At 42.6% G+C, this 121,896-nt stretch overlaps 1 protein-coding gene across 1 annotated transcript; it reads right to left on the minus strand.

Moving 5' to 3' along the window:
- Nucleotides 1–49,587: 49,587 nt before the first annotated feature.
- NNT (nicotinamide nucleotide transhydrogenase) lies at nucleotides 49,588–120,522 on the minus strand. The gene is made up of 21 exons (XM_090276132.1): nucleotides 120,319–120,522; nucleotides 114,902–115,131; nucleotides 112,271–112,488; nucleotides 109,027–109,114; nucleotides 106,910–106,998; nucleotides 105,488–105,675; nucleotides 94,019–94,152; nucleotides 93,561–93,752; nucleotides 92,878–93,031; nucleotides 89,359–89,520; nucleotides 88,277–88,387; nucleotides 87,112–87,257; nucleotides 85,702–85,897; nucleotides 83,615–83,848; nucleotides 82,389–82,549; nucleotides 79,906–80,085; nucleotides 72,155–72,314; nucleotides 70,013–70,094; nucleotides 53,369–53,487; nucleotides 52,027–52,142; nucleotides 49,588–50,530 (listed from the first exon to the last, which is right to left on the minus strand). Exons 1-21 carry the CDS (start codon nucleotides 120,467–120,469, stop codon nucleotides 50,381–50,383), a joined length of 3,261 nt encoding a protein of 1,086 aa, XP_090132258.1. The 5' UTR covers nucleotides 120,470–120,522; the 3' UTR covers nucleotides 49,588–50,380.
- Between the last annotated feature and the right edge of the window lie 1,374 nt (nucleotides 120,523–121,896).

Consider the following 121,896-nt stretch of genomic DNA (forward strand, 5'->3'; position numbering starts at 1 on the left):
CCCCAGCAGCAAAGAGCGGCATGGCTAGCGCCCCATCTTGCTTGCTAAATACCATTCCTTACATAAAGGAAACAGCCGGTAGGAGAAGTAGCTCACTTTAGGGCTGTCTGAGAAAGTCGAATACAGGGCTCAAAAACGGGGAGAGCATATCAAAAGAACGCTAGAACCCTTTTGAAGGGGCTATAACTAGACAAATTTATAATAATTTAGGACATACACGCCACTGATAAGGGGGACTATTATAACTGCTATTCAAGGAATTGAAATCCAAATAAGACCTGGGTCCTGATATGTTCATTTCTGAGGGAGAACCCAATAATCTATACAGTATTCCCTCACTTATCGCAGGTATTGCATTGTAGACCCCCCCCGCAAAGTAGGAAACTTACATTTATTCTACCCTCTTAAACCGACGTCACTTTAACAACATACATACACAGTACCACAAAATCCCACGATAGAGCGAAAAATCCGCGATAAATAATTAAACATAATATTTTTTTTAAATCCCTTGATACAGTGAAGCCGCGATAAGTGGACTGCGATACAGAGAGGGACGACTGTATTTCCAGAAACTGTGCTTGTATTATGGATAAAAAGATAGCTAGTGATATAACTAAGAATTAAAGAGAGAAGAAGGATTAGGACCAAAATAACACACCATTTTATTCATCACCTAAGAGAAAATGGGTAGTAAAGGACTAAGAATGGAAACTGGCCACTCAGATAAAAGTCGTGAAATACAAAGTGCCATCCAAATGACTTAGAAGAGTATTCTCCAAAAAAATTGAGAGTGGTATTTCAGGAGAAGAGTCAGACATCACCAAACACTTCAGGGTTTTCAAGACTGGAAAATTTCTTGGCTTCCTTTAATATAACCTAAAAACCCCAGATACTATTCCAAGATGGACTCTCAGCTTCCATATTTACTTCATAGATTCACTTTTCAGAGTGGTGAGCAGGAGGGAAGAACCTTCTGCTAGCTCTTGAAGCACAATTTATAGAGCTAAAGCACTGGGCCTTCCTCTTGGGTGGACTTCTCCCAGATGTCTTATGTGGGACTTAACCAATAATGTGTGATTTCCCATCTACTAGTCTATTATAAACCCTTGATCGGGGATAAAAGTGATTAAGAAAGTTTACAAAGTAGAAGATCAAAGTCCATGAAATAGTAAAATCCCTTCAGCAAATGTGGCAAAACCAACAACCATGTAGTTATAGCTTCAAAACAACTAAAGAAATCAAGTGATTGAAACTGGGCCCCAGAATCTTTGAAATATCATATCTGGAGAAGTCGCTCATTTTTTGATGCATACAGTAGCAGCATAATGAAACCCAACAGTGAAATTTTGAACATACGTTCACTTTCCACATGTCAGTATAAGCATCCAGGATATTGTTGAGTCTTCCTATCCACACTTAGGATAGGTCCAAACCCACTAGACATCTTGGACTGCATCAATATCAACCAGTTTAAAGGAAACTTCAGGAGAATAGACTTTTGTCTTTTTCTACACTAGAGTTCCTTTCAAGCAGTGATGCCAATTAGAAGAACAGGTAAAGCAATACATATGTTCGGTTAATGACATTATTTACCAAAATCAGATTAGTCAGCAGGAGAAACAACAGGTATCTAGTACCCAAGACATTCCTAATCAAGTAGGCCTGGTTTCTTATATTCCTGTGAGACCTTTACTTTCTTCTGACTTGATCCAGATTCCTTTCTTGTACTTCCTTTGGGAAGGTTTAATGGAGTCAGCCACCTTAGATGTAACTTGCCCACTTCTTCCAATTACTTCTTTATATTACCATTTTAATATAGGACAAGGTTTTGAGTGCCATTTAGTTAGCTACATACGTGGGCTTTCATTGGTAGCAACACTTAACAAACAATCTTAAAGCCATTTTGGGGGTCCATGTATTATAACCCTCTGGCCAAAACTTTATAAGAGCTAAGTAGTATTTGCATTATATCTTGAGATGCTAATTGGCATTAAGCTATTTCTTGATGTCCTGTACTTTTGTTTTAATTTCTTGGCGAAGGTCTTTTTTCTTAAATTATTCTTATACCTTATGCACTCATTTTTAACACGCTATGAGAACTTCTTTTATATTTGATCTTACTCCCGATCGCATGGGACTCGTCCATATCTTTGAGCTGTTAACATTGAACCCAGGGTATACCACACATTCTGTCCATGTTGGGCCAGTTAGAGAAACCAAAGAAGTTTGAAATCAGAGACAAACTTCCAGAGAGATTCAAAAGTGTAGAAACAGGTCACTCTGACAAAGCATTGCTAAGCAGGGCCCTGAACTAGATGCCCACTACTTCATATACTTCAATTAAACTCAAGTAAACTCTGATCATCTTTGTCTTCAACCAAGACAGCTGTATTATCAGAGATTCTAAAGATAAGAATTCTTTCTTGACTTTCTGGACCAAGAGATCATCATTCAAATAATGTTATACATACCAAAGAAATGTAATCGTCATAAAATTCAGAGCCAAGAGAGAAGAAATTCACATTAGTGAAAAGCAATTGAACCATCTCGGGGGGCGGGGGGGTGGAAGGTGGTAATAAAGAAGATGCCTTTTAAGATGTTTAATATGGCTGCTGACCCATGAAAAATACCACATCCAGAAGAGGCACATACAAGAAAATAAAAGAAGCCTATAAGATTCCAAGGGTCCAGCCAAGAGCAGTAAGATAAAAACAGAAAATAAAATGGCTGTGAAATTTTAACCTTGTAACGGTACAGCTGAAATATCTTGTGCTGGTAAATGAAATGATTCTGGAACAGAAAACCTCAGCCTGCAGGTCATGTATTTGCTCCCACCTATGTGTGAGGCATTGTCAGTGCTCTGGGAAACCATTTCTTTTCATTGGCAAATGGTTGCCTATAGTTCTTTGAGAAGATCAGCCCTACCCATGTGTTACAAGCAGATTTTTCCAAAGACAAAATTGTTCTGAATTCATTTTGGTTAAACACGCTTCTGTCTAGTAGAGGTTCTTTCCAAATAGGACCTCCACCTTACCCTCATAGTCCACAGATTCTTCTCATTTATTCTAGAACTTACTATGTAGCATCCCAAAGCCAACAGTAAACAAAATAAATGTAAGAAGAGTGAAAAACATAGACTATGTTAGTACCTAAGATACTTCCTGGGATGTTAACCATCAAAACAATAATCCCTGGCCTTCTTCCTACAACTTCATTCCACACAGACTTGTTCACCATGATCCGTTATTGTTGAGCCAGTTTTCCAGTTTTCTCCACCAAACCCATGTTATCATATCTCGGCCATTATTTGGTTTTTTTCATCACTCATTATATAACAAATAGCACAAATATCCATTTTACGCTGGTCCCTAAGTGGAAGAAAACAAAACGAGTTTCTGTTGACCATGCCAAGCATTACTGTTGAGTATATCATAGTTTTCTGTGGAGTGAAAGGTGTAGCTGTATCCATAAAATTGTTCCTCCTCTAAAACTCTATACCGATATCACAGAATTTTGGTTATTACTCAAAAACATACATGTTGGCAAAGCTTACAGGTGCCTCAAGAGTCAACCCGTCTTCCATGGCTCCTTGCTTGAGTTCTACCTTTCAAGCAGGGTCATATCTCACCAACAGAGGATCATGCAAGAGAAATCAGGAGTTCAGCTCCAGGGTAATCCAGGAACATCTCTTCTTCCTGGCAAGATTAGGGATAGATACCAGAAGATAAATCTTGGGCTCTGTATAACACACCCATTCTTCTTCCAGCACCCCTAATCTTGATCAGGCTGTAAGTTTTTCATTGATAAATTGCAGCCACCTGTGATATTGTGATTTAGAGTAAGAAAAATATATTTGATTTTCATCATGCTTCTGGCAAAGAGCTCCTAAAACCTTTGGGATTTCCTGAGTGATGAAAGTCATAAAAGTGTCTTGTGTTAAGTTAACGAGGTGACTTTGGGACCACTCCCCCCTTAAGGGGACCCAATCATGGGATTAGATGGTTGGAACTTGCAGTCCCAACTCTATACCACCACGTCCTGGGAGGGGAGTGGGTCTGGAAGCCAAATCAATTATTAATGGCCAATGATTTAATCAATCATGATTATGTAAGAAGACCTCCATAAAAACCCAAAGGGACAGGGTTTCAAGAGCTCCCAGGTTGGCAGGTAAAAAATTGAGCTGAATTTTTGGACCTCCTGCAGGTCTATGAGAGTCACTTGGTGCTGAGTGGAAAGCCCCCTCCAACCCTCACCCCTGCCAAAACACTGCTGGTTGGAAATTAAGGCTCAGGACACTGAAACAAGCTATGCCTTTTATTCCTCTTCTCCCTCAAGTAGAACACAAGAGGAATTTGTAAAACCTAAAGATCCAAACAAAGGATTTAGTTAAGTTCACTCCAAGAAAGAATTTTTTAAATAATGAAAGAGAATCTTGGGTATGAACACACCCAACGGCTCAGGTTAGAGAACACTTTCCCCACTTCTTGGCCCTGCCTTTTTTCTTACACTTGGCTGATGCCCCAAGTGAACACTGTATTCTTGCCTATGTCCAGTTGCCTCCCCTAAGCCTCAGAACTAAACCCCATGTAGCATCTCTGCATACCAACCCACTTGCTCCACTCCACAAGGCTGCTGCTGACACTGGGTTCTGCAACCTCTCCCCATGGATGTGCCTATAACCTCTGCTCAGTTTGAACCTCTGAATGTCCACCCAACTGTCTTCTTAAAATCCCCCCCAAAAAAGCCCAGCTTGGCCTAACCTCTGAGGCTCTAACCTCCAGCGTATCCCTAACACTCTCCTTAGTCCCTCCACCCTCAGCCCTGCCTTCTTCTGGTCCTCCTCCCTTCCGTCCTAACATTATTGACTGCTTACCACTAAGTCCAGATGCTACCTAGAAGATAGAATGTAGCTCTTCAGCCAATCCTTCAACTTAATGAAAAAATGATGAGAGGCTTAGGGAGAGTTCCCATCAATTCCCACATGAAGCAAAAGAGAATCTCAGTTGATCAGCCCAAACAAGAGTCATAGTTAAAGTGATTTGAGGACAGAAGTGACAGGATTCTATTCCTTTTGCCAAACAATTTTCCCAGTTTGTAAAGTGGGGATTTTTTTTAATGACTCCAGGAGGATACTCTAACCACATGTGTGTGCACACATGCCATGTGTGTATACACTTGTTAGCATCAGGTTTCAGTTGTTATTGCGTTATAAGTTGCAACTTCCACAAGGGGAAAAATATTAATCTTTTTTAAGGAATGGTCATGACATAATCATCAATTATTTTGCCCTTATAGATCATTTAAGACGGTTTTTAAATCTTCCTCCAGTTTTCTTCTTTCCAATCTTAACATCAAAGGTGAAATTCCTGAATGGGTAAGACTTGGGTCTTTATATTTAGGTTTAGTCGTACCTCTACAAAACATCACTAAATCATCTCTTCCTCTGAGTTCACCACTGGTCAATTACTGCAAGAATGGTGAAATATGCAGTGTTTTGTGCAAATGGCCCCATATTCCAGAGGAAGACATAGTGCCTGGGCCCCTCATTCCATCTGCCTCTGGTTTGTGTCAAGCTGACACTCTGAGAGTCAGTTCACTCATGCTTAATACGTTGTTTAAATGGACAGTAAAAGCAATATTCGTAGAGCGGTATAAATATCATGCCCCTAAATTAAGACAGTTCTATTTAAATACGTCCCCCTTCCCCAGAACTCATGGAGACTTCGGTGTTTCCACAGCTTGAGAGTTAAACAGACCCACGGAAATGCTCTGAGGGAGATGATACAAAAGCAGACGATGGCAAGAGACATAAGTGCTTTGCAACGTAGCGGTGGGGTGCGGGGCTTGCTAGTAAATATGAGGTCATTCTAAGGCATACAAATCTGTTCTAGAAAGTACTTCTATTTATAAAACCTTTCTCCATCCCCATTGAGGAAATCAGGGCGATGAGAAGAATAGATATTTGGGGTCAGCAGCACCAGACTCCATGTATCATTAAGGCAGCGAAACTAAGAAGTAAACCTCTCCAAGCAGAATGAAACTGTAGAGACTGTTAATTTCCTGCACTAACTTCGCACACAGGTGAATTATTATAACGCATGACCAGAACGTGATATGTATTATGAATTACCAGTCTCGCGGGTGAAGAAGGCTCCTGATTGTGATGTCCTGCTGTCCACCTTGGCTGGCATTTACATGAAATTAACATTGGGAACAGAGAGTGCTCTGAAAGGCGGGGGGGGGGGGGGATTTTCATTTTTATTACAAATATTTGTTAAATCAATCTGTGACTTAGTTCATAAATTAGAAAATAATTTGTTAAGACTCTTCTTTAAATGTTTATCAAAACTAACCCCCAAATCCAGAAAGAAGAATGTATTTCCTCACAGCATGAGAATTTCTGAAGCCAATACCTGTACTTCAGTTTCAAAAAATTACTATAATATTTATTATTATGCATGAAGACAGAGTAGATTTCGGTTGGATAAAAATGTAATAAAAAGTATGGAAACGCAGGGGTAGACACACTGTGTCTCCCTCCACAACTAAGAAGGAATACAATTACCTCAAAGCTGAAGATAACCAGAAAATTCAGAAAATCCAGCTGCATGGAAGTCCATCAAACAAAGATATAAAGAAGAAATACTCATCCAAACAGGTAGCAGGGGTGGAGATGGGATGGAGAGGACACCCTGTGGTGGCAGTGGTGGTCACAGCAACTGTGGCTGACTGGCGAAAACTAGTCACACATTTTTTAAAAGTAGGGAGAAACCCCTGGGGAATGCTCCTAGCACCAGACCAGATAGCACCTGGGAAAATAAAGCCTCATTGCTTCTGACTGTGAAAACCAGTAGGGGTGGGGGCGGAGGCAGAAACTGCTGGTCTCTCAGCAGAGTCCACTTGTGTAAAGGCCCCCATTGTCCTAGAACATCCGCAGACCCACCCACTCGGGAAATGACTACCAGAGCACCAGCTAGAGAGGCATCAGTCCCATACAGGAAGTGGGAGAAGTGCCTGGAAAAGGGCGAGTGCTGAGCAAGTGGCATTGTTCCCTCTCAGACCCCTCCCCCACTAACAGCACCACAACGTAATGAAATGGGTCACCCCATACTGACGAATACCTAAGTCTCCGCCCCTTTCAATGTAACAGGTGCAAGAGCTCTATCTAAGACACAGAGGAAAACACAGGAGCCTGTTAAGTTGAGGAGACAGAGAAGTACGGCCCAAAAGAGGGAATAAATCAAGGTTCCAGTAGGAGAACTAAGCAACAAGGAAATAGCCAACCTAACAGATGAAGAGTTCAAAACATTGGTGATAAAGATACTCACAAATTTGACATACACTTGAGTATGGCAAACACATACGGGAAGAAGTGACGGCTATGCAAGTGAAACAAAGGAAAATCCACAGGAAATCAGTGGTGAAGGGCAAGAAACAGCTTCAAATCAATGATTTGGAACATAAGGAAGAAAAAAAGTCAACCAGTACAGAATGAAAAAACAAGAACTGGGAAAAAAATGAAGAAAGACTTAGGAACCTGTGGGACAACTTTAAACATGCCAACATCCAAATCATTGGGATGCCAGAAGAAAAGGAAGAATAAGAAATTGAAAAGTTATGTGAAAAAGTAATGAAGAAAAACTTCCCAAATTTGATAAAGAAAATAGACATATTACTTCAGAAAGCACAGTGAGTCCCACATAAGCTAAACCCAAAGAGGACCACACCAAGACACATTGTAACTGAAATGCCAAAGGTGAAAGATAGAGAGATTCTTAAAAGCTGCAAGAAAAAAAGAAAAGTTATCTACAAAGGGATTTCTATAAGATTATCAGCTAATTCCTCAAGAGAAACTTTGTAGGCAAGAAGGGACTGGCAAGAATTATTCAAAGTAATGAAAAGCAAGGACCCACAACCAAGATTACTCTATCCAGCAAAGCTATCATTTAGAATGGAAGGGCAGATAAAGTGCTTCCCAGACCAGATAAAGCTAAAGGAGTTCATCATCATCAAGCCCTTATTATATGAAATGTTAAAGGAATTTATTTGAGAAAAAAAGAATCAAAACTATGAACCTTAAAATGACAACAAATTCACAACTATCAATAACAGAACCTAAAAAAAAAAAAAAAAAAAACTAAGCAAACAACCAGAATAGGAACAGAATCATAGGTATGGGGATCATTTAGAGGGTTATCAGCTGGGAGGGGGAAGGGGGAGAAATGGGGAAATGGTTCAGGGACTAAGAAGCATAATTGGTAGGTACAAAATAGACAGGGGGAAGTTAAGAATAGTATAGGAAAGGGTGAAGCCAAAGAATGTATATACAGGACCCATGGACATGAGCTAAAAAGGTGGGCTTTCTGGAGGGAAGGGGGGTACTGGGCAGAGGGGAGCAAAGGGAAAAGAAATTGGAACTACTATTACAGCATAGTCAACAAAATATATTTTTAATGTAATAAAAATCAAAATAAATGTAAATCCTGGTACTTCATTTACTCATTAGTATTACGTATATTACCACCTCTCTTATGATAATTTAAACAAAGATGCTAAAATGAATGCAAATAAACAAGCTTGATTGAAACAAGGCATATTAAAATAATGTTTTATTTTGACAGAAATGTGCAGCATATCATAACAAATAGTTTCAGAAGAACTTCTTGGCATGAAAGATGGCAACAGATAGTCAATAACATAAGTCAACACTGAGTCATAAACCAAAACTTGAGCTGAAAGCTGCAAAGACCCAAAGAATTACTAGTGAATAACATTTAAATCCACTGATATGAGAAGAATTTTAAGTATTTTTCAAACGCTGATCTCTGTAGAATAATGACTTCAGTGAATACTTGGCTTTTATTGAGAACTTTTTTAATGAAAGCCCATCTCCCGGTGGCTCAGCAGGAAAACTTAGTGAAATTCAGTTGTTGTCCAGGAGGGCCTCTTCCTCTGCTTTTTGTCGTTGTGGGCAGTGTAGACACAACATTTTCCTGAAGTATGAGCCAAAGCCCAGATGCCTGCCCGGATTCTATCCTTTCCAATTTACTTTGACATCCTCAGTTCCTCTCATAGGAAATGAACATTATCCCTTGCGCATCTTGCCTCTTCAGTGATGTCCCATCTGAAAGGCCATTGTCAGAAACCAGCCAGCTCTTTCCTGACTCAGACGCATAACTGAAATGCGCTGCTACAGGTGTTTGGCCCATGAACTGGGAAAGAAGCCTCTGCAATTTCCATTGTCATTCTCTAGCCCTACTGTCTGGTTCTTAAATCGCTTTTTCCTTTCCTCTTCTTGAATGTAAGTGAATGTTAACAGTTAACAAAGTGAGACCACATTGCAATTTCTGCCATCTACTGAAATCTGCCAAGCCGATGTATGTTTCTATCATTTTGGGACTCAGTCTACATTCTGCAAAGGGCCTGCTCCCCGTCTGATGTGATGAAATGAGGCATCTTCCACAGAAGGATGAAGAACTTGCCCAACAGGCAGTTCCCTTGTAAGATGCAATAGCTTCTAAGATTCGACCGAGGCCTCAGCCTATCAGCTTCAGGAAAGCCAGAACAATGAAAGAAGTTATATTCTTGCTCCTTACGTACCAGTTACCTATGATACAATTTCTTTTTGAGCTTGCTGGTAATTCTAGAAGCAAAGGAACTATTTGTTCTTCTGTGGAAATTTTGAAAGCCACAGGATAATGGTTTCAAAAAAAGGAATGCAAAATGATGAAATAGCAACAATGCTATTACCCTTTCAAGGAGAAAACTACCAGCATATTTCAACTGGGTGGTCTAATTATTACAAATGAGTATGTATTTTTTATTTGTTTGTTGGTAGTATGACTTATTCCAGAAAGGATTTAAAACAGCTTCAAAAGAAACTTATAATACAGTGAGATAAAATAACTTTAAAATACAGGAAAAAATCAAAGAAAAACTAAGGGGATAGAAATTGAGAGGGGGAAAGGAATTCAGGAGAGGAAATCCATGGATGTCCTACGTATTGCTAAAGGTATGCCACAATTATTACTATTATTAATTGTTAATTAACTGTAAATTACTAAATCCACAAGTAACAAAAACACTGTTCTTGTAGAATGAGGATATAGGATCGAAGACCTCTAAAAGTTTTCTTAAAATGAGGATTATAGAATTCTTTGTGGGGACACATTGGGGTCACTAACAGATGGACGTCCGTGACGTTGGAAGCAAACATGCATATGTATGACAGAGATGCACTTTTAGTCCCCAAGTTCCTAAATATTAAAGCTCACATGAAAGAGTAGCTGTATTGTACATTTATGTTAATCTGTTAGAGGCCATGGCATAACAATTTCCCACACATGGAAGACACATGCACCCCTACATTCATTGCAGTATTATTCACATGGTCAAGACATGGAAGCAACCACAGGGTCCTTCGCTAAAGGATGGATAAAGAAGAGGTGGTGCATACATACAATGGAACACCATTCAGCCATAAGAAAAGATGAAATACCGCCATTTGCAAGAACAGGGATGGACCTTGAGAATATCACGCTAAGTGAAATAAGTCAAACAGAAAAAGTTAAGAACCATATGATTTTACTCATATGGGGGATATAAAACTGAAAGCAACAAAGGAACAAATAAGAAAAATAAACAAACAAAACTCATAAACAGAGACAATAGAACGATGATTAGCAGAAGAGAGAGGGATGGGGGTAGTAAAGAGTAATGTGGTCAAATACATGTTCACAGAAGACAATTGGACTTTGGGTGATGAGCACACAATGCAACACACAGATCGTGTATCATTGAAGTGTACATTTGAAACATATATAATCTTTTTAAAAATATATTTCATTGATTATGTTATTACAGTTGCCCCAACTTCTCCCCTTTGCTCCCTCTTCCCAGGACCCTCATTCCCTCCAGCGGTCCTCATGTTAGTTCATTTCCATGGATCATGCATATAAGTTCTTTGGATTCTGCATTTCCTGTATTTTACTTTTTTAAGTATATTTTATTGATCATGCTGTTACAGTTGTCTCAACTTCTTTCCCTTTCCTTCCCTCCACCCAGTTACCCGCCTACACTCCAGCAACCCCACCCCCATTAGTACTTGTCCATGGGTCATGCCTATAGGTTGTTTGATGTCACCCTTTCCTGTATGGCTTCTAACTTCCCCCTGTCTATTTTGAAACTATCAATTATGCTTCTTAATCCATGCACTATTTTCCCATTTCTCCCCCTTCCCCCTCCCAGCTGATAAACCTCCCAATGATCCCCACACCTATGATTCTGTTCCTCTTCTTGTTGTTTGTTTAGTTTGTGGGGGGGGGGGTGTGTGTTTTAGATTCAGTTGTTGATAGTTGTGAATTTGTTGTCATTTTAAGGTTCATAGTTTTGATTTTTTTTTCTCAAATAATTCCCTTTAACATTTCATGTAATAATGGCTTGGTGATGATGAACTCTTTTAGCTCTACCTTGTCTGAGAAGGACTTCCTCTGCCCTTCCATTCCAAATGATAGCTTTGCTGGATAAAGTAATCTTGGTTGTGGGTCCTTGATTTTCATCACTCTGAATAGTTCTTGCCAGTCCCTTCTTGCCTGCAAAGTTTCTTTTGAGAAATCAGCTGAAAATCTTGTAGGAACCCCTTTGCAAGAAACTCTTCTTTTTTTCTTGCTGCTTTTAAGAATCTCTCTTTATCTTGAAACTGGCATTGTAATTACGATGTGTTTCAGTGTGGTCCTCTTTGGGTCTAGCTTGTGTGGGATTCTCTGTGCCTCCTGGAGTAATATATCTATTTCCTTCATCAACTTTGGCGAGTTTTTCTTCATTACTTTTCACATAAGTTTTCAATTTCTTGCTCTTCCTCTTCCCCTTCTGGCACCCCTATGATTCCAATGTTGGTACATTTAAAGTTGTCCCAGATGTTCCTAAGACTCTTCTCGTTTTTTTCAATTCTTTTTTCTTCATTCTGTTCTGGTTGACTATTTATTTCTTCCTTATATTCCAAATCATTGATTTGAACCCCAGTTTCCTTGCCTTCACCACTAGTTTCCTGTGGATTTTTCTTTGTTTCACTTAGCATAGCCTTCATTTCTTCCCTGTTCTACTTAATCTTGTCTGTCAAGTCTGTGAGCTTCATCATCACCAGTGTTTTGGACTGTACATTTGTTAGGTTGGCTATCTCCTCATCACATAGTTCTCCCACTAGAACTTTGATTTATTCCCTCTTTTGGGCCATACTTCTCTGTCTCCTCAACTTCATAGGCTCCTGTGTTTACCTCTCAGTCCTAGGTAGAGCTGTTGCACCTGTTACATTGTAAGGGGCGGAGCTTTAGGTATTTGTCAGTGCAGGGGAAACCTGTTTCACCATGTTATGGTGCTGTATGTAGAGGGAACAATGCTGCCTGCTCAGCACTCGCCCATTTTCCACTAAACAAACTGTGCTGAGGGATGGGCAGTTTCTTCCTCCACCCCAACCCCCACAGATTTTCACAGTCAGAAGCAATGTGGCTTTATTTTCCCCGGTGCTGGAACCATGAGCTTCCCAGTCTGGTCTGGGGCTGGGACAGTTCCTCAGGTTTCTCTCCTGACTTTTATAATGTGTGACTGCGTTTTCCACCAGCTGGGCCCCCACAACTGCACCACCACCACCGCCACTGCCACCACCACTACCACTGGTGCCACCACACCATGTCCTCTCTGCCCTGGCTCCACCTCTCCTACCTTCTGGATGAGTATTTCTTCTTATTTTTTTTGTTGGACTTCCCTTCAGTTCAATTTTCTGGACTTCTGATTGTTTTTTATAGTTTTGAGGCATATGTACTCCTTCTTAATTGTGAAGAGAGATGCGGCGTGTCTACTTATGCCTCCATCTTAGCCAGAAGTCCCCCCTCCATATTGTTCTTAACTTCCTCCAGTCTATTTTGTACCTACCAATTATGCTTCTTAATCCCTGCACCATTTCCCCATTTCTCCCCCTTCCCCCTCCCAGTTGATAAACCTCCAAATGATCACATCTCTGATTCTGTCCCTATTCTAGTTGTTTGCTTAGTTTGTTGTTTTAGATTCAGTTGTTGAAAGTTGTGAATTTGTGATTTTAGTGTTCATAGCTTTGATCTTCTTCTTTTCTTAAATAAGTCCCTTTGACATTTCATGTAATAATGGCTTGGTGATAATGAATTCCTTTAGCTTTACCTTGTCTGGGAAGCACTTTATCTGCCCTTCCATTCTAAATGATAGCTTTGCTGGATAGAGTAATCCTGGTTGTAGGTCCTTGCTTTTCATCACCTTGACTACTTCTTGCCAGTCCCTTCTTGCCTGCAAAGTTTCCTTTGATAAATCAGCTGACAGTCTATGGGAACTCCTTTTAAATAACTCTGCCTTTCTCTTGCTGTTTTTAAGATTCTCTCTTTATCTTTAATCTTTGGCATTTTAATTATGATATGCCTTGGTGTGGTCTTCTTTGGGTCCAAATTGTTTGGGACTCTCTGTGCTTCCTGGACTTGTATGTCTATTTACTTTGCCAAATTAGGGAAGTTTTCTTTCATGACTTTTCAACATAAGTTTTCAATTTCTTGCTCTTCTTCTTTTCCTGGCAATCCTATGATTCGAGTGTTGGTATGTTTTGAGATGTCCCCGAGGCTCCTTATACTATTCTCATTTTTTTCAATTCTTTTTTCTTCTTACTGTTCTGGTTGAATGCTTATTTCTTCCTTATGTTCAAAATTGTTGTTATAAATCCAGCCTTCCTCTCCTCTACTGTTGGCTCTCTGTAGATTTTTCTTTACTTCACTTAGTGTAACTTTCATTTCTTTCTTTACATTGTTGCCATACTCAATGAGTTCTCTGAGCATCCTGATCACCAGTGTTTCGAACTCTTTATCTGATAGGTTTGTCATCTCCATTTTGTTTAGTTCTTTTTCTGGGGTTTTGTTCTGTTCTTTCATTTGGGCCATATTATTTTTTTCTTTGTCTCCTCACTTTGGCAGCCTCCCTGTGTTTGTTTCTGTGTATTAGGTAGAGCTGCCTTGACTCCCTGTCTTAGTAGCATGGCCTATTGTAGAAAAGGCACCTTAAGTTGTAAGCAAGGAGCCTTAGGTAATCACCTGCAAGGGGAAACCCGCTTCACCACTTTTTGGCTTTTGTTGAAGGAGGGTTCAGAGAGGGGACAATGCCACTACCTGGTTTCCAGATTTTTTTTTGGCACTCACCCTGTTTCCAGTCACTTCACCCACTCCCTGTATGCAACTGGCACCCTTGCAGCTGGTCCCTAATGCTGAATCCCAGAGTGGGTGTGTTTGCATGTGTTCTGAGTCCATGTGGGTCCCTTAAGTGGAGTCTCCTGAAAATCTGGCAGTTTCTTCCACTGCCCTGACCCCACTGGTTTTTACAACTAGAAGTTATAGGGATTTATTTTCCCAGCGCTGGGACCCTAGGCTGTGGGACTGGTCTGGGGCTGGGATTGCTTGCTCCCAAGGCATTTGTCCAGATTTTTATTCACTACATGTGAAGGTGGGACCACCCATCCCGCCCCACTGCCTCTCTGTGCTACACCACATCTCCGTGCCTCTTTACCCATTTCCATGTCTCTGCCCCGTCTGGGTGAATGTAGCTTCTTTAAATCCTTGGTTGTCAAACTTCCATACAGCTTGATTTTCTGACAGTTCTGGATGTTTGCATGTTGTTTGTTTCTGAGGTCTAGTTGTAATTCTTTCTGTGGTTGCAGGAGATAGGTAAAAAGTGTCTACCTATACCTTCATCTTGACCAGAAGACTCAAAACCTATATAATCATTTTAAGCAATGTAACCCCCATAAACTTAATTTTTTTTAATTATGTATTTACAATTTTCATCCTGAAAGCTGATATCCTAGTATTTCAGGACAATTACAGATGAGCAGTGGCACCATCATATAGCATTTATAATCTGGACCCAGCTCTCTGGCTGTTGACTCAGAGCAGCTTCTTGCACACCTGTGGAAGAAAATTCACAACTGGATTAAGCAATGGGGGGAAATTACTCCCTTTTGAGAAGGAGCAATCAACACTCCATGGATTGGGATGATTTATTACTCTGCACTGTGAAGTTGGCATTAAGGAAACTAACTCACCATTCACAGAAGTATCCTATTCAAGAATCTTGTGCATGATGTGTTCTGACAAGACAGCGTGATTTTTCAAAATCGCTAAGGGCTGCCTTTTGTACCCCCACCCCCACCCCCAGTGGCAAAGAGCTGAGGATTTTACTGGCTCCGCCCCATTGCTCCTTTCTCCATTGCCAAATTGGGCATGCACAAAACAGTACATATAAGTTTAGCTGATTTTAAATGCCTACTGTGGTCTTTTATGCTACCTACCCTTCACGGACCCCATGGACCTTCCTATACTGACCAAAACACTGGCAACATTTTAGCTGATGTTAATATTTCCATCTTAAGCCATTGGTGTTTTATACTGGCCTTGCTCTTGGCCTCAGTGGGGTGGGGTGGGGTGTGATCACACTCCAGTAAACATCAACATGCTGAGCAAGTGTCCTTGGAAACACAATGTTTCATTTCAGTGTAGAACTGAGATTTCCAAAACTGCTTCAAGATTGGTTCCAGCCCAAAGGCAGAAGATGTTGCAGAAGATGGCCATATTCTCCTTGCTATGAATGAAACATTCTGGTTATTGGGAGGTGAATCTTTGCTGTGTCAACAACCAAAATAACAAACTACCTATGGGCTCTTTGACCTTATCCAGATTTACTTATCTATCCCTTGTATCTGTGGAAGTAGAAATAACCTGCATCACTCAAGCCAAAGCTAACGAGAACACCGATAATAATAGCCTTAGTTCCTATTTACAGAAGACTCTTTTATATGGCTGGCAGAACACCAGATGTTTACGTTACTCCACATGGTCCTCACAATAGGTTTATGAAATTGATTTTATTGCCCTCATTTTCCAGAGGAGGAAACACAAAGTTAGAGAAATGAAGCAATTTGTCCAAGATCACCCAACGAGCAACTGCTTAGGTTTAACAAGTGTGAGGCTAGTTGAAATGTTCTTTCAACTCCTTGGAGGAAGGCACCATATAAATTATAAAATTTTTGAACCTTCTGAAAAATTTTCCCCACACCAACCATGAAATTACTAGGGAGTATGATTAATGCAGCCCAGAAGACCACATGGTCAGCACAAGCTCTCCGCCTCCAGTCCTCTAGCTGAGCTGCTAGCCTGGCACTGCGTCTGTGGGTCTGTTGTGAGTTGTTATTTGTGAGTCTACGCCAGTGGCTGCCAACCTTTTTGATCGCACGGTACACATAAACTAATTACTAAAATTCTGCGGCGCACCAAATAAGATATTTTTTTGCTGATCTGACGAAAAATAGGTATAATTTTGACTCATTCATACCAGATGCCTATTGTTATGTTGGCTCTTGTCATTTTTTTATTTGACACTCTAAGGGAAAAGAGGTCCGTGGCCCTGACTAAATAGTCAGGTGGTGCGTGTTTTAAAATTTTTTGTGGCACACTGGGTAAAAGCTGCTGGCCTATACCGATTAAATAATGGCCAACAAGCATCAGTAAGCTCCAGGTCTTCCCGGGAAAGTGGGGCCCACCGAGAATGGTCCACAGTCATCTGTTTACTCACAATTTACCCAGATATTCAAACTAGCTCAAGCTCCTTGAAAACACCCTATTTGTTTCAAGGAACCCAGCAAAACTCTATCCAACTGAGGGCTTAGCAAAATGCCTCCAGCTAATCCAAGGCCTGCGGGTTCATTGGGAGCTAGCTGGAGAGGTCAAAGCTTACACACAAGGGAAAACAGAACATGTGCGACCGTGGCTACGTCTTCCCTTCCAAAGCGGCGCTGGACAACTCATGTAAATATACAAATGCGCTGAGCTGTGTTGTGAAAGGAGCCATTTGTTTTACTAACACAAGTTGGTATGGTGCAAGATTTTTCTTGGCAAATAAACAGAACACAATGGAAAAATTTGTAAACAATGGGGTTTTCTGGCAAATTTTTGCAAACTGAATGAACATCCTTTCCAAAAGGTAAAAACCCTTTCCTTTTCCTCAATCCCCCATGAGTTACAACTCACATATAATCACTTTCAAAGTCAAAGCAGATGAAGAAATACAGCTCAGGGATCTGCAGAGCTTGTTAAAAGGACCATTTGGTCCCTAATGAACTAACCTGACAAATGCTCAACTTGGGGAACTCTGTAGGCCCAGCCAGTCTGGCCAGAATGAGAAGTCTCTCGATGATGGTCACATGCTACCGGTCAGGAGGTGAAGAAATCACTCCTCTTCCCAGAACTCCTCGGAAGTGATGGAGGTTCGAATACAGAAATTGCTTTAATTACCAAATGTTACTACGAAGACCAAATGTTCTTGTGTAAACACAGGTTTCATTGGGAAAATGTTGGCTGAAGGTCCAAACTATAGAAAATTCCCCCAAGATAAGGTATATGATATTGGCTTAAGAAATCTCAGCCTATAGGGTTACACCTCTCTCCTGAGCAGATCCCAGACCAGATGGATGAAGTCTGTCTGTCTTCAGCATCCTGGGCGTCTTTCTTTCTACTTAGTCACTCACAATGGTTGAATACACACACACTGTGTTTGGAGTCATTGTCTGACTCATTTCATTAGCATGCTCAAAAAGTACATTTACATGATGCATGTGTTAAAGATGCAAAGGACTACGAATTAAATATTTTCTTAGGTCAGTTTATGTGCAAACATTTTAAGTGAAAACTTCATACACTTCACTATACGTAATTGTACAAAACTACACATAAAAGATGTACATCAGGTTTTGCTATCCACATCCAACTCCCCCTCCCTAAGGAACTGGTAGTAATCCTTAATCACTATAATAAGGGACTAATTCTGCTATAATTCTAGATCCTCTTCTCTGTATTCCACACTAGACTTACTCCACCTGGTTTGTACTGTGATATATCCTTACTTCAGGGTCTCTGCCATCAAAGTTTGTAGATGCTGTTTAAACCTATCAGCCTTTAGCAATCTGTGAACTTGTCTGTATATTTTGAAGTCTTCTGCATGCTCATATATTTATATACAAGCACATATATAATACGTATGTATGTTAATGTGCATATTTGATATATATACTAATATAGGTGTTCGGAATTTTTTTATTTTTAAGAATGGGGTTACACACAAACGTACAGATATATTTTTATTCTCAGTTAAAAGTATATCATGGAAATCCCTCGAAGTATTAATTTAGCTCATTTCCTTTAATGGTTGTTTACAAGTTCATAGTAAATGTTTGCTACAATTTAATTAATCGTCTGTCTGTTGATGGGGATCCGTTCCATTGTCTATCTATAAAGGAGTCCTACCCAGTCAGAAATACAGCACAATGGGATATACGTAAAAACTCAATCTTTAGAGTGAGGGTGTGTAAGGCCAGATACAAAAGGAACAAAAAAGAAGGGTTATTCCTTCACACTTTCTGCTCCTGTGCCCCTCCCCTGGCCCCTCAGCACCACACAGACTGTGCAATAGTCCCCAGCTGGTCTCTCTCTTTCCACTCGTGCCCTTCTAGGTTCCATTCACACAGCAGCCAATGAACTGTGCAGAGGACACATTGTCTTCTTTCATCCCCTTGTTGAGAGCCTCCCACAGGCTCCATTTACACAAAGAACGAAGTCCACAGCCCGGCCAGGCCTATGTGACCCGGCCCTTGGCCATCTCTCCAACCTCGTCATCCAGGTACTCTCCCTGATTCACCCCACTAGCCCAATTTCCTTTCTCGTTCTTTCTTAACTGCACCCAGAATCTTCCAAATACCAACCTTTGTCCCTGGTGCTCTTTATGCCTGAACACTGTGCCTCAGAAGTCCTGGGCTCCCTTCCCCAGTTTATACACTATTCCCTCGCTTATCACAGGTATTACGTTCTAGACCCCGCCCCCCGCGATAGGTGAAAATCCGCCACGTAGGAACCTCACATTTATTTTAGTATTTATATATTTTTTAAGGCTTTATAAACCCTTCCCACACACTTATAAACTGTTCCCAGTGCCTTATTAACCTTATAGCAAAAAATCCACGATAAATAATTAAATATAATATTTTTTAAAATCCCACGATACAGTGAGGCCGCGATAAGTGTGCCATGATACAGAGAGGGACCGCTGTACAAGCCTCCGCTTAAATGTCCTCTCTTCAGAGAGGCCTTCTCAAATTATCATATACAAAATAGCCACTTATCTTGCTATATTTGTTTTTGAATCCCTGATCACTACTTAACATTACAATATATAATTACATAATTATATATTTTCTTCTGTTAAAATGCAAGCTCCATGCCTTGTCCTCCACAGTATCCCCAGGCCTTCGAATAGTACATAGCGTGTAGCGGGTGCTAAATACTTGCTGAATAAATGAATGAACAAAGGAATGAATGCGAAACGTTAAAAAGGGAACGCTGTGATATAGATACAACCCGCGTAGATTTTGAGCGTTTTAGGATGGCTGTAGTTGAGGGCACTTTGCTTGGCTTGGCTGTAGCGTGCACTTCATCTTGTGTTAGTACTTTTTGTTACTAAATCTCCTCCGCAAGCACAGACAGTTAAAACTTTCTACGAAAGCAGACAGTTGAGTAATGGCCCTAAGGATTCATTATGCCATTTGAACTATTGCATACAGTTGCCTGAGTTGCCATTTAATTTCACCCTTTGTGGTCTCCCTGAGCATGAACTACAGTTATTAGTGGACGCCAATGACAGTGCTGGAGAAGAAAATGTCCCTTCATGGGAAGGGTGTTCTGTTTCCCTTTTGGAAGTAATGTGAAAAGGAATAATAGAAAATGGATGCTGAGTTGCATTGTTCTCGTTTTCCTTTGAGTTCAGTATAATTCAAAAGACAGACACTCCCATTATCGCCTATTTACAAATACGGATAGGCACTAACGCTTCTGCGAAGAGAGCTAGTTAACTAGTAAGGGTCAAACATTCTATGAAATGGGAACTAGCAGAATATGAGTAGACAGGGCTGACTCTATTTGTAATGGCACAGCCTATCCGCTGACGCCTCCTGCTTTTGCTGTCGTCTCTGTTCACAAGGCTCTCCGTCCCCGGCAGCAAATTGAGCCATTCGCCTCTGCCACAAGCTTTGTGGGATCCCAATTCTTCTACTGGGAAGACCCAGAAAAATCATCCTGCAGAGGAAAGGGAGCAGCTTCACCAGATGCGGGAAAGCATGGATTCCTGTGGAAACAGCCCACCTGTGAATCCCTCCGCCGCTACCACAGCAAAGGTAGTGGGGCCATGCCCTTCCCAACATGGCTTGTCTCTGCCCCTACTCCTATCTGAAGGCGTCTTTGGTGATCATTTTGATTTCATGTCATCTGAACTAAGATGCTAACAAAGACAGCAGAGTGGAGTACATATAATTATATTTTCTTTTTAATTTATCACAGAATCATATAGCTTACCATTTGTCAGACATTGCTCTAAGAATTTTAAATGACATCTCATTCCATCTTCATGTCAACCCTATTAGGTCAAAGGACATTGATTTGTCCAAGTCACATAGCCATAGACTAGCAGACCCAGGATTTGACCCTAGGGTGTGACCCCAGGGTCCGCACGTCAACTATAACTACACTGCCCCATACGCCACTGGCCTCTGACAGTGTAAAGAGAGCAAAGTCTCATCTACAATTCATTCTGTTTAACCAAAAAAGCTATTTGCAACAACTGTCTATCTAAAAACATTTTTTAAAGTATCTACTTTAGCAAAACCCAGCATGAGGAGGAAACCCCTTATTTGAAGAAAAAAGTGGGTAAAATGTTAAAATTTAATGTCTGGATTTAAGTTACACCACAATTATTTGTCAATGCTAATTTCACTTGCACTGCTAATTTAAAAACCTGTTCAAGAAAGAGGTTCTATTTCACAGGAACACCAGTTTATAAGCTTTATAATCTGTGGTTAATTCCTGTAGGAATGCATTTACCCCCAACTTGTACAAACAAAATTAGGCTAATTCGTGTTGTATATACATTTGAATTATATGTAATTAACAATATGTGAGCTCAGTTTTCCTATTATATATAATATTATTTTATAGCAATTTTTCAGAATGTTCCATACTGTGGAGAAGGTGTTTTTTGCCATGTGATAAGAGGCAGGAAATGAAAAAGAGATTATATGCTTTGAGAGAGGAAAATATTAAGCAGAAACTGTTTATAATATATATAAACTTTAGACTTCCTGCCAAGATGGAGGCGTAGGGTAGACACACTGCATCTCCTTCCACAACTAAGAAGGAACACAACTACCTCAAAACTAGAGACAACTAGAAGCTCCAGAAAAAGGGAGCTGCGTGGAAGTCCAACAAACAAAGATGTAAAGAAGAAATACTCAGCCAGACAGGTAGGAGGGGCAGAGAGGACACAGTGTGAAGGCAGCAATGGTGGCGGCAGTAGTGACAGTGGCTGTGGAAAGCTGGTGGAAAGCACAGTCACACATTTTAAAAGTAGGAAAGGACACCTGAGGAGCACTCCCTGACCCAGACCAGACTGCACAGCAAATGGTTCCAGCGCAGGGAAGATAAAGCCTCATTGCCTCTGACTGTGCAGACCAGTGGGGGTTGGGGCAGAGGAAGAAACTGCCAGTCTCTCGGCAGAGTTTGCTTGTTTAAAGGGCCCCCACGGTCCTAGAACATCCGCAGACCCACCCACTCTGGGAACGACGGCCAGGGCAGCAGCTAGAGGGGTGACAGTCCCATATAGGAAGTCATATGGATGTCATTTCTCCCTACATTTATTTGTAAATTACGAAATCCAAATAAACATAGCTCTCAGAATTTTTTAAAAACTAGACAAGTATGTTAGAAAGTTTGGAAGAAGAGACAGACGAGCAATAACAGTAAGCAATAATCTTAAAATAAGAGCAATGAGAATACGTGGTCTTACAGACAATAAACATATTTTAAACCCCCTATAATTAAAAGTGTACGATATTGCTCATGAATAAACAGACCAGTGAAATAGAAAATCCAGAAATAGACTAACAGACAAATAGAACTTTAATGTGCAGTAAACGCAGCATCACAAAGAGTTTGGGAAAATGAGTAATCTGGAGACAATTACAGAGTCATATGGGCAAAAAAAATCCAGCTCTCACACCAAGTGAGTAAGGGATCTGCATGTAAAAAATAAAATAAAATAAAAGTACTAAATGAGACCATGACCAAATTTCTGAATAATCTGGGAGTGAGGAAGACTTTCCTAACCATGACTCAAAACCCAGGAGCAATAAGGAAAAAGACTGAGAAATTTGAGTATACTTTTTTAAATTTAATAATAATAGTAATAATAATAATATAATTGTCCCCCTTACCCATGAGGGATACATTCCAAGACCCCTAGTATATGCCTGAAACCTCAGATGGTACCAAACCCTATATATACACTATTTTTCCTATACATATATACCTATGATAAAGTTTAATTTATAAATTAGGCACGGTAAGAGAGTGACAATATCTAATAATAAAATAAAACAATTGTAACAATATACTGTAATAAATGCAAATATGCTTTCTCAGCAAACTAGCACATATTTCTTTTTCCTTCTTTACAATTTCAAAGACAGAAGATTTGTTCTTACCACAGATCTTAGCAACCTCAGCATCGTTTTAGATAGCATCCCTTCAGCGTATACAAATCTCTAGCATCAGTACCCTTGCATTTGGGGGCCATTATTAAGTAAAATAAGGGTGACCTGACATAAGCACTGAGAAGCCACAAGAGTTGATCGGGGAGCGTGGGCTGCATGGAGATGCTGAAAAAGGGATGATTCACGGAGCGAGCAGGACTCGCGGGATTTCATCACGCTACTCAGAATGGCCAGAAATTTAAAACTTATGAGTTGTTTATTTTTTTGGAATTTTCCAGCTAAGATTTTCAGCCCGTGGTTGTCCGCAGGTAACTGAAACCTCAGAATGCGACACCGCGGATAAGGGGGACCTACTGTAATTTCTGCAACGCAAAACACTCCATCCGTTTCCAAGAAAAACCGCAGGTGATAAATTGGGAAGATTATTTGAAATTTCTATTACAAAGGGTTAACCTCCTTAATATGAAAGGGTGGTATCCATGGCAATAGGTCAGACTTCGCTGTGGTAACAAACCATCCGAAACATCTCAGCGGCCTCAGGCAGCACCATTCCTGACACAGTCTGTCCACTGCTGGTCAGCAGGGAGGGCTATAATCTTATTGCCTCGGGGTCCACACTGCGGGAGGCTTCATCGCCAGACAGGCTCCTGCAACGGCCAAGGTGGGGGGCGGGGACACAGCCGGCCTTGGGCGGGCTCTTTAGCCCTCTGCTGAGAGTGTGTGCACCTCCTCGGCTTGGGCGGCAGAGCAAGGAGAACCAGTGTTTGTGAACGGGGGTGACAAACCCTACGAAGAGTTCCTGGCAAGGAGGAAGCGGTAAGAAACAAAACTCTACAGGAGAAACGATCAAGGGATCTGTTTACCGCGGGGGTTTTCAGCGGTGGCCCCAGGACATTTTCAGGGAGCTGCGCCTGGGCTGTGGGGGCGTCGCCTGACGATCACAGGGAACCGAGTAGCATCTCGGATCTATCCTGAGAGGCCAGCAGCGCTACCCGCCAGTGGCGAAAACCGAAAATGTGTCCAGATACTGCCAATAATATATATAACATGTAACTCCAGCATTATATCTAGTAAATAAATAATATATTAACATCATTAGGAATCAAGATTCAGTGTAAGAGGTGTACCTGTAAAATTACAGTGATTAAATAAAAGCCCTGTAATCTTACAGTTGAATATAAAATATCAGAATATATGCATATTTACCTTTTCTAGCTAAAAAACAAAGATTTATTAGGTATCTCTGACCACTCCAAGAGCCGGGGAACGATTACAACTCAGTACAAATGAGCACACCCAGCCTTCAGATTCCTAAACGCCGCTTGTTGGGCAAGTCCTGCAAAGATGAGCCTCATCGTTTGTGAGGCCAGAAACCGAGAGAACTTCAGAGGTCGCCGCGGTGGCGCTGTCAGGGCACCGACACCAACAGGAATGAGCTTCTAGATGTCAAAGCTAAGGGGAAAATGAAGGATTCCCAAGATTCATAAACCAGATTCACCACCCCTTCCGATACTACTGCTTTCTCTGGGGACCACATCACAGAGACACTCAGAAACGCACTTCACAGACTGGGTTGTGTGACAATGTGGCCGTCCTCTGACACTGCCAGGCCAGCGGGCCGAATGTGCAAACAATACTGTCAAATCACCCAGGACGGCATTTTAAATCCCTTTTACGAAATATTTGGTGCTATTGGAAGAACACGGTGACACGGAGATCATCTGCAAGAACCCTGTTACACCATTTTAAATGATACAAATTAAACTTCTGAAGAAATAGTCATAGAAAGCACACAGATTTTGGAGTCAGGCAAGCTGCAGTCAAATCCTATTTCCATCACTTGCCCATGTGTGCCGTCCATGGGCAGGCTGTTTAAGTTGTCCAAGATTCACTGTCTTCTTTGTTGGGTGGATAGGAAAATGCTTACTTAACAAAGCTCTTGTAGGATTTTAAAAAGTTGTACACACAATTGTTTAGTAAATCACACAATGAGGACTTAATAAATTATAGATATTATAGTTAAAAGAGTTGGATTGACAAAATGTTCTAGCCATTTGAGATGGAAAGCTCTCAAACTACTTTGCTATGAAATTAGAAAAAAAGGAATTCAAGAAACCATTTTAAAGACTATTTCAGATGTACCACAACACATGAACACTTTATGGATCATTTATCAATACTGAATACATGTCTCCTCTGATGTGGTAGGAACAGATCTCTAACTCTGCATACAAAGGCCAAAATTACATTAGTGCAAGGGTCTGGGGTAGAGAGAACACCGGGTCAGTGGAAGTGTCCCTTTTCTTTCCCACTGTCACTCATGAAATTTCCATTGGTCCATTGGCCACCGCACTTTGATCGCGTCTCAATGATTCCTGCCCGGCCTGGTGTACAGTTTCCATGGCCACGCCCCCCTGGAGTGCTCACCCGTTATCTCATCTCTGAAATGCATTTGACTTTGTCCTTGTATCATATGAATACTTTCTTGTCCATTTTTTAGAGTATAGCTTCTCTAATTTATTAGTAATGTTATTTCTAATGTGTGACAATTTGGGCAGGCTAACTTTTACCTATTGCTTTGCAAACTTAACATTTATGGAACAAATTAATAGTATTAACATGCTTTCAATGAGTTGCTCCTTCTTTGGCATTTGCAAAACGCTGTATAAGCTGGTATTAGTAATAGTAATAAAGCTAGTCCTTGCTGAGCACTCATCACAGGCTAATAACTCTACTGTGTCTAATACACTATGAATAGCATAATCCTAATAACAACCCTATAATTAAGATGCTATTATTATCTCTCTTGCATAGCATGGAAACCAGGCTCAGAAAAGTTTGATTACTTTCTGCATTTCTCATCGATAACACATGGAGGAATTATAATAAGAGCTCAGTAAGTCAGATTCCAGAACCTTTCTTGTTATTCCTATCACATATTTATACTTAGGATTCTGTCTTGTAATTACTGTATAAGCTCTTAATATTAGTTATCAAATAATAAAAACACAACCCTGAGCCAGTAAAGATCCTGTCTCATTCATCTGTGTGCCAGTGCTTTAACCTAGACCCTGGTACATCATAGACAATCAAATCAGTCTTTGAATAATAAATCAATCAATTGATATCACACAAAAATGTAAAATAGTCAGTAAAATTGTTCTGTTTTGTTTGTTTAGTTTTTTTAACCTAATTTGAAAATGTTAGTATTACCCATTTACCAACAGACTAACATATTAAGTTAAAAGCATTATTATCTATTAATTTAACACAAAACCCTGGGAACTTTACATAAGCAGTATTTTACAGCCTAGCAGGTTTTATGTACTTCTAAGTCAACTCGCTTGCCCTCTCACAGATTCCTAATGCTACTACAATCCAACTTTCTGTCTGCTGTGTGCACAGACCAAGAAACTCAATGAGACACAAGAAAAGCAAGCCACCATGCAATGGGTCTCATTTAACACTTATTTCCAGTTACCTGAAAAAGGCTCTTGGGGGCACATGTGAGGAGCTGCCACCCAGACCACCCAGCTGGCTGTAGGCAGATTAAGAGACTTCTGGCCAAGATGGAGGCATAGGCAAATATGCTTCACTTCTGCACAGAACTACACCAAAAATTACAACTAAACTATGAAACAAACATCACCCAGTTTTGTCAGAAAACCGAGTTGTATGGAAGTCCAACAACCAAAGATTTAAAGAAGCCACATTCATCTTACAGACGCCTTTTCTACAATATGCCACACTACTAAGATGAGGAGTGAAAGCAGCCCTATCTAATACACAAAAACAAACATAGGGAGGTTTCCAAATTAGGAGACAAAGAAATATGGCCCAAATGAAAGAACAGAACAAAATTCCAGGAAAAGAACTAAATGAAATAGATAGCAAACCTATCAGATGTAGAGTTCAAAACACTGGTTATCAGGATGCTCAAAGAAATCACTGGGTATGGCAACAACATAAAGAAAGAAATGAAGGTTACATCAAGTGAAATAAAGAGAAATCTATGAGGAACCAAGAGTGGAGAGGAGGAATCTGGGAATCAAATCAATGATTTGGAACCTAAGGAAAAAAACAAACATTCAACCAGAACAGAAAGAAGAAACAAGAATTCAAAAAATGAGGATAGTATAAGGAGCCTCTGAGACATCTCCAAACATACCAATATTTGAATCATAGAGATGTCAGAAGGAGAAGAGGAAGAGAAAGAAATTGAAAACTTATTAGAAAAATATGAAAGAAAACTTCTTTAATTTAGTGAAGGAAGCAGACACACAAGTCTAGGAAGCACATAGAGTTCCAAACAAGTTGGACCCAAAGAGGACCACACCAAGACACATCATAATTAAAATGCCAGAGGTTAAAGATAAAGAAAGGATCTTAAAAGCAGCAAGAAAAAGTCAAAGAGTTACTTAGGAGTTCCCATAAGTCTGTCAACTGATCTCTCAAAAGAAACTTTGTAGGCAAGAAGGGACTAGCAAGAAGTATTCAACGTGTTGAAAAGCAAGAACTTACAACCTAGATTACTCTATCCAGCAAAGCTATTGTTTAGAATGGAAAGGCAGATAAAGTGCTTCCCAGACAGGTTAAAACTAAAGGAGCTCATCATCACCAAGCCATTATTATATGAAACATTAAAGGGAACTATATAAGAAAAAGAACATCAAAGCTATGGATATTAAAATATCGACAAATTCACAACTATCAACAACTAAATCTACAAAAAACAAACTAAGCAAACAACCAGAATAGGAACAGATTTGTAGATATGGAGGTCATTTGGAGGGTTATCAGCTGGGAGGGGGAAGGGAAAGAATAGGGGGAAATGTACAGGGATTAAGAGGTACAAATTGGTGGGTACAAAATTGACAGAGAGATATTAAGAACAGTATGGGAAATGGAGAAGCCAAAGAACTTATATGCTTGACCCATGGACATGAACTAAGGGAGGCAATTGCTGGAGGGAAGGGGAATATGGGTAGAGCAGGGAAAGGGGGGGGAAATTTGAACAACTATAATAGCAAAATCAATAAAACATATTAAGTAAATAAAAGGGATCTTGGTGTTGCTGATAATTCTCACTTCACTATCCCCTTCACTGTGCTACTGGCCTAGAAATCTCCTTCACACGCCCGTGTTCCAGCTGCAAACACCTCCTCTGCCTCCTCCCTATCAGCTCTAGGCTTTACTTTCAATTTCACTGAGAAGACAGAAGCCATCAGAGGTGTAACTTCCATGTTTCCCCATCACTTCTCCTACCCTGCCTTCCTGCAAATTAGAAATGGTGGGCCACCCATGCCCCCATAGGGACCAGCTCGCCCAAGTGCACCCAGTTCTGTCTGCTCTCACATGATCAAGGTCATGGCATCTGCTGCTGCCCCTGCCCTCCCGTGAGGCACTAACTCACTCCCCCACACACACATCAGCAGCATTAGTTTCTTCTTGAAACAATTCCTTGTCTTTTTGATGAGACATCACTCTGTCATGGTTCTTTTTCTACTTCAGGGACTGCTCTTACTCAGTCTCCTTTGCTGATTTCTCCTTATCTTCCAAAACTTTAAATGTTGGAGTCATGAGACCTCTTCTGTTCTCTTATCTATAGTCACTCCTAGGCGATCTCAAGTCAGTGCTTAACAGGGAGTCAGGTGAGTATTAGCCACTGAAGACATACTAGCTCCGAAATGAAACTTTCTGCCTGAGACATCAGAAAACTGTAGGTGGGTTACATTCTCACCGTCTGAGTCTGCATTCTTTAATGACGTGTGTGTGTCCCCTGCATCTGCTGGTTTAGGCCCTGTGGCATGTGCTCTGTCCTTTGGGAAACAATGGTGTGATGGATGGTCCCATGCCTGACAACACTGGCTCGTCTGCTCTGATGTCCTAATCTCCACAGTGGATATAACCAGCAGACTCACTGGAAGGTTCCATGGACCAGACAGGACCCACTTTATGTCTGGACAATGCTGGGATGGATATTAACAACAGTTGTTTCTGACTTTATTTTTACACTCCCAAGTCCTTTTCTAATGAGTGACATTTTCCTTTGAATATGGTAGTCCTTTCATCAAGAAATAGTAAAATCTTTTAAACCAGAAAACAATTTCATTTCTTCCAGGTAACTTTGTAAATCTGTAATCTGATATAGGATGTATTTATTATGCATTTTAAGTCTCAGAATGCAACCTTATTTCTTCCCTTTTCATATTTTTAGAACATTTACTGTCACCTGTGTGCTACCTATAAAGGCATAATACTATTGCACTTGGTTGGAGCAGGAGCGGGCAGGTCTGTGAGCAGTGGCCAGGTCTAGTGCCATAGAAGAGGTGGCATTAGAGCTCAGGTGATAAAGATTAATTTGCCCTCTCTATATGAAGGGAATAAGCAAAGTTAGCCTAGGTGGAAAGGACAACGTGTGCAAGGACATAGAATTATGAAAAAAATAAAAACATTCAGGGATTGAAACTACGTACATACAGTCTGGGAAGAGATGGTTTCATTTTAAACAGTGGATTATCAGAGGACACAGCTACTGTATAAATAACAGAACCCAAAATTCATAAAGAGCAATCAGTATAGCATAGAGGTAGAAGCATCAGAATTTGGTGTCATATTTGTGCTGCTATCTCAGCTTCAAATATTATTCTTTGTATGATGCTGGGCAAATTACTTAATAGTATAAGCCTTACTTCCCTGCCTATAAAGTGGGAAATAATACAGTAAATAATTCTACCTATTTCATAGGGTTATTTGGATGGTTAAATTAGATAATATCCTTGACCAGTGGTTCTCCATTGTGGGTCACTTTGCTTCCCTAGGGACATTTAATAATGTCTGGAGATGTTGATTGTCATGACTTAGGCGGTGGGGATAAGAGGCTGCTACTGGCGTTCAGTAGATAAAGGTCAGGGAGACTGCTTAATAGCCTACAATGCACAGGAGGGCCCCACCACCACCACCAGCACAAAGGTGATTGGGACCCAAATGTTGAAGGTGCTGAAGTAGAGAAACCCTAACTTAGCCTAATGCCTCGCTGATAATATACAGTCAAAAAAAATGTTCTCCTGTTCTCCAGGAAAAGAGGAAGATGCGGAGGATGGATGCTGCTGGGCAAAGGTGATGGGTTCCCTGCAGCTGCTTTCTGTTACAGTGAATGTCAAGCCATCATGACCTTCTGTCACCAAGCACAGCCCCTAGCCCCGGAACCATCTGTCTTCCTGCGTGGAGTACTGGTCATAGGTGCCCAGATGAGAATCACAGACTAGGAGGCCTGGAAGAGCAGTCAGACACCTGACCACAGTGAAGTTTTATAAAACAAGGAGAGTCACCAGACCTCATCGTGACTCTAACACACACCCACATCTCCTGTCCCAGAAACAAGTCCTCGGGACTGAGGAAAATGAATGGCAAGATCCAATGACTATGGTTGGCAGTTCATGTGATCCACTAGCCTTGAAATATTGAATCAGACTTCTGGTCAAGACGGAAACATAGATAAACATGCTTTGCCTCCTCTTGCAACCACAAGGAGAATTACAACTAACCTCAAAACAAAAAACACCCAGCACTGCCAGAAAATCAAACTGTATGGATGTCTGACAACCAAGGATTTAAAGAAGCCATATTCACCCAGACAGGTAGGAGGGGCAGAGTCACAGAGTTGGGGTGGAGAGGACATGGTATGGTGCAGAGAGGCGGGGCATTGGCGGCAGCAGAACTGGAAGTCCCACAATTACGCATGGTAGATAAAAATCAGGAGGGATACCATGAGAGCAAGAGATCCCAGCCGCAGGGCAGGCCTCACAGGCCAGGGTTCCAGCACCAGAAAGATAAAACCTCATAACTTCTGGCTGTAAACACCAGAAGGTTGAGGTTGCAAAAGAAACTGCCAGTTTCTTTGGAGACTGTGCTTAAAGGGCCCGCACAGACTTAGAACATATGCAAACCCACCCCTTCTGGGAAACACCACCAGGGCAGCAGATAAAGGGATGTCAGTCACATATGGGAAGTGGATGAAGTGGCTAGAAATGGGGCAAGTGGCAGGCAAACCCCCAGAAGACAGGCAGTGGCATTGTCCCCTCCTTGACCCCTCCCACCACACAGAGTCACAAAGTGGGGAAGCCAGTTGCCCCACCCTGGCAGATATCTAAGGCTCCGCCCCTTACAACTTAATAGGTATGCTAAGACCGGGAGTCAAAGCAGCTCTCCCCAACACATAGAAACAAACACAGGGAGGCTGCCAAGTTGAGGAAACAAAGAAATATGGCCCAAATAAAATAGAACAAAACCACAGAAAAAGAACTAAACAAAACAGAGATAGCCAACCTATCAGATGTGAGTTCAAAACACTGGTGATCAGGATGCCCAGAGAACTCACTGAGTACAGCAAACGCATAAGGGAAGAAATAAAGGCTGCACTAATTAGAACAAAGAAAATCCACAGGGAACCAACAATGAAGGGAAGGAAGGCTGGATTCAAATAAATGATTTGGAACATAAGGAAGAAATAAATATTCAAACAGAACAAAAATAAGAAAAAAGAATGCATTAAAAAAAAAATGAGGACAGTATAAGAGGACTCTGGGACATCTCCAAAAAATGCTAACATCCAAATCATAGGGATGCCAGAGGGAGAAGAGGAAGAGCAAGAAATTGAAAACTTATTTGAAAAAATTACAAAAATAAAACTTCCCTAATTTGATGAAGGAAATAGACATACAAGTCCAGGAAGCAGAGAGTCCCAAACAAGTTGAACCCAAAGAGGAACACACCAAGACACATCATAACTAAAATTCCAAAGGTTAAAGATAAAGAGAGAATATTAAAAGCAGTAACAAAAAAGCAGAGTTACCTACAAAGGTGTACCCATAAGACTATCAGCTGATTTCTCAAAAGAAAATGTACAGGCTAGAAGGAACTGTCAAGAAGTATTCGAAGTGATGAAAAGCAAGGACTTACAACCAAGACTACTCTATCCAGCAAAGCTATCATTTAGAATAGAAGTGTAGGTAAGGTGCTTCCCAGACAAGGTGAAGCTAAAGGAGTTCATCACCACCACACCATTATTATATGAAATGTTAAAGAGACTTATTTCAGAAAGGAAGACAAAAACTATGAACATTAAAATGACAACAAACAACTATTAACTGAATCTAAACTACAAAAACAAATACAAACTAAGCAAATAACCAGAACAGGAACAGAATCATAGTTATGGGGATCATTTGGAGGGTTGTCAGCTGGGAAGGGAAGGAAAGATTAGGGGAAAAGGTTCAGGGATTAAGAAGCATTTGGCAGGTACAAAACAGGGGTGAGGGGAGTGCTGTTAAGAATAGGATGGGAAATAGAGAATCCAAAACACTTTACATGCATGACTCATGGACATGAACTAAGGGGGAGGATTGCAGGAGGGAAAGGGGGTACTGGGAAGAAGGGGGGCAAAGGGGAAAAAATTGGAACAACTGTAATAACATAATAAAATATACTTTTAAAAAATCCAAGCCAAAAAGAGAGAGAGAGAGAAAGAAATAGTGAATCATCACAACTTGTGTCTAGTGGGCCAGACACGGATTTAAAAAGGACCATGGCAGCCTGTTTACACAGGTCTTGCACACAAAACCTGAGAGGCCAGAACAATTCTGATGCTCCTTCTCTCCAAAGGCCTGAGAACTGCTGGGGACAAGAACAGAGGCCGCCCTGGTGAGTATAGAGTCAGCTGCAGCTAACCACATTTGGCAGAACGGAATACAGAAGCCGGGCTCTGCCAGCAGAGGCTGGAGCCGCAAACCAAAAAGCAATCTGCATGTATACATGATGTGGAAAGAACGGCTTGTCAGATGTCGGTTTTTCTCAGCCACAGCCTCGCATGCAGTGGTATCATCTTCAAATTATGAAGGACAGCTTGAGTCTTTAACTACCCAGGCATGAGAGAAACTAATGAAGGATAATGCCCTATGTTGACAAGTTAATGTCTCAGCAGGAAAGACCAATTAGGAAATGTGTCATTTGGGGTGCTGCCTATACTTCCAGAACCAACTCAAACGATGTCTTTGTTTGAACTGACATCTCCGGGTAGTGGATAAGCGCTGAGGCTCTGGGGCCGGACAGAACTGGGCTTGAACACTAGCTCCACCGTTCACTGACTCTGTCACGTTTCCTCTGCGCTAGAAGGGGGATCATGACCATGGCAATTTTGTGGAGTTGTCGTGAAAATTCAGTGTGACATTTCACGTCGCATTCTTACCCCCACTCCCAGCGCAGAGTAGTTCTTTGTTAAATACCTGCTACCTTGTGGCTATTGGTATCCATCCAAGAAATTACTGACTTTATTTTCCCATATCTCATCTCCTACATTTAAGAGCGAAGGACACAGGTCCCGTCCATCATATTACATGTTGATATCTGTGAATGGGGGCACAGGGGCCCCTGGACGCTAAAGCTAGAACAGTAACCTAGAACTGTGACTCATAACTTTATGATTTTTTCCTACATGTGGACACAGCCTTTTTTTCAGTTTTGATAGGTCTGCTTGAACATTTGTCCTGTGTTCTTCTTCACATCCATATTGCGACCATTTTGGAAAGGAAACTGTGTTTATTTCGAATAATTTCTTGCTCCTACACTTTTCTTTCTTTGCTGTGATATTGAGCGATCCTGTGGCACCTGCAGATTTGTGTTGGCAGTGGAGGCTCTGCCAGGGCAAAGTTTCTATCAGGCAGTGCAATTGTCCAGCTGAGAGTCTATAATGAGAACACCATGCCACCTTTCCTAAAACTCGGAAGAGGCTCAGTCACTGTCCCAGACACTGCACACTGGAACACAAACGCCTCTCCTGAACTTTAAAGGGACAGTTTGCTCCCTGAAGAAATACTTGTTAAAATATAAATCAGGTTCATAGAGAGAGGCAGAGAAGCAATACAATGAGAGGAGGGAGAGAAGCATGAATTTAATTACACTGATATTTCCTGTGATTGTTCTGTGGCTATGAGTGTAGAAATGACAGCAAAGCTCGCTTTGTTTTTGAGGGCTTACGGTTTTAGTTATTTTATCATATATCGTCACCACAGTCTTCGGAGATGGAAATTATGGCACCCACCTTTGGCAAGGTAAGAGGGAGGAAAGTTAGAGAGATGATGTATCAAGATAACACAGCTAGTAAGTGGCAGATCCGGGGTTTCAACTCAAGCTGTCCGAACCCAGAGCTTTTCCTTTGCATTTCCACACTTTAATGCCTCTGAATAAAAGTAAAGTAAAATCGCCCATCGGACACCATTTAAAATCCATACAACTGCCCATTTCACAAAAGAGCGTCAGGAAATGGAATGACGCTCTCATCATAAAACAATGTAAATGGCTTTCCTCCTAACCAGATACTAACGTTGTACTTGAAGGAGAGGGAAGAGAATTTTTAATTAATTAGGTTTGGACAGTCTACAAAACATTCAGAATTTGGTGACTGTAATGTTGGGTGTTTTTTTCTTCCAAGTATTTCACATTTTTACGGGAAGGGAAGATGAAATTTTCTCCAAGTCGTCTAGCAACTCTGAAGGGCTGTATTGGCTTTTTCTGACTTTTTTATTGCCTCGTTCTATTTAATTCATAAATTTCCCTTGTTTCCCCATAAGTAAATAAAGCATAAATTCAGCCTTTTTTCTAATTGGCTCTCAAGCACCATCTAGTGGAGAAACAGAATAATCACAGAACACTTCCCACCAGTGATCACGACTTAATCTTGACTGAATAAAGCCTACATGGGCAGCATTTTACCTTTGTTCTAAAACAGAGACTTGTTCAGTGCAAACGTTGAAGAGAAGGTGAAACACATTATGTGTTCTACGTTCTGTTATTGTTTCGAATGTTCAGACGTTGAGAATTGGCTTGCTTTCTGTTTCCCACTCCCACGGCCTCTCCGCTGCAGGTTCCCAGACAGCTGTTTAAGCCGCGCATTCAGCGTACCAGAACCCCAGGGTGGTTATTCTTATTCGGTTTTCTGTATCAGCCCAAACGCGGCTTCCTTCTTTCTCCTTTTCACTTATCACACTAAACTTTTATTTTTTAATATAGTCACCTACTCCTTTACCAAGGGCAACCCCTGCCCTCAAGAGGCTCACAATCCAGTAGACGTGGACTTGAAGGCACTCAACTATTATAGGTGTTGCAGCCGAGGAGCGTGTACAGTGGACACAGTCAATTCTAATCAGCAGGGTCAGAAACGATTGTCTGCCCGTCTGCGATTCCATCAGACGGGAAGGAGCACCTCTTTTTCTCCAGTAGCAGCTCTGCTTGTCAACCTCCATTTAACAGACTCGTCACATAACTGCAGGCCTCCATCCCATCTGTAAAGTATATTGACTCATGCCCACTGCACGCCGCATGCTTGGGGCCAGCAGGCTACTCTAAAACATTCGTGAACTTCTGTTCCCGCCAGCTGAGCAGAACGCTTCACAAGAGGCCATTGGATTTTGTTCCCAGATACATACACGCCAGTTTAAGTTGCCATTACACAATAGTAATTAGACGGTTTAAGTGAATACTTTATCACTTGATCAAATATAAGTTCAAAAATTAGCCTCAAATTAAATACAGAAGATTGGAGAGAACTCGTAAAAATCTGGAAGGATTCTGCATTTCGTTTGGTTTGAAGATATTTTTAGATTCTTGCTCTAATTTAAAATTTAAAAAAAAAAAGAATCTTGGAAATCTTAGCTGATGCTTATGGGTACATTTTAGGCAAGAAAGACAATGCCCGGCATTGGTAGGACCTCAAACTTTTAAAGGAAGTGAAGAAAGATGACAAAAGGATTCATTTCCAAGAAAAATATTAAAAAGTGGCATAGAGGTAGAAGGAAGATGCCAAAGAAAGCAAAAGTACAAAATGAGCTCAAGACTGTGGAAAAATAGAACAATCAACCGGGCCCTTTAAATTGCATTTAAAGAAAGCTGAGCTCATGAGAGGTACAAGTCTTGGAATTCTGGAAAATGTTGCCACAATGACAAGGGTCAGAGGGAAAGCCGATGTCCTCACATTCTAGTCTCCTTTCTTCTCTGTCAGGAAGAATGAACTTTTTCTGGAAAAGGAGGAAGAGATGACTTCATGAACCTCCTAGAGCCTCTAAAATGTGACCTGCAATTTCCAAGTTTACCTTCAGAGACGCGTTGAGAATGCTAAATCTGCTGTCAGTCCTCTCAGAGGAATCAAGACAAGCAGGAGAAGAGCTAAAAGATCGATTGTGGGCAAACACCTTCCTGACCTTCCAAAAAGGGCAAGAAGTAGGCAATTCCAAATGATGAACTATAAATATGCTAATCATCCTCAACTACATTCTGAACAAATTATTAACATCACAGGCGATAAATATTTGAAAAGGGAACAGTGTTGAGTGTGAATCACAATCAGTTTGTAAGAAACCAGTCCTACCAACACTAATTCACTCATTTTTGTAGGTTTATTAGGTTAGTTTCCTGTGTCTGTGTATTTTTAGAAGACATTTCACAAACATTTAAAAATACCCTCCTGGACCAAAAAGCGAAGAAATTGCTGTTTGTACCTAAATTGCCCTGAATAACAGATCAAAGTTAGCCTTGAAGAATAGGCTGGAGCAGGTGCTGTCTAGTTTCATCCTGAGCCCTACAAAATGAGAACAATTTTCTTCCTCAATGAATTCGATAAGGTGACACAAAATTAATACTCATCAACTCATGGATGGCAGACTCAGGATCCTGATCACAAAGGATAAAAAATGGGCCCAAATGAGTCAAAGTTAAAAAAAAAAAAAAAAAAACCTATAGAGTTTAAATGGGACAGAACTTAATTACCAGCAGTATGTGTGGGAAGAGCATTGAGGATGTTAGTTAAGTCCAATATATGATATCTGTTCAGAAAAAGTCCAGCTATTATTAATATAATGAGAATAGTTTGGGCAACATCAATGTAACCTGGCAGCCCAGGAGAGTGGACTAGAATGCACATGTGTGGACAATGACTTCACTGTACTAGTCAGTGGGGGCAGTATATGCTATTGAGTGATCATGTGTCCTGTGTGACCATTGTATTCAAAATGAGTGACTAGGCCAACGAATCTGCATCAAATTTTGGGTTAAGCTTGACCATTCCTTCATAGAAACTACTCAGATGACTCAGAGGCCGCAGTTATGGGCAGCTGGTGATTGGCAGCCTCATCACAACAATGCATCTGCTCATGCATCACATCTCGTGCAGAGTTTTTTGGTGAAACATCAAATTACGCAGGTGACTCAGGCTCCCCTTACAGCCCAGATTTGGTGCCCTGTGACTTCTGGCTTTTCCCAAAGCTAAAATCACCTTTGAAAGAGAAGAGATTTGAGACCATCGATGAGATTCAGGAAAATACAACAGGTCGGCTATGGCAATTGGGAGACAGACCTGTGTGAGGGCCCAAGGTGCCTACTTTGAAGGGGACTGAGGCGTCACTGTCCTATGTACAATGTTTCTTGTATCTTGTATCTTCTTCAACAAATGTCTCCGTTTTTCATATTACATGGCTGGATACCTCCTAGACAGTGTCAAAGAGGTGACAGGCTCATAGACAGTATTAAATTACAGTAGCAGCGCCTTAGAGGGGGCACATCTTCCATAGTGACTGGTCAGTAGTTTTCAAATGTTGCAAAGATATGTCCAAGAAAATGAGTTCTGAGATTTACACTTGGTGACAAGGAGGTCGTTGTTGACTTCCAAGAGAGTGATTTCAGCTAGATAACTAGGATAGCACCCAACAACAAAGGTTTTCGAGGAATGTAGAGAGTGTGGGCAAAAATAAACTACCCATTTGAGATATTTGATTGGTAAAAGAAAGAAAATAGTTTAAGTAGAGAGGATAAACTAATATTGAATTGATGTTAAGTTCTCTTGTTTTAGAAAGCTTTGATGACTTTATGCAATTAAGAATAAAAAATAACTATAATTAAAATTCAAAAACATTATGTGTAGTGTCCTAACTATTATCTAGCTTCAGCTACGCTCTGCCTCTAATAATCAACAAGTTTTTGTATTTTATTGTCCTTTTACATTTATTACGTAAATAAGCATGTCAGAAAGACTAGCTCTGGGGATTACAGAACTACAGTATAGTTCAGCAGGATTATTGGCCCAGTAAAAGGGAAAGAAGGGTCTAAGTTGTAAGGAACTACAGATGGAAAGACAATTTTCTGCAAAAACTCCATCAGCTCTACTGTAGACATGCAACCTCTTCAGGGAGCATGGGCCAGTAGGGGACAAAGGAGGAGGTCAGAGGAGGATGCTGAACCCAGTAACAACAAAGAGCAGGACCAGACATTGAGGCAGGATGAAGATACGCACTGCCCAAACCACACTGCACTACAGCCTACTAGACAGTCACTGCCTAGGAGGAAGGAGTGGTAATTAACACCAGAGCCATGATGTGGTTTTGTAGTTGAATTATTTGTAGTATATTGTGTGGATCTGTATGCTTAAGTACAATACGGCCTACAGCTATGCCATTAAAAAAGAGAAAAGAAGGAAAGAGAGAGAGAGAGAAAGAAAAGGAAAACTCAAGAGCAGCTTGCCCTTGAAAATGAGTAGTCCATCCTAGAATGAAGCACATGACTCCTCTCCCAGCACCACCCCAAAATGACAGATTCTGTATTTCTAAAAGGTGAAGAAATCTTTCGGAAAAATTGACTCTGCCAAACACATGCACGAAGTTAAGCAAACGTCAAAGGGGTCCACTACGCTGTTCTTTGCTTCTTTGTTTAGCAACCCGAAGAGTTCACAAATCACAAGTAGTTGCCAATTTACCCAGAAGTTGTTTTCTAAAAGTTAGTTGGCAAATCAGTTCTGTGACAGCATAGTATTATGGGTCAGAGTGGAGCCGGGCCGCCCAGGTTCAAATCCAGACCCCACCACCTAATTAACTGGACTCTGGCTTCCACAGCTATAAAATGGGTTACCTACTCAAAGGATTGTTTTGTTGGGATTAATGAGTTATTGCACTGAAAGCCCTCAGAGTCGTGAATAGCGTATAATGAGTAGCCAACAATTTGTGGCCATTATTATAATTAGCACACTTATAGGACCAGGAACACAGGAAGCGTTTACTAGGACAGGAGGATCAGAGGGGACTGCAGTTATGGCAAAGGACAAGAGAGAAACATGTCACCAGGGATCTGGTAAAAGGCCTGCACCTCCCCATATACGTAAGAGGAGACTTTTCTCTCGGCTGCATCTGCCAAAGTGGTTAGCAAAACACATTTAAATTCCAAAGAGCATGTTCAGCATAAATAAATAAATAAATAAATAGACGAAATTAAATTTAAACGTTCAGTAATCAGATGACAATGGGAAATGTTGTACATTATATCTTTTCTTCTTGGAGATTTATAGTGTATGTGATCAGTCCTGCGATTTAAAAAGAGAAAAATACTGTTGGACTTCGTCTCATCCAGCATTTTCCAAACTTTCGGGCTCACAGAGCCCAGTTTCCCATTCCCTGCCACTCACACATTCTGGGAACCGCTTCTCCAGGTCCGTTACTTCCCAGATATTCCAAATGGAAGAACAAACGGCAGTTATCCCTAAGGAAATTAAAGTGGAGGCTTTTGACTCACAGCTCTCAGGGAATTACGAAAATGCTCTTCATAACTTGAATATTGGTTAAATCATGGTGGCTCCTCTTGCTCAACCCATTCAAAGTCGGAACAGCAACGTGAAAATAAAACATAGAACTCCAGCACTTCCTTGGTCTCTGCTCATTTTAGTAAACCCACTCTATATAATTTTTCTGTTTAATTAAATCTGAGAACTGTAAAGAGTATTGATGCATTAGAGTTCTTCCTTAATAAATCCAAAATTGTTTAATTTTTAAAGGGAAGCTTTTAACTATTATTACCGCTTCCTAGTGATGTTTTCCCAATGCATGCTGGTCCTCGTGTTAGCTCCTACTCGTTTTCTGCTGGTAATGTGTTCTATCTGTGAATTAGAATTTAAATGGGTTAGGCATAGCAAGGGAGCCCACATTGCTCTAATAAGTTTTAGTTTCAGCACAGTTCCCTTAACCTTAATTTCCCTATTTGAAACATCTCATAGATCTTTTAGAATGCCATGTGCCTGCTTTCTTGCCCACAATGGTAATAAAACACTCATTTTAGGAGAAAAAATTTTCTAATGTAAGAAGTAAGAAAGAATTTAATTGTTCAGAATCTCAGCCTCGGGCGGTATGTCCCTTGCTAATGCCCCATTGGCCAAAGCAAATCACAGGCCCAGAGTCAAAGAAGAACTGATTCCCATGTGCAAGAACAAGCAAATTGCTTAAAATGGTGTCTTGCTTTGCATGTGTGCCTATACTCTCAGCAAAGCATCGTTAAAAATATTTAGCTTTCTCTTTTGATCACACCTGCAAACATTCCCCGCATACAACCCGACTCCCTGCCACAAAGAAAAGATTTTACAAGGGTCTTAAATTCCCTCATGGCATTAAATTGTGCACTTCAGAAAAAGAAAACATTTATATGGATGAATCACCAAGTAAATTTATCATTCAATTCATTTGTAAAGGACAGTGAAATATGAGTCCCTTGGTTTTGCCATTTGTGAGGAGTAATGGTTGAAATCATTAAATAAGATATTTAATCACCTGTGATTTCAATGACTTATGCCATCCCAATTCCTCCCCATGAATCGTCTATGTTAGAGTTCCTAATGTGTTCAACAAATCAACAAACAACAAGTGCTGGCGAGGATGTGGAGAAACGGGAACCCTAGTGCCCTGTTGGTGGGAATGCAGACTAGGGCAGCCACTAGGGAAAGCAGTGTGGAGTTTCTAAGCAAAATTAGAAATGGAACTGCCTTTTGACCCAGTGATTCCACTTCCAGGAATATAGCCTAAGAATCCTGAAACCCCAATTCAAAAGAACCTCTGCACCCCTGTGTTCATAGCAGCACTGTTTACAATAGCCAAGATCTGGAAACAGCCTAAGTGCCCATCTGTAGGTGAGTGGGTCACAAAACTGTGGTACGTTCACACAATGGAACACTACGCAATGGTAAAAAAAGGAACTCTCACCTTTGGTGACAGCATGGATGGTCCCGGAAACTATTACGCTACGTGAAATAAGCCAGGCAGAGAAAGAGGAATACCGTATGATCTCACTCATCTGTGGAATCTAACAAACAGAAGGAACGAATGAGCAAAACAGAATCAGAGGCACAGAAACATGGAACAAACTGACAGCTGCTGGAGGGGTGGGGGTGGGGACTGGCTGACAGGTGAAGGGATGAGCCAAAGAACATAGATGCATGACCCATGGATTGCCCGAGGCGGCTGTGGGGGCCTGGGTGTAAGTGGGCGAAGGGGGAGAAACTGGAACTGTAATAGCATAAGCAATAAAATAAAGTTAAAAACGAAAAGAATTCATGATGTGTGTTCGGGGAACCGCGCCCGCAGAACCACTACGCGTAAGAGGAAGAAAGCGATTCCCTGGGACTTCAGCGCTACGCGGTGTGGGCGAGGAAGAAGGTCGTGAGCGGCCGTGGGCTCTCCTCTCGGTGACGCGTGGAAGGGGACAGCAGGCGAGCAGGGCTGACAGCCCACCACGGAGTCGGGGGAGAGCGAAGGCGAGCTGGAACCTCTGCCTGTGTCTCACACTCGGCCCCACGGGCCACCTGCCGTAGCTGGTATACACATGTCCTGCCCAGGATGCTGAGAAGCCGAAGACAGAGACCCGGCAGGGGAGGGAGGAGCTGGGGTCCCAGCCGGCGGTCACGGCCAGCAGCAGGCCCGGAGGTTGGTGACAGTGCGCGCAGGCTCTGACCAAGCTTCCTCATGGTCCACGTGGCCCTCCGTGGCCCTTGGGGCTAACCGAAAACCAGGCAAGGAGGGCAGTTCTGGGCAACGTCCTTCCCGCTTAGCTAGGCAACCGTGCTCACCGTTCATCCTAAACGGGGCTGCGTCTCCCCTGCCAGGCGGGACCCGTATCAGCCCAGAAGGAAGAGAAAAGCCCAGGCTTCAGGACAGGGTGGAGAAGCTCGGGCCACTCACTGGCTCGCTGCCGCCCGGTTCCCACGGACTCGGTGTGTACTCGGTAACTTGAGCTTCCTGGAGGGTACAGGACAGAGCTCCTCCTCCCCGGTGCTCCCACAAAAACGGGGTGAGGAGAAGACTGTGAAAATGACCAGAAACGTTATTTTTTCTCTTACTTTTGCTTGAGCAGCACGAGAAAAGGGAGACGAGTCGGCCCCAAAACCGACAAAGGACCACTGAAAGGCATTTTTTTTTTAATGTGACTGTTCTAAGAGTCATGATCCCAAACCTGCTCCTCATACTAACATTAAACATGGTAGTCCCATAGCAAAAGAATTTTATTTAAAACATTAAAAACTATTCATTAAAACTCCGTACTGTGTTACGTATTTGAAAAGAATTTCCACCTTTGAAATTTCTTAATTCGGTGACTTTTCACACGCTTTCTCCTCCCATTGAAATGTCTGTTTCTTCTGCGTCTGACTCACCATCTCCCAGTCAATCTGCCAGAGCCCCCTCTGCAAAAGCTGCCCAGAATTCGCTCCCCTGACCCCGGGCAACAATAATCAGTGTCTTCCAGGAGCTACTGCCATAACTTGCAAATCATGTCATTTTTGCACTTACACCACGTCATAATGTTTCACCCTTATGTGCATCCCACACTACATTACAAGCCTCCTCTCACACGTATCTCACCTGATTGGGCTTCTCGTTGCCCCCCCAATCGTGTATTTCATGGAGAGGAGACCAAACCAAATCAATGGTAGAGGAAACAGAATTCAAAACATTTCAAGTCTGAGCAATTTCTCCCATCACCTTAGGATCTTAAAAAATGCCATGTGTTGTTACCATTAGCTTTCTATGGCTTCTTATCATTTGAATTGCAACTCCTCACTCGACAGGATTTCCAAAAATCTTAGGCTACTGATGTCTGGCTCTCTGCCCCTTCGTCATCCCCTGTGTCATCTGTAATCTAAGAAAATCAGCGTTGTTTGGACTGCACCCACTTCACGAAGGCTCCTTTGGTCTCTCCCGAGGGCTTTTAAACCTCCCCATCTGATGGGAGGTGAACATTCCGGGTGACCAGGGACACCCCCCGCATCCCACAGGCTCATACATGAGGAGCAGCTCCTGTGCGAAGCTCTACCATACTGCCCCACGTTCCCCCTTGCAATCAATTCTAATTTCATGCTCAGGTAATGGCATGAACATATTAAATCATGGCAGTTTTAAACATGTTTTTCTTCTTTGTTTCATTTTGTTCAACTTCCTTTATTTCTGGGGGGAAAAATATATATTATTCCAGAGGAGCAAAATGCTTAGCATAAAATAGGAACCATGACATTTTCTGAAAGGACCAAGCACTAGTAATTTAAAAAATATAATTAATTGGCAGAAGATATGGTTCTTGTTGTTCCATCTGCCACAGAGTAATTATGGGAAGATTGTGATAGTTGTTTGTGCTCCAATTTCTCTAGTGAAAATTACAATTAATAATATACACAGAAATCACTATTTTTTTAAAATTGCATTAGTACAAAAAAATCAAATGGGCTAGAAATGCTAAGTTGTGTGCTTGAAAAGACAATAATTATCAAAAGAGCTGTGTTTTGACCTCCCTATCTTTGTTTCAGATGTGTTCCAACTACGAATGAATGGTTCTTTTCAACTTCTGGCTATAGATTTAATACCAAAGCACTGCTGATCAACTAGTAGAAATTGGATGATAGAGCATTTTATATTCCTCAGAGGGAAAGGGGCAAGGGAAAAAACCCTTCCCCAAAACAATTCAACGTTTCACTAAATTTTTTATAATACAGATATCTAAAGCAATTCAGTCAGTCCAGAAGAATAATTAAAAGGTTCTTCTAAATGCTTTGCTTAGAAGCATTTGGATCAATTCCATTTCAAATTATTTAAATAATAGAGCACCTATGACTTTGTGGAAATACATTAATATTCCATTCCCCTATAAAACCCTGTTAAAAAGTTTCACCCTAAAGATAGATGCAGCAATAGGATAAATTTGCCAAAATATGCATATCACCATACCCTCTACCTTGTGAATTTCTTCCTTCCCACTCCATGTTCTTCAAACATTTTGTAACTTCTTTTCTTCCCTTTAGGCCACAGAAGAACTAGAGGATGTCATGGGCAAACATAATGTAACCAAGACTAGGTGGACAACACACATCTCAGAGGATGTCAGATGGGACAGATGAAGACCAAGGACCCAACCCACTCTACTCACCCGTCAATGTTGTATGATTTACCTCAACCGCTCCCCACACTATGCCTCTGAATAAAGATGTGCCCCCAGGAGCAGAATGAGAAGAAGGAAACATCCTGAATTAAGGTCAACTTTCCAACACCAGGGAAAATGGGAGCTCAAGAGAGGAATTCAGTTCAGTTATAGAAAAAGAAAGTCATATTTTGGCATGTCTGATTTTATGACCTGAAAGATGAAAATCCATAGCAACAATCTTTGGCCTGTCTGCCTGCCACACAGGAAGGTGTCTGATGTCAAAGCAGGTGAGAAGGTTGGGCACGTATGACCCTTGAAAGCAATACCCAGAAAGGGGGGGAGGATCTGCTGCAAAGCCACCTTTATTCTGCTCCCCAGGAGGAGAGGCATCCTCAGGATTTAGGCTTTTGTTCTGAGGCAAAAGCAGCAGCAGCTGCTTAAGGAGAGAAGTGTGGGAGAGCACAGGGCGACCGGTAACCTGCAATGTCTGCCGTGTTGTCTGAAAGCAGCAGGCGCTCGCTTCCTCCTGGAAGAGGGTAACCTTTCTGTCATCTTATAAGTGGTTGGCATCTTCTTGCCAGAACTGTACCTGGGTTAAAAATATACATTTAAATAGTTTGGTTTGATATGGTTCTTCCCTTCATGAATAGCGTTCTTCCCTTAGCTGTTTTTAACAGACATCAACAAAGTGGTTAAGTGGATCTTGCTATCGGCCAGATCTGAGTTTGCCCCAATCTGCTAGTTTCTCTTGATGAGTGGATAGGATGTTGTTTCGCACCAGCACGAATTAACTAGTAGCAACTGTTACTCTGCCCCACCCAATGAGCTGCTACTGTGAACGAGGGGCCGTCTTTCCATCTAGAATGTTTTGAAAGCTAAGGTACACTCTCAGTTCATGAAAACTGCCTACGCACAGTCAATGTGGAACACACTTAGGAATGCATCGCCCTTCCTCTGCTCTGCATGGCAATGTGTTCATTGAAGTGTCTTTGTGCTTATTTTCCCAGAAGGTGATATGTGCTACAGAACCGTAAGCGTGACCAAAAGTGATTTGTTATGTAGGAAACAGTAACACCTCCACAGCGACGCTGTTATCTAACTGCTGGTCTTGGGCTCATGTCCAAAACCCATGCTTTGGTACTGCTTGTACGAACACCATCCTGGGTAAGACGCTTTACAGCAAGAACCAAAGCCAATGTAGGTACTTGGAAATTCTTATGTGTACAGAATCCTCATAAAACTCTGTTATCGTCTTCGAATGTGCTATTGGCCTCATATACACTGATGCTTCTAATCCCTACGAGACACGTTTCCAAGTTACTAGCATTATGGCCAACAGTGAGGAAGCCGTTACCCCCAATCAGACACGAGGGTGGACCTGAAGCATGTCTAAACTTGCATGCCCATTCAGATCCCGACGGGACAAAACCTATCATTTGCAAGAACAAAATTTTCCATGAATCAGTAAAGCCCTGAAACCTTTAAAATGCCTTTTCTACAAGTAATTTCTGGAGCATACTATTCCAGTAAACTCTGAGTAGAACAGTCCCCACTTAGCCAAGACAGCTATGTTCCAAGACCCACTGTGGATGCCTGAAACCACGTGCAGTACCAAGCCCTATATATTGCAGTATATTGGTTTTTCCTGTACGTACAGAACTTTTCACTTAAAAGAAGCGCTTCTCTTTGAAACATTCACATTGCCGGTGTAACTACTCTTGGGCCTTAGGGCTGTAATTAAGGAAAATAAAAGTTACTGGAACACAATGTCCATCTGATAACCATGACAATTATTCAGCATGTACAGCGTGAAGATGCTGGACAGAGGGATGATTCACTCTGGGGGGTGGGGCGGAGGGACAGAGTAGGACCCACGAAAACTCATCGGGCTTCGCAGAAGAGCGCCCAATTTAAAACTGATAAACTTTGTTTCTGGCATTTTCCATTTTGTATTTTCAGACTATGATTGACTGTGGAAACCGGAACTGCAGGAAGGGGAACTACTGTAGTGACATTCAGTTTCCTGCCTCTGGGGAGAAATCACCTCCCTCCTGACCTACTCGAAGGGGGTTGTTTACACACTCTCCCGGTTCTCTGGGAAGCTGAGACGGGACCATGTGGTTCTAACCCAGTGGGGCTGCTGCCCGCGCGTGGGGCGGGACCAGACTCACGAGGCTTTGCGAGTGTAAGCACTGTGCTCCTGAGCAAAGGGCACCCCCTCCTGGGAGAAAGAAGTGGGAAAAAACAAGGCTGGCTGATAGCAACTCACTGGCTTTTGGAAAATCATTTCCAGAAAAGGCCTGGTTTAGATAAAAGGTCACTGGCTGAATTTAGGTGTACACCTTACTGTAGAAGTCTTCAAGTTCTGCTTTTCCTATAGTAAAGCAAAAACACAGCAGGGTGGAAAATGATGGCCTCCTTCAATGTCTCAGTGGTCGCTGTGCGTGGGCTGTTATGTTCTACATCCCAGCCCATCGGCTGTGTTTTTCATCTTCCCAAAGGCAACAGGAAGGAGGCAGAGAAAAGGTTGGTAGATCCTCAAAATCCACCTTTCCAACAGGGCAGCTAGGAGCAACTCCGACCGCCTTCTCTGGGTTGGCTCCCCTCCCTTTTCACTCATCTCCGTGATGGGGGTGAGGACCTAGCCACGTCATTCCATGAGTCACCTGCTCCCTCCAGATCACAGCCCTTCCGCAGCTCTCAAAGCCCAAATCAAGCTCTCCTGCTCTCTGCCATTGTATGGCATCCACGTGTGCTCGCCCCTGGGTTCAGTCCCCCTAGGTGGCTCCACCACTCAGACCCGCTCTCTCCCAGCAGCCCCCCATCTTCACTCTTCACCGTAACCCAAACAATGCCACCCCAGTGCCCAGCTCCTGAGGGCGTGGCTTGCTCTGGGGGGTGAAACATGAGATATCTGGGGGCGAACTGGACTTCACATCCGGGCCGCAATCTTTCTATTAGTATCACGCTTCACAAACAGGCTTTGGAAAGAACTGGAAAGTAAAGGTCAAGGTTGTAGTCTTTGGCCAGAATATGAAGTGCAGGTATTTTATACAGAACAAAGCTTTGATGATCAACATGACAAAGATGTATTATCTCCCTCTAACTTAGGCTTCAAGCTTTTAAAGTTCTCCACAATCATGAACTGGCCTTCCTCTACCTATCCAATATGATTGTGACTCTTCTCCCACAGAACTTATCTGCTATGATCTAACTACTTTTCCTAACGCTATCTTAATCATTATATGCAAGAGTTTCAAATACCTCATTACTGTCTCATCGCCTACATCATTGTTTTACCAGAATCCAAAGGACTGCCATCCAGAATTACACTATCCATCATGTTAAGTGTCTATAATCACGTCAGTAGTGAAGAAAACAGTGCAGTTCCTCAGCCCAATATGTAACTAAGAGATAAGAGTTTAAGAACAGCAATCTTGAGGACTTTGATATTCAAATGTTACCATTTCTGCTGCTTTAGTAAACAAACACTTTAAAAGTTTCACAAAGAAAATATTTTTTTTTCTCCGTTAATTAATTCTTTTTTTCTTTTAAGAATCTGAAGAGCAGCTGGATTATGCAAATTGCTGACACTCCAGAGAAGAGTTTTAGGGGTTTTTTACCATTTTGACCCAGTGACATTTGTTGGCAAAAACTCTCAAAACCTGGCAAGAGCTTTAAATTAGATATTTGAACTATTCTTCCTAGCTGTCCAAGAGCTGTCCAGCCTTCCAGTGCTCAGATGCTTTCATTCGCAGGACTTAGGCCTTCGGGGACGAGAACATTCGCCTCTAAGTCAGATGAGCACAGGGGTTATGAGTTACTAATTATACAGAAAAGTGTATAGGATCAGATAAATGGAACGAAACCCTAAAGCGGACTGATCCGTGCTATATCCCATATTTGTGTTGGATGAGAAAACAGCAAAATCTAAAAGTCAGGATGGTCATGGCCTGAATAGAACCAGAAAGGACAAGGCCCACTTTCTGCATCCTTTACCACATATGGAGCCAACACCCCTGACTCAGTGAAGGCCTGAAAGGGAAGAGACTGTCCTCTCTATTCCAATCCCGAGAAAAGAGCTATAGAATGTTAAAAAAAAAAAAAAAAAATTACAAGCCAGAAAATAGTCCAAAATTAGATAGGTACACAGCAACATATGTATAATGTATAAAAACTTACACATACTTACATATGCTCTTTCCTTGGATGAGTCACTTAAACTTAAGCTCCCAATTTAAAACAAACAAGAAAGAAAAAATAATAATAAAGGACAGTTAATAAGGCCTAAGAGACAAATCAACATTAGCATTTCACTGTCTAACTGTGATTTTTTTTCTTTTGATACCAGGCTATAGAATATAATGGAATAAAAATATATATTTATATTTGAATATCAAAAAGATATAGTCAACAATACAAGAATAAGTCATATCTTATCATTGTATGACTGATCAGAAAAAGAAGAACAACAGGATAGATGAGCCCTGGCCAGATGGCTCAGTTGGTTGGAGCATTGTCCCATACACCAAAAAAGGTTGCATGTTCAATTCTTGATCAGGGCACATACCCAGGTTTGGGGTTCAATCCCCAGTCAGGGTGTGTACAGGAGGCAGCTGATCACCCTCCACATCTCTCTCTCTCTCTCTCTCCAACCCCTACCCTTCCTCTCTCTCTCAAATCAATAAACATATCCTCAGGTGAAGGTTAAAAAATATAAAAATAAGAGATGGAAATTATGTTTGTTGATTTTAGACTTCACCATAATTAATAATCCAAGACCACCACACCCACCTTTGGAGTATTGACTTAAGAAAAGGGATCACAGAGGACTATTGAATATCAAAGAATGAAGTCATCCTAAATTTTAAAAATATTTAACATAAATGATAAAAATAAATTAATAAACCCAACTATAATTTCTTTGGTTTAAATTAAATGCAGGAATTTCCTTTAAAAAAAAATCCAAGTTGCTGCCTTCCAGATAAACCTACAACTACTCTGAGAAAAGTAAAAGGGCAGAGAGATACTGTCTACTTTCTTCCAGTAGAAATTTCATGATATAATTCAGTCTTGAGGTTACTTATAACCTAAGCCCCATTTAAAAATCACAATTATCACTTAAAAATTAAAAAGGAGTCTTTTCTGCTTTAAAACACAGACACACACACACACACACACACACACAATCTTAATTTCACACATAGCAAAACAGAAATTGATTACCAAACCAACAGATATTGTGAGTTGTAAACTCAGTAAACATGAGCATGACAGTGAAATATTTCTCACCAGTTCTTTTTCTGGGATAGAGATGTTATGTGTTAATAATTGTTTCAAGAAACTCAGTGTCAAGTTGATTATATAAAGAGACATATATTTTAAAAATATTCATCACACACATTCAACCTATATAGGTTTTGGCAATGTAGCAAAGTCACAAAAAAAATCTACACTGTTACTGCAAAAAAAAAAAAAAAAAGACATGATCTTTACTGGTGCTTGAACAAAAAGGTAGCTAAAAAAAATAAAAAAAAAAAAAGCACCACCATTTCTTCCAAATGTGATACAGGTTAATTTCATCTATTTTATAGTAGCAAGTCTTCCCCAGATGTTAATAACAAGCAGAGCTATTCAATGTTACCATTTTGTCGCCAGAAACAATTGCTACATCACTGTGCAAACATAATGAACTCATTTTATTAGGCGAATAGTTGGATTCCATTCAAGTGCACTTAGTACAGTACTACACATTATAAATTGATTGAAATTAAAGAGATCTCTGGTTATAAAGGGGGTTTTAAAAAATACAAATAATACTGATTTCGCATTAGGTTCCATTGGTGTTCTAGTGAAACATACAAAGTGAGTGATTTAACTGCCTCCAGCATCCCAGAAAGGTTGCTCGCCCTTTAATGTATTAAAATAGAAGTGAGAAAATACACCCCTGAAATCTACAATTAAAAGTACAGCTTGGAAAATCAAAACCCGTTTGATACGGTTGATTCAGATCACGGTTCAAGGTCAGAGGACCTTTAATGAAAGTTTCAAATTAGTCACATTTGCAGAACCGCCATAGGCTCAGGTGCCCGTAATGCCCACGCTGCATTCGGCTTCTCAGATCCGTGTGGGGTTGTCTTCAAATCCTAGACCTAATTTCTTAAAACATTACTGGCTACTGACAGGAGTTTTTAAAAATCCAAATGGATTACATCAAAAACGAGGCTGATCTTTCTCCTTTTATAAAATACTTTTTATTCATAACACCCAAAAAATATGCACAGAAATACATTTAGAATCTTCGATCCTTTTTTAAAATTGAGGGACTGCTGCTCTTGAAAAGTCTGCCTGTGTCTGCTTTGCCTTCTCCAGGACATTCCTCCTCTGCCAGCTGTTTGCATCGATACTGGTGTTGCCTGTCCCCAGCGCAGAAGAGGCGGCTTTGTTAGACAACAGCGTGGTCTCTGAAATTTACTTCTGGTACGATTCTCGAACTTTCGCCTGCAGGGCGTCGCATGTCTTCTTGGCGTCACCTAGAAGCATGGCTGTGTTGGGTTTGTAGAAGATGGGATTGTCCACGGCAGCGTAGCCAACACCCAAGGACCTCTTCATGACAATGACCTGGGAACCGAAGAAGAAGGCAGGAAGTGCATTTACCAGACCGCTGCCCTGCCCTAACGCTGGACAGGCAGGTGCAGCGACTAATGCTTCAGCACAGGGACTTTTGAAATACATAAAGAGCATTTTTAATGCGTACTGACTTTGTATTAACTTTAATTTTTAAAATGCGCCTGCCCATATTTTTAAACCCGTGAGAGAAAAAGTCATGTTAGCAATACTTTATCACTGAAGGAGATTATAAATGATTCTCTTCCTAGTGCTTTTATCCAGAAAGACTATCTATGGCATTTACTAGGCAGAAAAATATGCCTCTTTCTATGAATGGGCTAAACAGTGCATAAGCTTCTACTACAAATTTTAAAATAAATGAAGTTGAGCAGGAAAAATGGTATTATTCCTATTGTATCACTTTAAAGTGAAATATATCAGAAAGTTCTATCACAAAAAGCCAAAGAGCAATCTAGCTTGTCAAAGGTGAGTCCTAATAACTAATAACATGCTCGCACAGAGCAAAGTGGAAGGGGTCAGTCCATCTCTAATACCGATGTGCGATAGACGTTTGCAATTACACAGATTACGGATGGCGCTGTCCTCTTCAATGTCAAGGCAGTTCTTAAGAAATTAAAAGCCTTCCTATGGCCCTCTAGGACATGTCAGCTATCCAAAAATGAAAGCAGTACAAATAAGTTCATACTTCAAACAGCATTAGCACAATGTACTCTGCAAACTCTCAAATATTAATAATGACCAATAATTTTTCACGTTCACATGAACCAGTGCATGACGTATCTACTCACACACCACAAATACTAAGCTTTAAGTTTACGTACGTACCATAAAGAGAAACAAAATTGAAGGGGAAATGTACATTCTTTAATTATAGTTCTTAAACGCAGCTGTGCCTCAGGAGCGGCACAGAGACGTGCCCACTGCTGGGGCCAAGGAGCACGGACAAGCCTCTGAGCTCCTGGCCACCTAGCCACCCACTCCCGCAGAGGTCACGTGCATGTGCAGAGCTGGCTTCCTCGCGTCACGTTGTTGTTTGGATTTCCACATCACCTTCCTTCGAGACACCCCGTAACGACACAGAAATTCCCTTTCAATAACATGAAGTGGAAACATGTGCTCATCTTCATATACAAAGGCAATGACGCTGACTCACTGTCCCAGAGAGAAGCCATCTGCTTCCTGGGACTCACGCTGGAATCCAGCCAGACTCAGTCCCAAAGCTCTTGTTTCAGCTGGGGTCACAGGTTCCGTCCACCCGTCCACACGATCCCATTGAGTTCTACTCCGGACCGGGGCCCTCGTTCAGACTCTCTGGTGCCCACGGGGCGGACAGAAGCGGCACGGAGAGAACCGGCCCCTAACCGTACTCTAACCCCTGGGCCTCCTAAACCTTCGTCACTTCTCATCGCGTGACAAGGAAAGCTGTGCGCATGTGCATTTTAAGACGGTGTTGATTACTAGGGTGAAGCATAAGTCTGGAACTTTACCTGCTTTGATTTCCAGACCTCAAGAACTGGCATGCCTGCAATAATAGAGTTGGGGTCTTCTTGAGCCGCTGAATTGACAGTGTCATTAGCTCCAATGACAAGGACCAAATCAGTGTCTACATAATAAAAGAAAAAAAGAGAAAATATAGAACTCAAGGGAGTCGCTTTCGCTTCTTTTCAGGCAAATTAGAGTGATCCGACTTTATAACAATAACCACAAAAGCTAATATTTGTAGGACCCACGCGTGTGCCAGGCACTGTAGAGAACTTTATCGGAGAGTTTCAGTTACTTAGCCAACTTCACACAGCTGAAGAGCAATAGGCCCTGCCGTGACCCAAACCTGAGCATCCTGGCTGGTACATGTACCATCGTGTTTCTGCTCCCCCAAGTGTGACTTTATACAGTTCTTTCACTATCCCAAAATGTTCTTGCCAGTTCCATTATTTTATAATATTTGCACCCCGTTTTCACCTGCTAAAATGACCACTTAAATGCAATTTGCTGTCTAAAAGAAAATGGTCTAAGGGTCTGTACTATATTAAAGCTGTGCCCATAACTCCTGGAGCTGAAATTATGCACACACAACTTAGCAACAGGGAAATTTGAAAGGAGGCATAAAATTAAAATGGCCTAAACTCCCTCTTTAAGTACTAAAATATAAACTACCTAGAACTCTGCCAAAATGCCATGTGAATCTAGACATGCATGCGATTTCATTATTTTCTCTAATAAACAGTATTTTTTTAAGCTTACAGCGGATGCTTGCCAGTGGGAACGGGTTTAATTTTAACAAGCATGATCTTGGGCCAAATGCCATTAGCGTTCAATACCCTGTGACGGCCATAAAGTTCAGCACCTTATCTAGTCAAGTCCTAGTAGTTCTAAGAAAACAGAAAACCGCCTTACTGATCATGAATGGATACAACTGGAAACCAGTCAACGCTGCAAAAATCAGACACTGAATTATCAACAGCAATTTTATAAATGAGGAACCTCAGGCTGAGTACCTAGTTCAAGGTCATGAGAGAGAGTCAGGGCCCGGATTTCAAAGCCAGATGGGTTCCGAGTCCCTGCACCACACCCTCCGCTGCTGCATTCGCTCCCAGGATGGGCAGCGCCCTTCCGCTCTCCTCACAGGAGCAAACCAGCCACTCTGCTGACAGATCTGGTGAGCCTCAGTCAGTACCATTTCATTTGCTTTCAACTGCATCCCTCCTGGGAGCAGGTTCCTCGTCCTCGGACAAGAAGGTCTTCCGTGATCTCGCAATCCTTGTCCTGAGATGAGTTTTGCTTTCTTCACACTAAGAATATGTAAATGTCCCCGTCGGCCCCATCACTTACCTGGGAAATCATGGTTGATCTCGTCCATTTCCAACACAATATCATATGGCACCCCGGCCTCAGCCAGCAGCACATTAAGCTGCCCAGGCATCCGGCCTGCGACTGGGTGAATTCCAAACCTAGACATGAAACAAATGAACAGCTGGCCTTACTTGATGGGCCAAAGTGCACAGAGACCCCAATATCACCTCCCGATCTGCACAGTCTGTTCTTGGCACCTCTGCCTCTGCTGGTACTATCTCATCTCTACATGCAGGAATAGAATGAGCTCAGATATGTGGGTAATTTACAGATGTTGAAGTTGGAGACTCAATAGCTCAGTGTACACAAACTAGAACTCCCCTCAGAAAAATAAGTGTAACTTTAGAACCTGATTCTTCCACATATGTTTTAAGTACAAGAACTTCCAACGACATTAATATAGAATATCACCTTACATTTAATAAGCAGTGTTCTTTTGTTATACTTTCTGATATATCTTGAATCTTTAAAAAGTATGTAAGTCAGCAAAGAATTAAACATTTGCCATGGAAAAGTCAACATTATTCCATCAAAAACTGACTCTACATTCAACTTTAACCTCTCTGTTCAGAAGTGGGGGACTAGCCCTGGCTGGTGTGGCTCAGTGGACTGAGCACTGGCCTGCGAACCAAAAGATCACTGGTTCAATTCCCGGTCAGCGCACAGGCCTGGGTTGCAGGCCAGGTCCCCAGCTGGGGGCGTGTGAGAGGCAAATAATTGATGTTTCTCTCACACATCAATATTTCTCTCCCTCCCTTCCCCTCTCTCTAAATAAATAAAATCTTTTTTATAAAGCATTGTCATGTACATAATTAATGGCCTGTCTTTCAGAGGGTGATATGAAGCATTACTCCATGTCACAGAAGAAATATGACAGTAACACATTGGAGTATTTAAAAGACAGAGAAATACACAAGTCGGAGCGCCACACGTCACCGAGGCAAAAGAAACTGAAGCACCAAGCAATTTCTGAGGCAGTTTCTGTCAGCTCAGCCACAACAGGGTCTTTAAAGTCATTAAATCCAGCCTCTTCACCACCGCATAGATCACTGTCTCCTCGGCACTGGGCAAAGTGCCTGCCACATAGGAAGGGCTCAATAGAAAGCAAGCGAGTGACTGAGGGAGTGAATGAATGAATCCACCAGGAAGAAATGCATTTGCGAGTCTCTTGTCTGGGGGCCACCAAGTTTCACCTTAAATACCTTCAGTGACCAGAAACGTACTCCTTCCTACGGTCAGCTGCATAACTGGACACCCTGCCAATGCCCTATAATGCACATGCACACATGCATGAACACACACACCGTACGGTGAGCCAGGGAGAACCCCATGGTGGAAGCATGAATCTCCTCCTGCTTTCACGTGTGAATTCCTTTCGGCTCCCCCAGGATGCCTGCTAAGCAAAACAGCCTCAGTTCTCTCAACTGTTCCATGACTGACAGGATGTCCTGGCTGCGTGCTCCTACCTCCGCCGCAATGCCCAGCTCAGAACTCGGTCCACCAGAGTGAACGCGATATGCTGGGTGTGCTCTAGACCAGCGGTTCTCAACCGCAACCCCATCGGGGGTCGAACGACCCTTTCACAGGGGTCGCCTAAGACTGTTGGAAAACACGTATATAATTACATATTGTTTTGGTGATCAATCACTATGCTTTAGTTATGTTCAATTTGTAACAATGAAAATACATCCTGCCTATCAGATATTTACATGACGATTCATAACAGTAGCAAAATTACAGTTATGAACTAGCAACAAAAATAAGTTTATGGTTGCGGGGTCACCACAACAGGAGGAACTGTATTAAAGGGTCGCGGCGTTAGGAAGGGTGAGAACCGCTGCTCTAGACGCACATGGCCCAGCAGGAAAGTCACATCCCCAGATCTCCGGCCGCTGAATCCCAGTCTGCGTGGGCGTCTGCAGGCGGCTCGCGCTGCCGCCCCTTAGGAAGCGTCTCGCCGCTGAAGAGGCCCTGTTCCTTGCACGGGAACCGCTGCCAGGCCAGGCCTCCCTCCCCACTCCTAACACAGGTCCTGCGAGGAGCAGATGAAAGCGTAGGACCTGACCCCTCAACAGGCAGACCTGAAAGGAGCTCTAAAATGGCCATCGATACCACGCAGATAACTGATAAACGGTTTTCTACATCTTTAAAACCGATCATGAACAGGCTGAATTATTGGAAGGCCTGTGATCAGGAAAAAAGAAAGACATCAAGTGGCAGGTATTCTTTTTTACCAAATTCCCATTTATATAATCTTCCTTCTGGGATCACTGAATGTTCCTCAACAACCAGTTTATGTTTAAAAAAGAAAAACAGACACTCGGGCTAAAAGAAAACAAACGTTATCTCTAGGTGGATGTACAATAGGTCATCATTTTATTTCTCCTCTTTTTAATATTTTTCTATGAGAATGTACAGTTTAAATTAACTACATTTAAAATAAATTAACACTTTATGGTTTTATGTTGTGATATAATTTACAAATGATTTCTCATAGATCATTTCAGGACAGATCCCTAACAATCTCCACCAAGAATTAGAATTTAGGGCAGCTGACTCAGATCTAGTACTTAAATAAACTGGGCTTTAGAGCTGCATTCCTATATTTAAAAAAAGAAGTGAGCAAGAATGTATACAAGTATAAACAATAAAATATTTTTTAAAATAAAGGCAACATTAAAGAGAACAAAAAGAATGTAAATAAGAGGGACTGGCATATATTTTGACCTCATGGCTCACACTGACTTGTTAGGATGGACCACGCAATCTGCACAACTTTTTTAGTCAATAGTTAAGCTGGGATTCAAGCTCAGGTCCTTCTTCCTCAAGAGTCTGAACTTTTAACTACTATACAACATAGTCAGTAGAGTCAAGCCATTTAAGAGATGACTTTGATTAGTTAACAGTTCAGGTTAACCAGCTGGGTGATGTTGGGCGTGTCACTGAACGACTCTCTGGCTCAGTTTTCCCACAGAGTAGCAGAACCAGCTGCTACTATAAGCCTGCATCATGCCGAGGACTATAAAAACTCTGTAGAAGAGGTCAGAGAAATACCTATTTATCTCTGCTCAAATGGGTGAAATAAGGAGTGCCAAGATCCAATTTATTGTGTGCTTCGAGAAAAACTGAGAGCCAAGAAACGTTCAACATCACTTCAAGCTACAAAAAATTAAATATTCGCAGGAAAAGGAAACTGTCTCCTGTTTGCAAAGCACTACCACCATGCAAAACCTTTACTAGAACCTCTCAAATGCTGGGGGAGCAGAATTTGAAAAAATTACTAGAGGGGGGTGGCAGAAATGAACTGGATAAAATAAACTATTAATAATCTAAGATTCACTTGAAAGGAATCCGTCACCTCCTCCCTCAGTGGGCTGCCTGCAGTCTTACTTTGCTGAGAATAACATGGGAGGCAGTCCTCAGTTCACGCCAGTCCGTGCTCACCCAGCCCCGCCACCTCACTGGGGCTTAGGCTCTTCAACCATTCTTTCTCCTATCATTTCTGAGAACGTAACAGTTCAACACCTGAGTAAAAAATGTTTCAATGGTCTCTACAAACCATATTGCCGAAATCCACCTGTTAGCCTCTGTTCCGCACCAGAGTTCTCGATCGCTCCTGAAAACTAGAGAATTGAGGCAAAGTACTGACATTTGGTGTTCACACTCTGCCTGCAGAAACACAAGCTACATTCAGGACCAATGCAGCCGTTCTCACACTGTCTCGGAGAAAACATTTCCAAAATGGTACTCAGACGCTCCAGTTGAGATACCTACTTCACAATGTTAATAGTTTTACAGGGGCAATCCGAGAGAACGTTTGAGGGGGAAAAAACTCCTCCATGCACCGAAGTAATAGGGAGCTATTACTAAACTTCAAATCTGAACATAAATATCATTTTAATATTTTAAGAATAACAGCATTTTAAGCATGAATATAAAAAACAGACTTGGAAAGAAAATGCACTGTATTAAAATAACCGAAACATACTCTTCAGCCTGCTCATTGCCATGACCTTGGGAAAAGACACGAGGAAGGGAAGTTTCAAAGGTGCTTGGCTTTGTGAACAAGCATCTTACCCTTCAGCTCAGGACTCTGAACCTTGTCTTCTATGATGAGGTGGCTGAATAATCCCTTAGGTTCATGGGCAATAACAGCAGCGGTGAGAAAAATACATTATCAGGCTCAGAGAAGGTAAGTTCGCTTATGTGTAATACCGCATTCCCTCACTTATTGCGGGTATTACGTTCCAGACCCCCCGCGAAGTAGGAACCTTACATTTGTTCCACACTCTAAAACCTACGTAACTTTAACAACATACATATACAGGACCACAAAATCCCGCAACAGAGTGAAAAATCCGCAATAAATAATAAGATATAATATTTTAAAAAATCCTGCGATCCAGTGAGGCCACGATAAGTGAACCGCGATATAGAGAGGGACTGCTGTAATTCAAGTTTTAAAAAAGCGGAAAGACTGAATCTGGGTGACCCTTGCTTAAAGTGAGGAGGGCAGAGCATAAAGCAAGATAAATGCACACGAGAGAGTGACTTGGACGTGGGGGTTTAGAGGCATACATAACACTGAAGTGTGTAAAAATAAGTAATGTGAACATCAGAATAAGGATAGCAATAAACTAAACCACTGGGGAAAATGGGAACTTATGCTTTCTCTGAGAGCTATTTCATTGAAACTGATCAATAAGAATGAGTGGTTGTTAGAAACAGTATCCTTTTTGTTCAACAGGCATTTGATTAACTTGACACCTTCCATATTTCTTTCTCCCCAGCTAACAGTTCCTTCTAAATACCTAACAAAATAAATTACCAAGATTAACAAACCAAATTTCAGCCAAGAAGAACTTAAACTCAAGCTTTAATTTCTTATTTTAATGCACTGTTTGATTTATAAGGGCACTAACTCAACATTCTTCTAAATATTATGCGGGAGAACCAAAGGCCGAGCACGTACTCCAACAAAGGCAGCGATCCTATAATTAAATTTGAGGGGCCTGACGTGTCTTTTTTTAATAATGATGGAACAAAATCATTTCAAAAAGAACATCTTAAAAGCAAAAATTGGAGTTTGGAAAGGTCATTTCACTTTAGAGAGGCTGTAACATATTATTAGTCAGCTGATTTTCATTCAAGGTTAACACCGGTTTGTATTTCAACTGTGTCAATTTCAAGTCCACATGCCAGCTGAGTACAAGGTTGTTTTCCCACATTCACACGCAGGTGCCCTTCCCTCCATGACTGACTAGGCCCAGTGACGTAACTAAATAACCAGACTTTAGTTCAGGGAGCTGCTGCTGGAAAACATCAGCGGTTCAAGAAGCACAAAACTCCCAACGATTCAGAGAACAGCGCCCTCCAAGTGGGAAGAAAATCAGCCAGCTAGAAAGAAGGCAAAACCTTATTTTCAAGCAGACCAAACAAAACAGAGGTTTAGCAAACAGTCCTCATTTCTGTAGAACAGAAAAAAATAAAAGGATCTTCAAAGGCAAGAGAAAGAATTGGAATTAAATTTTTTTTTTAATACTTTCTGTTAATTTGAAACAAATGCCCCAGTGAGGGAACATTACAGGCTTCTTTTCTGTGGGTCATGGGGAGAGAGGCTCATTAATCTGAGCTGCTGTACTGAACCCCCATTCCGTACAGAGCGGAGTTTGCGGGAGTATTTCACCCGCACGTGAGAAGGAGGGCTGGTTGGCAACTGATGTACGAAAGACAGTTGCAGGTATGGGAGGAGGAAAGGGATCAAAACCAATGGTCTGGACTCCTAAAGAGAGAGGCTTCCAGAACAACAGAAGACATTGCTCTACCTCAACCTTATAATGGCAATTCCATGAATTACTCATCTGAGCTCTTTGAGATGTTAATAGCAGTCTTGGACACCAAAAACTTTCTTACTCTCCCAACCCTTCTGATCATAAATCAGTACTTTCTGCCTTCCCCAGGTCCTTCCTTTCCAAAACCTGATTGGCAAGACTTACGAAAGACTAAGTCATTGTACATGACACGTGAGGTCTGAATTCGCTTCCTATTACTGCTGAAACAAATTAGCACAAATTTAGTAGCTTAAAACAACACAGATGGATGCTCTTACGGTTCTGGAGGTCAGAAGTCCAAAATCAGTTTCCCTGCACTGAAACCAAGGTGTTAGCAGGGCTGTGTTTCTTCTAGAAATCCGTACCTTGGTTTGGAGCTGCATCACTGTGACCTCTATTTCCATTGTCACATTTCCTTCTATGACTCTGACCCTCCTTCCTCTTTCTTATAAGGACTCTAATGACTGTAGGGACCCACCTGACTGATCCAGGATAATTACCCTATCTCAAAATCCTCACCTTAATCTACAAAGTCCCTTTTGCCATGTAAGGCAACACATACACAGACTTTAAGGATTAGGAGGTGAACATATTTGGGGGCCATTATTCAGCCTACCACAAACTCCCTTTCCAGTCCTAAATTACCATGAACTAGGGCCTCTATTTTAGCTGAATAAGCCAATATAGACTTCGTGATTGACGTCTGAATTTCAATTTTGTACTCCTCTTTGATTCCAATTTTTTTTAATTAATTAATTTATTTTTAATACTGCCTTTGCTTATCTTTAAATTAATTCATCTGGCTATATCATCTTTATGTTTTCACATAAGTGCCTTGGACCAAATTAGGGATCAAAAACCTCTAAATGTATTAGTTATCATTGTAATCTTTGATTATCTGCAGACTTCATAAAGCTGATGTTTCCTTTGAGCTAGTTGCAAAGGGTAAATAATCACAAAGCTAACCCACATGTTATGCTGAAAATCCCAAAGGACAGATCACTTTATATCTGTTTGCATTATAATTTATTATACTAAACTTTAGGATGCTAAGACTGGAGAAAAAACACACGCGAGGCTATTACAAGAGAATGCCAATGTTTTGAGAGAAACAACAGAACACGCTACATTTATAGAAATATGTATGTGCATGTTGATGAGGCAATGGGAGTTTATAACAATTCTGGCCCATGTAACTGGCTAATCTCCAAAGTATGTATTAAAGTTAATTATATCAGACATTGGTTGGCTACGACCGCCAATTTCCAGGAACCACCAGCCAAAGCTCATCAATGTCCCATCATCACATGAAGGATATCCAGAATTCCAAAATGCAAAGCCTACTAGCCTTTCAGTTCTTCCCTTTGAACTACAAAAAAATAATTCTTATTGTGTACAAAACAAAACAGAGTCGGCCGTCCCTGACCACAACAAGATTCCACAGAAGGGAAGGAACCACGAAAGGAGATCACAGAAGATCTTCCGCGCTGCCACATGCTTCCTTGGTGCGCCTCCTCCTTCCCTGTCCCGTGTCATCATGATGAGAGCGCCCTGAGTACAGAACCGTGGCTTATTTACCAGTTCCCATGGTACCTGGCACTCTTGGCCAAGTGTTCAACTAAAGGAGGAGACCTTTTTAAACAACACGGTGTGCCCAATACATGTGCTGACTCGTAAACTTTCTATGTCTCCTTTTAGAGAAAGAATTTAGGGAAGTGGTACAGAGTAGCAACTAAACGCTCTAGAGTCCCACTGCCTGAGTTCAAAACACTTGGCTCCTACAAGCTGCCCAGACCGGTGTGGCTCATTTGGCTGGGCATCGAACCAAAAGATCGCGCGGTTCGATTCCCGGTCAGGGCACACGCCTGGGTTGTGGGTTTAGCCCGTCAGAGCACGTACGAGAAGCAACAGATTATGTTCCATGTGTCCTCCCACTCTTCCTCCCTTCCCCTCTCTCTAAAATCATGACATATGTCCCCGGGTGAGGATAAAAAAAAAAAATGTGGACCATTTACATCTGTGTGCCCCGTATCCTCATGTGTACAGTGGGATTGACAATAAAACCTCTCCAGAGGCCCACCATGAGATTTCAGTGAGACGGTTTACGTCAAGACCTCTTCATACAAAGCACTTTAGATCACCCAGCGTTTGGCCCGCACAAGCCTTCAATAACGTGATCTACAATTATGATACTATGTCAAATACATTTTGGTAATTTAAATGTTCATCTGTATTTTTCACATAAATTCACATTTTAGTGATCATTTACATAAAAAGAAACACATTCTTACATTAAAACAAATGTTGGTTTGATATCAACATTTTCTAAGTTGGTTTTCTAATTTTTACCTTGAAGTCCTAGTAAATGTCAATATAATCCAACCAAAGCCAGAAAATACTTGTACTTACAGCTACATCAACAGACTAGAGAAGTTATATAGTCAATATAGGCTGAGACAAACAACTGTAACCACTGAACTCTTTGAAAACTTGGTCATAACTAACATTCAAATACAGATTTACTTTGATAGAGTCAACTTTCAAAAGGCCTTATTTAACCCTTCCACAGATACCATTAGGCCAAAAGTATTATTTCCTCAACTGACAAATGTCATCAAGTCAGGGTAATCTCCTCAATTATCTTGAAGGGAGAAAATTTTTAACATTTTTTGCTATTTTCCTCTCTCATATATAACATTATATAATAAAAGCTAAGGCTTCAGTCATCAATAAACATAGACCCAGGCACAGGTCAAAAAGAAAGGAAGGAAGGAAGGAAGGAAGGAAGGAAGGAAGGAAGGAAGGAAGGAAGGAAGGAAGGAAGGAAAGAAAGAAGGAAGGCAAGAAGGAAGAAAGGAAGGAAAGAAGGGAGAAAGAGAAAGAAAAAACGAAAGAAAAGTGGAATAATCTACTCAAATGAAACCTGATCTTCAGAGCCTTTCACATTAATCAAGAAAGAATAAAAACAAATAAAAGTGTACACAAGAGCTATCCATGAATATCATATGCACTGGGTAAAATTTGGTAAAGAAGCAATTTTTTTAAAAACCATAATTTTAAGCCTTTTAGATTATATGATATAAATCTCATTCTTAAATATTTTTACTACCTCACATTAGATTTCAGACACCACATGTTCTAAATGGGACACAACGAGGTGAACTTCTATGATCATGGGCCTTGGAGACAATATGTCCTGACCATGGTGCATTGTATCAGTTGTTCTTGGACATGTGGGAATATTCAATAGCATAAAACAGCCACATGGGACCTACCACAACTGTTCGAGTGAACTACATTCCTTCCTGCATTATGGAAATACCCAGATTTAGTTCAGTAATAAACCATGAAGGAGAGCCAAGTACCCCAGTACAGGAACAACTGTGCCCTGTTCTAAAGTATTTAGTGTTTTTTCCATTTTGCAGCCTCTTGCTATTATAAACAGTGAAAAGGATCTCCAGGTTTTTTTACATCTATTTAAATGTTTTGGGAATCACTGTGCAAGATCTATTTTTACACTCAAGATATTCAAAGCATTAAGTTCCTTTCTGTTACTGTGTTTTATATTTTAAAAATCAAACTACAGGACAATGTACATTGATAGGATGCTGGAATTCTGCCTACCCAATATCATCATCTCGTATTTAGCATCAGCTCCTAGGAGTAACGCAAATTAACTAGAAAAAAGACATAACAAAGGAAAAAATAAAAAGAGGGTTCCTTCATTAGAAGTCTACTTATTCTTCCCTTTTGAACCATAAATATTTATAAGTCAATAAACCCTTAAGCGTTAAAATAGACCTTAAAGATTCTCCAACCCAACTGCTTCCTAAGGCAGGAATCCTTTATTTAGAATTGTAGCAAATATGTGTGCACCCTGTCCAGTCACAAAACAGGCTGGAAGTTTCCCTTGGATGCAACATACAGTCCCTGGAATGGGCTACACATTAAGGACCTTTGATTCTATGTTTGCACGTGGCAATGCTTCGTTCTGAGAAGGGTCTGTGGAGGTAATAAAAAGATTTGCTACTACAGTCAATATTTTTCCATTTAATTGTGCATTTCACCTGTGAAAAGTAAGATGGCATCTGAAAAGGCAGGTTTCTTTGGTTTAGTGGGTTCTGATTTGAATTTCTGACTGACAGTTACATGTCACTTATTAAAAGTGCAAGTAAAAGCTATTTTGGGAAGAAAAAAAGTTTAGTAGATGCAGTGTAGAATAAAACCATATAAAACACGAAGCCGGTAAATGTGACATGAACTACTTTTGCTGGTGAAAAGGCTGGGGCCAACTGGGTAGGGCTAGCCTGTCCATCTGAAGAAGAAGATGGTAGCGAAGTAGAAATAAGTCTTCCTCACAAAGCGGACCATGCCCACCAAAACTGATTAACGACTGGGGCTATGGAATCAATTTTCTGGCAAAAATTCTTAGGCAAAAGGACAGACGCTCAGCTTTCTAAAATTGTGAAAGTCCTTCCTACAAGCTGTGGTCCAGACAAACTTACTCATACAACTCCAACTGAAAAATAAAATGTTCATTTCATTTCCTAGGACTGTCCAACAGCCAGAAGGAGAGAACATTATGTACCTTCCTTTCTTTTTCTGAAGGCAAATGAGGGCTAAGCTGCTACTCTGCTCTGAACCCTGATGTTCATCCATGACCTGTCTTCTCCAGGAAGAAAATGATGGATGTTCAAGAGCTTATAAAAATGTCTCAGGGGCATGTTTTTTTTCTCGTGGAGAACAGTAGAACCTGTTCTATGACGGGGGGGTGAGGAAATGTTTGACAAAGGGCAACAGTCACATTTTCCATGTGGACACCTGGCCTGTGGCTTTAGGCCATCTAACGAACGAGACATCATCTGAAGAGCATGCAGTCGGGCCATTTAGTGCAAACACGAAGCATGTCACAACATGACCTGGCCCACTTGGAGGAGATTACTAAAGTTGGGGCCCAATAAGGCTTTTCTATCACTCAACCCACTCCGGCTACCAAACCCAGAAGATAAACAGAAGGACTACTGAAGCAGTTTTTATTTCAGAATAACCAGCAAGACTATGAGGAAGGGTATCAGAGAAAAAGCTAAACTTCTACTTTGCCACTCCTGTCCTAGAATATTACATTCTGACGTGTGGGAGAGATTTCATGGAAACTCTACAGAATTTCATCCTTCTGTCTGAATGATGGTGTTAAATGGCTCTTAGAACGCAGTGGCCAGTGAGCACCATAAAATGAAAACTCTAAACAAGATACTGATGGGTTGGAGCAGGACGTGAGATGAGGGCTTTTATTTCTGTATACTCTGCCACGTTTGCATGAACATTATTGAATAAAATCAGCTCAGAGAGTTTATTAGGACTAGTACCAGAACTAAGAACCAAAAATCACCCCGAGGGGCAGGGTTGCCAAGGATTGAGTCTAGAATGTATGGCTGGCAGAGACTTTACGAAGCCCGTAAGTCATAGGCTTTTAACAGTCTTCTGTTCTTCCCTCCACACCAGCATGCTGTGGACAGCAATAAAGCCAAAGGAAGTCTGGGGGACAGTCCAAATCCGGAAGGAAGACGGTCACTTTCTAGGAGCACAACAGTCACCTCTGATCTGAGAGGTTACCGACAGTTCTATACGTAGGTTGAACCTAGATGTGAAGAAGACTCTATTCCACCAAAAGCGTCACTCACTTAACCAATTATACAAATAACTCCCATCATACCCCTCTCCTGTCACCAGGTTTTTCAAGAAGTCAAAGAAAACCAGAAGCACTGGCTCACATGTCACCCAATAGAGTCAGTTGTAACTCTGAAAGTGATCCTTCTTCATTTCAGTTCACATCTGAACGGGAAACACAAGGGGGTTATAGGTGTGACTCACAATTCAGAGTAGCTGAAAGCCTATTAACTAACCTCCCACTGAATGGGAACTCCACAGGGTCAGACATTCTGATCTGTGCATTCACTGATACATTCCAGAGACCCAGAACGGTGCCTGGCACAAAGTAGTACGGAATTACTTGCTCAGTGAATGGTCATTAGTGGTCATAAACAGTCATGTCTGAAAAGGAAGTATTGCAAAGCTGGCAAGAAATGCTAAATAATGTCTACTTCTTTACTGAAATACTCTAGGGAACCTTGTACCAGGCCTAATTTCTATCTCTTTGGAAACACGTACTTTTTCCTGCTTTATAAATTTGCATGCCTTATCTCTTCCAGCACCCCCAAAACATAACAAATCTAAGAAGGATGAACACTGTTTATTTCAATTACACTTAATCCATGAAATATGGGAAAATCAAGTTAGAGCAACAAAATCTTCCAGTCTCTCCAAAGAATGGCTTTCTTAGTAAAGATTACATATATGTCAGCCTGTAGCCATGTCAGACAAGACTGTAGAACACTATTAAACTGTAAGCACCATTGGCAGCTAGATGTGTTTAGACAAAGCATGAAAAAAATTAACACGTATTTTTAAAAACCTGCAAGAAAATTCATGTTATAAGTAGCGTAAACAGGTTGCAACGTCCCCTAGGCAGTTCCTTGCCCCAATCCTCTGCATTTCTTCCCTACTTCTACGCTACTTCTCCTAGCGAACTGCCCCAGTAAATAGAATTCATTGACTGCTTCATTTGCTTATAGATTTGTTTTCCTTGTAACTATAAACTTTTAGGAGTAGGAACTGGGCTAATGCATTCTTCTTGAAGTCTCAGTGCCTAGTAATAAGTTTCTATCAATAAATTATTAATAGAAAGATATGTTGACGATCAACATGAAAGCAATATACAACATCAGTTAGTCAAAGAAGCTGAAAGGTGGTTTGATAAATTCCAAAGACTTCTGTGATAATCCAAGCTAATAATGCCTTATAAAAAGAAAATCAAGCAGTGATTAATTGTAAAAATAAAAAATTTTTTTTTAAATTACACCTCTTCCTAACAATTATTCACTAGGAACACTAGTTCTGCTTTATAATGAAAAGCCTATCATATCAACGCAAGGATTGGGAAATAAAGACAAAAAACGTCTATGCTTTTATAAGGTTTTGCATTAAAACGCTTTCAGAAGTCACGCACGTGTTAGGTACGCGACAGAGGCGCTCCGGGCACCTGGGACGCAGCGGTACCTGTGCTTCATTACACGCTCCCAGCTCCCCGTGACCGTGTTATGGCTGTGGCCCAAGGAAAGGAAAACAGAGGTGTCTCTGCATCAGTCACGGGCCGTGAAGGCAGACAGTCTGCGTGACAGATGCAATTTTTCTTGGCACCACTTGGGCATAACTCACTGATGACAGTCGTGTGTCCGCACTGGCACGTTTCCATGGGGGACGTGTGCGAATACGTCACCACATCTGGACGCTGGGCACGCGGGGGTCCTGAGGCTCAGAGAGCTCCTAAAACCCGCGCCCCGCAGCTGTGCTCAATGAACCCGGCGGGAGCACCCCGGAGTGATGAAAGGGCTAAATTACCGCCAACTGTAAATACAGATTTCTTTCATTAAAACGCGAGGTAACCGCCGCAGCCACCTCCTGTTGAAACAGACGCCTGTCTCTTTAAAAAGATGCAAGTGTCTGGGTATACACATAACATATTTGGAAAGAAAATATGCATTTCTCCTGTGAAAAGATGATGACACACATGAAGCAAAATCAACAAAGTTCCTATGATTCCCTTTAAATTAGAAAAAGAAAACCTTCACACAGAAGAAAGGAAAACCATGGTAACCCACTGTCATCATGTCAGCAGGAGCGGTTCTCTTCTGTTTAAGTCACACGTGAGATTTACATAACTGGTTACAAAGCCCGTGTGGAAAATTAAACCGACTATCTTTAAAAAAAACTATAACATACTGACACAATTAAGTACCACCCATAAATCTTAAGTCCAATAATTACTTTTTCGCCCTGGCTGGTGTGGCTCTATGGATTGAATGCCAGCCTGCGAACGACGGGGTCACTGGTTCGATTCCCAGTCAGGGCACAGGCCTGGGTTGTGGGCTAGGCCCCCAGTTGGGGGGAGCGAGAGGCAGCCACACAGTGACGTTTCTCTCCCTCTCCTTCTCCCTGCCTTCCCCTCTCTCTACAAATAAATAAATCTTTTTAAATGATGAGAATAATTACTTTTCCCAGGCAGTGTGACAGAGGCCGTCCTACAAGAGCAGTTTATGTGTCCTCACGGACAAAATGCAAACTTGAATGAGGTCAGAAGCTAAAATTTCACAGGTCCTGTCCCTTTTCTTTTTGGATCATGTTTTCCATCCTCTTCTTCCTCTCCTTTCACATCCCGCCTCCCGTCAGGGGGCCCAGCAGCCGCGTGCTGCCCCCCGGCTCTGCACCCGCTGAATACGGCGCGGCCCTTCCAAGACGCCCAGCAAACGAGGGCTGATCGCTGGGTAAGGCGAGAGCAGTGCCAAGCTCGTCGCTCCCTGCCCGCTCTCCCGCGCCGTCTTCCTCTGTTACTACGTTCGCTACTCATCCCCTCAGCGTTTATGTGGTGATAGAAGGCAGCACTAACGCACTCGGCTTTTCACATGTGGATTGAATACAGAGAGACAATTCCTTTTTCGGAAAATCATTAAAGATTCTCTAACACATCCTTCCCCCTGGTCGGCCTGCAAACGCTTGAAGCGGCAGCTGGGACGCAAAGGGGGGCAGAGTCTCAGAGGTTACACGAACGCAGGGCCGAGCTGCTGAGGTGCGACTTCCTACGGGAAGATTAGGAGACAAAGTCAGTGACTTTTCTCATCTTCTATCTCCAGTTCATCTAAGGTTATACTCAATGTGGGAACCCTGTACAGCCCGGGAAAGCAGGTCCTACCACAAAGTGGTATTTTAGCTCTTCAAATTTAAAAAAGCCAGACTTTAGATCGCCAGAAGCTAGAGACTGAGGGAAGGAGTGAGAGAAGAAAGAATGGGAAGAAAGAAAGAATGGGAAGGAGGGAAGGAAGGAAGGAAGGAAGACGGAAGGAAGCAAGCAAGCAAGGAAGAAAAAGAAACAAGAAAGAGAGAGAAAAAGGAAGTGCAACTGCTGGTAAACATTGGGGTAACCCTGTGATTTCGCCCTGAGTCTCTCTCACCACCATTAAAAGCCACGACATTGCAGCTGAAACTCCGCGTGCAGTCCCAGAAACGTCCTCAGTAGTTCTAGTTGGGAGACGCTGTTTGGCTTACTTTCTTATCATCTGCCCCCAGGGAAAAGCATAAGATTGGCATCTACAAAGAATCTTTATTACCATCCATTAAGAGCTCTGTCAACATAAGTTACATCCTGGTGAACAAACTAACTTCACTCGGTCATACAGGTATCCTGTCTCTCTAGGCAACGGCCCGGCTAGTGAGCCAGCTGCCTGCCCCACAGAACACAGAGTTTTCCCTTCCTCCCAGGGAGCAGTCCGCGCGGCACCTGCGCCGCCTCCTACGCAGCCCAGGGCAGGGGTCCGAAGGTGCCCAGAACAGCCGCCAAGAGCTGCGAGGGTCAGCTCCCACGGACCCTACTGCTACAGCCCTCAGCCCCGCTCCCTCCCCAAGGCCCTGGGGGAGGATCTAGAAACGCAGAGCGCGCCCCTTCGCCATCCTTCTATCCTCCCAAGAGCAGGGTCCGCTGCCCTGATGGCCAGTGGCCGCCACAGCTGTTGCTCTAATTCGTGTTTCAAAAGTGGACGGTTTTACAAAAAGAAAAGTCTCAGCCGTCTCTGCGCCCTGAGAACGTGAGAGCTGAATGAGAGGTAATGTCGGCCAGTGCGCAGGGTTCCCCCGGACCTCCCTCCTCCAAGACGTCCCGTTTGACATGATTTCCTCCTGGGTCAGCCACAGAAAGCACAGCCACACCTTGACGTGGTTCAAAGGCTTTGCTTGACCCCCTTCCCCCAATCAAACCACAGAGGAACAGGGCTTCGGTTTTCCCCTGCTAAATGCCAGGACAGGTATTACATGATTTGTTAGCACAAGACCTCCCTTTCTAAAATAAGCCTATATTTAGGGTCGACACTATCAGACAAAGACCGCTAAAATTAGGTAGTAAGGCTGAGGCTAGAAAAGAGTTTCTTGCAAATTAGTTTCTTTACCTAAGATTATGTATCCAAAACTACGCTGTCTAACCACTATGCTCTACACCAGAAACTGATAGAATATTGAGTGTCAACTGTAATTGAAATTTCCTTTTAACTTCTCTTTATTTTTTAACCCAGTTCCTCAGTCTAAACCCATTGGTGCCCGAGAGCCAGAGGAGGTTAGGGGCCTGTGAACCGGGAGGGTGCGGCCCTGGACCAGGGCCACTGTCACAGCCCGTGCGGTGGGACCATGTCGGTGCAGACCTAGAGCTGCCCGGCTCCGGCCTCGGGGACAGGACATGAGCCCATCTCCTGAGCAAGCGGACCGGCGTCTGCTCTCACCGTTCCCAACTGTCAGAAGGCAGGCTGGTGTCCTCGGGCCGTTTCTGCATTCGTCACTGGAGGGCTTTCTCTGACCGTGCAGAGCACCCGAAATGGGGGCACGGGTGCCGTAAAAAGTACAGTTACAGTTACGTAACCAACGTTCCCGTCTCAGAAGACAGATGCTTACGTGGCAGGAAGGTGGCCGAAGGGCTAACAGCCGTTATCTCTGGTTTGTGGGACCAGGATTGCTATTTTTGTCTTCCTATTTATATACTTTTTAAATTTCATTCATGAAGCACAATATTCCTTTCTTAGTTAACAGAAAGCGCATTTACGTTTACAGAGAAGAGAGATGGTCACCCGAGAACAGTCAGCTCTGTCCCTTCCCCGCGCGCACCCACTGCGGGCCCCCAGGGAGCCCCCATACCTACCTGACTTTCTTGCCCTGCTCCGAGAGCATCTTGACCAGGTCGGCGATGGGGTACTGAGCCTTGGCCGCACAGAGGCCGTAGCCTGCGAGGAACATGACCAACACACAAGAATCCCGTGTTTAGTTTGAATTCTTTTTTCTTGGTTTGAAATTTTTAGATTTCTCTCTCCATCAAAACATATTTTTATGCCAAAATAACAGTCCAATAATAGGACTAGAAATAAAAGCAAACTTATAATGGGGGCTTTTAAAAATACTGGCCTAAATTTCAACTTCAAAATCTAACGGCCCCTCCGCAATTTTGTGCAGGTCTGACACTGCTGGGCACCCCCTCCCACACCCTTGTGTTCCCTCTGTCTGTCTGTCTGTCTCTGTCTCTGTCTGGCTGCCTGTCTCTCTCACAGAAACGTTTCCAGACCCTCGGCATGCTTGGCTTTGGCCACACTGCGGGCCCGCGTTCCCCGCCTAACGTCCTCCTTCTACTCTCCCTGTTTCCCTGCACGAAGCTCCTGCTCTCCGCCTTACACCGTGCAGCGCCCCACGGCGGGGACGCTTCCTCACGCTCTCCTTGGGAAACCTCGGCCCACCCAGGGCTCCAACACCACCTGATGACTCCCAGTCTGTCCCAGGCTCAGCCTGTCCTTCGGGCTCCGGTACAGCACGCCTGCTGTCCCATCTCCACCTCAAGCTTAATTGTGTCTTCAAAAAGGAACTTAAAAATCTCCTCTGCCAAAAAAAACACAAATAAACAAAGAAAAGAAGCCCTCCACACTTCTGCTGTTGGTACAGGAGTGACCAAAAGCCTCGGTCCTCTTCCTTCTCCCTTCACCACTGCGTTCTGTCCCTGGCCTGTGAACTCACATCTCTGTGCCGCCTTCCTACCCCCGTGTTCCCCAGTCCCCAGTCTCTTCTCACGCTACTCCTCTGCCTTCCCTTGCCCCCGATGCCATCCACCCTCTGCAGCCCCAAACAAACCCTCACCTCCCGACAACCTTTCTTGTTCCTCATGATAGAAAAATTGTGCCCGCTGTCTGATCTAGCCCTTTCCGTAGCCCACCCCGCAGTATCGATCTGACACGCTACTCGATGCAAAATGCCCACAGGAACAAGACTGTGACCTTCGCATCCTCCTGCCTTAACACTCCAGCACCGTGTTTCTCAACAGGGAACACCCGTGCCACCCAGGCGGGGACAATTCTTTATGTGGGACTGTCCCACACATTACAGCAAAATAACGTGTCTGCTCCCACACATCTCTGGCAGCAGCAGCCCTGACTCTGAGACCCTCAAAACCCCAAACTGCATTGCCACTGTCTCCAGAAGGTGACACTGACCCCAGGTGAGGAGGCTTACACCTGAGCGTTCGATTACGCTAATATTTATTGATAGCTTAGTCTATAGCCAGTCAAACTACCCGCATGTCATGTCAACTCAACAGATTTTCTTTACAGAAAACCATGATATAACATGATAAGAGTTAAAATCTTCATCTGAAACCAATGTATTGCCTGTCATAGCACAGCATTCTGTCAGTGCCGTGAGGGGAACTGAACCAACCCTCAACAGAGAAGGAAACTGAGGCCTGAAGAGACAGGATGACTTAGCCAATGTCCTGTCAACTGTTAGAGGCAAAATTAAACCAAAGTGAGGGGCTGTGACTCCCAGACAGAGCTCTTCCTACTGGGCCAGGTGACCTCATCTTGTTGGAAACCACAGGACTCGCAATGATTTTTAAATCTTTTAAAATGAAACAGATTAACACCTTCTGAGCCAGTCTAAAGAGTGAGCTAGAAGCTTTTACGTACTATATCTTACTTAATCCTGACAGTAGGTCCAAAAATGATCAATAAATAAATAACCCAGAGTCGAAGATGATGTAAATATTTGTACAGAATCACTGAAAGACACGGTACACTTCATCAATTTGTAGAATCTCTATGTGATCTCCAAAATATTAACCTAAGCTGAGAATTCTCAATATTTTTCATTTTGTAATGATGGGATTACTTCTAAGTTCCCATTATGTTTTCAAAAACAAACAAGTCCTAGTTAGATGTTTTTTTCCTATTATATCTAATTGTGATAATGTAATCAATTGCAACAGCTATTATAGGTTGTTTGCTTTTTCTTTTTTTTTTTTCACCTGGAGTAATAATAATGTTATTTGCTTCTCGAATCATGTCAACTGCATTGTCAAGGTTGATTTCTGTATGTGTGCCAGTGATTTCCATGGGTTTTCCACCAGCTGTTGACGTGGTGCCGTAACCGCCGAGAATCACATTCGCCAGGGAGCGGTTCATCGCCTGAAATGCAGAATGATCAGCTGTGAGCACTTAATCCATATGACTTTCAGAAAATGATCTGTGTCTATGATATTCGGAATTATTTCAAGAGGTGTATTGGATCATTTTAACCACATAATTTGATCTAGCTTCTGAAAATTATTTCCAAAAGTTAAATGAAAAGAAGACATCTGGGAAACCACATACATTTTTCTATAAAATCAACTATGCATGAATATATTTCCAGTAAGAGTAAAAAAATTTAACACATTTAACGAAAAGCAACCGGTAACATTAAGAAATTAATGAAAAACTCGGGCCTGGCTACGGTCATATGCACGCTAACCAAGCAAGTAGCACTTCCATAGCCCCATGGATTTCACAAGAGTAAAAGGAAAACACAGGAACATGAAATCCTACAAGGTGACCCTAGAGATCTCTCAGGTGGGTTCTGCTACCAGCTGCAAGCTGTCCAGAGGCAACTGGGAGGAAAAGGGGAGCAGGGTGGGGGCATTCATTTCACTTAGAACTCCATGGTGCTCTGCCATCAAGAAAAAAAATGTAGGAACTGATACTCTCTTATTTGCCAAATCAGCTCCATGAAGCTCTAACAGAAGTGACTAGATGCATTATTTGACTCCTAAAATATTTCATTTCCAAAAAGATAGATGACTAAGTTTACACGCTGTTTAAGTAAAGTATAACCCACCCATGTAACCGGAAAGATTATCGTGGGAAAAACAATAGAAAGGCACCTCCTGTTGCTCTTTTATAAGCACCTAACAAGGTCTCTCCCACACAAACAGCACGGCCGGAAGGGACAGGAACTGACTGGGGTTTGAAAACAGTTCATTCGTAGACCCCTCGAGGTGAGGTGGTAAACGAAAAGAAAAATGAAGAAACAGCCCTGGCTGGGCCAGTTGATTAGAACATCATCCGACACACCACGGCTGTGGGTTCGATCCCTGATAAGGACACATACAAAAAACAAGCAATAAATGCATGAGTAAGCAGAACAACAAAACGAAACAACAAATCTCTCTCTTCCTCCCTCTCTCTTCCCCTCCCTCCCTTCCTTCCCCTCTCTCTAAAAACCAATTTTTAAAAAAGACAAGAAGCTAGATGTTTTGAGAGATCAAATGCATTTTACGAATTCAAATCCCTGTACATTGACCAGAGCAGTCATTCTACATAATCACAAGTGAATTTATCACTTCAAAAAAAATTCCAAAAAATTATTAAACTATCTTCAGGGTTGTGATAAACATATCCCACTCCTGGTTTATACCATTCATAAGCTATAGAAATATATATTACTTTCTTTTAAAAACATATTATTAAAAAAGCAAAAAAGCACCTGGAGATTTGCAGTGGTAAGTAACACAGAGAAAATAACATGACTTCCCCCGGCCAAGGGCAGCCCTGCACGCTACCCCCTTAGGGGAGATTTGTCCACACTATTGAGGGGGACTGAAGACAGAGGGACGTGACCCAGAGACAGATGTAGACAATATAACCCCTTTATTCTAACTTGACTTAAAAGGAACCATCCTTTACTTCCTATAAAACTAAATGGAGGAGAAGCAAAGAGTTTCTAAGGGCATTTAATTAATGTGTACCCACTTCTGATGGTATCTTAGGGAGGGGAACAGGGAACCACACAGTAGTTTAACAATCAAAGTCAACTTGTTAAACACGTAGCCACAATTATATCACCATTATGCTAATTCCATGTGGGCTCTTAAAAACTAAATTATTTTTCATCTCTGAATTTACCATTGCAACATCATATTTTCAACAAATGTTTAGGGTTGAGAGCTTGGTTTTCTTTTTTCTTTTTCCTTTTTTTTTTTTTTTTTTTTTTTTTGGCGTAAGTGATTAATGACACAATCCTGTGACCACTGGTCCCCAGACTGAAGAGTTCCCAGCTTCCAAGACAAAATGTTTGCAACACTGTCCAAGCCTGTTCCTTTTAAGTTATTAAGCCGTATAATGAAAAGTGTATGCTACATTAAAGAGATCCTTAATTCACATAATTCTAAGCAAAATTTAAGAAAAAAAAATCTAAAAACAAAGGGGAGGTCATATAATAGAGGAGACCAAAGCAATAATAATATATATACCATTAACTAGCATCTATCATGTCACTGCTTTGTAGGTGCTAATTAATTGGTCACAAGGCCAAAAAATAAAAATAAAAATTGGTTTGGCTTTGAGCCACTTCATTCTGTTCTATTTTCATTTGGAAACAAGTGGCAAATGCAGAAATCAAAAAATTCGGTCTTAAAATGCTGTTCCATTTTCCAAGTAAATGGACTATAAAGTCATAAAGACGATAATATTTCATGACATCTGGTTATAAGGCAAATCCTTCACTGGAGCTGGCTGTTCGAACACTGTCAACATTTTGGGTTTTTCTAATACTGAGTGTTGTGTAACCACAACACCAGGCTCAGAGGATACCCAGGAGAACTCTCCGTCAGAACAAAAATTCCGTGTGGGGGACTGCTAGCCAGCCACCTCGGGTGCATTCCATTTCCTCTCAAAAACAAAACCACCCTGTCGTGGTTTGGACTTGCACATTTCAATAACTAATAAAATAATGAAGTAAACATACTGATAATAATAATAGATATTGGTATATGATCATGTATCTGCTATCATAACGTATCCAGAGAGAATTCCAAACTCTGCAAGGAACTAACAAAGTATTCATCCAATAGTTACTTAACAATTATTATATTCATTTGAATGGGCCAGGTCGGGCTCCATAAACACAAAGCAAATAATAAATGACATCTTAAAATACCTTCCTCGTAAAATGAGAATAGTATGTCCTACCTCCAGAATTAGCACGGGAGGAAGGGAGCTAATATCGGTAAAGCCCCCGCATCATGCCAGCAAACGGTACCAGGCCCGGTTACGAGCAGCCTCCCTGAGCTGCTAACCACCAGCCATGAAGGGACAATTTCTCATCATAAACAAGCACAGGCTAAGAATCAAGGAAGATGAATGTGAGAAGTCAGAAATCGGGAAAATGTAGAAGCGAAGAAAGTTTCTGCCTTCAACATTGAAAAACATGGCAGGCTTGTTTCTGTTGTTGTCATCCTGCTTGTTCTGTAATGAGACAGAGGAGCAGAGCGTGTTCAGTAAAACCACCACTCCGGGGACTTCCGGCCAGGACGGAGCGTTAGGTGGACGTGCTTTGCCTCCTCCACAATCAGAACTACCAGAAAAGCAAGTTGCACGGAAGTCCAACAAAGATATAAAGAAGAAATACCCATCCAGGCAGGTAGGAGGGGCGGAGACATGGAGCCTGGGCAGAGAGGACACGGTGCGGTGGCGTCAAGGCAGTGGCTGTGGCTGGCCGGCTGGCAAAAAGTGCAGTCACACACTATAAAAGTCAGGAGGGACACCTGGGGAGCACTGCCCGTTCCAGGCCAGACCACAAAGCTCACAGTTCCAGCACTGGGAAAACAAAGCCTCATTGCTTCTGACTGTGAAAACCAGTGAAGGCTGGGGCACAGAAGAAACTGCCAGTCTCTCAGCAGAGTCTGTTTAGAGGCCCCCACAGTCCTAGAATGTACCCAAACCCGCCACTCTGGGAAGCATCACCAGGGCAACAGCTAGAGGGGAAGTAAGTGAAGTGATTGGAAAAGGGGCAAGTGCTGAGCAAGTGGCATTGTTCCCTCTCAGACCCCTCCCCCACATAGAGCGCCACAACGTGGTGAAACGGGTGACCCTGTAATGACAAATACCTAAGGCTCTGTCCCTTACAACATAACAGGTGCGACAGCTCTACCTAAGACACAGATACAAACACAGGAGGCTGGCAAGTTGAGGAGACAGAGAAGTATGGCCCAAAAGAGGGAACACATCAAGGTTCCAGTGGGAGAACTAAGCAACGAGGAGATAGCCAACCTAACAGACAAGGAGAGAGCCAACCTAACAGTCCCAGAGTTCAAAACATGGGTGATAACAATGCTCACAGAAAGGATTGAGTACTGCAAACGCATAAGGGAAGAAGTGAAGGTTACACTAAGTGAAAGGAAGAAAAATCTACACAAAACCAATAGTGAAGGGAAGGAGGCCGGGGTTCAAATCAATGATTTGGAACATAAGGAAGAAAAACAGTTAACCAGTAGAGAATGAAGAAAGAATTGAAAAAAATGAGGAGAGGCTTAGAAATCTCTGGGACAACTAAACATACCAATATTTGAATCATAGGGGTGCCAGAGGAGAAAAGGAAGTGCAAGATATTGGAAACTTATTTGAAAAAATAATGAAGGAAAACTTCCCTAATTTGGTGAAGGAAATAGACATACAAGTCCAGGAAGCACAGAGAGTCCCAAACAAGCTAGACCCAAAGAGGATCACATCAAGACACATCATAATTAAAATGTCAAAGGTTCAAGATAAAGAGAGAATCTTAAAAGCAACAACTGAAAAGCAGATAGTTACCTACAAAGGCGTTCCCATAAGACTGTCAGCTGATTTCTCAAAAGAAACTTTGCAGGCAAGAGGGGCTGGCAAGAAGTATTCAAAGTGATGAAAAGCAAGGACCTACAACCAACATTACTCTATCCAGCAAAACTATCATTTAGAATGGAAAAGCAGATAAAGTGCTTCCCAGACAAGGTAAAATTAAACTAGTTCATCATCACCAAGCCCTTATTATATGAAATGTTAAAGGGATGCATTTAAGAAAAAGAAGAAGATGAAAACTATGAACAGTAAAATGACTACAAACTCACAACTATCAACAAATGAATAAAAAAATAAAAACAAACTAAGCAAACTCTAGAACAGGAACAGAACCATAGATATGGAGATCATATGGAGGGTTATCAGTGGGGCGGGCAAGAAATGGGGAAATGGTACAGGGATCAAGAAGCATAACTGGTAGGTACAAACTAGACAGGGGACATTAAGAATAGTGAAGTAAATGGAGAAGCCAAAGAACTTACATGCATGACCCATGAACATGAACTAAGGAAGGGGGGGATTGATGGAGGGAAGGGAGGTACCAGGCAGAGGAGGGCAAAGGGGAAAAGAACTGGGACAACTATAACAGCATAATCAATAAAATATACTTAAAGAAAAAATAAAAAATAAAACGACCACTCCACACATCACCCACTGGGGAGAACTTTCTCCAGTGAATTGCTTGAAGAGATTGATTTATCAATCTCAACAGCCAACAAAAAGATCCTTTTCACCAAGTGAATGAAAAAAAAAAATTAGCCTAAGGAAATAATCAAAAATGCGCAAGGCGAATGTACTGCAAGAAAGAAAGAAAAAAAAGGTAAAACAACTAAAAAAAATGGACTTGGGTAAATAAATTATTAAATTATAGTGTAGGTATATGATATAATGCCATCATAGCAGACACTAAAAATGGTTAGAGAACTGTTAGTCAGAAAATTAAACAACACAGAATGTATTTAAACATATTCATGTGAAAAAACTATAATCAGAATATTAAATGTTAACAGGTAAATGGCAACAGAATTAGAACTGATTTTATTTTCTTATTCATCCTTTTCTATCTTATTCCAAATTTCTCACATTAACTGTATTTTATTTTTATAACTGAATATTTTTTAAAAATTAACGCTTTACCTGTCCTTGAACCCACATTAATGCAATTTGCTATTACAGAGTATCAGTGTGACCGGTGTGATACAGCCACAGACAGCTATAAGAAGAGCTTGTTAGCCTTATACACAGTATAGGAATTAAAAAATATATCTGTGGTATGCTGACAACAAAAGGCATGCCTGAGGCAGAAAGAAATAGAAAAAAGCAGAGTAAGTAGAGAAAACAGATCGTGAAGTAGGAAATAGAAAAACTTAAGAGAAAGATGATATAATGCATAAGTCACATAGAAAAGAGTATTTTCAACTTGTGCCTCTTCCTACTTTTTTCTAGTTTCTATTATAGAACTGCTACTGTCAAAATTACTATAGTTATTATAACCAAAAATAAGGAATTAAATGAAGGAGGGAAAGACAATGGAGAAGAAATAAAAGAGGCACAGACGGAAATTTGGGAAATCGTATTGATACACTGAAGGACCGAAAGAAAACCATTTAAGAAAAAAGGCAAAAAGGCACCCGTGACGCCACTCCAAGACCTAGGTCCAAGCCCTCCCCTTCGCTCCGCATAGCAGAACGCCACTAGCTTTCTTAAAACTCAAACCCTCTCACGCAATCTTAAAATCGGTCTTTTGCCCGACGTTAAGTATTAATGAAAATCTGCTGCCCCCTGCTGGTCGTTCGAATTCACCAAATGAAGCAAAGTCAAACTAAGGAAGGGTTAAAGGTTCATTTTTAGAGAAAACTCTCTAAAACAACGGAATGAATTTGTTCTTTGTCATAAACAGTCGTTCAAAAAAACAAAAATGTAAAGCTTGACACTTTTCAGTTAGGAGACACACAACCTCCACCTTTCCAAAATTCCCTGAACAACTTGAGGGATTTAATTTTTAAAACCTCTTAAGTTGTTTTGAACTTGAGCTATCAAGTCCTTTGTTTAATAATATGACCAAAGAAAACTAATTTTTTATTATAAAAATATCAATCCAGCATTCAATTTACAATGAGTTTTTCAATTAAAATAATAAAAATTCTCAGTTGTAAAACCAGGGATGTTTAAATAATGTAATAAAAGGATGAAGGTGGGGTAAGTATTCTTTTTCTGAATCATTAATAAGTTCAAGTTCACATTGTGATTTCACTGAGCTTAATGCTTGTACTTTCACAGTCATCCAAAACTATTATTTAGATAATATCTATCATTAGAAAAAGGTTTCTAGTCAAACCTTTACTTATTTCCAGGATCTCTTCTTGCCATCAAAAAGAGAATTTCTGAAAAGGAAGCTAGAAAGTATTGATCTTGTTCATTTTTTCTTTTCTTTTTAAGAAAAATCATGCTGACCACCAAACTTCAGGACAGGTACTCCCACGGATGACCGGTGGGAGTGTAAATTGCAGCAAGCTTTCCAAGAACCACTCAAAACTAAGCAGAAAGAGCCCTAAAAAAATGAGCACACCCTCCCCATTCTACGAAGTGATCATAAGACAAAAATCCAAAGTGCCAGAGATGTATTTTTACATAAAGAGAAATAAAAATCAAACAACCTAACAGGTACAGCATTAGGGAAAAATTAAATATATTTTGTAAATCCATATGATGGATTAGTATAAAGTCCCTCAAAATAACACTTTTAAAGCATTTTAAATAATAAGATGGCAAGAATTGAGTTCGTAAGAGTAAAAATAAATGTGAAAGTGTACCTTATGATCAGACAAGTAAATACACAGATATGTGATACACAGAGAATAGAAGGAAATCAACCAAAACCTGAAGTGATTATCTCAGGTGGAGAGAGTCAGAAGATCTGTGTTTGTATTTAATTTGCCTGATTACCCACACTTGCGTACTTTAAAGGCCGCCCTGCACATTTATTCACGTGCAACACTCTGGTCTTTCTGCTGAAGGGAACAGAAACTTCTCGAGAGAGCCACCGTCACGGCCAGGACAGGGCAGGCCGGGCGCGTCCGTGCAGGCAGAGCCCCGCCCCGGGCCCGCGCGCGCGCGCGCCGCTTACCACACACATGATGTAGGACAGGATGGCGCCGGAGGAGCCGATGAGCGCGCCCACGATGGTCAGCAGGTTGTTGTTGAGCAGGAAGCCCTCGGCGCACAGGGCCCAGCCGGAGTAGCTGTTCAGCACCGTGATGACCACCGGCATGTCCGCGCCCCCGATGGCAGCCGTCAGCGTCACGCCCTGGGAGGCACAGCAAGCGCAACCCAAAGGTCAGAAAATAAAAATAGAGCCTGACCGGGAGCATCTTGGTTCGGAACCGTTCTGGTCTCCCAGTGACTACATTTGCATGGAAGTTTCACGGCTGGGCAGGGCCTGGTGCCTCCTTTCTGATCGGCTCTGTCACAGATGCCACAAATGCACACACCGAACCACCTCCCCCAGCAAACAGATCCCCGAGTCCCTGATGGAGCGCAGGCCCACGGGAGAGGGGTCTGGAAACCAGTGAATACACGGAGGGAACTGCCCAGCTTTTACGGCATTCGCCTCGGGGCAGGCCCTTGTGGGCACCAAGACAAAAAGCTCAAACAAAAGAGAAGCCCACAGGCTTACGAGCCTGAAGCTCCAAGGACAGGGTGTAGGCAGAGGAAGGCAGCCGGAAAATGAGAAAGTAAATTCTGCAAAGGAGGAGACTATCAACAGAAAGCCCGAAACTCTGTGTAGAAACTGCCCCGCTCTGGAGCTGACACCTAAGCTAGGCACACGTGGCAGGCTGCGCGCAATCCTGGGAAGGATAACATAACAGCGGATGTGCGCTAACGCACAGCGAACACAGCCAATAACACTGGAATAACAGCGCGTGCTGCCGGGGGGCACTTGAACTACAGTGGGGAACACTTTGTAAAGTACGTGACTGTGTAACCACTATGTTGTCTATACCCCTGAAACTAATACAAAATACTCCTGAGTGTAAACTGTGATTGAAAACTTTTTGAAAAGATTGCAGTTGCCCCCTATCATAGGGGGGCCACATTTTGAAATCTGGACCCAGCCTGGAAGAGCTGCCTACAGAAACAAATTAAAAATAGCAATAACCCATACTCTCTGGAGGAATACGGTAGAATCCAAAGTTTCGGTCATTCACGATGCCCGTGATCACTAAGCCAGAAAGGAAAAGGAATGGCAGAGAAAGATTTTTGCTTTTGATTCCACACACAACTACATATTCTGAGTTTCTTACAAGATGAACGTATTCTTGTATAACTTAAGTCAAGGCCAATTATATTTGTCCACAAAGTAGTTTATCTTACTCGGTCTCCTAGTCATTGAGCATCTTTTAAATATCAAATTCACCTTCTCTCAAAAGTAACAGTTCTTGGAATTTTATGTTTCAATGCTGCAGGTTTGATTTTGAGAAATTTTTTACTTCTTCTGCCCTATTAGATAAAAAAGATCTAAACTATTTTTCTTTTGTTTAAAATAAGACAAAAATCAGTACTATGTCAGTCAGAATAAAATGAGGTCATCAGGAGTCTTAGAGAGAGAGAATTTTAAGTTACTTTCAGTGTGCTAAAGGTTCTATGTTGAAATCATGGCCAAACTCTTAGGATTACATAAAAATCAGTATCATTTTAACACTAAATCTTGCGTTTCTGAATCAAGCAGCCAGTGTTTGATATGCAATTATTATATGTCTACGATACTAAATTATTTTAAAAACTTAAAGCACACATCTTGTCTACGAAGTATGCACTAGCGTGGATAAACATGAAGCACAGAGCTGCACGCTCCAGCATCACACGCTGATAAAATAAAATGCTAAACTGGAATATACAGATGACTAAAGAATACTGTATGTATCGATATCCTGAGTGGGAAAGTGAGAAAGGAAGAGGCGTCACTGAACTCCCTCACTGAACACAGTTTCCTAACTGCATTTCATTTCATGCAATTATTTGACTTGGTGTCACAGATGCCAATGAATGTGGGAGCAGCTCATGGGCAGGGACTGTCCTACACTTATTACATAAACTTTACATAAACCCAGAGGCGCAGCAGGAATGTAATGAATGGAATTTAAATGCTTCGCTTTTTGCCCTGTCTAGGTAGCTCAGTTGGTTAGAGTGTCATCCCCATACACCAAGGTTGCAGGTTCAATCCCCAGACAGGACACAGACAAGGGTAAGCCAATGAATGCCTGAATACGTGGAATAGCAGATCAATAAATATAAATAAAAGAATGAATGAATGAATGCTTGGCTTTTTAAAACTTCTATTCACCAGCACACTGATCCAGTGAAAAGACCCCAGAGCTATAAAGATGTCACATGTGACGACTTTAAAAGGAGCCATTAAGTAGAAAGAGTGGTTTTCTTCTTACACTTTTCTATGTTTTCCAGATTCTAAAAAGATAAACACGTGACGTCATTTTAAAACATACTTATTCCACCAAGGGCTTTGACGTGACAGAAATATGACTAGACCATAATCTGCTAAAATACTGCCGGTCCCCGGCTAAGTGTGCACTTCCCACCCCTGCCTCTTACCATGACAGCGGAGAGAGCTGACACGGAGCCCAGACAGAGGATGCCGGTGGCGAAGCTGGGGTCCAACATGAACGGGATGATTCCGCCCCCACTGGCAGCCAGCAGGCCGGCGTTGAGCATGTGCCTCCCGGGCAGCAGGAGGGGGGCGGAGTTCAGGAGACCTAGAACCAAGCACGTGGCTGTCAGAACCTAGGAAACCCCTCCCACACAGGCGTATGTCACTTAACCCTAAACGACCGAAACGTAATGTTCGAGTTAAAACATGGTACTCAAAATCTTGCTCCACATCACCGGGTGCTGAAATATAAGAGCCAGTGAGAGGCGTGACCTGTAACCAGCAACTAAGGAAACAGGATGAGGAATGCCCCCGCCCAGTGTTCTCTACTTGCCCACCCAACCGCCTCTTTACTCTGGTCATGGAACTTGGAAAATTCCCGTGGGACCAGCATGGAAGGTCAACTTTTTCTTTATTTAAAGCTTCCAAACGAAGTCCTAGCACGTAAGCATTTCTGAGTCCGACCACGGAGCCTAGGTGAGAAGATGCTGGTTTGCTAGCTGTTTCCAAGACAAAGCACACGATATAATGGTGAAGGCCTGAAGTGCTTTTTGTAATTTTTAAGTTTCATGGAAGTTCCCCATTTAAGTTTAACAACGTGATGACTGAGAGGCAAGACGAGATTTTTAAATAACAAACTAGTTTCTCTAGAGACTTACTTCTTCATGAAAACCCTGAAAGCAGCCTGTGTGGGGTTGCTGTTGTTTTTTCTTTACCTCTATGTTCCTGCTTGCCTTTGGCAGTCGCAGAACTTGGCAAACTGGGGCCCTAAAACGTGTGTTTGTTTTTAAGATAAGTCCTGTATACTCATCACCCAACTTACTCCATAAGCCTCCCTCTATGATGGAAACCAGGATGGTGAAGGGATTATCTTAAGATGACATAAAGATCGGGGTCATTTTCTGTTCACATATATCAATATTATCAAACGTCGCTCAGTTTCTCTGCCCCCTCTAGCTGTGCACAGAAGAGCGAGCCTCCGAGAGCTGTGAGATTGGAAAGGTTTGATAAAGGGCCACCTTTAATGGAGAGAAAAAACGTGTTTATTCTGCGTGCTACACAAACTCCTCACCTAACAGGCTCTACTGTTAAGCTCTTTTCTGAAACTGAAATGGACCTCGACTCCCCCAACCAAGAGATACTCATCCCCATGTTGCGCTGGCTCACTTACCCTGCAATTTTCCGTAGGCAACAAGAGACCCGCTGAATGTGACCCCCCCGATGTAGGTCCCGAGGTAGGCCACGATCTTGGTGAGATTGGCTGCCGCATCCGTGGCAAAGTGGGGGTACTCCACAATGTACTCGGCTATGCACGTGAGCACAGCCGCCAAGCCCACCAAACTGTGGAAAGCAGCAACTAACTGAGGTAAGTCCGTAATCTGGATGCGCTTGGCGATGGTCAATCCTGTCGGGAAATGCAGGCCAAAGAGAAGTTAGGAGCGGACAGACCCTTGAGAGATCACCGCAATAAAGACCACACTTAAGGGTTTCCATCCCTGTCATGACTCGGTAATTAGCAGCTTCCTAGCGTGGGCTAGAGATACTCTAGAGTGGTGGTTCTCAACCCTCCTAACACCGCGACCCTTTAATACAGTTCCTCCTGTTGTGGTGACCCCCAACCATAAAGTTATTTCCGTGGCTACTTCATAACTGTAATTTTGCTACTGTTATGAATCGTCATGTAAATATCTGATATGCAGGATGTATTTTCATGGTTACACATTGAACATAATTAAAGCAGAGTGATGAATCACAAAAACAATATGTAATTATATATGTGTTTTCCGATGGTCTTAGGCGACCCCTGTGAAAGGGTCGTTTGACCCCCAGAGGGGTCGCGACCCACAGGTTGAGAACCCCTGCTCTAGCGGGACTATACAGGGGCTGCGGACCCTGGCAACACATACCCTTCGAAGAGCAGGCTTCCTCAGCACTCCTAGGCAAGGCCCAACTCCAAAGAGCCTCTTCCCTTCCCAACCTTCGAAGGCGCCCCTGGCCTAGCACAACCTCACAGTCCTTAAAGCTCCAATTAAACCCCCTCAAATTCTCCCCACAGCATGAATGACGGAGGCCCTGTACACAAGAAACAGCTGGATATGAAGAAGGCCTAGGTTTTCAGGTGGGTAGACAGGAGCCACGTCCAAAGGTAACGAAATGCACATATCTGGGTAGTAAGTGTCCAAATCAGCCGATGCTGAAGGAGTTTCTAGCTAGGTCACATAAAAGTGGGAAGTTCATGTCTAAAGGTTTTCCTGCCTGAACCCACAGCACAGACAGCTTCCTGCGAGTGTCTTTTAGGGACAGTCAGGATAAAGGGGAGCCGAAAACTAGTGTGCTGATAAATACTTAACCAGCAGCTCCTCGGGGAAAAAGCACGGGCATGTATAAATAAATACATGTACAACTTTTCACTGATAAAAGGGTACGTAGCACACAGTGTTCAGATGATAGTGGAACATACTATACTTTTTACGGAAAATTCCATCTGGCTCATTGATTTCCACAGGATGCTTTTGCTGAGGTTTCCCGAACTCTGGTGTCACAGCCAACCTAGTGGTCGCTGATGAAGGAGTGGAGTGCCCACGTGAATTCTGGTTAACAGTTTTGTTAGCTGGTTAACAGTTTTATTAGCAGGAACAAGTAAAACAAAAGTGACACAGATGGATGTGGGAACTTCCCCGTGAGGGACAACTTCACTGAACCTGGTAATAGTCATCAAACACCCAAAGGACACTGGCTCAATTTCTTGTGCTATTCACGAGGTCACGGCTACAGACACAACACAGTTCTTGGTTTAAGCTGCACTATTAACATTTTCTCCCTCACCTTCTTAGGTCTGGACAATCAACAAAACAATAAAAGAAACTCAGATAGGCAGCATTTGCTGATTTCCGTGGGGTAAATACAACGACCATGGCCGAATGTAAGCCACCAACATGGTCATTAAATCTGGAGTTGGGAAGAGATGAAAAGTAGCTCATCATTACCCAGTATTTCTATCACACGGACACAATAAACAGGGATAACCTTGAGAGCCAACATAACAAAATCCAACAAATTAGTTAGAAAATTATTATAGCATTATTACCTTTGTTTCTAATATAATTTATTTTGGTGACAAGTCCTCACAATTGCTATAATCCGCATATAACACACACACTATAAAACATTTAATCGAGTAAGTACATCGGCGGAGTCAAAAGCGGGCTGAGAAATGGGCCCAGGCTCACGCAGAGGCAGAAACCCGCAAGCGCTTACCCATGGTGCCTCCCAAAGCCATTGCTCCCGACATCTGAGCCAGCAGTTCCGGGGTCGGGTTCAGGACTCCCAGGGTGGCTGCCAGGCCTCCAGACACACCAATCATGCCCAGTGCGTTGCCAAGACGAGCTGTTCCCTGGGTGGAAAGGCCAGCCAGGGCACCGACGCAGCACAGACCTGAGCCCAGGTACATGATCTTTCCAAAGAAAAAGTGAGAGAGAGAGAGAGAGAGAGGCTGTCAAAACTTTCAGTCTATTAACAGAGGGAGGACCTGTCTTGAGGAAACATGGTTCTCTCAAGACAATTTTAAATTCACATGATAGACCAATATGAGCTCTTCTTTTAATATTTCAACACATGTTCCTATCCATTAGGGATCCTAAATACTTTCCGTTGTCCTTGCAATTATACTGTTTAAGTACATTGGTTTCTTTGGGATCTGATCGCACGCACAATGCGTCTAAAAGTGCCTAAATGTAAACTTCGTCCTTAGGGGATCTAGCCGAATGCTACAGAGGAGGCTCGGCTTATGCTGCAAGTGCCAGGGACACGCCACATGCGTCACGAATGCTGTGACTCAGTCTGTTAAGATCCAGAGGAGGAGAGAATTGTCAGCCTCACGCCACAAAACAGAAAACCAAGGCTTAACGAGGTTACAGAATTTCCCCAAGGTCAGGTGATCAGTCAGTAGCAAATCTGGGTCAGACATGGCTCTCTCTGTCTCACGGCTCCAACTCTCCTCAGAGAGATTTTGTTCATTCAACAAATGCCGCGTGTTGGGGACAGGAGAAATCCAGAGAGACATGATTTTTCTGCTGTCAGGGAGGCTGTGATCCAGTGGTAGTCATTGCGAAGAAATGCAAAATACTAAGTTACCAAAGTAGAGTATTATGATCATATTTAGACCTTTCAAAGTTCAACCTGATTATTTGTTTTTCTATAAAGCATTCAATTTTAAGCTCCCTCTTTTAAGTTAATTGGCATAACATCTCCTGATAACAAGTGATGATGTACTGAAATTATAGGGGGGAAAAGTAAGAAAAAGACAACTAGTATTTAATAACAGACATTTTTCAAATTTATTACTGAACATCTCTTTGCATCCCTACAACAATCCAGTCAGGTACGCACAGAGGATGTGAACAGCCTCCTTGACTCTTCCTGCCCCTGGAAAAACACGGGACAAACAGGTGCACCACGTCTGTACATTCAATCGGCAGGTAAACCTGTCTCTAGAATCCAGGGTCCTGACTTTTAGGGGAGGGGAATGTTTTATTTGACCAAGATGTTTTCTACAGTTATTGTTGTATCTGCTTGGTAGATTTTGAACATTAGTAATGATACTGTTAAATCAATAATTAGGGGAAAAAAACAGTGGCAAAGATAAAAACTTTCCAAAGAGCCTCTTACTTGTTCAATGTTATAACCACTGGAGAGGGCAGCTAAATATCCTCCAACAAAGGTACCAGCAGGGAGCAGATACAGATAATTGTATTCTGGGGGATCAGTGGGACGTTTAAACATGTCCAGCATTCTCTGCGTCACCAGAAAGCCACCTTATCAAAGTAAATATAGAACAGAAAGGTTATCGCATTGAGCAACATGATTTCTGAAAGTGCTACAATTTTTCTATTTCAAGCACACCTTTATTATCTATAGAGAGGTATCAAAATTAGAAGTTATTTTATTATTCAAGCCAGTTCCATTGAAGGAGGAAAAAAAAAATTCCCCTCAATTTGCTATCGGTGCAGAACCAACTATTTCCACATGACTGCAAGTAAACAGCTTAGGAATTCAAAGCATTAAAGGACAGGATTTACTTTCTAACAGGTTATCCTGTTTGATAAACCCTATAGGAAATGATAAAAAATAGAAGTACCACGTCAACGGGCACCAAGTCTCTTGGGCCCGTTAAAGAATTTTTAGCTACAAAACAGCATCAAATGAGTTTGGTGCACAAATTATGTGCTAGGCTTTCAGTTTTTCAAAACAAACATAGGCGAGGCTGAGACAGAGGTTAAAATTATTCTCATTTAGAGATGTTACGGTGACAGCTCTTCATCCACTTAATGCCAAACTATCCATTAATAACTTGCCAGCTAACCTGCGGCAAGACATCATTTTATTGTTTGTTTGGGGCACTGGGGGTTTTATCAAAAGAGTTCCTAAAAATTACAGACAGGCAAAATAACTAATTTTCCCTCATAGAGAGCATTTACGGTCTGAGTGAAACATTTTTTAAAGGCACAGAGTCTTAAAACCAGAATGGCTAGTTTATAATTATTTATATTTGCTTCTCATGTCTCCATTCAAAACAGCATCGCAGCCCTGGCTGGTGTGGCTCAGTGGATTGAGCGATGGCCTGTGAACCAAAGGGTCAGTGGTTTGATTCCCAGTCAGGGCACGTGCCTGGGTTGCAGGCGAGGTCCCTAGTTGGGGGCACACAAGAGGCAACCACACATCGATGTTTCTCTCCCTCTCTTTCTCCCTATCTTTCCCTCTCTCTAAAAATAAATAAACAAATTATTTTTTTTTTTAAAAAACAGCACTGTGGCTTCTCCGGCGACCACCGTACCTGCGATGTTGACAGAGGAGATGAACGTGGCAAGGGCAGCAAGGACCTGAGGAGTCGTGGAAGGGTACAAATGTCCTCCCATCAGCGCCAACCCACCAACGGCCGTCAGCCCTACGGAGAAAGCACCGATGCAGTCAACAGGTAGATGACACTGCCCATCAAACATCGCAGGTGACCGGCCACACATGCACAGATTCATAAAGGAGGAAATTATCCCATATCCTTCCCACTCAAGTCCTCTCTGGGCAAAGAGTTCACAAAACTCCTTTGGCGCAAAATCTGACCTTCCTTTATCTTTTTATCTGTTCCCCTGGTAAAGATATAAATCAGTAGGGTTATTAGACAACACAGCTTATGGTAAAAAGGGACCCTGGAGGATAACTTCCATCTGAACTGGAAGGAACTATTCCCGAACTAGAACACATGCTGCGGAAGCCACTGTTGGGGACTTTCCGAAGGACAGTGCTTCTTGGAACCGGACGTTATCCCGAAAGCTATGCCGGTGGCAATGTTAAAGAAGCCCACTGGGGCCAGGCTGCTTCCCAGCAGGGCAGCTCCCACGTCTGTCCAGACTGGGCCTCATTCCTCAGAGCCCTCGCTGGGGGCCAAAGGGAACAGCTCCCAGGCAGCGGTGGAGACGGTGGCAGGGGCCTCTGCAAAGGCTCACACCGAGAGGCGCCAGATGCTGCCCTGCTGGCCCGCTGTGTTTCCTATCCTATCAGCTCCGTGACCCTGATGCCAGGGTGGCCTACTAGAGACGGGCCAGGCTCGATGCTTAGCTGAGTCTAAGAAGGGCCCAGAAGGATGCTTGTTGCCCCTATGATCCTGTGAAACACTGGTTTCCAAATATTACCAGAGGAATCCTTTCTTGGAAGGAAATCATAACCTAAAGAAACAACAGCAGCCTGCACCGCCCGAAATGGAAGCAGCCCAGCCGAGCTCCATCCTCTGTGGGAGCCCAAGACCACAGCCACAGGCCTGGATGCCAAGCCACGCAACGTGCAGACACAGACTTTATAGGCCTCGCGGACAGCACTCTATAACCCACGGAAAGTGGAGACGAGGGCAGGGGAGGCACGAACCTGAGATTGCATTGGTCACAGACATCAGCGGCGAGTGGAGGGCGGGGGTCACCCCCCAGACGGTGTGGTAGCCCACAATGCCGGCTAAGCCAAACGTGGTCACCATCTGGGAAAAGGCCAAGTTGGGAGCCGCGAGGCCCAAGCCCAGGATCCCAGCGATACCTGCGGAAGGAAAGAGGGTGAGCGGGCAGCCGGTTAAAAGCACATACAACTCCCCACACACACACATAGAAACAAACATGTGGAATAGTCAAAGCTCTTCGATTCCACACTCTTGCCAATAATGAGCAGATTTTTGTGGCATTTCATGATTGGGAAAGGGGACAGAGACAAGGTTAAAAGGTATTGCCAACAAAACAACTTCGTCACCACCAACCCCCAAAATAAAATGAATTGTACAGATCTATTCAAACGTACAAGTCACATTAGTAACAATGTGCACATGTTCCCTTGTGTAGCTTGTACCCTTCCCTGAAGATGCCACCTGTGTTCATACAAGTGTTTTTATTCCAAAATGACAGGTCTACAGAAGATCTAGCAAAGCTTTTTCTACCTGGGCAAGACATAACCTTTACACAACACGATTTCCATGAGGCCAATTTTAGGTCCCCTCAGCTCTGACTGAGGAAGAGGGATTTGAAAAGAGTAGAAGGATTTCACCTCCTCCAGCACCTCCCTGGAACATATGGCTTCCACCCACCCGGGCTGGAGTTTTGCAATTGCTCCCAAATCTGGGCCGGACTGCTGGCTGGTGCAGTCCGCTCCAGCCTCAGCACCAAGTCAGCAAACAGGAGTGTACAAAGAAGGGAAGAAAAATACAAATTAAATGAAGAATGTGCAGAGTACAAACAGTCAGCTCTGAACATACATACATCTTTAATTATCGCCTCTCCTACCAGCAAACATGTGGATGGCTGTTCTGGGATAGAAGAAAGGGTGACCTAGTGGTCAGGAGATACCGAAAGATAATGGGAACCGGGGAGCTGGAACTGGCTTTTCCTGAAGAGGGTACTTTTCTCCCTTGACAAGAACTGTTTCTTTATAAGTGGCACAGATCGAACATGTAGGAATTGATATTAATTTTACCCTAAATCATTCAATAAGACTGTAGTTTTAATTTATATTTTCCCACACGCATAAGATTTCTAATGCAGGGCCTGCTAACCATCTGGAGGGAGAGTTAGATAAAACTTTGTGTTTTGTTCCAGTTCATCTTTAGAGAAGCTGTACAGGGCTCTGGTTAAGAATAGCTTTTCTTAAGCCAGACTGCCTGTTTCAAATCCCGACTCTACTGCTTGCTAGTGTGTGATCTCAGGCAAGTTCCTTAACCTCTCTGTGCTACAGTATCCTCATCTGTAAAATTATTGAACCTCTTCGTTCTCATCTGGAAAAAGACATCACACATCTGAAGGTATTCTTATCAAATGTTTAATAAACTAATATCCTTTCTATAATACATGTAATAATGTCAAATGTGCTATTTCTATAGTCTGTATAGCACAGGAAAAAGAAGAGAAAGGCAGAGAAAAGGAAAAAGAGAAAAAAAGAAAATCAAATTCCTGGAAGCATGCTATTCAAATACATTCCTCAGCACATATACAATAAAAATACTTGTTTTGCCCTGGCTGGTGTGGCTCAGTGGATTGAGCGCCGGCCTGCAAACCAGAGGGTCACCAATTCAATTCCCAGTCAGGACACAGGCCTGGGTTGTGGGCCAAGTCCCCTGTTGGGGACGCATGAGAGGCAACCACACATCAATGTTTCTCTCCTTCTCTCTCCCTCCCTTTCCCTCTCCCTAAAAATAAATAAATAAATAAAATCTTTAAAAAAAAAACAAAAATGCTTGTTTTATTACAAAGGAAAAAGTTCAAGGTTAAAAAAAGCAAATAGAAGGCCATCCTTTTATTCACTGGAATATGCCATTGTCATAGCTATTAAAATGCAATAAACTGTGACTTAACCAACATAAGAAAACCCTAGAAAACTAAGCCATGACAGACGCCTCACGGCATTTCCTCACGACTCTCCAAGAGACTGGGCAACTGACCGTCCTTCCGATAATACTTGCCACGTACATTGCAATAATTCGGGGTCTTCTGTTAACAAGGGCAGGGGGGGACACTGCCCCATTTATTCACGGTGTTCACCACTTGAAGGGTGTTCTGGTCATTTTGCTGAGACTTGCTCTTTATTCAAGGAGGTACATACTTAGCTTGAAAACATCTGGACTCACATGGGAATTGGGGGGCTGCTGAGGCTACGGGAATTCTCTGTGCCTGATGCTGGTCCTTGGTTTTCTATAGTTTGCTTTTGTTTTGTTTCTGTTTCGGCTCTAAGCAGATCTAAACATGTTTAATTCCTTCTATGAGAGAGAAACCAATGTAATATCAAATATCCCTATTTCAGACTCAACAATTCGTAGCCAGAATGAGTATTTATCCGTACGTTATGATAATTCTTTAGTGTTTTCACAAAGGAATTGATATTAAATTGTAAAGAAGAGACAAGCATTTAAAAACTGAATTTTTTTTAAATGTGTGACTAGAAGGTTGGTCAAACACTCAAGACCATACGTGTGTTGTACTGCCTACTTTCCACAGAAACATCTGCTTCCCTAGTCTTTCCCAGCTGTGCAGATAATCACAACTGATGTTTTATAAACCACCGAATAAACAAATAAGTACCCCATGTCTCAGAGAAGGAAAACTCTGACTCCAAAAAACCTCCGCTGCCTTGCGGCATACCTCTTCAGGGGAAAGGCTAAGGGAGTAAACCCCAACAGAAAATCCGGAGCCGGAGTCCCTAAGGCGGTTTGACGTTGTAGTCAACACCGGCAACTCCTGCGGCGCACCTGAAGCCAAGCTGTATTGACTCCGTCTTTCCCTTGGACCCTTCAGCTGCGAAGAGAGGGGGGGTCTGCTGCATGGGCAACAGCAGACCCTCCATATCACCCTGCCCAGGCTCTGTAGCTTCAGCTTCGCTGGAGAGGACACTCCAGCGTCATCGCAAGATGTCGATTCAACACGGGAGGAGACAGATACCGTGTCACTCCCGAGTCGGACTGCACAGCCATTCTCGGCGGTGCAGATAGACTCTTAAGAAGCTACACCATCGTCTCTCGAGACGGACGGCTGCCGACCGACCCCATTTCTACGCAGTTGACATCAACACAATCTGAATGTACATCGCTACTCGCTATAGTTGATGTAGATAAAAATATCAACAATTACATTTAAAATGCTTTTTTTAAGGAAAGCATTAGTGCGTATATTCTTTCACACACACTCATTCCAGCGCTGAGCCCAGCGCCTGTTATCTCCCGGGGTGGCAAACCCACAAAATCTCCAATTCCAGGGGCGCAGGGCAAATAACGCAGTTATAAAAAATTGCTCCCAACAGGCCCAGTTCCTGATGGAATCCAAACACAGGCTTGAGGGTTTCACTCATTAATTTTCACAATGATTCCATTACTTTATAATGCAAATAATCACGACCAAGCCCTGGGGAGGGGACCCTCACCTGCTGTGTACGCGGAAGCCGTGGTCATTGTTTTCCTGAAGGGTGTGACAGACGCGGCTTTTTCGGCTTCCAGTTCAGCCACCGTCTTCGGTTTCTCCGGGGCGCCTTGAGGAACATTTTTCGGTGCGGGAGCAGGGAAAATCACTTCACCATCCTACCAGAAATTAGACAAACAGCATTTTTAAAGTAAATCCAGTATTTCAAAAGTATATAATGTTGGGGGGGGAAATGTTCTTTTAAAAATAATTTAAATAAATTCAAAGAATGCATAACTTATCATTTCATATAAACACATCATGCATGTGTATATAAATATATAATGTTGGTATCACACATATGTGCATAGATACATAATTAGTATTGCACAGAACACTTATGGAAGAATACAGATCAACCCCTTAAAAGCAGACAGCTTTGAGAAAATCTCATTTTTACTCTGTTCAGTTCTGATTTTTTGTTTTCTTTGTTTCTGTTTTTCAAAAGCAATGCATGTTTTAGGTGTCAGATGTGTGTATGTCTTTGCAATATTTAAATCATTCTGCATTTTTAAACAATTTTTATTGGCATAACCCAACACACCCACACTTTATTAGCTCAATTCCAAAACAGGATCCTTCCATGAACAGAAATCCGAAAACAAACTTAAAATGAAAACTCTGGAAGGGACAGATCCCTTTACTCACCTTCATCACTACAGTTCCTCTAATGACATGACCCATTGTACCAAAGTCAAAGTCATCTCGCACATCAAAATAAAAATTGTCTTTATCGGGGCTGATGGCCTTCAGGAGCTTGGTGATGTTGTTGGAGTACAGGGTGCTGGCCTGCGTGGCCATGCGGCTGGGAAGGTCTGTGTAGCCTATGTGTGTAACCCCCTAAATGGACACAAATACATCAGAAAGGCCTGTTACCAACAGCTCACATTCCTCCAAAGTCCCACTCCCGGGCAAGGCTCAGGTTTGAAATTCTCTGTCTTTATAAATAGATACAGTACACATACTCGCAAACAAATACATATTTCAAAGGGAGCCTTAAATGTGCCTAGATCTTTATTTTTAGCCTTTTTATTTCAGGCTTCGGTTCCTCGCCACAGGTGAAGGAGCGACCGCCCTCGTGCGGACCGCAGCGGCAGCAGCCGTACCTTATGCACGTAGAGTTCTCCCGGCCTCGTGGTCTCAAAGTTCCCGCCAGCCTCGGCCGCTAAATCCACGACCACGGAGCCTTCCTTCATCGACTCGATCATTTCTCTGCTAAACAAGACGGGAGCTTTTTTACCTAATAAAATCCAAGAAAACAGTACAAATTATAAGTTTTTTAAACTATAGTCCAAGTATTACAGGAGTCTCTGGGCACTCAGGAATCTGATATCTGAAATTGCAACGCTTCCCCAAGATGTCTCACGTTCCTACCACAGGGGACACGGACGGGTCGTGCTCCTACGGGAGCAATGAGACCATAAGCTGCAAGGCAGCGTGCAGGCGGGGCCGTGTGCACAGGTGGGGACCAAAGCGCCACTCTTCCCAAATGGTTCACAACCAGTAGCTCTCAGGCAGGAAAACATTTTGCTTGTTTTTTTTTTTGAAAAAGCATAATAATAAGCTATTAAGAAAACTATATGCACCCAAATTGGACAAGTCATGAAATAACAAAGAAATATTCAATAGTGATTTGTGAACTACAAAATGGAAGATTCCTAATCATTTTAACAAATGTCATCAGATTTCCCTGCATGTTATATTCATCTACCTTCATTTAACACAGGATAACTTCAAGGAGAGTCAAGAAAGTGCCATGACCAATACACACATGAAAAAATGCTTGACGTCATTAATCATCAGAGAGATGCAAATAAAAACCACAGTGAGATACCACCTCACACCTCTCAGAATGGCCATCATCAGCAAATCAGCAAACAACAAGTTGTGGCGAGGATGTGGGGAAAAGGGAACCCTAGTGCCCTGCTGGTGGGAATGCAGACTGGGGCAGCCACTGTGGGAAACAGTGTGGTGTTTCCTCAAAAAATTAAAAATGAATCTGCCTTTTGACCCAGCGATCCCACTTCTGGGAATCTATCCAAAGAATCCCAAAACACTAATTCAAAAGAATATATGCACCCCTGTTATTGCAGCATTATTTACAGTAGCCAAGACATGGAAGCAACCCAAGTGTCCATCAATAGATGAATGGCACACATACAACGGAATATTACTCAACCATAAAAAAGAACAAAATCTTATCATTTGCAACATGGATGACCTAAGAAGGTATAACGCTAAGTGCATTAATTCTGACAGAGAAAGACAAATGCCACATGATTTCACTTACATATGAAATCTAAATAACAAAACAAATGAACAAACATTTAGAAATAGACTCATACCGAGAACAAACATCCGAGGAGTCTTCCCAAATTAAAGGCTGTGCTGTTCCGCTTTGCAGTGATTTACAACCAAGGGCCATCCGGCTGCAGCCACAGCAGGTGGCAGATGTAAAGTGCTCACCGGCACTTGCCAGGGAAACACTGTGTCTCCTGCCATCACCTTCCCCGCTGAGCTCCGGCCTAGAGCCTCCCCTCTAGCGCCCAGCCTCTTGTTCGTGCCGGCTCTTGTCCCTCCGTCCTGGTGCCCCGCGGTCACAGGCTGCCGTGGCTCACACTAGTCTTCAGGCCACATCCCCCTGGCACCTCGGCCCGTCCCCTCGTCTTCTAACTGCAGCAACGTGATGGCCATCGACCTCACAAATCTGATCTGGCATGTAATTTCTCCTGCCCTCAAAATTCCGGATTCTTCCTTCCTTCTGAGACATCTACAGCTAAGGATCCATCCCTGGACTGTAATGCAACCCATTTTAAGAGACATCCAGGAGCCAAAGCCATTTAGGGTCCCTAGAAAATGTCTGATGTACCACTACTGTCTTCTTGACTTGTCTCATTCAACCTTCACAAAACAGTTCTGCAGTTGCTGATACCCTTCACACACACACACACACACACACACACACACACACACACACACGGAAGCACACCCTTGCATGCCACTCTGAAATTCAACCCCTTTTGAAAAGATAGCATATTCCTTCAAATAGACTATTTAGTGTCTACTCAAATAACTGGAGGGTAAGTTTTAGAAGTTTACTTAAGTCATAGAGGAATGTTTAAGACATGAAATTATTATTTAAAAAGCACACAACAGCCCTGCCTGGTGTGGCTCAGTTGCTTGAAGCATCAGCCTGTAAACCAAAAGGTCATGTGTTTGATTCCCAGTCAGGGAATAGCCTGAGTTGCAGATTCGGTCCCTAATCAGAGTACACACAGGAGGCAACCAATCGATGTTTCTCTCCCTCTCTTCCTCTCTCTCTAAAATCAATAAGCATGTCTTCGGGTGAGGATTAAACACACACACACACACAACAAAACAGTATGTATAGGATGCTCCCATTCAGTAAAAATAAAACATATACTACATATATGATGTTTCACATATATGTATACTTATACATACATAAACTATTACACTATATAGTTTCTATTAAATTCTATATAATATTATGTTTAACAATACTAGGATATCCTTGAGTAATGAGACTAAGAATAATTTATTTTCTTCATTGTGATTTTCCTTATCTCCCAAATTTTCTATAAGAACCTGTTTTAATTTTATAATTTAAAAAATTACATAAGGGCTAAAGTGAATACGATGATGAATGTAACAGAGCAGCCGCCTTCAAGCACTCACATGTGGATTAGTTTTTTGAAAATTCTGAAAAGTGCAGAGATAGAAATTGAAAACAGAAGGGGAAACATAGGGCCAAAAAAGAAGCAGGGAAATACATAAAAGTCCAAATGAGCAAATCCTCAAAAGATGGAAAAAGACTGAGAAGGCAATTTCAAAATATTGTACTACCTCACCCTGATGGCTAATGTGACAAAACGTAACGTATGATAAATGTGGCATCACAGAAGGGAAGGAACAAAGGGAGTGAGATAATTAATTAGTTACGTATTGGGGAGGGGGGCATCTACCCAAATGAAATATCATATTTCAAACTAAACTCCACACTCTATAGATCAAAATTAATTTTAATTTAAGATAATCAACCCATAAAGAAAAAGAAAAGAAAACCTTGGTGAAGATCTCTCTCGTCTTTGGATTAGAAAGTACTTTCTAAACTTAAAAGCAATGGGGAAAATTACAGAGGAAAGCATCAAAAGATTTAAATATAAAAAATATATATATGACAATCCCCCCAAAAAACATAAATGACAAAAATTTAATCAAAAGGTCATAGAGGTTTAATTAAAGCAAAACACTAAGATCGTAGTAGATGACTGAACAACAATACAGTCGTTTCAAAGAGAAATGGAAACCAAATGAGGGGAAAAAAATGTCCACCCTCAGTGAGAATCAAAGAAAGGTGAGTACAGATGTGAGATACTTGGTTTTGTTCCTCTAATTGAAAGAGTCAAAAAATCATAAAACTGTTGAAATGAAACAATTAGCTGGACAGTCTGTTGGTGAGATTATGAACTCAACAATTGTTCAGGAAAGCGAAGTTTACGGAACACATACCAACTGGCCAAAACATGGCTACCCGTTCATGCAGTAACTCCACCTCTGTGATCTGATGATTCCTGAGAAACTTAATGAAAGTCCAGACACAGGAATAATACAGAAAAATGTTAGAGCACTGTTTTTAATAGACAAAGACTGAAAATAAAAAGAAAAGCCCAGCTTCCAGGGAACTGTTAAATAAAACACAGTCCATGCAAACACGAAAATTCTATAAAACCATTTAAATGTATTTATTTATGAAGGGTTCTTCATGACTCACCATATTAAGGGGAAATTTTTATGATATAATATTAAATGGAGAAAATAAGAAAGATGTATTTTGCTCTAACAGGATAAAATGCATGAAAAAAATGCTGAGAGGGAAATGGAAAAATATTAATAGCATTTTTCACTAAGTAGAGGGGTCAAGGATGATCTGTTGTCTACTTTGTGCTTTATGGGGACAGACTGAAGCAGATCTTGGATACAAAGATAAAAGATCAAGTGACCAAGTGTCGCTGGTTCGATTCCCAGTCAGGGCACGTGACTCGGTTGCACGTCAGGTCCCCAGTTGGGGGCACGAGTGAGAGGCAACCACACAGTGATGTTTCTCTCCCTCTCTTTCTCCTTTCCCCTCTCCCTAAAAATAAATAAACAAAATAAACAAACAAACAAATAAATGATTTTTTTTTAAAAGATCAAGTGAGCATATTAGGTGTTTCAAGACATAGGTGTCGAAGAAGTCAGAACAGTTCATTTTAAAAGGCAGATAAGGTTATTTTTAGAGACACCGTTGGGCTTTACCGCTTAGATTGCTCATTTCTGTTAATTTTATCATGTACCTACAAAGGATGAGATACACCAAAAGGCCAAGGTTGTTATATTTCCTCAAACCCACCCCCCATCCCTCTCCCGCTACCCCCCCCCAAAAAAACTATGATAGAAAATAACGGCATGAGAAAAAAAATTTTAATGTGTCTCCTGACGCAATACAAACTGGATAGAAAATTTGACATGATGTTGAACTTCATGAGATTCTTCTTGGTTCCTCCTGGTTCACGGACACCAAGTTCCCCAGTAAGATTACTCAGTTCCCTCCCAGCTGGGGGTTTATTTCCGTACTTGTGTTGAGACAGTGGTGGGACATCACGCACTTGCCATCATCATTCAAACATTCATTCATTCATTGACTCAGTTAACACTTATTTAGTGCCTACCAAGTACAGGCTCGCTAGGGAAGAAAACTTTTACCTACAGCTCTGCGGTCTAATATTTTAGGCCTAAAAGAATCAGCATTTGAAGGTTAGTGAACACTTTTGTTATTATAATAGCTGAGGTATTAAAAGCACTCATCTAAAATTTTTAATTATACAGTGTCCTGATTGGGTGACCATTATTTGGGGTGAGAAGGGGTGCCACAGATTGGTCTGAGGTAACCCTGGATCTCTGCATGCACCAAGAATTGGCTATAGACCGACAGAATGCCTCACTCACGCACTGTCGGAATCATGGCCATGATTCGCACAAATTCACTCTTAAATGTGATTTAGTTCATAGTGTCTTTTCACACGCATGCATCTGCTCATTAATCAAATACTAAGATGCAGTTAGGAAAGTATTACAACTAGAAACTTCTAGAAAACAATTACTCATTTCTAACAATTGCTTTAACAACTTATCGCTGTGTAGCAAAAGAATATACCATTGGCCTCTCTACAGCACCAAATTCAAAAAGAGCGACTGAGCTCAAATGAAACACCAGCACCTAATGACTTACCAGACAATGTGCAATACACTGCACCCCCTGAATGAGTGCAGCCCAACGCAGTCATCTGAACTCAGCATGTTGCCAGATTTTATCTTACGTGGAAAGAACCAAGCCCTCACAGACAACTTTGAGGACATCAAAAGAGAAAAGAAAAGAATTAGGAGGAAGACACTAAAAATATTAAGAACGACAAGACGCCAAGATGAAATGGGCTGACCACAACATTTTATGATGAGTCCAAAGAGAATTTAGCACTATTTACTGGAATTACTCAATGACATGTAATCAAATGGGGAAATTCCTAACTTCTAGGGCTGGAAGGCATCAACTTAGACCAGGTCATGAAAAATTCCCTGCTGTAACTAGAACATTATTTAAAACAATGGAGTAGCAAGAGATTAGTAATATAAATTAAAGGACACATTTACCCAAACCAAAATACATGTCTCATGAACATGCTCGAGGAAGACAAGGATAACCTTTCATTAAAGCAACATCAAATGCACTGACTAAATGCAAAAGGAAGCATGTGGAGACCTTCAGAACGACAGGATTCACACATTCAGAAATGTCATTTTCAGAACTCAATTTCGCACTGAGCTGGGCATCCCTCTGCTCCTCTTGTCATGGCTCTGATTTTCATTTTTTCCACCCAGGCCATGAGACTCAAGAGAAAAGACCTCAGGAACTGCTCCAGAGGTGGGCCTGGCTGTGCTTAGGTGGAAGAGCTGTACTAGAAGAATTACAATAAGTAGACACGCCTTATTAGTGGCTGGTGCAGAAATCCAGGTGGAAGCCCAGAGGCACCTCATTGCCCACCTGCACAGACTGGTTCACCCAGCTGAAACATCACCCAATGAAGGCCAATAAGAACAGTACCATGCAACTCAGCAAATCCACCTCTGGGTACACATCCGAGGAAAATGAAAACACTAGCTTCCCAGTTTTAAATTATCCTCTGCAGTGTTCCTATCCAAAATTGGAGTCAACAGGGCATTCTCTACCTTTCCTTGGCTAGCCCTGGGAAAATGAAAGGCATTGTACGAACCAGGGCCTAAGGAAGATACCAGGATTATTAGCTCGGCAGCATTAGCTGAGCCACTACTGTGTGCAAGGCTCCGTGCGAAGCGCGCGCCAGGATGGGAGAAAGCGAACACTCTCGCCGCATGCACAGGGACACAGGGCAGCCAAGGCCACCGACACTGACAATGGCTGGTATCAGAGGCCCAGGCCAAGGGCTATGAATGAAGGCAACAGAGGGCTTCCTACTGAGCAGGAGACGGCAGAAACTACGGAGGAAGTGGTAACTGACTTGGGTAGGATTTCGAGAGGCAGGGCACAGCAAGGACACAGTCCAAAAGATGAGAGAAGGAACAATATGTGTGAAGGCCTGGAAGTCCTTGGCCTATTTGAGGACATCACGGCGGCCAGCCTGACTGAAATCAGACCCGGAGAGTAATAAATTAGTTGAACATGATGCCCGAAAGCTAAATCAGGACCAGGAACGGAAAGGTCAGGAATACTGTACCAAGGAGTACAGACTTTGTAGTGCCGGCTGGGGGGCGTGAGGGTAATGGGGTCCGATCCCAGTCATTTTAGATGCCTGTATCTAATGATGCTGGGAACCCCAGGGCTCCAAGACAGTCATCGTTATCAAACAGAACCCCAGGATTTCCAATAGCGACGGTTCAATTACAGCATGAGGGCAAGACCTGAGGGGGGCAAGGGGCCAGCACGGAAGCTAGGAGACCTCTTGATGCTCATGATTGTTTCCAAAGGTGGTTTCTGTCAGGGCAGACTTGCTGTGAGCCCCACAGTACTCAACACCCACTGGAATCGAGGTGACATCTGCCACCACACTCAGGGCGGAAGCACTGCAATGCCGCCTCCCCCACCCCAGCTCGCCCCTCCTGAGCTCACTGGTCAGGTTTTCCAGCCCGATTCTACCTCTTCCTGATCCAACATTCCCAGACTATGAGAAGTCTCTCTCCAAAACACTAGGCATGCTTTAAAAAAACCTCTCATGTCTCAGAAGGCGTAGCAGGAAAGATTAGGAGCGCAGCCTGAATGTTCCCAGAGAGCAGGGATGCCTTACTTTCAGAGGGTGGTCTCGAAGGTCGGGAGCTCTCCCCATGGGCACAGCACCACCAAATGCACCCCTCCTCTGGGCCCTGTCCTGAAGTTACCTACGTTAAGTGAAGTTCTAGCCTTGAACCTGTCACCTAACACCATCCTAAGGGTCTAGGTGATGGAACAGGGGTGGGGTACAACATCCCTGGCAGCATAGTCATTAGCTGGCTACAGAAATATTTCGTTCCCCACACAACCTCCACAAATACAAAATGACTGTGTTTTCAGGCCCACTGGCTGATGTGCAGCCTGCAACTCGCTGACCGGTCTGTGTCCCTCTCAACACTGTCCCCCATGCCAGGCCTCCAGCGCAGCCACGAGGCTCCCAGTCTAAGGAATCTCAGCTCAGAGAACTTCTGACATTTAACTTAATCCCCTTTGGATCCAACACAAGGAAAACCTCAGAATAACTTCTGCTCTAAGTCGTTCAGGATGAGAGATGCCATCAGGTGACCCACACAGAGGCTCGGGTCATAAACCTGCAGAGGGACAATGCCGAGGGCACTGGTTTTTAAAGGGCCTTTGTACCTTTACAGGGGGGGGGGGGGCAAAAAAAACCCGAATTCCTTTATAAAAAGTTGTGTATTTATTCTTACATGTTTAAACCTCAGTCACCTTCAAAATGCTCTCCATTGGATGCAGTACACCTATCGAGACTTTTTTCCACGGCTCAACACAGTTTTTGAACTCATTGATTTTGATGCGTTTTAGTGCTTCTGCTATTTTTCTCTTTCACCTTTTCCACATCAGCAAAGCGTTTCTCTTTGAGGATTTTTTTTTATCCAGGGAAACAGAGAAAAGGTCACTCGGAACAAGATCAGGTGAATAGGGAGGGTGGGGCATGAGGGTCTTGGCTTTTTTTGGTCCAAAACTGCTGAACACTCAGCACAGTGTGGGCAGGTGCGCTCGTAAATCACCCATCATGACATGGGCAAATGTGGAGGATCTTCAAAAAAATTCACTAAAGCCAAATGCAGCCTCTCACAACAACACCAGCTGGCACACCGATACAGATGGCTTCCTAGGACACTCACCCAGCAGGGGAAGCCTGTACTACAAGGGGCTCACCCTCCAGGAGATAATTCTGGTTTTTGAGGGTCCCCCTTGTATGTACTCTTTGCAATCTTTTTTTTTTTTTAGGGCTCATGCTTTCTGGTTTTAGTCCACCAGGAAGATAAAAGATCTTTGAAAAGATCATCTTCTTCCTTATAATATTCTAATTTTCTCTTTTCTTTTTTTCTTTTTTCTTTTTGTTTTCGTTTTTGATTTTCAAAAAAAAATTTTTTTAAACCAGAAAGGTCCCTTTCAGATCAGCCCTCCAAGTACAAACTCTGGACTGAAGCACTGGTCTCCCCGCAAGTTTAACGCACTGGGGCAGATGACAGCTTCACATTGATAAAACTTCTCAACAAGTCTTCTTTAAGACTCGTCATACAGGCCCTGGCCAGGCAGCTCAGTTGGTTAGAGCATCGTCCTGAGCCAAAGTTGTGGGTTTGACCCCAGGTCAGGGCACATACAAGAATCAACCAGTCGGTCGGTCGGCAGCCGTCCGTCTCGAGAGACGATGGTGTAGCTTCTTAAGAGTCTATCTGCACCGCCGAGAATGGCTGTGCAGTCCGACTCGGGAGTGACACGGTATCTGTCTCCTCCCGTGTTGAATCGACATCTTGCGATGACGCTGGAGTGTCCTCTCCAGTGAAGCTGAAGCTACAGAGCCTGGGCAGGGTGATATGGAGGGTCTGCTGTTGCCCATGCAGCAGACCCCCCCTCTCTTCGCAGCTGAAGGGTCCAAGGGAAAGACGGAGTCAATACAGCTTGGCTTCAGGTGCGCCGCAGGAGTTGCCGGTGTTGACTACAACGTCAAACCGCCTTAGGGACTCCGGCTCCGGATTTTCTGTCGGGGTTTACTCCCTTAGCCTTTCCCCTGAAGAGGTATGCCGCAAGGCAGCGGAGGTTTTTTGGAGTCAGAGTTTTCCTTCTCTGATATGCCCTGACTGGAAGATCGAACCAGCGACACTTAGCTCGCAGGCCGACGCTCAATCCACTGAGCCAAACCAGCCAGGGTAATCAACCAGTATACGAATAAATAAGAGGAACAACAAATTGATGTTTCTCTCTCTCCCTCTCCCCTTTCCTCTCTCTATAATCAATTTTTAAAAAAAGCTTGTTATACAACTTGAGCTTCTACTAAAGTTTACTTACTATAAACTACTTAAAAAAAATAAATAAATAACAGCTCTGGCTTGATGGCTTAGTTGGTTGGAGTGTTGTCCCATACATGAAAAGGTTGCGAGTTCAATCCCTGGTCAGGGCACACACCTAGGTTGTGGGTTCGATCCCCGGTTGGGGCACATACAGGAGGCAACCAATCGATGTGTCTCTTCCGCATCAACGTTTCTTCCTCTCTCTCTCCTTTCCTCCTTCCCTCCCTTTCCCTCTAAAACCAGTAAGCATATCCTCAGGTGAAATTTTTTTTAATGATAATAAGATACTATGGGGGGGGGGTCGAAAGTGGATATAGGGGTTTCAGATGAGAAGTCCTGAGTTCTGTCGCTCACCTAGAGCTTTATGATCAATGACAATTCTGTACACTGTGCCCAAACGAGCCTCAGTGCTTCAGTAAGGGCTGGCTGACCCCACGAACACAGGCTTCGGCGCCCTCTGCTGGCCACTGGACACAGCCCGTCGGCTCGGACTCCTCTCACCAACACCTGCAGCAGCCACTCGCCGTCCAAGGTCAGATGGCACACAGCAAGGCCCCCCCATCCCTCCTCCAAAGCCACCTGCGCCACAGCCGAGCCAGGAGCCACAGAAGGACAGATCCTGAAGTGCTCTCCTCTGGCAGATGTCAAAGACACCTCCCTGGGCCCCGGCTGGCCTGACTCGCACCCACCTGCAGGCCTCCTGTCTACACTCACAACATCTTTGATGGGTGGAGTCTTGTGGGCCCCCTTCCCGGCTGCGCACCTCGGCCAGCTCTGGTGGGACAGGGGTATCTGGAGAGACTATCCCACCTATCAGACGTCACCTGGACACACAGAGGACAGAAAGAGAAGCTTGGGAGGCACGTTTTCTCCGACAAAGCTGATAGATATGATATACTTCCTGCCCCTGGGTCTACCATAGCCAGGCTTGGTGGCGGGAGGGGACAGAAGAGAACTTCTCCTCCCCCGGGACCTCATGACAAAGCAACCTCGAATTTACCACAGTTCCCTAGAGAGGGTGAGGCTCCTTTGGTAGGACTGAACAGCAGGAACCATGAACCCCATAAGCTCTCATTACTGCCCCCCTTTCTTTCAGAAAGGAAAACAGAGTCAGCATGGTATTCATTAGTCAGTAACACAAGAACAGGAGAAGAGTAAGAATATAAAAGGTGAGCTTCTCCACTCCCAAATCTTGCTAGATCAAGCTAGTGTTTGTTAATTAATACATGCCTATTGGTTTGCTATCATTTATTGAGTGAACAACACTCTTTAGAAGAGGATGTAGTAATGGACTGGAAAGTAATTCCTGACGTCAAAAAAGCTCCCAATTTGGTTGCAAAAACCAAACATATCAAAGGAAAAACTTGGAAAGTAAGAAAGTGCCATGTCCTTTAGTAAAAAAAAAAAAAAAAAATATATATATATATATATATATATATATATATATATATATATATATATACTGGAAATCCCATAAATAAACACACATACACACACAGCTCCCTTCTCTTCTTCTCACACATATGGAAAAATGATCATCAAAATATTAATAATGGTCATCTCTGGTGGGACTTCAGATCTGCACTTTTTCTCCCTATTTTTCAGTACTGTTTGAATTTCCTACAATAAAAAGGTAGCATCTTACCAAAGAGAACAGAAAGAAATTAAAAACCAATTGATCAAGGGTGTAAGCAGAGGAAATTATGTACAACTATAATCTTTTTATGTACAAACATATCTGTGCTCATAGAATGTGATCTATGAACACAGATAAAACATACACAGAAAAAGAGACTGGAAGCGAATATACCAACTTATTAATGACCGTTTTTCTCTCGGGGCTGCCGCGATCTGGCCTTTTCTGCCTGTCCTGGGCCTCCCCGTTTTCTAGAAAGCAAAGCCGCCTTTACCGGCAGGAGCTGCAGCAGCGCCGCCGCGGGGCCGGGACCGGCACTCACCTGGAATGAGCGCGGTACTGATGAGAATGTCCACCTCCTTGCACTGCTGCGCAAACAGCTTCATTTCAGCCTCGATGAACTCCTTGGACATCTCCTTGGCGTAGCCCCCTTGTCCCTCGCCGGACTCCTTCACGTCCACCTCCAAGGGCTCGGCGCCCAGAGACTTGAACTGCTCCAAAGCTGCAGCCCTGGTATCATCGGAGGGAAGGCAGGGGTCCGGTGAGGCCCTGACTACAGACTCAAGAGCCTCGATGACATACACTTTTTTAGAAAGAAAAGGCTGTATATATTCAAAAGGGAAGGCTTTCTTTTGAGGTCTCTGACTGAACTGTTTCACTGTGTTTCTAAAGAGAGGTCATGCTTTTTCTGATCTTGAGAAAAAAAGAAACTACGGGAACTCCTTAGTCAAATGACAAAAGGAACTGCAACTTCAGGAACCCGCTGTGGTTTTTGTGACCCCCCTTTCAACGGTGACTTGAAATCTGACCTGTATCAGAATTGGACTTCACTCAAATCACTCAAGTGGAGGTTTTCATTTATAAATGTTCTGACTTATGGGGACTTTTCCCATATAAGTGACTCTTTCACTTAGACATATTTTACCAAAATGATTTCTGCCCCTAGTCCTAATTAAACTGTGTTTGAAAAAAGCAATCTGTAGATGGTGTAACTGTAAAGAGCCAAGACATTCCAACTATGTAAAAATACACTCAATTTTTTTAAAAAAACAATGGGGGCCAAGCATTTGCGTACCAGTTGGAAAACCAGAGCCAATAGAGATCTCAGCTCTGTGGTGAAGGGTGTGTTTAACTCACCAACACCTGTCCTACCGTGAACCCCAAACTCCCCTAGTGACAACAATCACTCCAGCTCCCTTTTAAAAATTCAAATCCCCAGGCCCCCTCCCAGACCTGTTCGATCGCAATCTCCAGCAGAGAGGCCAGATGCTATGTTCTCAGCAGGAGCTGCAGATAATTCTTGCTATCAGGGAACCCTGGGAAACTGTGGTCTGTGCCCACCCGTCCCTGGCCACTGTCATGGTCAGGGAGTAGGCCCAAAGGCTAGGACACGAAGGGCTGGGCAGAAAGGAGGGAAGGACATGGCTGAACAAGAGGTCCTCTCCCTTCCTGCTGGCACGTGAAGCCGAGAGGACAGCAGAGAGAGCCAGGGAGGCCCTGGCCCTGGCCCGCACTGCTGACTCCAGCCTCAAAGGGAAGTCAGTCCTTCCCACGGGTTCTCATGGAGGAGGAAGGATACATTTTATAACAAAGGATACATTTTATAACAGCTGAAGCCAATCGGAGTTGATGTCTTCTATTGCTTTTAGCCAAAGGGATACAGCTCTTTAAGCAGTTTAAGAAATTGCTACTATTTTTAATGAAATGAGATTAATTCAAAACGATATGTTTGTAAAGCACCCACCTCGTGTCGAATCCTCGAACAATCGCCCCCATGGACTTGGCTGCGCCCGCGGAGGCCAGGCCAGCAACGCCCCCGCCAATGATCAGAATCTAGGAAGGAGGGCAGAACCGATATGTTTTCAATCAAGTTCATTATCCACTGGTTACGAACACTCATCTGCTAATAACTCTCAGTGCCTAGGACACGGCTCGCACTCAGTAATAAACCAGGCAGTGCTGGCGGCGGTGACCAGCCCCCACGGAGCGTACTGAGCGGACACACAACTCCTGAACTGAAGGCCGCTGTTCTTTTTTAATTTATCAAAGGAACACTCCTGGCGAAGGCCAACAACCGTCACTAAAAATAGCCTGACAATCAGCATCTCAGGGTAAAAACTATGTCCAGCAAGGTCAGAATTATTATATGTGTTAAAGGTTCACAGCTTCTTCCACACGGTATACAAGCTGCTTCTACTCTCATTCCTTGGTAGTATTCTGCTACCACCACTCCCACCACCCCAAAAATGGTTGAATTTTACTAAGTTCATAAAATACCAAAGTAAGTTTCAAAGATGGGTACAACTTTGGGGAAACATCTACTCCCACCCCGACGTTGAGCTCAAATGCTTCTGAAAAGAAGAGCAGGTAATCAACCACCTAATTTTGAACCATTCAGAATGAACTGCACCTGAACTACAAAGCCATGTCCTTAATCTCCCTAACCAAGGGAGGATCAGAGCCAAGGAAACCAAAGAATTCCTCAGAAACAAGAGTCTCCCCTGCCTTCTAAGAAATAAAGAACAATGCTGGCTCCGGTGTGGAATAAGCCGTCAGAGAAAAGCCCTATTATGCTTCCCAGTCCATTGAAGGCAATTCCTTGTTGAGGGAGGAAGGAAGGAAGGAAGGAAGGAAGGAAGGAAGGAAGGAAGGAAGGAAGGAAGGAAGGGAGGGAGGGAAGGAAGGAAGGAAGGGAGGGAGGGAGGGAGGGAGGGAAGAGAGGAAAAAGAGAGAATGGCACCCATAGAAACAGTGAAGGTCATAAATCCCTACCCACCCATGGTGCCCACACCCTCCCCCTCTAAGAACCCTAGACTGGTCTAACCACACTCCAGTGACCCCAGGCAGGGTCTCAAAAATCTTATGAATTGCTCTTAATGGAAGGCAGGAGTGAGTCTACAGGAAAAGTAACAAAGAGGGACCAGAGAGAACAAATCGGCTCTGGAAAAAGACCCCACAATTTAAAAGTGGGAACGGCACCAGAATAAAGCAATGTGATCTTACCAAAGAAACATACTCTCTCTCTCCACTTGAAACACTTAACACTCTCTCCACTTGGGCCTGTTTTTAAAGCAATTAACTAGAATTCTCAAAGCTGCTATAGTCTCTTTTTCATTTTCCTAGGCGGTTTACGTTGTGTGTGAACTCGGGGTTAATAATGACAAATTACGGAAAAGCAGGACGCACCAAGTGACCCGGCACCCTTCAGACAGGTACACTCTGTCAGTAGGTGACAACAGTTACAGCCCTGTTTCCTGTACCTTCTGACGGGCTTATATCATCATTGCACGCAGGAAGGGTTGGGGGGGCTGGGGTCACAACGTAACCTACTCTTCCACCTTGCCACCCCCCCTCAACTCTCAGCTCTGCTCCCAATTTAGATTAAAGAAACCGCACCCTTCCCCTGGCCAAATATTCTGATCACACCACCTCCCATTTCCCATCCTCATGACCCAAAATTTAGCAAAAAGTGAGGAAACAAAGACAATCTTTTCAAGGAACCAAACTGTCGCAATAATTGGGAAATCGAGAATTTGCTGCATGGTATCTTGAAGCTTTTTTAAAAAATAGTAATAAACAGGCTACACAGAACAAGTTACCCAAAATCCCTTCAAGAATTCAAGTTAGGAAGTAGTAAGTCAGAAACAGAAAAAGACGAGAATGTCTACAAATGTCAACAATCTTTTTTTCTCAAGCAACCTGAAGCAGCTCTGGCCCTCTGCCCCATGTCTGTATGGGCCACACCGTCATCAGTGTGAAGGAACCGTAATGGCACCGGTGACACAGCTGTCTTCTAGACCTCTGCACACCCTTGCCACTCGTTAATTCATACTCTGGAGGAATGCGGAAAGGTTTACTTACCTTCGCTGGAGGGACTTTTCCGGCCGCTGTGATCTGACCGGTAAAAAAGCGTCCAAAATGATTTGCTGCTAGTACAACAGCCTTATAACTTTAAAAAGAAAGAAAGAAGAGAAACAAATGCATGAATAATTCCATAAAGTGAAAGACGGTAGGCAGGCTCATATATCATCATACATCATCCATTACCATTTAATCATCAAAGAATGATAGCTAACATTTTATAGAAGACCTACTGTGTGTCAAAAACACTTCCCAAGGCTGTAGATATACTTAGGACTTTAATCTTCACAACAATCAGATGGGTAGGTACAATTATTATCTTCGTTTTACGGGTAAGGAAACTGAGACCCAGAGAAATGAGGAGACTTGCCCAAAGTCTTCATTTTAAAAAAAGAAAAAGTGAAGGAAAGACAAGAAAATGCTCACAGTGCTTTTCTTTGGGTGCTGGGATCACAGGTATTTCAAACCCTGTTTTACTTTATTCTATTGTCCAAATTTCCTTTGGTGATGACACAGTATTTTCATAACAGGAGGAAAACTTTTAAATTAAAAAAATTAGATTTGCTGTATTCTTGTACATAATACAATTCCAATTCCAACCGCCTAACAAAACAAGAAAACACCCGCCTTGACCTCTAATGGTTGAAGGCATGGGATTCTGAGACAGAGGGACCTGAGTTCAAGTCCAGTTCTCCCACTGACTAGCTTGGTGACCTTGGGCACATTTCTTAAATTCTCATGTATAAGGGGGACAAAAAAGAGCATCTCTTAATGTTGTCGTGAGGACTACATGAGGTAATGCAGGTAAAGCACTTACCTAAAGCCTGTCACAAGAAATGCTTGGTAACCATCAGTGTTCTTAGCTAAACACACACTCCATGCCATAAAAACTAGTACAATATACCATCTTTCCTTTAATAGGATATTTTTAACACATTAATTTCATTGTCACACCATTTTATACTTAAAAGGCACTTTTACACAATCTCAGTAACACACACTCTAGCTTCATATTATAATTCAACTATTAAATGAAAAGCTCCACCTACTAGCTGACAATAAAACCTTTCCTCACTCGTATTTTTATAAAATAAATGTTGCCTGGCATAATAATTGGTGCAAAAGCATGCACTGTTTTAAGTTCAGTTATATTAAAAGCAGGAAAATAATATTTTAGAGATTACCTGATTTCTTCGTCTATTTCTTATGATAGACATTTTCAAAGAGCAAATATGATAAAGATTCAAAGGCCATTGAAAGAAATTAAATTGGGGAATTAATGTTTTAAAAGATGCAGTTGTTATACAGAAAAAATAATGTTCATTACACAGGAAATGTACGAGAAAACATAGATGCGGGGAAGGGGAAGGTGGGCTTGTTTTTGGTGACAGCAACAAAGCTCAGAATGAACATCAGCGAACTGAAAGGAACGTGTCTTCAGTGTCGTATGGCCGTGTGTGTGTGTGCACGCGTGCGCACGCGTGTAGTGATTTAGACCGAAAATGATTTATCACATGATGTGTGATAAGGATACTAGACAATACGCCTCAAACTGCACCCTTTGCACATTTCAGCACAGGACATAAACGGTGATTCTTTAACCTGTGCTCCATGTCTCCCCCAAGGTTCAAAGTCCAGCCGACTCTGGGGCCCTAGTGCGTGGGAGGGAGGAGAGACCTGTTTCTGGACAGCCCGCCATCCCTCAGTTCAGCGAAGGCCTCTCTGTTCTTAGTGGGTTTGTTTCCTTTGCCTCATCGTATTTCATTTGCTCAAAAGACTCTGCAGCTGAAAACCACTCGTCTAGAGCTACTGATCTTGACAACCTTTCCGAAATGTACATTTCACACAACATCAACAGTCCCCTTCAAAGTTTACACCGTACGTCTTCTATATAAAAGTTTACGTCCCTCATTATATTGACGTAACTCTTCCGCAAACTGAATGAATATGGCAAAGGTTTATTTTGTTCCTTGGTATATAACTTATATCACAAAAAAATACATATCTTTAAACCAACCATTTGCCATATTATGTTAAGGACAACAAAACAGTTTTTGCTTTGTCATTTTTGTTTATGGATCTCATTCACATCCCAGGTGAGCAGCTAAAACCCCCAGCGGAATCTGAGGCACAGCTGACATCCTATTCCTAAGATAAAGACCTAAGAACACGCCCAGCTCATGCCTTAGGCTTTATTCACATTAGTCTTTCCTCAAGCAATGTTTTCTTTTTTTAACGTTTTCATTTGTCGGTGCCTCGTTCACATTAGCAGGCTCACTGCTAATGGTTTTCCTGCTGCACATCTCATCCAACTAGTTTCCTAGATGAGCTGATTTCCTAAGCTCCCTCTGGTTTCCAGATCTTTGCCCTCTCTCAGCCGAGTGAGCACCAGGCCACACTCACAGGGCTATTCCTGTCACCCCCACGACAGTGGGTGGGACTGCGCAGAGCCCGGGCCCCGGAGCAGACTGGGCTGTGGCCAGGACCCCTCCCCACCGGGCTCTCCCAGCAGCGGGCATGAGGCATCAGAGCCGCAGGGCAAATGACGTTTACTGCCTGCTGGCCTTAGAGGTCAGAGGCAACAGTCAGTCCCCCTTCAGTTACTAATGTAGGTTTTAACACCAGCTGAAATTCTTCACGTGCACACATCTTCCCTATTCACTCACGATCTTATGAATCTACTGGAGCAAAACCTAATTAAAATGCTGAAATCGGCCAATATGTATATATTTGATTGAAACATATGAAACTGCCAATATCCAACCATTTTCGACCTATAGGAAGAGCAATTTATGTTAACAAGGCTAATTGTGGCAATCATTTCACAACAGATACATAATTCGAATCATTAGATTTATACCTTAAATGTACACAATGTTATAAATCAATTAGATCTCAATAACACTGGAAAATAGCTATTTCAAACTAATATATATGTCTGCACACATGTATGAAATACAGTAAATTCCTCTTACAAATGATGTCAGTCACTTCCTTTCCTGGAGAGAAATATTACTCATCTTCCACCCTGAAGGTTAAAAAGGCGGCAGAACACAGAGAACCATCTCTTCTCTGCTGACTGGGAAACAAAATGAGTCTTAACAAGAAGATCAGCGCGCTCTCCAAAGGCTGCACCCTCCCACCGTCGTTACAGGCAAAATCACTGTAAGAGCGAACAGCTCCGGGAAGCATGTATCTGTAATGCTGTTCTCCTCTCGTTCAGCTGAAATAGAAAGGAACCTACCCAGCAATGTTGGCCATGGAGCTCAGCGCGTCATAGCCCTGAGCAATTGTGACTCTCGGAACCTGGTCCATCGCCAAAACTGTCGTTTTTCTTTTGGAAAGTTTATCTAGCAAGTCTGGGTTTTGCGCTGGATAAATAAAACTAATCAGTGTCCCCGATGTCTTTAAAAGATCAACTTCATGACTGTTTAATGTTGGATTAGGCATGGGGGCCCGCACCTGGGAGAAAAAAAAAAAGTCAAGTCACCAATTAAATATGCAAATACCTTTATCACATTTTTAAGTAAAGAAGACAATTTAAATAATATGCCATGATGGAACTAATATTCCAGAAGTGATCTTTCAGTAATAAATTTCTGACTAAATTCTCACACAGGGTAAGGCCGCAAAGATCTCCCTTTCCTCTGACCGATGAGCTACACACACACTGGGTGGAGTCAAGGGCACGGATCACTTAAAATAGTGCTGGGACAGGTTCACTGGGACAGTGAACTACAGGGCAGGGAAAAAACATGCAGGTTCTGCAACAAGCCTGTCCTCCCCAACCCATGACTCCAGTACGATTAAGAGACGTTGTAATAAACAGGAAGTTTTGGTTGTGTATTCAAAGACTCAATTCTTGCTAATTTTTGACAAGCACAAACATGTGGAGTATTGAGAAGTTAAGAACATTAAAAACTAAAACCTCCTGGTCATATATAGAGATTTTTGTCACTTTAATATTCCAGATGGATCTTTATTTATGGATGGATGCAATCAAAGTACCACTCAATTGGATTTAAGCAAAAAGCTACCATAAACTCTTATGTTAAGAAGTACCAAGCCAGTCAATGAATACATACTCCACATGCTTGAAAATTCCCAATGTCCACATTTTAAAGTCACATTTTTTAAATTCCATTTTAAAAGTGTTTCAAAACTTCATTTTAAAAGTGTTTCAAAATTTCATTTTAAAAGTATTTTAAAATGTGTTTTATATCCAAGCTTAAAATCAACCTTCAATGGAAGTTTAGCTCCCAGTTAACAGTAGTGTTTTTAGGCCAGTAAGCATAGAAAAACACATCTCTGGGAAGTAAGTTTTAAGAGGAAATAAGGAACACAAACCCTGTGTCAATACTTTCATCCCCATTTACCTATTAGACACCTTTATCTGTTAATCCCATTTCGGTTGTTGGCCTGGTCATGCATGCGAGGGTAGGTTCTGGACTTTAGTTAAGACCCTCTGACAAGGTCTATCTTTCCTCAGTGAGGATCTATAATGTAGATTTAATAAAAATTCCAGGAGAACTTTGACTTCTTCTGGCCCCTATGGAATGCTCAGCTGAGACCGCTGGCATCTGAGTGAGTTAAGCCAACAGAATGTTCCCTTGAATGTGCTTTTTAGGTCACGAGTTCCACGGGATACTAACAAGCTTGACTCAAAAGAGCAGCCCCAGCCAGGATCAAGTAGTTTATTAAGGCAAGGATGAAGTGTCTATGGTACCAGATTTGCCAGTGCCTTGAACATGCTCACACATTGGCAAACTCTAAAAGGAACCCAGAGCATTTGCAAACTTATGAGCACCTTACTAAGCCTTTTTCTGTGAGGCATCTCAAAAAGGTTTAATCCCTAAAATGTACATTGGAATGGGTTACACTGATTTTTCTAATTTTCCTAAGTTCTTTTACTCTACGCCAAGTTACATCACCAAGTATCTGGACACCTAAACGCTTTAAAAGCTTTAGCCAAATTACAATTGATCACCATGTCATACATTTTACTATTAATTTTCTATAGTAAAAGAACATGGTTTGTGTCTTTTGCAAGAACCACAATTTAAGACCCTGTCAAGATATTCGGTAGCTTTTATTAAAAAAAAAAAAAAAAAAAAAAAAAAAAAAAAAAAAACCTATTGATTGATTCCTGAGAAATCAACACAGAAAAAAGCTGATCTTCCCCCAAAAAGTGAGGAGCTTATTTTAACCTGATAATCATGCTCAAATAACCCACACCTCCCTGCCTGCCTAGGATTCAAGTTAATGTTCAACTCTGACAAGTACCTATGCTGCATTGGAGACACAGACTTTCTTCCTTTCTCTCTATGATGTTTTACTTCGGATTTATTGCTCAGCTTCCTCAGCGTGTCCATTTCTCTTACATATACTAAGACCTTTTATTAAAGTAAACAGGCGACTCGCCACTCAGCCCAGCACTGCTTTCTCCAGGACAGTCCTGCCCTTTCTAAAAATAGCACTGACGTCAGTTAAATCCCTGCTCCCCCAGAAGAGCACTGTACATTCAGTCCCAGGAGGCGTCCCACGATTTCCTTCTATTTCAGTAGCAGTTAAATGCTCACCTGCGGGCATGTTGGAACCACAGGCATGAGGGAGGACAAATAACCCTAACCAATTAAAAGGGAACTTCTACACAGCAAACGTAAAGCGGAAGATAACTTTTTCTCTTCTCACGGTTAAACACAGATCACACGGCCTGAACATGAAGGATATTCGCAACATGCAATCATTTCTTTGAGAAAAAGGCATCGTTTGAAACTATGAAACGCTGTAACAATAGACCACGTCAGTTACTTTTTCTATGGAAAGATTTTTAAAAGTCAGCATGCCGTAAAAAGAGGGGGGAAGCAATAATTACTTTGACCACCACGTCAGAGGCCAGCACTTCCTTTGTCCCTTGGATCTGGGCACCTGCTGCTCTGTAGTGGTCGTCTGAGAACTTGGAAGCTTCGCCGGCACCCGATTCCACGACCACGTTAAAACCCTGCTTGACCAAGGCCTGGACGCCGGCAGGAGACAAGGCCACACGCTTCTCATTCTCGAAAATTTCCTTGGGGACTCCAACTGTCAGTTGCTTATATGGAATTCCTACAAAGCCAAAAAAAAAAAAAAAAAATAGAAGAAGAAGAAGAAGATTTGGGATAAAATGTTTCAGTACCAAGGTTCAGGAAATAGATATGGGCAACCTGTTCAAAAGAGACTGTCCAAAATGTTTCTGACTCAGAACCACAGTTCTTTGACCTTCTTTTGACCGATAAGAAGTTTTTATGCCCACTGTCCTGTAAGTTCTAAATAGTTTATTTAACCAAATGCCTCTCCTTAAAGGTACATGACAGCTTAGTTTATTCTTACAAAAAAAAATAGATTGAGAGACCACTCAACACACTAAATCCACTCTTCAAATTAACCCTCTCGGGTTTACGGTTTCCTTGTTCTTCCTTTTAAGGAAGACAGAAGAGTAATTCACAGTTTTGAAGGCCAAACCTCTACTAGACACCCACAGCTACTGTCCTGGCAATGTGGCCACAGGTAAGGCCCCCAGATTCCCGAGTGTTGTATCTTGAGACCTGACAGTCTTAGACCCAGGGATCAGCAGCTGGGTCACGGGTAGTAGCCTCCGGGCCACACATGCGAAACCCAGCACTGGCACGGGAGCTTTGCCGGGGGACCCTCTATGCTGGCTAGTGACCCCCCCCATCAGGTTCTCTCTTGTGTGGCAGCGACCAGTGAGCACAGCTCGGGGGTCATCAAAGGGAGGTCGGCAAGCAGTGGTAGCAGAAATAGCAGCAGGGAAGACGCAGGGACAGAAGGTGAGTCCCAGCTACGAGATCCAGAACGACACCCCGCTTCCCCAAGAAGCAGGTGAAGGGTCTCCTGGGCTCCCGCACTTCCCGGGAGCCCTGACACTGAGTCCTCATCACTAAATACAAGCAGGGGTGGTTCTGCTCCCTGCAACCCCAGAGAGCCTGGAAACACAGAGTGGAAGCGCTCACACGCGCTTCAGACTGCCTTTAGCTCGAGTCCATTAGTTTCCTCTGGTGTACTCAATCAGTGGGCATGACAGATTTTTTTTTTTAATAAAAAGGATTTGCTTTGATATAAAAATTACTAAAGTTTAGGAAATCTAGCAAATCAAATGATCTCTGTAGAGTAACTTATTGAGACCTGAGAGAGCTTATGTCAACCTAAAAATATCTGCATTTGAACAGTCTTAGATCCTACCGTGCTGCAGCAATAATAATTGATAGGAAGCTCAAGGCAGATATATGCTGAATCTTATACTCTACTTGAAGGAGAGGAAAGTAATAAAACCCTGGCAAATATTTTGGATTGATGTACAAAATTAAATCACATACACCTACTTAGAATTCACTGACCTAACAATCTCAGATTATCTAGGCCCTACGCACCGTATGTCAAAGGAGGTACAATCAAAGAAAAGTCTAATCAGAGAAAGACAATCAAAATCACATCACAAGGATTTAAGAAACAACCTGAAATGGCCAAATATGACACAATTTGAGCACTGAAAAGAACAATGAATTGCAACGTAGTAAAATACATCCAAGGCCCTGGCTGGTGTGACTCGGTGGATTGAGCATTTGTCTGGGAACCAAAAGGTTACTGGTTCCATTCCCAGTCAGGGCGCATGACCAGGTTACGGGCCAGGTCACCAGCTGGGGGTAGTCCGAGAGGCAATAGATCAATGTCTCTCTCTCATATTGATGTTTCTCTCCCCTCTTTCTCCTCTCTCTAAAAATAAATAAATAAAATCTCAAAAAAAACACAATGATTTAAAAATAAAATAAAATAAAATACATCCAAGGAGGTTAAAACCCATGAGTTCACGATGACACTAAAAAAAAATCAATAAATACTTTGTAAGAGCTTCCTTGGTCAAATTCAGAGGAAGGAATGTGTGGTGGGCAGCATAAGGGGTCTCCCAAAGACATCCCCATCCTAATCCTCAGAACCTGGGACTAAATTACAGTACCTTACACAGCAAAGGGGAAGGGAAGTAAGGTTGCTAACCAGATGACCTTGAAATAGGGAGATTCTCCTGGCTCGCCTGGGTGGGCCCAATGTAATCACAAGGGTCCTTAGATGTGAAAAAAGGGGGCAGAAGCATCAGAGTCAAAGAGTAATTTGAAGCTGCCTGAGCCAAGCAATGCAGGTGGTCTCCAGAGAGTGGAAGCGGCGAGGGGACAGACTTCCCCCTAGAGCCTCGGGAAGGAGCACAGCCCTGCCCACACCTCACTGTAAGCCCAGTGAGGGCCGTCTCGAACTCGGCTTCCGTAAGTGTAAAACAACAAATTCGTGCTGGAGGGAGCCAGTAAGACGGCAATCGTTTGTTAGAGCTCAGATACACACATCAGGGAACCAACTGGTTTCTACCAAAGCCAGTAGTAATGGGAAGGAATCCACACTCCCGCCACCTTTCCAGCACAGAATCTCAGGGTAACTAAGCAATAGAAGGAAAGTTGTTCTTTATAGAGAAATTCTGTCTAATAAACAAAGAGAGAATGATAGAATATCACCAATTTAAAACCCCTGATGACACAGGCAAGAAGAATGTCAAATGCCTTGCAACTGGATGTCTTCCCAATGAGACAGTCTCGCAAATTTAGAGACTGGTTTGTGGGTTATGTTGTATAAAGTAACATGTGTTTTCTGTTTTCATAGGGTATACACCTATGATCTCATTACCTGAGTGACTATCTGTATGTATAGGCCTCACTTAATCCTGTCTGCATTGCTGCCTCCTGAGACTCAACAGTTTGGCTGAACTAAATGGCTGGGTTGGTGAAGAACGGGGTGGTCTGTGGGCTTCACTTTAAAACTGGTTTCTCTTTTCTCTCCTAACGGCTTGGACAGAAAGGGCCCAGAGGTCTGAGAGGGGGGGAAACCTAAAATATTTCCGTCAGCCCAAACTAAGTATAGTGGGCAAAAGGGTTTTGGACAGGTGAGATGTACCTGGCACACCTTCCTCCAAAGAAGCCTTTTTTCCCCTAATGTGGGACATTGAAAAATTAATCCCTGCCTTCTGTCATCTAGTGGTTATGGACTGAATGATGTCTTTTAGCCCTGTTGCCAAATCTGTTGCCCCCAGAATACAACAAGGATGTCAGCCTGTTAAATCAAGCATGCCGAGGTCCAGGGACAGCCAACTGACCTGGAGTCTGCAAGATCCTTCCCCATGTGGGAAGGCCACCCTGCCCTCCACACCCCCACTCAAATAAGTAAATAAATGAATGAATGAATGAATGAATGAATGATAAAACCATGGATTTAGTGAATAATCATCAATCAAATGGCTGCAATAGCCTTTGAGTGAAACACAGGTGGGGGCTCCATAACAGATGGACCACACGGGCAGCATCTAGGCTCGCAGATTAACCACCTTGACGGAACACAACACATAATACACAACATCATCTAGGAAGTATTCTTGCTAAAAAAATCAAGCCTGACTCTGATCCAGTCTCTAGGTCTAGCTGAATGTCACAGAAAATACAAGGCACAGAGAAACTGGTTAAATAATACCAAAGGAATTCAGTCAGGCAAACCAGGAATGTGAGAAAATTGTACAGGGCAACAACTACATTCTTCAAGAAATAAATTAAAAGGAAAAAAGAGGAGGGGACCATAAATATCCAAAGGCACCTAAAGACACAGACGCAAACCCAGCACGCCGACCCTGCCTGGCTCATTACTTGAACAAAGTGGCTGTAAAGAAAAAAGTGAAAAAATTAAGAAAATATAAACAGACTGGAAGTACTTTTCATGCTTTTCAATGTGATCATGAAATCGTGGTTTTATTAAGGAAAAAAGTAGAATGCTTATCTTTTAAAGATCAAAAGTAATTATCTAGGAAATAGTCCAGAATCAGAAACCAAACCAACAATAAAATCTGATACATAACCAACGTGGAGGCCTTCCGGTCTGTGTAGCTGCTGACGAGGACAACTGCCAAGCCCTCGGTGCAGCCAGTTACTTTTATTTTATACACGATTTTATCACACCGGATAATCTGACTTTCTAGAAAACTCGTTTAAATATCTGAAGACAGTGCCGAGGACTCCCAGGGGCAGGGGCCTGCCGACGGTGACTCAGTGCGTGAGACAAGAGGCCGTGAAATCTAGGAAAGGCACATGTGAGCGTTCAAAAGGCCGAGGGTGTAGGGTACTCCATGCACAACAAGCAGGTCTATGAACTTAAATTTAGAAGGGCATATTCTATGTGCCCCCCAGATATGTATCCTGTCCCTCCACCTTAGAAACTGAATGTCATTTTTAGTTGAGAACACTACCACCTAGGGAAAAAAAAAAGACAAAATGTCCAAGTGTCCCTGACCACTACGTACAGCCACCGGTCTGCGTTCTGGCCAGCGAGGTAGAGACAAGAGTGCTGGCGAGGCCTTCGGGTAACACGCATACAGGGAAGTAGCTGACTGAGCTAGAAGGGCCCCCTTTAGCCTGCCGTCCTTCTGGCCTGCACCCCACGGCAGAAGGCAGGAGGAGGGGCGGGGAGTGCTAGCAGGGAAGGCCTTGCAGACCACAGAACGGCTTCAGCTCTTACTGCGCGTGAGCTAGGAAGCGAGTGGCGAATCCCGAGCAGGAGGAGGAACGCGCTCTTTCACTTTGAGAAGATGATTCTCTCTGTCACACACAGCGCAGGCTGCAGGGGGGACGGACGCAGACAGCACGGAGATCATTTAGGAGACTAGCACAGGAGTCCAGGTGACAGATGATGGTGGCGTGGACCCGAATGGCAGCAGCGGGGACACTGAGACGAGGACAGATCCTCGAGACAAGGTAGAGCTGACCGGCACCTCCTGGGGGGCGTCTAGGGTGACACCAAGGTTTCTGACCCGAGCACCCGAGACGAAGCTGCCACTCACTACAGGGCGAGGCACCGCTGCAGCCGCATCCCCAGGCTCAGCTCCCGACTCCCGAGCGCAGAAGAGCCGCTCGTGGGCACAGCGCGCCGGTGCTGACTAGGACGGGGGAGAGCGGCCAGGAGAAGGGGCCGCGGTAAACAGGCGTCCCAGAGCTCAGCTCCGGCGGCTGACCCTTGCTCTTGCCCCACTGTCTTTTCTCCTGCTACACTACTGACCTCTGGGACTCCTATGCACGCAAAGTGTAAGGCAGCGCCCAGAAGATCACCCGCAAGCACCAGGCCGCCAAAGCTGGCCTTCCCTTTTCTCAGTGATCAGGACATGGCTGGCTCCCAGGCTGGGAGGCCTGCTCCACGCGCGCTGAAGTGAGACTTTACCTGGCTTTGCGGGGGATTTACACCACAGCGCCTGATGGGTGTGCAACGTCCGCAGAAACTGCTTCTTCCCGGGGAGCACCTTCCAGGACCCCCAGGGGCTCAGGAAAGGACACGAACAGCCCGTCACCACTGTTTTCAACAGGTTCGCCATGTCCAGACGGGCTCCCAGCTTTCCGAATCCCCAATCTTCTTGAAGGTAAATCACTAAGGGGGAAGAGAATAAAATATTTACGTGCTGAGAAAAACATACTTTCTTTTGAATATCAAAATCACAAAAACAAGAAAAAACAGACAAAAAAAATCCTAAAAACATACTCATCCAAAGAGTTTGGAATAGAACAGTTATATGTGGGCATCTACAATGAATTTTTTTGCCAGGTCTTTTACGTATGGAAGTTTTTTTCCAATTCAGGTATTTAAAACTTGAATGCCAGACTTGGAATGCAGACTGGTGCAGCTACTACAGAAAACTGTATGGAATTTCCTCAAAAAACTAAAAATGGAACTGCCTTTTGAACCAGCAATTCCACTGCTAGGATTATACCTGAAGAATCCTGAAACTCCAATTCAAAAGAACCTGTGCACCCCAATGTTCATAGCAGCACTGTTTACAGTATCCAAGCACTGGAGACAGCCCATGTGCCCAGCAGTGGATGAGTGGATCACAAAACCGTGGTACATTTACGCAATGGAGTACTATGCAGCAGAAAGAAAGAAGGAACTTCTAGCATTTGCAATGACATGGATGGAACTAGAGAGAATTATGCTTAGCGAAATAACCCAGGCAAAGAAAGACAATACCATATGATCTCACCTAATACAGGAGGCTAATGAACAACACAAACAAACAAGCAAAATAGAACCAGAGGCATGGAAACAAGGAGCAGACTGACAGTGACAAGGGGGGAGGGGAGAGGGAGAGAAAGGGGGCAAGAAGGGGAAGGGTCTAGTCAAAGAACATGTATAAATGACCCATGGACATGGACAACGGGGTGGGGACTGACTGTGGGAGAAGGGGTGGGCAGGGTGCAGGGAAGCAATAGGGATAAAAGTGGGACAACTGTAATAGAAAAACAAACAAAAATTTTTAGTGGGGGGAAAAATTAAAGCAAAATAAATTAATAAATGAGCCAGCAAATCCCCTCACCCCACCCCCAAAAAAACCCTCACATGTAGGAAAGTGAACAAAAGGAAATGTAAAGTGTGGAAATGCACTTTTAGTGAATATTAGAAGGACAAGGATTTTCCTTCACACTGTACATTTTTCTCCCTATCTGATCCCTCCAGAGTTTGGCATTCTGAAGAAGTAATAACATAAGGTTCTTTGCATAAAACTAATACGACCAGTTGTTAATAGAGGTTTTTTTAACCAAGACTTTGACTGGAATGCCATGCCTAAAGGAGACATGCTTGGGCTCTGGTTGTTACCAAAAATCCCTGAGGAACTGGGATTGACTTTCAAAGGTAATAAAAGCCCACGAGAAGAAAGGCCTGGTACCTTGGTTGGTTCTGTGGCCCATGGCAATCTTTCCAGGAAGGAACAAAGGTTGTTTTCCTGAAAGATGGCTAGAAGGGACC

This window comes from Furipterus horrens, unplaced genomic scaffold, assembly GCF_987537825.1.
Source record: "Furipterus horrens unplaced genomic scaffold, mFurHor1.1.pri manual_scaffold_5, whole genome shotgun sequence".
Taxonomy (NCBI): domain Eukaryota; kingdom Metazoa; phylum Chordata; class Mammalia; order Chiroptera; family Furipteridae; genus Furipterus; species Furipterus horrens.

Coding starts and splice junctions, on each gene's coding strand:
- NNT (XM_090276132.1), bottom strand. CDS start 120,469: ATGGCGAACCTGTTGAAAACAGTGGTGACGGGCTGTTCGTGTCCTTTC. Junction 80,086..82,388: donor CAGCTCTCTCCGCTGTCATG/GTAAGAGGCAGG, acceptor TGTGCCTCCCAG/GGCGTGACGCTGACGGCTGC. Junction 72,315..79,905: donor TGTCCTACATCATGTGTGTG/GTAAGCGGCGCG, acceptor TCTGCATTTCAG/GCGATGAACCGCTCCCTGGC.